Raw genomic sequence first — 144,179 nt, forward strand, 5'->3', positions numbered from 1 at the left:
AAACCAAGTCATAGGTATATTGAAAGGGAATTGGAGTCTTCGGCGAAGAAAAAGGCTTCCACTCCGTAACTCATACCTCGCCACCACTCCGAGCAACTCTCTCTTCTTTGGGGGAGAAATGAGCATCAAGGAAAAGGACTCTATCCTTGGGGGAGAGAGTAAAAGCTCAAAAGCAAAAGGACCGGACCTCGTCTTTGGTATAATCTTAACTCATTTACTTATGACCAAAGGGGAGGAACTTACTTCGAGGGCTCATTTGATTCCGTTTTTGGCGATTCATGCCAAAAAGGGGGAGAAATGAGCCCAAAGCAAAAGGACCGCACCACCACCACCAAATTCAAAAACTTAGTGCTTTCCAAAAGTCTTTATCATTTGGTATCCTATTGTGTTCAAAAGGGGGAGAAAGTAGTATTTCAAAAATGGTATATCAAAACCCTCTTGAACACTAAGAGGTGGATCTCTTTTAGGGGGAGTTTTGTTTAGTCAAAGGAAAAGCATTTGAAATAGGGGGAGACAATTTCAAATCTTGAAAATGCTTTGCAAACTCTTATTCATGTACCTTTGACTATTTGCAAAAGATCTTTGAAATGGATTTACAAAAAGAATTTGCAAAAACAAAACATGTGGTGCAAACGTGGTCCAAAATGTTATATAAGAAAGAAACATTCCTTGCATATCTTGTAAGTAGTTATATTGGCTCAATTCCAAGTAACCTTTGCACTTACATTATGTAAACTAGTTCAATTATGCACTTCTATATTTGCTTTGGTTTGTGTTGGCATCAATCACCAAAAAGGGGGAGATTGAAAGGGAATTAGGCTTACACCTAGTTCCTAAATAATTTTGGTGGTTGAATTGCCCAACACAAATATTGGACTGACTAGTTTGCTCTAGTGTATAAGTTATACAGGTGCAAAAGGTTCACATCTAGCCAATAAAAAGACCAAGTGTTGGATTCAACAAAGGAGCAATAAGGCAACCGAGGGCACCTCTGGCTGGAGGCACCGGACTGTCCGGTGTGCACCGGACAGTGTCCGGTGCGCCCGTAGACTTCGTTTTCTACCCTTCGCCAGAGGACTTCGACTTCAACCCTTCGCCCTCGGGAATTCGCGGAGGCCGGCGCGCTATAATTCACCGGACTGTCCGGTGTGCACCGGACATGTCCGGTGCGCCAACGAACCGCGGCCTCCGGAACTCGTCATCCTCGGGTTTTCACGACAGCCGCTCCGCTATAATTCACCGGACTGTCCGGTGTGCACCGGACTGTCCGGTGTGCCAGCGGAGCAACGGCTCTCTGCGGCGCCAACGGCTCCCTGCGCAGCATTAAATGCGCGCGCAGCGCGCGCAGACGTCAGGGCTGCCCATACCGGTGCACCGGACATCAAACAGTGCATGTCCGGTGTGCACCGGACACCCAGGAGGGCCCACAAGTCAGAAGCTCCAACGGCTAGAATCCCAACGGCAGTGATGACGTGGCAGGGGCACCGGACTGTCCGGTGTGCACCGGACTGTCCGGTGCGCCATCGAGCAGACGCCTCCAGCCAACGGTCAAGTTTGGTGGTTGGGGCTATAAATACCCCAACCACCCCACCATTCATTGCATCCAAGTTTTCCACTTCTCAACTACTACAAGAGCTCTAGGCATTCAATTCTAGACACATTCAAAGAGATCAAATCCTCTCCAATTCCACACAAAACCCTAGTGACTAGAGAGAGTGATTTGCCGTGTTCATTTGAGCTCTTGCGCTTGGATTGCTTCTTTTCTTTCTCACTTATTCTTGAGATCACAACTCCATTGTAATCAAGGCAAGAGGCACCAATTGTGTGGTGGCCCTTGCGGGGAAGTTTTGTTCCCGGCTTTGATTAGAGAAGAGAAGCTCACTCGGTCCGTGGGACCGTTTGAGAGAGGGAAGGGTTGAAAGAAACCCGGCCTTTGTGGCCTCCTCAACGGGGAGTAGGTTTGCAAGAACCGAACCTCGGTAAAACAAATCTCCGTGTCTCTCTTGCTTATTCGCTTGGGATTTGTTTTGCGCCCTCTCTCTCGGACTCATTTATATTTCTAACGCTAACCCGGCTTGTAGTTGTGTTTATATTTGTAAATTTCAGTTTCGCCCTATTCACCCCCCCTCTAGGCGACTATCAGTAATGATGGCGCCCCCTGTTGACGCGGTCGGTCCGTGCCCTAGGTTGGGCGATGTGGAGGCTCCTCCGAGGTCGAGGTCGAGTCTGTCTTCCGAGGCCGAGGTCGAGTCCGAGCCCCTGGGTCGGGCGAGGCGGAGACCGTCGGCTGAGGCCAGGGCTGAGTCCGAGCCCTGGGGTCGGGTGAAGCAGAGTTCGTCGTCTTCCGGGGCTGAGCCCGAGTCCGAGCCCTGAGTCGGGCGGAGCAGAGTTCGCCATCTTCTGGGACTGAGCCCGAGTCCGAGCCCTGGGTCGGGCGGAGCGGAGTTCGCCGTCTTCCGGGGCTGAGCCCGAGTCCGAGCCCTGGGTCGGGTGGAGCGGAGTTCGCCGTCTTCTGGGGCCGAGCCCGAGTCCGAGCCCTGAGTCGGGCGAAGCGGAGTTTCCTATGGTGCCTGAGGCCGGGCCTGACTGCCTGTCAGCCTCACTCTGTCGAGCGGCGCAGCAGTCGAAGCGGCGCAGGCGACGCTGTCCTTTTGTCAGGCCAGTCAGTGGAGCGGCGAAGTGACTGCGGTCACTTCGGCTCTGTCGACTGGAGGACGCGCGTCGGGATAAAGGTGTCAGGCCACCTTTCATTAAATGCCTCTGCGATTTGGTCGGTTGGCGTGGCGATTCGGCCAGGGTTGCTTCTTGGCGAAGATTGGGCCTCGGGCGAGCCGGAAGTATGTTCGTCGCTGGAGGGGGGCCTCGGGCGAGACGGAGATCCTCCGGGGTCGGCTGCCCTTGCCCGAGGCTGGGCTCGGGCGAGGCGTGATCGAGTTCGTCGAATGGACCGGTCCCTGACTTAGTCGCACCCATCAGGCCTTTGCAGCTTTGTGCTGATGGGGGTTACCAGCTGAGAATTAGGAGTCTTGAGGGTACCCCTAATTATGGTCCCCGACACCTATAAAAACTTGAAACTTAATGCCACAAAACTTGATTAGGAGTTAGCACAATAAAGCCAAGTAGCTAGAGAGGAGTTCTTGCAAAACACAATAACCACAAGGAGATCAACACAGAGAGGCACAGTGGTTTATCCCGTGGTTTGGCCAAGTCCAACACTTGCCTACTCCATGTTGTGGCGTCCCAACGGACGAGGGTTGCACTCAACCCCTCTCAAGCGATCCAAAGACCCACTTGAATACCACGGTGTTTTGATTTGTTTCACTATATCCCGCTTGCGAGGAATCTCCACAACTTGGAGCCTCTCGCCCTTACAATTTGATTAACACAAAGAATCACGGAAGTAAGGATGGGATGAGCAACACACACAAGACACAAAATCAGAGCAACAATACGCACACAAGTCACAACTTGAGCTCTCATCACAACTCAAAGAGTTCACTACTCAAATGGAGCTCTAGTTGCTATCACAAAGAATCAAATGCACGGAAATGAGGTCTTGGTGCTTAGGAATGCTTAGTGTACTCCTCCATGCGCTTAGGGGTCCCTTTTATAGCCCCAAGGCAGCTAGGAGCCGTTGAGAGCATTCCAGGTAGGCAATTCTTGTCTTCTGTCGCCTGGCGCACCGGACAGTCCGGTGCACCACCGGACACTGTCCGGTGCGGATTTCTTTCCTGTTTTGGCGCAGCCGATCGTTGGCGTTTTGGAGCCATTGGCGCACCGGTGTCCGGTGCACACCGGACAGTCCAGTGCCCCCTTCAGACCGTTGGCCTGGCCACGCGTCATGCGCGGATTGCGCGGCCGACCGTTGGCCCACCGGACAGTCCGATGATTTATAGCCGTACGCCGCCGACGAAACCCGAGAGCAGCCAGTTTGCCAGAGCCAGCCTGGCGCACCGGACAGTCCGGTGCTCCCAGACTGAACTGTCTTTGGCTGAACAAAGCCATCTCTTTTCCAAATTGATTTCTCCTGTTTCCAGTACTTAGACACAATACATTAGTCCTTAAAACAAAGTACTAAGACTTAGAAACATACCTTTAATCTTGATTTGCACTTCTTGAGTCCTTGGCATAATTTAACACTTAAGCACTTGTGTTGGACACTTAATCACCAAAATACTTAGAAATGGCCCAAGGGCACATTTCCCTTTCAATCTCCCCCTTTTTGGTGATTTATGCCAACATAACACAAAGCAACTAAAAGAAGTGCAATATCAATGCAATTGAGAACACAAACTTGTTTTGATTCAAATTTGGCATATTTGGATCATTCTTTACCACCACTTGGTTTTGTTTTTGCAAATCAACCTCAATTTCCTATCTCTAAGTCAAACACACTTGTTGAGACATAAAGAGAGTTGTTCCAAGAGAAATTGATCAAAGATTTCAAAAACTCCCCCTTTTTCCCATAATCAATCATTCTCCCCACAAGAGGCCAACTTTTGACAAGAGAGACAATAAGAGAGTTTTGTCAAACCAAAAGCTCTATTCTACTATTTTCAAAATTCTCAAGTGGTAGCTGATCCATTTATTGCTTTAGCCTTAATTTCTCCCCCTTTGGCATCAAGCACCAAAACGAGATCATTTTTGGCCCTTGAACCCCATTGCCTCACCAAAATCTTCAATTAAGAGTAAAAAGGCAATAAGAGCATGAAGATGAACTTGGAATAGGTTACCCTTTCATCGGAGTGCAGTGGAAGTCTTGCATGGTCCAAGTCCAGCTTTTCCCTTTCAAACCTCCTTTGAGACTAAATTAAGAGAACTCAAGCACATGGTTAGTCTCAAAGGGTCAAGTTGTGGCACATCTCCCCCTAAATATGTGCATCACTCACACATGGACTTTTGAGGTCCGGGGAGTGTTTGTACAACTCGAACACCATAAATAAACAACAATATGCATAAAGAACATGATCAAAGGCATAAACACATGTATGCTACAAATCAATCTAAGTTCCGCGAATCTAGGACATTTAGCTCACTACGCAGCCTGCAAAAGGTCTTTTCATCTAAAGGCTTGGTAAAGATATCAGCTAGCTGGTTCTCGGTGTTAACATAAAACACTTCGATATCTCCCTTTTGCTGGGGGTCTCTCAAAAAGTGATGTCGGATGTCAATGTGCTTTGTGCGGCTGTGCTCAACAGGATTGTCCGCCGTGCGGATAGCACTCTCATTGTCACATAGGAGTGGGACTTTGCTCAGATTGTAGCCAAAGTCCCTGAGGGTTTGCCTCATCCAAAGTAGTTGCGCGCAACACTGTCCTGTGGCAACGTACTTGGCCTCAGCGGTGGATAGGGCAACGGAGGTTTGTTTCTTAGAACTCCACGACACCAGGGACCTTCCTAGAAATTGACACATCCCTGATGTACTCTTCCTATCGACCTTACATCCAGCATAATCAGAGTCTGAATATCCAATTAAGTCAAAGGTAGACCCCTTTGGATACCAGATCCCGAAGCAAGGCGTAGCAACTAAATATCTAAGAATTCGCTTCACGGCCACTAAGTGACATTCCCTTGGATCGGATTGAAATCTAGCACACATGCATACACTTAGCATAATATCCGGTCTACTAGCACATAAATAAAGCAAGGAACCTATCATGGACCGATATGCTTTTTGATCAACGGACTTACCTCCTTTGTTGAGGTCGACATGTCCGTCAGTTCCCATTGGAGTCTTTGCGGGCTTGGCGTCCTTCATCCCAAACCGCTTGAGCAAGTCTTGCGTATACTTCGTTTGGGAGATGAAAGTGTCGTCCTTGAGTTGCTTCACTTGGAACCCAAGGAAGTAGTTCAACTCGCCCATCATCGACATCTCAAACTTTTGAGTCATCACCCTGCTAAACTCTTCACAAGACTTTTGGTTAGTAGAACCAAATATTATGTCATCGACATAAATTTGGCACACAAATAAGTCAACATCACAAGTCTTAGTGAATAAAGTCGGATTAGCTTTCCCAACCTTGAAAGCATTAGCAATTAAAAAGTCTCTAAGGCATCCATATCATGCTCTTGGGGCTTGCTTAAGTCCATAGAGCGCCTTAGAGAGCTTACACACATGGTCGGGGAACCGTTCATCCTCAAAGCCAGGGGTTGCTCTACGTACACCTCCTCCTTGATTGGCCCGTTGAGGAAAGCGCTCTTAACATCCATTTGGTACAACCTGAAAGAATGGTGAGCGGCATAGGCTAACAAAATACGAATCGACTCTAGCCTAGCCACAGGAGCAAAAGTCTCCTCAAAGTCCAAACCTGCGACTTGGGCATAACCTTTTGCCACAAGTCGAGCCTTGTTCCTCGTCACCACCCCGTGCTCGTCCTGTTTGTTGCGGAACACCCACTTGGTTCCCACAACATTTTGCTTGGGACGCGGCACTAGTGTCCAAACTTCACTACGCTTGAAGTTGTTGAGCTCTTCCTGCATGGCCAACACCCAGTCCGGATCTAGCAAGGCCTCTTCTACCCTGAAAGGCTCAATAGAAGAGACAAAAGAGTAATGCTCACAAAAACTAACTAATCTAGAGCGAGTGGTTACTCCCTTGCTAATGTCACCCAAAATCTGGTCGACAGGATGGTTCCTTTGAATCATCGCTCGAACTTGAGTTGGAGGGGCCTGTGGTGCTTCTTCCTCTTCAACTTGGACATCTTGTGCCCCCCTTGATCATACGCCTCCTCTTGAGGTACCTGTTCATCATCTTGGGTTGGGGGGTGCACCGTCGTTGAGGAAGAAGGTTGATCTTGCTCCTTTTGTTCATGTGGCCTTACATCTCCAATCGCCATGGTGCGTATTGCGGCTGTTGGAACATCTTCTTCATCTTGAGTTCAAACTCATTTTGAGCTCTCCTTAGGAAGCGCTTGAGGGTCCCTTGGGTTTCTGTTTTATCCTGCAAAAAGAATACCCAAGTGAAGCGGGAAAAGTCATCAACGATAACAAGACCATACTTACTTCCTCCTATGCTTAGATAGGTGACGGGTCCGAAGAGGTCCATATGAAGCAACTCCAAAGGTCTTGATGTGGTCATCACATTCTTGGTATGATGAGAGCTTCCCACCTGTTTACCTGCTTGACAAGCTGCACAAGGTCTATCTTTTTCGAAGGTTACATTTGTTAGACCTATTACATGTTCTCCCTTTAGAAGTTTGTGAATGTTCTTCATCCCCACATGTGCTAAACGGCGATGCCACAACCAGCTCATGCTAGTCTTAGCAATTAAGCATGCATCTAGACCGGCCTCCTCTTTTGCAAAATCAACTAAGTAGAGTTTGTCGTCTAATACACCATTAAAAGCTAATGAACCATCACTCCTTCTAAAGACAGACACATCTACATTTGTGAATAAGCAATTATATCCCATATTACATAATTGACTAACGGACAACAAATTATATCCAAGCGATTTAACTAAAAACACGTTAGAGATGGAATGCTCGGAAGAAATTGCTATTTTTCATAGTCCTTTAACCTTGCCTTGATTCCCGTCACCGAATATGATTGAGTCTTGGGAATCTTTGTTCTTGACGTAGGAGGTGAACGTCTTCTTCTCCCCTGTCATGTGGGTTGTGCATCCGTTGTCAATAATCTAGCTTGATCCCCCGGATGCATAAACCTGCAAGGCAAATTAGGCTTGGGTCTTAGGTACCCAACTCTTGTTGGGTCCTACAAGGTTAGTAACAATTGCCTTAGGGACCCAGATGCAAGTTTTATCTCCCTTGCATTTTGCCCCTAATTTTCTAGCGACCACCTTCTTATCCTTTCTACAAATAGCAAAGGAAGCATTGCAAACATGGTAAATTGTAGAATGTTCATTACTTACTTTCCTAGGTACATGAACAACATTTCTTCTAGGCATATGATGAACAACATTTTTCCTAGCAAAATTTCTATCATACATAATGGAAGAACTTGAAGCAAACATGGCATTCGAATCATAAGCATTACAACTCCTATCATAATGAACATTTCTAGAATATCTCTTATCACCATAAATGAAAGCATGATTCTTTTGACTACTATTAGTCATAGGAGCCTTCCCTTTCTCCTTGGCGGGAATGGGAGCCTTATGACTTGTTAAGTTCTTGGCTTCTCTCTTAAAGCCAAGCCCATCCTTAATTGAGGGGTGTCTACCAATGGTGTAGGCCTCCCTTGCAAATTTTAGTTTATCAAATTCATTTTTGCTAGTCTTAAGTTGGGCATTAAGACTAGCCACTTCATCATTTAACTTTGCAATAGAAACTAGGTGTTCACTACAAGCATCAATATTAAGATCTTTACACCTATTGCAAATCACAACATGTTCTACACAAGAGTTAGATCTATTTGCTACTTCTAGTTTAGCATTTAAATCATCATTAACACTTTTTAAACTAGAAATGGTCTCATGGCAAGTAGATAGTTCACAAGAAAGCATTTCATTCCTTTTAACTTCTAAAGCAAGAGATTTTTGTGCCTCTACAAATTTATCATGTTCTTCATACAAAAGATCCCCTTGCTTTTCTAACAATCTATTCTTATCATTCAAAGCATCAATCAATTCATTGATCTTATCGATTTTAGTTCTATCTAAGCCCTTGAACAAACTAGCGTAGTCTATTTCATCATCGCTAGATTCATCATCACTAGAAGAAGCATAAGTAATAGTATTTCGAGTACTTACCTTCTTCTCCTTTGCCATGAGGCAGGTATGATGCTCGTTGGGGAAGAGAGACGATTTGTTGAAGGTGGTGGCGGCGGGTCCTTCGTCGTCGGAGTCGGACGAAGAGCAATCCGAATCCCACTCCTTTCCAAGGTGTGCCTCGCCTTTAACCTTCTTGTAAACCTTCTTGTTCTCTCTTTTCCCATTCTTTCCTTGTTCCTGGTCACTATCATTATCGGAACAGTTAGCAATAAAGTGACCAATCTTACCACACTTGAAGCAGAAGCGCTTTCCCTTTGTCTTGCTCTTTTTGGGATGCTCCTTGCGACCCTTTAGCGCCGTCTTGAAGCGCTTGATGACGAGTGCCATTTCTTCCTCATTGAGCCCTGCCGCCTCAACTTGTGCCACCTTGCTAGGTAGCGTCTCCTTGCTATTTGTTGCCTTGGGAGCAATGGCTTGAGGCTCATGAATTGGACCATTCAATGCCTCATCGACGTACCTTGCCTCCTTGATCATCATCCGCCCGCTTACGAACTTTCCAAGTATTTCTTCAGGCGACATCTTGGTGTACCTAGGATTTTCACGAATATTGTTTACAAGATGTGGATCAAGGACAGTGAAAGACCTTAGCATTAGGCAGACGACGTCGTGGTCCGTCCATCGCGTGCTTCCATAGCTCCTTATTTTGTTGACGAGGGTCTTGAGCCTGTTGTATGTTTGGGTTGGCTCCTCCCCCCTGATCATTGCGAACCTTCCTAGTTCGCCTTCCACCAACTCTATCTTGGTGAGCATGGTGACGTCGTTTCCCTCATGTGAGATCTTGAGGGTGTCCCAAATCTGCTTGGCGTTGTCCAAGCCGCTCACCTTATGGTACTCATCCCTGCACAATGAGGCTAACAACACAGTAGTAGCTTGTGCATTTTTATGAATTTGTTCATTGATGAACATGGGACTATCCGTGCTATCAAAGTGCATTCCATTTTCTACTATCTCCCATATACTTGGATGGAGAGAGAACAAGTGACTACGCATTTTGTGACTCCAAAATCCGTAGTCCTCTCCATCAAAGTGTGGAGGTTTGCCAAGAGGAATGGAAAGCAAATGTGCATTTGAACTATGCGGAATACGAGAGTAATCAAAAGAAAAGTTCGAATTAACCATCTTCTTTTTCTCGTAGTCGTTGTCGTCGTTGTCCTTTTGGGAAGAAGAGGACTCGTCGCTGTCGTCGTAGTAGACGATCTTCTTGATGCGCCTCTTCTTATTCCCGTCCTTCTTCTTATGACTTGAGCCCGAGTCAGTGGGCTTGTCGTCTTTCGGCTCATTGATGAAGGACTCCTTCTCCTTGTCATTGATCACTATCCCCTTTCCCTTAGGATCCATCCCTTCGGGTGATTAGTCCCTTTCTTGAAGAGAACGGCTCTGATACCAATTGAGAGCACCTAGAGGGGGGTGAATAGGTGATCCTGTAAAAACTTGAAACTTAATGCCACAAAACTTGATTAGGAGTTAGCACAATAAAGCCAAGTAGCTAGAGAGGAGTTCTTGCAAAACACAATAACCACAAGGAGATCAACACAGAGAGGCACAGTGGTTTATCCCGTGGTTTGGCCAAGTCCAACACTTGCCTACTCCACGTTGTGGCGTCCCAACGGACGAGGGTTGCACTCAACCCCTCTCAAGCGGTCCAAAGACCCACTTGAATACCACAGTGTTTTGCTTTGTTTCACTATATCCCGCTTGCGAGGAATCTCCACAACTTGGAGCCTCTCGCCCTTACAATTTGATTAACACAAAGAATCACGGAAGTAAGGATGGGATGAGCAACACACACAAGACACAAAATCAGAGCAACAATACGCACACAAGTCACAACTTGAGCTCTCATCACAACTCAAAGAGTTCTCTACTCAAATGGAGCTCTAGTTGCTACCACAAAGAATCGAATGCGCGGAAATGAGGTCTTGGTGCTTAGGAATGCTTAAGGGATGCTTAGTGTACTCCTCCATGCGCCTAGGGGTCCCTTTTATAGCCCCAAGGCAGCTAGGAGCCGTTGAGAGCATTCCAGGAAGGCAATTCTTGTCTTCTGTCGCCTGGCGCACCGGACACTGTCCGGTGCGGATTTCTTTCCTGTTTTGGCGCAGCCGACCGTTGGCGTTTTGGAGCCATTGGCGCACCGGACACTGTCCGGTGCACACCGGACAGTCCGGTGCCCCCTTCAGACCGTTGTCCCGGCAACGCGTCACGCGCGGATTGCGCGGCCGACCGTTGGCCTGGCCGACCGTTGGCTCACCGGACAGTCCGGTGCACCACCGGACAGTCCGGTGATTTATAGTCGTACGCCGTCGACGAAACCCGAGAGCAGCCAGTTCGCCAGAGCCAGCCTGGCGCACCGGACACTGTCCGGTGCACCACCGGACAGTCCGGTGCTCCCAGACTGAACTGTCTTTGGCTGAACAAAGTCATCTCTTTTCCAAATTGATTTCTCCTGTTTCCAGTACTTAGACACAATACATTAGTCCTTAAAACAAAGTACTAAGACTTAGAAACATACCTTTAATCTTGATTTGCACTTCTTGAGTCCTTGGCATAATTTAACACTTAAGCACTTGTGTTGGACACTTAATCACCAAAATACTTAGAAATGGCCCAAGGGCACATTTCCCTTTCAACAATGCACTGTGAAATATGGCATGTGTATAGTTTGTTCCTATATGAAGTTGCAATTATGTGGTATTAGTTCTTGTAATCACAATATTTTCGTCTTGAGTTTTAGAAATATGACGTATCGACTAAAGAAGTGTTGTTATGTTCAGGATATATCTTAGGTATCCTTTGGAATGTAGGATTAGTAAAAATATAAGGATAGGAAACATGTAAGAATAGAGTTGCATGACACTTGCAATTCCATAGGAAATTTCCAAGAGATTGGACCTTATGTTAAAAATCCTCTAAAATCTCACTGTAACGGTCTATTCCTGTGGGGATGGATATCCCCCGGGGGTTCTCACGAACACATAAATACATCGTGGTCACTTGGTGGGCCCCCCGATGGCTCAGCTAGCGAGGCAGACCATCGGGCCATAATCTAGGATGGATGAGCTCGATCCAGGAAGACGAAGATCGGACGTCCATGTCATACACAGACTGAAGCACTAATATCTCGCGTCAAGAGGTTACGCATACCTGAAGGCCTAAGCACTCGGCGTTAACTCGGCGGAGGAAGCGACCGAACTCCGGATAAGCAGGAATGCATGCCACGTTAACAGAGAATTCATGTAGAATTAGATAGTGATCACAACTTGTAAAGGGATAACCCTCTGGTCACCTATATAAGGCTGAGGGGGTACCCCTGCGAAAACATCTCATACCATATCTCATTTGCTGCATCCTAGCACCACCTCAAAGCTCATTAGCACTCTTGTAGCGACCACACACTACTAGATCGGCAGGAGATTCACCCACCACCACCCTCGTCTCATTTGTAATCTGTATACACCAATGAAAGTTCGATATACATACTCAACAGGAAGTAGTGTGTTACACATTCTAGCGGTCCGAACCTGTATAAACCCATGTGCAATCTGACGTGCTCCCGCACGTACCATCGAATCGCAATCAACGACGTCGTCCTGCTCAAAAGAATCACGTGGGGAACCTAAAGGTGTGCATTCGGGTCATAAACACTGACAATTCCATAGGAATTTCATAGGATTTGTATGAACTCTATCTTTTGTTCCAAAGGGTAACATAGGAAAACTTCCTATATGATTTCATTCCTTCAAAATTCCTTCACTTTTCTTTTGTTCCAATGGAGGCCTTAGAGTTGCAATTCATGTAAATATGAGATTGTTATTTGACTTTGTTTGATTTTGTAACTTTCTATGTGATACTTGCAATTTGTGAGGCTGCAATTTTACAACCCATACACGCAAGAGTTAAAACTATAAAGCGGATGCTAGTATATATAAGTTGAATCTCGGATGGTAGTATAAGTTGAAACTGAATGCAAGTAGTTCAATTAATATATTGTTAGCATGACCAACATTTGTTTGCAATATTGTAGCATGCTTGATGTTTTGGAACTGCAATATTGTAGCATATGACCAATGTTTTGTTAAGGTTCCATCTACTATAATAGGTCAGTATTGCAATTGTAACATTTTACATGTAACATGTTTGTAGCGATCCTATTTTAAACTCAACTCTATAAACAGTACAACCTACGGTACAAAGTAATGTTTTGCACAACCATAGCCTTCACAACAGTTTTGCAACCTTACACATCAGTTTTGTAACCGATGGTAACGCTATTCGCAACTGCCGTTTGTAGGTTTTAGCTGTGCCAAATACTGATTTGTAACTGCTGCTAACGTACCTCTAATTGGTCATCTAGTTCGTTTGTAACTTTGCGGCAAAATACTGCATCCATATTTGCGCATGACAAGACGGATCGATCCGTCAGAGTTAGACAGAATGCAGGACCACGCACGTGCGCATTTTGGGTTATATGTACATACATTTATAATAAAGTCACCCAAGCCCAAAGGACGTGTGATGTTTCTCGATGTCTTTAGTTTTGACAACCTTGTTGTAGCTATATTTCCCTGGATTAGATTACATGCATACATACATATATACACCCACGACAGAGAAACCAACCAGCGTAATTCCTCCCTGATTTCTGTTGCATCTGTGCATAAACATCAACAGCTGGTGTCGAGAAACTATGCAATGAGTCCCAGCAGGTGAACGAGCAGATCTTCTGACTGCTCTCCGAATTCTGACCAGTATACACATTCAGATGCGAAGCCTAACAAAAATGGGCGTGTCAAGACCTGTGCTGGCAAGAGAGCTAGGCTCTTATTCTGACTGTTGACCATTCGTGGTACTGTTGACGATGATCCTCCGAAGCAAATATCCATAGCAAAGGCGAGTTGGATGCTATAACTTGGAGCGTGATTTAAGTGGACATCCGCCTTCGAAAGCATGGTCGAGTACGTCCTCGATGTGTTTCACAAGCAGAATCTGTCAGCAGCAAAATATCTTAAATAAGCACCAAAAGGCAGGATTTCACCCATAACTAGTTTTCGAACATGCCCCTAAAGTGCATGAATCTAGCTTTAGTATTAGTAGCTCTAAGGCTCGGAATATCGTCAAAGATCAAACTACACCGAAGTAGGAGTACCAAACAGCTGCCCAAGCAACATGCAAACAACAACGCAACAACATACCTCCATGCCAGAGAGAATCGGTGATGGAACCTCTGATAAGTCCTTCAGGTTCCTTTCAGGTAAAATTACTCTCTTGATTCCATAACGATGTGCCGCAAGTACCTGAATTCCACAGAATTGTGGAGTCAAATAAACAGAAGGGCACCAACACAAAAATGATTGGACCTTCCACATTTTCTAAGTGAAAAGGTAAATAAAAAAAAGGAACCGGTCATGTACCTTGTCCTTAACACCACCAACTGGCAATACAATGCCCCTTAGAGTCATCTCTCCAGTCATAGCAGTATCTGCTCTGACTTTTCTGTTACTAAAAAGTGACACCAGTGCCGTTACCAATGTCACGCCTGCAGAAGGGCCATCCTTTGGCACAGCACCAGCTGGAAAATGTATGTGAATATCACGGCTCTCCAATAAGTTGATATCAGAAGCAGGTGACAAATTGAGGTCAGCAGCTCTTGCTCTCACCTGTAAAAATCAAGGTCGTATTGTAGTTACAAAATAACAATGAATTATTCGATTTGAGATGTCCCAACATGCAAAACTAATCAATTAACCTTGTGATATTTAATATAAATAGTATTTTGCAAAGAAAATACAGTTAAAATTCCAAGGTTACAACAACAGGGATGCAAGTGGGTAAGCAATGGTTAACAACACAGAGGTGCTAACACGTGGCAATGCCATGTTACTATGCTAGTTTATTTTAGCAAGTTTTGGGTCGCCCGCAAAATATAAACCAACACAGTGGCAACTTGCAACCTCTATCCACCAGAGTTTAAATAAACATAGAATAGAAGCATGAATTTGTCAACACAGATAAGTTTTGTCAAACGATTTCAATGATGTTGTGTTTCCTATAGCCAGCCAGCTCTCTCCTGTATTTATTATGGATAGGTGTAGGACTTTATGGATAGGGAATAACGAGGAGATCTTGTTTGGTTATATTTCTATAAACCCAAGATCTCCGGACTATATATACATCTATTCCCTGTACCTTGATCAATCAATCTACAATTCCAAGCAATCCTGTTTACTTTCAAATGCGGATAAATGACGGGACAAGAAGATCCATACCCATGTCAAAGCTAACTGTGCTGACTCCTTAATAACATCACCAAGCTGCCCAGTCAAATGCAAGTCACCCTTGCCCACCATGGCTGTAGCCTCCACAAACTGAACTTCCCCACCAACCGAAGTCCAGACAAGGCCAACTGATACTCCTGGGCTTGCTACACGATCTGCAGCTTCTGTATCATCAAATCTAGGAGGCTGTACCACAAACATCAAGTTCCAGTTCAGATACAACAAAAAGAATGATAGAAATCTGTTGTTGGCCCATGAAATTGTGTTTAAACATGATATCATACCCCAAGTACTTTTTCTAGCATAGCCTCATCAACAGTCATAGGAGATGGATTTTCATAAGTGTTTGACATATCATGCCCCATGGGAATAACTTCCATTTCAACTTCACCACCATCAGCAAGCCTCGAATCAAGAAGAGTTGTAGTGATTGGTTGTATTTCCTTGCCAAGTCTAAGAGTTTTAACTTGCTCTGCAACCTTAACAGCAGCTGCACGGGCCAATGCAGCTAGGTTCCGCTCAAGATTGCGCACACCAGCTTCTCTAGTGTACCTCTCGATGATCAGTTTGACCATAGCCTGCACAAATGACCAGCAAGTATACATCATTGAACACAAGAAAAAAAATAGAATGAGGCTGCAAGACAACTCAGCGAAGACTAGCAACTAGCTAGACTACGATAGGCACAAACACCAACAAAAAAAAGGCAAAGAGGCAGGGAAAAACGATAAAAAGCTCGCCATTAACAAACAACTAGACGACTAGGTGTAGGATCAAGACCATAAGGTATTCAATCCCTTTCACAAGTTAAGCACCAGAGCTTTGCCTCCTCAATGTCGGGCATCCGGGAAGCACCATCAAGAATCAAACACACAATTATCGTGATGTTCCCCCATAACCACCATGCCACAAGAATTACCATGGACTCAGCGTAGAGGGCTCATTTCTGCTATAGACTCCAAAATTCATAATCATTCAGTGTCAGTCTGTTTTATGAAAGAAAACAGTACTGCTTGGTGGTTTTCGGGTGTCTACGGACCCCATAGAGATGAGGAGAAATTGGCTTTTCTAGAAGAACTTTCTATGGTCAGAACCAGTTGTCCTGGCCCTTGGGTGATTGCAGGGGACTTCAATATGATCCGATGTGCTGAAGACAAGAGTAATTCAAATATTAATAGAACCCTCATGAATAGCTTAAATATTTGGATTAATAATCTCTCCCTCAAGGAGTTGCCTCTAACTGGAAGAAGATTCACCTGGTCAAATCAAAGAGATGTTCCTACTTTAGTCAAGCTGGACAGAGTGTTCTACACTTCTGATTGGGAGGATTTATTTCCTGATTGTTCTCTGCAGAGTTCTGCCTCTAATATTTCTGATCACTGCCCTCTGATCCTCAGGCTTAATGTGACCTTTAAGGGAAAGAAGCGTTTTCATTTTGAGAGTTTTTGGCCAAAGATGCAAGGCTTTCAGGAGGTAGTTGCTACTTCCTGGAATGCCTCTATTTTGGCTGCTTGTCCCATGGAGAGATTATCTATTAAATTTAAGAGACTTGCTAAGGATCTGCAATCCTGGAGTCATAAGTCTGTGGGTAATGTTTCTACTCAACTTGCATTAGCCAAGATGACCCTACATCTTTTGGAAATTGCCCAAGACAGCAGATCCTTGTGGTCGGCTGAAGAGTGGTTGAGGAAAAAACTAAAATTATTATGTCTTCATCTTTCTTCTTTGGAAAGAACCATTGCTAGATTAAGGTCTAGAGTGAACTTTATCAAAACAGGAGATGCAAATACGACTTTCTTTCATGCGCAAGCCAGGTTCAGGAAAAAGAAGAACTTTATTCATAAACTGATGGTTGACGAGAACATTGTTTCTTCTCAAGAGGCTAAACAGCAGGTTATGTTTCAGTTTTACAAGGATCTGATTGGTAAAGTGTTTGAGCGAAATTTTACTCTTAACCTTGCTAATTTTCATAAAGGCAATTTGGAGCTCTCGCATTTTGATAATCCCATATCTTTGGAGGAAATTAATTCTGCTATTTTAAGTCTTCCTAGTGATAAAGCCCCTGGACCTGACGGTTTCACAGGGCGCTTTTATAAATGCTGTTGGGATATAATCAAATGGGACCTACTGGCTGCAATCTTATTTCTCCAACAAGGATCCCCTGGAAGGCTTGATTTGTTGAATTCAGCATATACTACTCTCATTCCAAAACACGTTGAGGCTATTCTTCCGGGAGATTTTAGACCAATCAAGCCTAGTTCACAGTTTTGCTAAACTTATCACAAAAATCTTGGCTAACAGGTTAGCTCCTGAACTGGATAAAATGGTTAGCACAAATCAAAGTGCCTTCATTCGGGGTAGATGTATTCATGATAACTTTATTATGGCCAGTCAAACTGTCAAGATGCTGCACCATAAGAAAATCCCTGCTATATTCTTGAAGCTGGACATTAAAAAGGCCTTTGACTCAGTGCATTGGGCATTTCTTCTGGAAATTCTTCGACATTTGGGTTTTGGACAGGTTTGGTGCAATCTGATTTTGAACTTACTATGGACTTCATCCACTCAAGTTCTTGTTAATGGAGTGCCTGGACAGCCTATAAAACTCAAGCGTGGGTTGAGACAAGGCGATCCTCTGTCTCCCCTTTTATTCATCTTAGTTATGGATGTTCTTAATAGTCTATTCATCAGGGCAGATGAGTGTGGATTATTACACCCCCTTGCTGACAGAAGCATTAGCCAAAGGGTTTCAATGATCGCAGATGATGTTGCTGTTTTTGTAAAACCAGTTTCTGGGGACTTAGTGGTGGTCAGAGAAATTTTGAGGTGTTTTGGTGTTGCCTCAGGAATTCAAACTAACTTGCAAAAAAGTTTCTCCTACCCAATACAGTGCAATTTTGAGAGAACTACGTTGGCTGTCCAGACCTTGGGGTGTGCCTCAAAAAACTTTCCCACAACCTATCTTGGTCTCCCTCTGAGTAGCAAAAAACTTAGTGCTGGAGACCTCGCTCACTGGATAGAGAAAATTGCTGCCAAGCTTCCAGGATGGAAGGCTGAACTTAATCTTGCGGGGAGAATCACTCTTATCAAATCTGTACTCTCTGCCATCCCAGTTTACTTATTTACTGCTCTTAATGCTCCAAAATGGGTTATAAAAGCCATTGAAAAAATTCAACGGAACTTCTTATGGAAAGGAAGAAAGGAGGCTAGAGGAGGTAACTGCCTTGTATCTTGGGATAAAATCACTCGGCCTATTGATTTGGGGGGCCTCGGAATTCCTAATCTCCAAAAGATGAATTGGGCCCTTCAATTGTGATGGCTTTGGCTACAAAAAACTGCTCCTTCTAAGCCTTGGAGTGGCCTGGATCTTAAAATATCATCCCAAGCCCGTGCTTTATTTCAGGTTGCAGTGTCTACCACTATTGGTAATGGTATTTCAACTTTCTTTTGGAAAGATAAGTGGATTCATGGGTATTCTATTATGGATATAGCTCCCCTTATTGCTGCTGCAGTTCCGAAGAAAATTAAAGATGTAAGGACTGTGCAGCAGGCCCTTACCTCTCACTTCTGGGTTTATGATATCCAGATGATTCTCTCTCTGGCTGAGATTGAGCAATATTTACAATTATGGGAGGTAATTGATTCTTTTCAGCTTCAAAATTCAAATGATCAACATGTGTGGAATTTTAGCAGCAATGGACTGTATACCTCCAAATCTGCCTATAGAGCTTTTTTCATTGGAGCGGAATCTTTTGATCCCTGGAAAAGAATTTGGAAGAGCTGGGCAGCCCCTAAGTGTAAGGTCTTTGTTTGGCTGGCCATAAACAATAAATGTTGGACAGCGGACAGACTCAAAAAAAGAGGGCTTGATCATCCTGAAAATTGTGTTTTATGTGACCAAGAGGACGAAACTGTGCAGCATATTTTATCTAATTGCGTCTTCACAAGACAGTTTTGGCATAGTATCTTAACTCCAATTGGTCTCTCTTCTGTGGGTCCTAAAAGAAGAGATTCATACTTTGTTGAATGGTGGAGAAAGACTTCATCCAGGATTCCTAAGAGAAAAAGAAAGGGATTTAATAGTATGGTAATCCTTGGGGCTTGGAGTATTTGGAAGCAGCGAAACATGTGTGTTTTTGATGGTGCTCGACCCTGCCTTTCTACCTTAGAAGACGGATTTAAGGACGAGATGAGATTGTGGGTTGCTGCTGGAGCCAGGAACCTGCACTCTCTTTTCAACCCTGGATAAAGGAAAGTCTTGAAGCCTATTGAAAGACTGGGGTGTTAGTGGGTTGTATGTGTCTGTGTTGTGTGTGTTTTGTGGGTGTGAGTGTGTGTTTTTGTTTTGTGTGTGTTCTGTTTGTCCCGGGCCTCAGGCCTTTTTTCCTCTATTTTAATTCAATGATACGCAGCCCTCCTGCGTATTCGAAAAAAAAAGTTCTATTGTCTAGCAGAAAACTCATTTGTTGCAAGCAACCAAGCATGGTGAAAATGTAGAATATAGCAAAAGGAAAAAAATCAAACTTGTGAACAAATGAGTTAAAAGTCGTTTCTTGCTAAATTAGTGAAAAAAGGCATCTGAAGGCACAGAAAAAATCCAACATAAACTGAATAACAGCAGTCCAAACAAATATTGTAATACTGTTGGTATATTTATATTCACAAATAGAATAACACACTTCCTACATCAAGAAGTTGCAGTTGCCATTTTGAAGTGACCATAAATACCTTTTGCCATCAAGGTGCTATAACAGTTTTTTTAAAACAGAACGATGATCACCAAGCTGCTAGCTAATCGCCTAGCTGGAAGGTTAAATGAGATGATTTCACCCATTCAAAGTGCTTTTATAAAAGGCCGTTTTATTCAGGATAACTACATGTTAGTTCAGCAAACTGCAAGGCTCCTCCATCGACGAAGACAGGCCCATTTGCTTCTGAAATTGGACATCACAAAAGCCTTTGATTCTGTCTCCTGGCCTTTTCTCATAGAGGTATTACAAAGGATGGGATTTGGACAGATTTGGAGGGATATTCTATGTGGGCTGCTTGCAACCTCTTCCACTCAAGTGATGGTAAATGGGTTTCCGGGCAAACATATTGTTCATCGTCAAGGACTACGACAGGGTGACCCCCTCTCACCGATGCTCTTCATTCTAGTCATGGATGTGCTTGGGCGAATGGTCACTGCAGCTGAAGGGGCAGGACTTCTTCAACCCCTTGCTACAAGATCTGTGCATCACCGAGTCTCTATGTATGCTGATGATGTAGTCCTCTTCTTGCGACCAGCTGCCGAAGATATAGCAACCATAGTGGATATTCTTCACCTATTCGGCGAGGCTTCTGGGCTACATAATAATGCCCAGAAATCCAATGTATATCCCATTCGTTGCGACGAGAGTGACATTGCAGTTGTGCAAGGTTTGCTGCCGTGTGGAATTTCGTCCTTTCCCTGTAAATATCTTGGACTTCCATTAACGCCGCGAAAGATAACCAAGGATCAGGCGCAGCCAATTATTGACAAATTTGCAAATCAGCTTCCTGGATGGAAGGCAGACTTGATGACAAGGGCTGGGAGAACAGTTCAAGTGCGGTTTGTGCTTACTGGGATGCTCATCTACTTAGCAATGGCAATTGATCTCCCAACTTATATCACAAAAGCAATCGATAAAATCCGAAGAGGCTTTCTTTGGAGAGGTCGCAAAGAGATAAATGGGGGGCATTGTCTTGTTTCTTGGAGCAAAGTTTGTCGGCCTCTTGATTTGGGTGGTCTTGGTATTTCAAGCATTAAGGAGCTGAGTTGGGCGCTGCGGATGCGTTGGTTATGGCTGCAAAAACGGAGCCTAACCGACCTTGGTCATCCTTGACTATTCGAGTTCCGGACAAGGTCCAGGCCTTCTTCAGTATGGCGATGCAAACGGAAGTTGGGAATGGTGCTAATACTCTTTTTTGGAAGGATCGATGGCTTCAAGGCAGAGGGTGGCAGATATTGCGCCAAGACTTCTTCAAGTTGTTCCGAAAAGAAAAATCAATACAAGGACAGTCCAAGAAGCTATTACTGGAAGAGCATGGATGTCGGATATTCGAGGGGCCCTATCTGTGGGGGCAATTGTTGATTATCTTCACCTTTGGAACTTATTGTTAACTGCTGAATTAAGGCCGAATGTTGAAGATAAGCACATTTTTAGGCTGGCTGCCAATGGAAAATATTCAGCGAAATCTGCCTACGAGGGGTTATTCATTGGCTCGATTCCTTTTGAACCGTACGAGAGGATATGGAAAACCTGGGCGCCTCCTAAATGTCGGTTTTTTATGTGGTTAGTTGCTCAAAAAAGGTGTTGGACAGCTGATCGTCTTGCAAAAAGAGGATTGGATCACCCTGATAGTTGCCCTCTTTGTGAACAAGAAAGTGAAACAATAGACCATCTTCTGGTCTCTTGTGTTTTCTCAAGGGAGTGCTGGTTCCTTTTGTTGAGACAATTTGGACTGCATAATCTATCCCCTCAACCAGAAAATGACAGCTTCCTGGACTGGTGGAGGACAATAAGTGAAATGGCAGCTGGACAAATGAAGATGGGGATTAACTCCCTTGTTTTGCTTGGTGCTTGGATCTTATGGAAGCACCGCAATCAGTGTGTCTTCGAGGGCGGCAGTCCGAGTGTTGCTGCTGTTCTGGAGCTGGAGCTGGAGCAGGTTGGAGAAGAGCGAAGGTTGTGGGAGATGGCAGGGGCTAAGGGGCTTATTTTCCTAGCAGCTAACCTTCCTCACGGCTAATTTCTGTTCAAGAGTTTTGTTGTTTTTTTATCTGTTTTTTGAGGAGTTTAAACCTCAGTGTTATGGTTTGTAAGGGCTTCGGCCCCGACTTTTTTCTTCTTCTTAAATATAATGATATGCAGCTCTCCTGCATATTCGAGAAAAAATAGCCTATAGTTAAAAAGGAGGAAAATTGATAAATTATGTTGGCAACAAAAGCAATTTGGAATTCATTATTTTTGTGGACATGCATTAATGAAATAAACACGGCATAGAAAGTGAAGACTAGGAAAGGTGCAGCAGAAACTCCAGCTGTGTCATACCTCAGGAATCTGAAGATTTGCCGTACTCAAGCCATGCTGCTCCAATACCCTTGGTATGAGATGTTTCATGGCTATTTTTAACTTCTCTTCAGGTGTGTAGCCTGGCAGCTCAATGACTTCCATCCTATCTAACAGAGGAGGGGGTATAGGTTGCATCTTATTGGCAGTTGCAACAAATATGACTTTCGACAGGTCGAACGGCACATTCAAATAGCTGGTGATCATGTTAAGGAACTCTCTCTCTTATATGTATGTATCAATGCATTCCCAACCCTTAGTAGGGTTAGAGTTTCTTTCTATCCAACAACAATAAATGAAAGGATACTGATCGTTGAATGCTTTGTTCTGCTCAGGATCAAGAACTTCCAGTAGTGCTGATGCTGGATCACCACGTACATCAGAACCAGTCTTGTCAATTTCATCTAGAAGCATCACTGGATTGCTCACAGATACCCTCTGCATTTTTTTAGTAAGAACTCATATTTAGAAAATATATTCAAATAATTCCTTGAGATTTAGGGTCATATTTAGAGCTTTTAGTTCATACTTTACTAAACAAACATCATTTGATAGAAGACCTAACAAATCTTTTTGTGATCGCTGTTGAATTTTGAATACAAGTAGGTTAGAAGAACATCTCTTGAAAATAGTAGGTTAGAACTTAGAACAGATAAAATAGCTACTTCAGAATGGGAAGAACATGATTGAACCTTTAGTCCATCAATAAGTCTCCCTGGCATGCTTCCAATGTATGTCCTTCGGTGGCCCCTAATATCAGCTTCATCTTTTACACCACCAAGAGAGATTCTTAAGAATTTTCTGTTCAGGGCCTTTGCTATGGAGGAGGCCAAAGAAGTCTTCCCAACACCAGGTGGTCCAACAAAACACAGCACTGGACCCCTGGCATCAGGTTTGAGCTGTGAGCAAATTAATAGAACTCCATAAGATATAAACTACATTAACCAGGATAGGGACGTCTGCACATAAGAAAAGGATGCACAGATCAAATTACAAACCTTACGAACAGCCAAATACTCAATAATCCTTTGCTTAACTTTTGTTAGTCCATAATGATCCTGGTCAAGGCTCTCTTTTGCAGCTCTAAGGTCAAGCTCCCTTTCTTCACTGACCTTTTGCCAAGGAAGGTCAGCAAGAAGTTCCAAGTAGGCTCGAGAGCTACTATAACCAGGTTGCTGAGGTTGCATCTTTCGTAGGCGCCTGTACAAAAAGGCTAACTAGATACAAAAATCTCCAATACCACATGTGCACAAAGATAGAAGGATATGGCATGATAGCTTACCTCATTTCCCTTTGAGCAAGCTTCCAAATATTAGCAGGCATTCCTGCATTCTGCATCTTTCTTTCCAGTGCAGCCACATCATCTTCTTCATCATCGTTATCGCCAAGTTCCTCTTTTATGGCCCTCATCTGCAAATTAGCATGTTCGTCAGACAAAAATGTCCATTTTGAAAACAGAAGGCCATGAAAACTAAAGTTACTGGACACCCCTTACGAGAAAAGATCTATTTGTTTCTCCAAAGACAGAGGTTGCTGAAACACACAACAGTGCAAAAGTTCACGACTTCAAACATGGAGACTAGCAGACAAACCTGTTGGCGCAGTAGAAACTCTTTTTGTGACTTTGATAGCTGCCCCTCAACCTTTTGAGTTATTTTTTCAGCTACAAGAATGGACTGCCATCACAAGAAAAAAATTGATATTAACCTTAACAAGACAAAAGGTAAAACCACCACATTAATTATTGAATAACTATAAAGTATCTGCACCTGCAAGTGTCTATCTACAAGTTCATTTGCCTTTGAAAGTCTAACTTTCAAGTCAACTGAATCCAGCATTGAAAGCTGCTCCTCAAAACTTATCTCAAAGCTAGCAACAAAAATATCAGCTAGCCTGTAAACAGGAACCGTATCAAGGAGCACCTTTGTCCTACCAACTGTCTTCTGCTTCTGCAGTTAGAATAAAACAGCGTCATTGTAAGCTACACCCCCATTGATAATTTCATGTATTTCACTAACATAGAAGTCAGGCACCATAAATCAACGAATTGAGGATATTGCACCCCTTCAATTTGCTACTGTGGCGGCAAAAAGGCTGACAAGCTCACTGTGCTTCAGGTCCTCACAAATCACTCTTATATCAGTGACATACAAGGAGCATTCTCAGTAGAAGTCTTAGTTGAATTTCTGAATCTCTGGGGCCTCTTTGAGATTTTACTACAACCTGATGTGGAGGTATGCACCATTAGTGTCTTTCATGTTCTGGAATTTACTCATCCAAGTCAGCATATGAAGGATTCATTCAAGGGTATATTCAATTCTGATCATGTGTATTTAGAACACTTGGGCTCCCAGCCGGTGTCATTTCTTTCTGTGAATTGTGGCTCATAAATGTTGTTGGAAAGCGGATCAACTTGAAAAATGGGGACTGCCACATTCTGACAGATGTCCTCACTGTGATGAGGCTGAAGAAACTATTGATCATTGCTTATTAATTGTTTGTTTGCACGGCAATTATGGTCCTCACTTCTATGATGGTTTGGCTTACAATCCTTGGCACCCTCGCTGGATGATTTATCCTTTGAGGACTGGTGGATAAAGACAAACGTTGGGGGTCAATGGACAGTTGCAGCAAGGGATCACTCTTTGGAAGATAAACCATTTTGTTTAGATAACTCTCTGGTAAGCATGGCTGGTGCCTTATTGCTTGCTAAGGGGGAGGCCATGCTCTGGGCTATGGCCAGTGGCCAGTGCTAAAGGGCTGCCTTTCATATCAGCCCTTGCCCCTAGTGAATAGGTTGCTCCAGGTCGTGATGAGTGAATGTAATTTGTGAACTGTCGAGTAAAATCAGGGGGGTTGAAATCTTATACTATATCTATATAGTAAACAAAAGAGATGAAATTCTGCACAAAATATTTACCTGTTCAAGTACAGAAATTAGTTCCATGGCAGTAGCTTTAAACTGCCTAGAAAGAGCAATAAGATCTGCGTCTTGCTCTGCATGCTCCAATTCTAAAAATTTACAGACATATTAGTAGAGATGTAAAAGTCTGAGTTTTATAACAAGTGAATTCAAAGAAAAAAACAGATGGATAATTGAATCATCCTTTAGGAAAGGATGTATTAAGATGCATTAACCTTTACGGTATAAAGGTATTGCATGAGAAGAAACTGTACTTATGTACTATGCAATAAAAGCCATAAACTTAAGATTACAATGATCAATTAAACAGACACAGAACAAGTTCCTTTAAGTGGAGTGGTGCTTACTCAGGAGGAGGACAGACATGTGTGGGTGCACTCGAGCTCTGGTGTTTTCTCTTCCAAATCTTGTTATTCGGCGTTGTTTATGGGAGCTATTACTTTCCAGCCATGGAAATGGGTGTGGAAGTCGTGGGCACCCCCCAAATGCAATTTTTTTGTTTGGCTGGCGATAAGGAATAAATGTTGGACTGCGGATAGACTTCAGAGGAAAGGACTACCACACCCGGTGGTCTGTCCACTATGTGATCAAGAGCAGGAAACTATCTTGCACCTCTTGTGCTCTTGCAGTTTCGCTAGACAATTTTGGCATGTTATATTTTCAGCTTTGAGGATGGGACATCTTACGCCTACTAGGGAGGCGGGCTCTTTTGTGGATTGGTGGGGCAAGGTGCATAGGAGGGTCCCCAAACATATCAGAAAAGGTTTCCATAGTCTCATTATCCTGGGGACCTGGTGTTTATGGCTACATCGCAATAAGGCGGTATTTGATGGTGTCAACCCTTCATTAAGCACCATTCAGAGGCTTTTCTTGGATGAGGTGGAGTGCTGGTGTATGGCTGGTGCGAAGCAGCTCGAGAGTCTTGGGCTTCTGACTGCATTTGCTAGGAGGGCTAGGGCTTTTCCTAGTGCATGAGGTTGCACTGTTTTATTTTCTATTTATTTTTGCCTGTTATGGCATTGTACTTTGGTCCATTTCGGACCTTTCTCTCTTTCAATATAATGATGCGCAGTTCTCCTGCGTGTTCGAGAAAAAAAAGTTCCTTTTATTCAAAACTTTACCAGTCTTTGTCATGTCAAGGCGCGAAACACGGGCAAAATGGTATGGTCCTCTTGCATTTAGTTCCTGAACGCTGAACCTACATAGACCTTCAAGAACAACAATGTATGTAACCCTTCCACTTGGCTTCTCCACCCCTCTGGAAAGGTGTAAAGCTCTGGCAGCAACTCCCCTGCACATGGAACAAAAACAAAGTCAAGGAAAAGTTGAATAAAAAACCCATAAGGTAGTGAAATATTGCCATATCATAATTGCATAAAAAATGTGTAACGTAGATTATCTATAATCCACCATGTTTCGCCAGTGTATGTACCCATAGGTTCAATATAGCTTAAGTTATAGCTGGAAATAATAAATATAAATTTGCATAGTTCAGCAAACCTTTCATAAGAAGAAGTAGGTTAAGCACATATGATGTTAAAATATGGAAAACCGTGCATGCTTACAACGCTCCTCTAGCTAAGCTTATTAATCAAAACTGTGTGAAAAATCAATTGGACAGATTACTGTGTGAAAAATATCTGCTCACTGTGAATCTTATATCAGCCATCATTATCTCAGACAACTGTAGGCTAATGAACGTTGCACTTGTGTGCACACGCATACACAGGGTAAAATAAATAAAAAAGGCAACCATTTTCCTTCATCTATTATTCATGTTTATAGAATAGAATGCAGTATAAACCCCACTGTTATATTCACCAACAGTCATCTTCCAAACTTGAATGTGTTTATCTCTATATAAGCTTGTCCATGAATAAAATACAAGCATTAGATAAGCAAAGATAGTGATGTCACACTTGGTGTGCCACTGAATGGGCTCCTTCCCATTTTTTAGGTGCTGCTTTGATGACTCTCCTGCAGAACCGACGGCCTTACTGCCTCCTCCGCCTGAATCACTGCCCACACCTACAAGAGTGATAACAACTGCAAGAAGTAAATGTATGTCCACAATGCTCAACAACTTTGCTTATACGGCAAAACTCGAAGTCACGATCTTCATCTCACCAGGAGACAGCAAAGAGCCAATAGCTGTTGCCTCCGAGTCCCGCACAGGAAGTACCCCGATCAGTCCTTTATCTTCCTTCTGCCAGAGCTCTTGCTCCACCAACTTCACACTGGAGAGGCAAACAATCACACCGACAAAGTTACAAACCAAGTAAAAAATCAAAACAATCTGCAAAAACAAGGATTCCTCCCACATAGTCAATATACATAATAGTAAGTCGACTCCGAAGGAAAGCTCAACCACAAGGGACCAAACTGCGCGTAGAAAAGTAGGACACTAACGGGAAGGTGGAAAACGGACGCGGAATCTGCCGGCCCTCAAAAGCAAACAGCCCACTGAAAACCCGCCAAATTCAACGAACGCATCAAATTGAGACCACAAATTTCAAAATTTTCCGTCTGAAGCGAGATACCAAATTTACTTAATTCGCATACTGCTTCAAAATTGAAGGCAAGGAGTCGCTATTTCGTAGCAAGTGTGGGTAATTAGACGTAACACAGACCACGTGTCTACAAAACAGTTGCGATGGGGATAAAACCAATATAAAGAAAATAAACTCCCTAAACAGAAAACCTTGAGCCCGATACGCCGAACGCGCACCAAATTAATCCCCAAACCCAAAATCGAAACCCACGCCGATGATCAGGCGGCGCTACAAGCTCTCTACGGCTGGTGCGGGCGCTCACCTACTGGGGTTGGTGCATCGGATCCGAACGATGGCTCCAGGGAGCAGCACCTTGTTGCGGAAAGGCAGTATGGCGAGCCGGTTCGGCAGCTCCACCGGCGAGTCCGCCATGTAACAAATCGGCGTCGATGCCGAGGTGGGTTGGAGCCGTGGAGAGGAGCTGAGGAGGGGAGAGGCGCACCAACGTACGGCAAAGCAGAGAAAAAAAAAACTGGAGAGTAAAAAGAGGGCGTGAGGTGGAAGACGACGAGGATAGAGGGTTGGGTCGGCGGGCGAGTACGGAACTGTCCGGTGTCAGGGGAGCAGTTTCCTGGGGTGTTTGGTTGCAGGGAGCCAGGGACTGTGTTTTGCAATTTATAGAAGGCTTATTTATTTATCCTCCAGATTATATAATTTAACTTAAATAAGATTAGAGAGTTAAACAAACGATGTGGATTATTAGATGGATTATATAATCTAAATTAGGTGTGTGTCCGTGCGTTACAACGGGAACATATAATATCACGATAACTTATATAAAAATGTGTTACATTGTTATGAGAAGATTTTGTAATCTATTGGTGATCCTGATTATACATATAAATTTTGTTATTTTAATCTACTTGTTTCATCACTACATTGTAACCATCAATATCATGCAGACCTATATATATATGATAGTAGGTGTATATGCATTGCAACGACTCACAAATCTATTACTACTCTATAAGACCCTATTGTAGGCGTCCCACTCGATGGCCTTGGCTGTGCTGCACGCCACACTTGGCCCGCCAGGTACCGTCAGGATAGCATATTTCTGCATGGCCAATGATTTAGTAATATGTTTACATGTTAATGTCTGCTGGCTGAAGAATGCCCCTCTATCCTCCTAAAATTAGTAAAGAGATTAGATCTTGATTTTTATGTCTATATTCAAATAAATGAACATATATTAATTATTGTATGAATTTATTAAGAACCTAAACGAATTTAAATTAGCTCCACCCACCTGTGAGAAGAACCTCTCGAAGACCATCCTATAGTAGTAGGCCTCCTTGGTGGTCGGAGTGTTGTGTGGGAAGATGAACTTTGCATTCGACAGCATCTTGTCAGTCACCAACATTCAAATAGTGTATGTATATGGATCATGATCCATGGAGAGAGAGAAAAAACAGAGCTGTCCTTAAATTGACATGGCAACATTTACATTTGATGCTGCATGAGCCTTCAGGCCATCGATCCAGCTGTACCCGACGCCGTCACTGAACTGCTCCTTCTGTCTGTAGAGGATATGCTGCAAGGCAAAATCTTTTTAGATGTCTGTCTGAACGTCCAAATTTTGGCTAGGGAAGATTCAAGCAGCTGAAACGCAGGTTGGCTACCACCTTGGGCAGGAATGGATGCTCCTCGTCGTCGAATGCCTTCCTCAGCACCCACTTATCAATCCTTCCAAGATCAGGTCGGACCTGCAAATTAAAGCCCTCATCTGGTCACATATACATAATGCTTTGATTTGCTTTGTTTGATTGAAAAGGCAATGAGCTCTCTTTCCGTTCTCAGCTAGGGTAGTGTCAGCAAATACCATCTTCCACTCAGGATCGATGCTCATGGCCGCATTGATGAACTCCTTGTCCAGGAACGGGACGCGAGCCTCCAAGCCCCAAGCCGACGTCGCCTTGTTGGCTCTCAGGCAGTCATACTGATGCAGAGCCTTAACCTGCAGAGCAAGAATCGATCATCCATCCATCCACCAATGTCAGCCAGTCAGTCAGTGAAAGAAATTGACACAGACCTTCCTGCACGTCTCGCGGTGCAACTCCTCCTTGTTGGGCGCCTTGTGGAAGTAGAGGTAGCCTCCGAAGAGCTCGTCGGAGCCCTCGCTGGAGATGACCATCTTGACCCCGAGGGACTTGATCTTGCGCGACATGAGGAACATGGGCGTGCTCGCCCTGATTGTGGTGACGTCGTACGTCTCCGTGTGGTAGATCACGTCCTCGATGGCGTCGATGTCGTCCTAAACGGTGAAGTGGAACTCATGGTGCAGGGTGCCCAAGTACTCCGCCACCTCCCTGGCCGCCTTGAGGTTAGGGGAACCCTCCAGGCCCACGTAGAAGGAGTGGAGCTTGGTGCCCCAGCGCCTGGCGGCCTCTGTCCCGGCGAGGTGGCGAACGACGACGGCCGCCACCAGCGACGAGTCCAGCCCGCCGGAGAGCAAGACGTTGAACGGGATGTCTGTCATTAGTCGCTTCACCACGACCTTCTCGAACGCCTTCCTTAGCGCCATCGGGTCGTAGGGGACGGAGGGGGTGACGATGGCCTCATCGTCATCGTCGTCGTACCCAGGAGGGTTGGACGGAGTGCCGCGATCTGACGGCTTTGGGCTGGGTTGGGCTGAAAGGAAGAAATCAAGTCAGGGACGGAGAGCACGAGCTAAAGAAGTCAAGCTGGTCAACTGACTGGATAGAGCAAGGACGTCGGTCTCGGACAGGCGCCAGGGCGGCTGAGGGGCGAGGGCAGAAACGGGGCCAAGTCCGAGCGCTAGAGCGGGCGGTCAGCGGTGAGCGGGCGGACGACGATGGGAAGAGTTGTCCTGCTCGACTCGCTCTCCCCGAGGTGGTATTCCGCGGTGGGGCGGCGATGGGAAGAGTTGGGAGGCATGAAGTCGCGGCGGCGGCGCGGTACTGCGAGGAGAGCGAGTCGAGCAGGTAGAGGATCGGCCACAGCGACGCTCGGGGGGCATGGACGGAGATCTTGGAGTGGAGGTCAGCGGATGAGAGCGCATCATTGGGGCAGCCCGAGGCGGCGAGGTGGCGCTTGATGGACTCCGCGAGCGCGTGCTCATCGGGGAGGACCGCGAGGGTGAGGCGGCTGGAGAGGATCCGGTGGTTGATGGACTTCCAGCATGCCTCACATGGCGGGCGGGGATTGCGGAGGGCGGGCGGGCGGATCGCGGTTGTCGCGTCTGGCGGGCGGGCGGGGTAGGGAGGCGGGGACAGTCTACAGTGCTCTCTTAATAGTTAGTAGATTTGAAGAGTCGTTTTTAGAGGCACGCACACACTATGCCCTCCTCTTTAGTTGCTTAGTGCATGTTTGTTTCAGATTATATTCTATCTCAATTATATAATCTACGTTAAATAATCTAGATTATTATGCCGGATTATATAATATGGAGGCTAGATTATCGCAATCTCATAATCTACTCAAGGGGTGCTTATTTGATATTATTTTTTTTTGGAAATGACCCAATACCATTTCAACTTCAGAAGAAATTAACCACTATTACCACTCTTTTAAAAACGTTTCATTTATTTTTCCTTGCTCTCGCTACGTAACACTTGACTAAAATTAATAATCAAAATTTCAATAAGCTGGATTGCCAAATAGGTACGTTCAAACTATGTAATATAGATTATATAATCTATAGTTACAAAGAATGCCTTCCTCTGAAATTCATTTATAGATGTGAGCGTCCTAAGAAGACCACCATAGAAAATCATCAAGCAACGATCGATCGTTACCCCCAAACCTTGTACTGTCGCTGTGTTACGATTACAGAGTACGCTACAGAGTAGCAAGTACGCCTTTAGGAACTGCACAAAGTAGTTCGTACAGTGTATGTCCGGTGCTCAGCATCATGTCTCTTGTGTGATGAGATGAGACCTTCATTGGAGTTGTGTCGGGGACCATAATTAGGGGTACCCTCAAGGCTCCTAATTCTCAGCTGGTAACCTCCATCAGCATAAAGCTGCAAAGGCCTGATGGGTGCGATTAAGTCAGGGATCAGTCCATTCGAGGGACTCGATCACGCCTCGCCCGAACCTAGCCTCGGACAAGGGCAGCCGACCCCGGAGGATCTCCGTCTCGCCCGAGGCCCCCCTCCAGCGGCGAACATATTTCCGGCTCGCCCGAGGCCCTGTCTTCGCCAAGAAGCAACCCTGACCAAATCGTCGCACCGACCGACCAAATTGCAGGAGCATTTAATGCAAAGGTGGCCTGACACCTTTATCCTGACGCGCGCCCCCCAGCCGACAGAGCCGAAGTGACCGCCGTCACTCCGCTGCTCCACTGACCGGCCTGACAGAAAGACAGCGCCGCCTGCGCCGCTCCGACTGCGGTGCCACTTGACAGAGTGAGGCTGACAGGCAGTCAGGCCCGGCCGCAGGCACCATAGGAAGCTCCGCTCCGCCCGACCCAGGGCTCGGACTCGGGCTAAGCCCCGGAAGACGGCGAACTCCGCTCCGCCCGACCCAGGGCTCGGACTCGGGCTAAGCCCCGGAAGACGGCGAACTCCGCTCCACCCGACCCAGGGCTCGGACTCGGGCTAAGCCCCGGAAGACGACGAACTCCGCTCCGCCCGACCCAGGGCTCGGACTCGGGCTAAGCCCCGGAAGACGACGAACTCCGCTCCGCCCGACCCAGGGCTCGAACTCGGGCTAAGTCCCGGAAGACGACGAACTCCGCTCCGCCCGACCCAGGGCTCGGACTCGGGCTCAGCCCCAGAAGACGACGAACTCCGCTTCGCCCGACCCCAGGGCTCGGACTCCGCCCTGGCCTCAGCCGACGGTCTCCGCCTCGCCCGAACCAGGGGCTCGGACTCGACCTCGGCCACGGAAGACAGACTCGACCTCGGCTTCAGAGGAGCTTCCTGAGAGCACCTAGAGGGGGGGGGGGTGAATAGGTGATCCTGTAAAAGTTTAAACTTATAGCCACAAAGACTTGTTAAGTGTTAGCACAATGAATGCCAAGTGGCTAGAAAGGAGTCTCAACAAAACACAATACCACAAGAGATCAATCACAGAGATGACACAGTGGTTTATCCCGTGGTTCGGCCAAGACCAACGCTTGCCTACTCCACGTTGTGGCGTCCCAACGGACGAGGGTTGCAATCAACCCCTCTCAAGCGGTCCAAAGACCTACTTGAATACCACGGTGTTTTGCTTGCTTTTTCTCAATCCCGTTTGCGAGGAATCTCCACAACTTGGAGCCTCTCGCCCTTACAATTGAAGTTCACAAAGAAACACAGAGCAAGGGGGAATGAGCAACACACACAAGACTTCAAAAGATCAGAGCAACAACACGCACACAAGTCGCAACAAGAGCTCGCAACACAACCCAAAGAGTTCACAACTCCACAAGAGCTCCTTATGCTATCACAATGAAACGAATGCGCGAGATCGATGTCTTGGTGCTTAGGAATGTTGTAGGAATGCTTGGTTGTCTCCTCCATGCGCCTAGGGGTCCCTTTTATAGCCCCAAGGCAGCTAGGAGCCGTTGAGAACAAACCAGGAAGGCTGTCCTTGCCTTCTGTCGTCGGGCGCACCGGACAGTCCGGTGCACACCGGACACTGTCCGGTGCCCGATTTCCTTCCTTAAACAGCGCAGTCGACCGTTGCAGATCTGGGAGCCGTTGGCGCACCGGACGTGTCCGGTGCACACCGGACAGTCCGGTGCCCCCTTCCGACCGTTGGCTCGGCCACGTGTCCTGCGCAGATCGTGCGGCCGACCGTTGGCCCGGCCGACCGTTGGCTCACCGGACAGTCCGGTGCACACCGGACAGTCCGGTGAATTTTAGCCGTACGCCGTCGGCAAATTCCTGAGAGCGGCCACTTCGCCCGAGGCAACCTGGCGCACCGGACACTGTCCGGTGCACCACCGGACAGTCCGGTGCCCCAGACCGAAACAGCCTCTTGGCTGTACACAGCCAACTCTTTTCTTCTCTTCTTCTTTCTGTTTCTAACACTTAGACAAGTATATTAGTACACAAAACCAATGTACTAAGACTTAGAAACATACCTTTGCTCTTGATTTGCACTTTGTCCATTCATGGGCATAGATTCACATTTAAGCACTTGTGTTGGCACTCAATCACCAAAATACTTAGAAATGGCCCAAGGGCATATTTCCCTTTCAATCTCCCCCTTTTTGGTGATTCATGCCAACACAACATAAAGCAACTCGAACAAGTGCAATATCACTTCAAAATAAAAACTCAAATTTATTTTGATTCTTTTTGGCATATATGGATCATCCTTTGCCACCACTTGGTTTGTTTTTTTTTGCAAATCAAACTCAAAATCCTATCTCTAAGTCAAATCCACTTGTAGAGACATAAAGAGAGGTTTTCCAAAGAAATTTGATTCAAGAATCCAAAAACTCCCCCTTTTTCCCATAATCAACACTTCTCCCCATAAGAAGCCAACTTGTGACAAGAGAGACAATAAAAGAGTTTTGTCAAAACAAAAAGCTCTATTCTACTATTTTCAAAATCTCTCAAGTGGTAGCTGATCCATTTATTGCTTTGGCCTTTATTTTCTCCCCCTTTGGCATCAAGCACCAAAACGGGATCAATCTTGGCCCTTTAACCCCATTGCCTCACCAAAATCTTCAATTAAGAGCACATAGGCAATAAGAGTTTAAAGATGAACTTGGAATAAATTACCCCCTCATCTGGAGTGCAGTGGAAGTCTTTCATGGTCCAAGTCCACCTTTTTCCCTTTCAATCCTCCTTCGAGACTAAATCATCAAACTCAAACACATGGTTAGTCTCCAAGGGTCAAGTTGTAACACATCTCCCCCTAAACATGTGCATCACTTTGCAACGGACTTGTGAGGTCCAGGGAGTGTTTGTACAACTTGAGCACCATAATAAGCAACAAAATGCAGAAAGGAACATGATCATAAGGCATAAATACATGTATGCTACAATTCAATCCAAGTTCCGCGAATCTAAGACATTTAGCTCACTACGCAACCTGCAAAAGGTCTTCTCATCTAGAGGCTTGGTAAAGATATCGGCTAGCTGGTTCTCGATGCTAACATGAAACACTTCAATATCCCCCTTTTGCTGGTGGTCTCTCAAAAAGTGATGCCGGATGTCAATGTGCTTTGTGCGGCTGTGCTCAACAGGATTCTCCGCCATGCGGATAGCACTCTCATTATCACATAGGAGTGGGACTTTGCTCAGATTGTAGCCAAAGTCCCGGAGAGTTTGCCTCATCCAAAGTAGTTGCGCGCAACACTGTCCTGCGGCAACGTACTCGGCCTCAGCGGTGGATAGGGCAACGGAGGTTTGTTTCTTAGAGTTCCATGACACCAGGGACCTTCCTAAGAATTGGCACGTCCCCGATGTACTCTTCCTATCGACCTTACATCCAGCATAGTCGGAGTCTGAGTATCCAACTAAGTCAAAGGTAGACCCCTTTGGATACCAGAGCCCGAAGCAAGGCGTAGCGACCAAATATCTAAGAATTCGCTTCACCGCCACTAAGTGATACTCCTTAGGATCGGATTGAAATCTAGCACACATGCATACACTAAGCATAATATCCGGTCTACTAGCACATAAGTAAAGCAAAGAACCTATCATGGACCGGTATGCTTTTTGATCAACGGACTTACCTCCTTTGTTGAGGTCGGTGTGTCCGTCGGTCCCCATCGGAGTCTTTGCGGGCTTGGCATCCTTCATCCCAAACCGTTTCAGCAAGTCTTGCGTGTACTTCGTTTGGGAGATGAAGGTGCCGTCCTTGAGTTGCTTCACTTGGAACCCAAGGAAGTAGTTCAACTCGCCCATCATCGACATCTCAAATTTCTGCGTCATCACCCTGCTAAACTCTTCACAAGACTTTTGGTTAGTAGAACCAAATATTATGTCATCGACATAAATTTGGCATACAAACAAATCACCATCACATGTCTTAGTGAACAGAGTTGGATCGGCTTTCCCAACCTTGAAAGCATTAGCAAGTAAAAAGTCTCTAAGGCATTCATACCATGCTCTTGGGGCTTGCTTAAGTCCATAGAGCGCCTTAGAGAGCTTACACACGTGGTCGGGGTACCGTTCATCCTCGAAACCAGGGGGTTGCTCCACGTACACCTCCTCCTTGATTGGCCCGTTGAGGAAAGCGCTCTTCACATCCATTTGGTACAACCTGAAAGAATGGTGAGCGGCATATGCTAGCAAGATACAAATTGATTCTAGCCTAGCCACAGGAGCAAACGTCTCCTCAAAGTCCAAACCTGCGACCTGGGCATAACCTTTTGCCACAAGTCGAGCCTTGTTCCTCGTCACCACCCCGTGCTCGTCCTGTTTGTTGCGGAACACCCACTTGGTTCCCACAACATTTTGCTTCGGACGAGGCACCAGTGTCCAAACTTCATTGCGCTTGAAGTTGTTGAGTTCCTCCTGCATGGCCAATACCCAATCCAGATCTAGCAAGGCCTCCTCTACCCTGAAAGGCTCAATAGAAGAGACAAAGGAGTAATGCTCACAAAAATTAACTAATCGAGATCGAGTAGTTACTCCCTTGCTAATATCACCAAGAATTTGGTCGACGGGATGATCCCTTTGAATCATCGCTCGAACTTGGGTTGGAGGTGCCGGTTGTGCTTCTTCCTCCATCACATGATCATCTTGTGCTCCCCCTTGATCACACGTCTCCTTTTGATGAACCTGTTCATCGCCTTGAGTTGGGGGATGCACCGTTGTTGAGGAAGAAGGTTGATCTCGTTCATCTTGTTCCTGTGGCCGCACTTCTCCAATCGCCATGGTACGTATAGCGGCCGTCGGAACATCTTCTTCATCTACATCATCACAATCAACAACTTGCTCTCTTGGAGAGCCATTAGTCTCATCAAATACAACGTCGCTAGAGACTTCAACCAAACCCAATGATTTGTTGAAGACTCTATACGCCTTTGTATTTGAGTCATAACCTAACAAAAACCCTTCTACAGCTTTGGGAGCAAATTTAGAGTTTCTACCCTTCTTCACTAGAATGTAGCACCTGCTCCCAAATACACGAAAGTAAGATACATTGGGTTTGTTACCGGTTAGTAGCTCATATGACGTCTTCTTGAGGAGGCGGTGAAGGTAGACCCTGTTGATGGCGTGGCAAGCCGTGTTCACGGCTTCCGACCAAAATCGCTCGGGGGTCTTGAACTCTCCAAGCATAGTCCTCGCCATATCGATTAGCGTCCTGTTCTTCCTCTCTACCACACCATTTTGCTGTGGTGTGTAGGGAGCGGAGAACTCGTGCTTGATCCCTTCCTCCTCAAGGAACTCCTCCACTTGAAGGTTCTTGAACTCGGACCCGTTGTCGCTCCTTATCTTCTTCACCTTGAGCTCAAACTCATTTTGAGCTCTCCTGAGGAAGCGCTTGAGGGTCCCTTGGGTTTCAGACTTATCCTGCAAAAAGAACACCCAAGTGAAGCGGGAAAAGTCATCAACAATAACTAGACCATACTTACTCCCTCCTATGCTCAGATAGGCGACGGGTCCGAAGAGGTCCATATGCAGCAGCTCCAGGGATCTTGAAGTGGTCATCACATTCTTGCTGTGATGCGCTCCTCCCACTTGTTTACCTGCTTGACAAGCTGCACAAGGTCTATCTTTTTCGAAATGCACGTTAGTCAAACCTATCACGTGTTCTCCCTTTAGAAGCTTGTGAAGGTTCTTCATCCCCACATGTGCTAAGCGGCGATGCCACAGCCAGCCCATGCTAGTCTTAGCTATTAAGCATGCATCTAGACCGGCCTCTTCTTTTGCAAAATCAACTAAATAAAGTTTGCCGTCTAATACACCCTTAAAAGCTAGTGAACCATCACTTCTTCTAAAGACAGACACATCTACATTTGTAAATAGACAGTTATACCCCATGTTGCATAATTGACTAACAGATAGCAAATTATATCCAAGAGACTCTACTAAAAACACATTAGAGATAGAGTGCTCATTAGAAATTGCAATTTTACCTAACCCTTTTACCTTGCCTTGATTCCCATCACCGAATATAATTGAATCTTGGGAATCCTTATTCTTGACGTAGGAGGTGAACATCTTCTTCTCCCCCGTCATATGGTTTGTGCATCCGCTATCAATAATCCAGCTTGAGCCCCCGGATGCATAAACCTGCAAGGCAAATTTAGGCTTGGGACTTAGGTACCCAACTCTTGTTGGGTCCTACAAGGTTAGTCACAATTTCCTTAGGGATCCAAATGCAAGTTTTATCACCCTTGCATTTTGCCCCTAACTTCCTAGCAATCACCTTTTTATCCTTTCTATAAATTGCAAATGAAGCATTCAAAGCATGATATATTGTAGAAGGTTCATTTACTTTCCTAGGAACATTAACAACATTTCTCCTAGGCATATTATGAACAACATTTCTCCTACCAACATTTCTATCATGCACATAAGAAGAGCTAGAAGCAAACATAGCATGAGAAAAATCATCGTAGGCACTATAACTCCTATAAGCATTTCTAGTTTGTCTCCTATCATGATACAAAAAGGCATGGTTCTTTTTAGCACTAGTAGCCATAGGGGCCTTCCCTTTCTCCTTAGCGGGAATGGGAGCCTTATGGCTTGTTAAGTTCTTGGCTTCCCTCTTGAAGCCAAGTCCATCCTTAATTGAGGGGTGTCTACCAATCGTGTAGGCATCCCTTGCAAATTTTAGCTTATCGAAATCATTCTTGCTAGTCTTAAGTTGAGCATTAAGACTAGCCAATTCATCATTAAGCTTGGAAATTGAAACTAGGTGTTCACTACAAGCATCAATGTCAAAATCTTTACACCTAGTACAAATTACAACATGTTCTACACAAGAATTAGATTTATTTGCTACTTCTAATTTAGCATTTAAATCATTGTTGACACCTTCTAAAGTAGAAATGGTTTTATGACAAGTAGATACTTCACCAGAGAGAATTTCATTCCTTTTAATTTCTAGAGCAAGAGAATTTTGTGCACTAACAAATTTATCATGCTCCTCATATAAAAGATCTTCTTATTTTTCTAGTAATCTATTCTTGTCATTCAAAGCATCAATCAACTCATTAATCTTATCTATTTTAGATCTATCTAAACCCTTGAATAAGCATGAATAGTCTATGTCATCATCATCACTAGACTCATTATCACTAGAAGAAGCATAAGTGGAGTCTCGAGTACTCACCTTCTTCTCCCTTGCCATAAGGCATGTGTGACGCTCGTTGGGGAAGAGGGATGACTTGTTGAAGGCGGTGGCGGCGAGTCCTTCATTGTCGGAGTCGGACGAGGAGCAGTCCGAGTCCCACTCCTTTCTGATATGTGCCTCGCCCTTGGCCTTCCTGTAATGCTTCTTCTTTTCCCTCTTGCTCCCTTGTTCCTGGTCACTATCATTGTCGGGACAGTTAGCAATAAAATGACCAAGCTTACCGCATTTGAAGCATGATCGCTTTCCCTTGGTCTTAGTCTTGCTTGGCTGTCCCTTTCGACCTTTTAGCGCCGTCTTGAATCTTTTGATGATGAGGGCCATCTCTTCATCATTAAGACCGGCAGCCTCAATTTGTGCCACCTTGCTGGGTAGCGCCTCCTTGCTCCTTGTTGCCTTGAGAGCAATGGGTTGAGGCTCGTTGATCGGACCATTCAAGGCGTCGTCCACGTACTTTGCCTCCTTGATCATCATTCGCCCACTAACGGATTTCCCAAGAACTTCTTCGAGCGACATCTTGGTGTACCTGGGATTTTCACGTATATTGTTCGCCAAATGAGGATCAAGAACAGTAAATGACCTTAGCATTAGGCGGACGACGTCGTGGTCCGTCCATCGCGTGCTCCCGTAGCTCCTTATTTTGTTGATAAGGGTCTTGAGCCGGTTGTATGTTTGCGTCGGCTCCTCTCCCCTTATCATCGCGAACCGTCCAAGCTCGCCCTCCACCAACTCCATTTTAGTGAGCATGGTGATGTCGTTCCCCTCGTGAGAGATCTTGAGGGTGTCCCATATCTGCTTGGCGTTGTCCAAGCCGCTCACCTTATTGTATTCTTCCCTGCACAAAGATGCTAATAGAACAGTAGTAGCTTGTGCATTTCTATGGATTTGTTCATTTATAAGCATAGGGCTATCCGAGCTATCAAATTTCATTCCATTCTCTACAATCTCCCATATGCTTGGATGGAGAGAGAATAAGTGACTACACATTTTGTGACTCCAAAATCCGTAGTCTTCCCCATCGAAGTGTGGAGGTTTGCCAAGAGGAATGGAGAGCAAATGCGAATTCGAACTATGTGGAATACGAGAATAATCAAATGAAAAGTTCGAATTGGCCGTCTTCCTGTAGTCGTTGTCGTCGTCCTTTTGGGAGGAAGTAGACTCATCGCTGTCGTAGTAGACAATTTCCTTGATGCGTCTTGTCTTCTTCTTCTTCCCATCTTTGCGTCTGTGGCCCGAGCCCGAGTCGTTGGACTTGTCATCCCTTGACTCGTTGACGAAGGACTCCTTCTCCTTGTCGTTGATCACGATTCCTTTCCCCTTAGGATCCATCTCTTCGGGCGATTAGTCCCTTCTTGAAGAGAACGGCTCTGATACCAATTGAGAGCACCTAGAGGGGGGGGGTGAATAGGTGATCCTGTAAAAGTTTAAACTTATAGCCACAAAGACTTGTTAAGTGTTAGCACAATGAATGCCAAGTGGCTAGAAAGGAGTCTCAACAAAACACAATACCACAAGAGATCAATCACAGAGATGACACAGTGGTTTATCCCGTGGTTCGGCCAAGACCAACGCTTGCCTACTCCACGTTGTGGCGTCCCAACGGATGAGGGTTGCAATCAACCCCTCTCAAGCGGTCCAAAGACCCACTTGAATACCACGGTGTTTTGCTTGCTTTTTCTCAATCCCGTTTGCGAGGAATCTCCACAACTTGGAGCCTCTCGCCCTCACAATTGAAGTTCACAAAGAAACACAGAGCAAGGGGGAATGAGCAACACACACAAGACTTCAAAAGATCAGAGCAACAACACGCACACAAGTCGCAACAAGAGCTCGCAACACAACCCAAAGAGTTCACAACTCCACAAGAGCTCCTTATGCTATCACAATGAAACGAATGCGCGAGATCGATGTCTTGGTGCTTAGGAATGTTGTAGGAATGCTTGGTTGTCTCCTCCATGCGCCTAGGGGTCCCTTTTATAGCCCCAAGGCAGCTAGGAGCCGTTGAGAACAAACCAGGAAGGCTGTCCTTGCCTTCTGTCGTCGGGCGCACCGGACAGTCCGGTGCACACCGGACACTGTCCGGTGCCCGATTTCCTTCCTTAAATAGCGCAGTCGACCGTTGCAGATCTGGGAGCGGTTGGCGCACCGGACATGTCCGGTGCACACCGGACAGTCCGGTGCCCCCTTCCGACCGTTGGCTCGGCCACGTGTCCTGCGCAGATCGTGCGGCCGACCGTTGGCCCGGCCGACCGTTGGCTCACCGGACAGTCCGGTGCACACCGGACAGTCCGGTGAATTTTAGCCGTACGCCGTCGGCAAATTCCCGAGAGCGGCCACTTCGCCCGAGGCAACCTGGCGCACCGGACACTGTCCGGTGCACCACCGGACACTGTCCGGTGCACCACCGGACAGTCCGGTGCCCCAGACCGAAACAGCCTCTTGGCTGTACACAGCCAACTCTTCTCTTCTCTTCTTCTTTCTGTTTCTAACACTTAGACAAGTATATTAGTACACAAAACCAATGTACTAAGACTTAGAAACATACCTTTGCTCTTGATTTGCACTTTGTCCATTCATGGGCATAGATTCACATTTAAGCACTTGTGTTGGCACTCAATCACCAAAATACTTAGAAATGGCCCAAGGGCATATTTCCCTTTCACTTCCACATCGCCCAACCTAGGGCGCAGACCAGCCACGTCAACGGGAGGCGCCATCATCACCCTACCCCGAGCTGACTCGGGCCATGGGGAACAAGACCGGCGTCCCATCTGGCTCGCTCCGCCAGATAGGCAATGATGGCGTCCCACATACTCTGTGACGACGGCTACTCTCAGTCCCCTTACGGAAGCAAGAGGACGTTAGCAAGGACTCAACAGCTCTGACAGCTGTTCCTCCGCCAGGCTCCAGCACTCCTCCGACGGCCACGACATCACACCAGCTGGGTGCCAAAATCTCTCCGGCTGCCACGACGGCATGTACTTAGGGCGCTAGCTCTCCTCCGCTAGACACGTAGCACTCTGCTATACCCCCCATTGTACACCTGGATCCTCTCCTTACGCCTATAAAAGGAAGGACCAGGGCCCTCTTAGGGAAGGTTGGCCGCGCGGGGACGAGGACGAGACAGGCGCTCGCTTGAAGCCGCTCGCTCCCTCTCCCGCGTGGACGCTTGTAACCCCCTACTGCAAGCGCACCCGACCTGGGCGCGGGACGAACACGAAGGCCGCGGGATTTCCACCTCTCTCATGCATGTCTCCGGCCACCTCACTTCCCCCCTTCGCGCTCGGCCTCGCGTCGACCCATCTGGGCTGGGGCACGCGGCGACATTCACTCGTCGGCTTAGGGACCCCCCGGTCTCGAAACGCCGACAGTTGGCGCGCCAGGTAGGGGGCCTGCTGCGTGTTGACGAACAGCTTCCCGTCAAGCTCCAGATGGACAGTCTCCAGCAACCTCTCCAACCCGGGACAGTGCTCCATTTCGGGAGTCTTGAGTTCATGTCCCTCGACGGCAGCTACGACATGATACTCATTCCACCGCCGGGCGACAGCGGCAATGGCGGCCGACAGCCCACCCGCCGGCGGCGGAATCGACGATGTCTTCCCCACGTGGTGGAAGAACAACCTTCGAGCTCATCCCGCCCTCTTCCCCCCCGATGGAGGGGAAGGCGGGGCAACCAAGGCCAAGCAGGAGGCAGCGCCTCGTTGGCTGTCGAGCGAGCCGATAGCGCCAGCACCCCAACGGGGGGCGCACCGGGCATCGGCCTCGCGCTTGAGACGAAGACGAGCGCCATCTCCCCGCAACACGCCAATCCCGAGCAAACGGACGACGCCAGCACGCTCGCGGAAGGCTTGCTGGGTGTCACCCTCGTACCTGAGATGACGGTGCAGTCAGTCCCCGACGTGACTTCATCACCGCCCGTCGACCAAGAGGTACCGACCGATTCCCATCCCACGTCATTTGGATTCAGCCTCAACCCGCCTAGCGGCTTCGCTTTGGCGGGCGCTCTCGTAGAGGCGAGCCCAAACCCTCTGGGGTTTCATATGCGGTCACCTTGGGACCGGCTGACGGACGTCTCGACCTACGGGCCCTCTGGGTCCGAGGAAGACGACGAGCCCAACTTGTGTTGGGATTTCTCCAGACTTGGCAACCCCAGTGCCATGCGGGACTTCATGACCGCATGCGACTACTGCCTTTCCGACTGTTCCGACGGTAGCCATAGCCTCGGCGACGAGGACTGCGGCCCAAGCCGCGAATGTTTCCACGTCGATCTAGGGGGTCCCTCCGAAGGCAACCATCTCGGCATGCCGGAGGACAGTGATCTCCCTAGGCCGGTGCCTCGCGTTGACATCCCATGGGAGCTAGCTGTGGTCCCCGTTCAGGCAGGGGGGCATGACCCACAGCTCGAGCAAATCCGCGGGGTGCAGGCCAGGCTCGACGAGGGAGCAGGAGCGCTTGAGCCGATCCGCCGGGACGTCGAGCAGGCATGGGCGGGCCAACCTCCGGCCGGAGAAATACGTCATCTACCCCAGGGCTTCCAGCACCGCATCGCCGACTACGTCAGGTTCAGGCCACCACCCGCATCCAGTGGGGTCGGCCAGAACCTGGCTGCAGCAGCAATGCTCCTCCGCGCGATGCCGGAGCCATCAACCACCGAGGGGCGGCGAATCCAGGGAGAGTTCAAGAATCTCCTAGAAGGCGCCGCGGTCCGACGGGCCGAGAGCTCCGCCTCTCGAAGGCAGGGGTACCCCTCGGAACCTCATGCCGCGACTTCCCGATTCATGCGGGAAGCCTCGGTCTACACCGGGCGCGCGCGCAACACAGCGCCTGCGGCCCCGGGTCGCCTCGGCAACGAGCACCATCACCGCGACTGTCGAGCCCACCTCGACGAGAGGGTGCGCCGAGGCTACCACCCCAGGCGTGGGGGACGCTACGACAGCGGGGAGGATCAGAGTCCTTCGCCCGAACCACCCGGTCCACAGGCCTTCAGCCGGGCCATACGACGGGCGTCGTTCCCGATCCGGTTCCGACCCCCGACTACTATCACAAAGTACTCGGGGGAGACGAGACCGAAACTGTGGCTCGCGGACTACCGTCTGGCCTGCCAACTAGGTGGAACGGACGATGACAACCTCATCATCTGTAACCTCCCCCTGTTTCTCTCCGACACCGCCCGTGCCTGGTTGGAGCACCTGCCTCCGGGGCAGATCTCCAACTGGGACGACCTAGTCCAAGCTTTCGCCGACAATTTCCAGGGCACGTACGTGCGCCCCGGGAATTCCTGGGACCTCCGAAGCTGCCGACAGCAGCCGAGAGAGTCTCTCCGGGACTACATCCGGCGATTCTCGAAGCAGCGCACCGAGCTGCCCAACATCACCGACTCGGATGTCATCGGCGCGTTCCTCGCTGGCACCACCTGCCGCGACCTGGTGAGCAAGCTGGGTCGCAAGACCCCCACTAGGGCGAGCGAGCTGATGGACATCGCCACCAAGTTCGCCTCCGGCCAGGAGGCGGTCGAGGCTATCTTCCGAAAGGACAAGCAGCCCCAGGGCCGCCCATCGGAAGATGCCCCCGAGGCATCAACTCAGCGCGACGCCAAGAAGAAGGGCAAGAAGAAGTCGCAAGCGAAACGCGATGCCGCCGACGCGGACCTTGTCGCCGCCGCCGAGTACAAGAACCCTCGGAAACCCCCCGGAGGTGCCAACCTCTTCGACAAGATGCTCAAGGAGCCGTGCCCCTATCACCAGGGGCCCGTCAAGCACACCCTTGAGGAGTGCGTCATGCTTCGGCGCCACTTCCACAGAGCCGGGCCACCCGCGGAGGGTGGCAAGGCCCGCGACGACGACAAGAAGGAAGATCACCAAGCGGGAGAGTTCCCCGAGGTCCGCGACTGCTTCATGATCTACGGTGGGCAAGCGGCGGATGCCTTGGCTCGGCACCGCAAGCAAGAGCGCCGGGAGGTCTGTTCGGTGAAGGTGGCGGCGCCAGTCTACCTAGACTGGTCCGACAAGCCCATCACTTTCGACCAAGCCGACCACCCCGACCATGTGCCGAGCCCGGGGAAATACCCGCTCGTCGTCGACCCCGTCATCGGCGACGTCAGGCTCACCAAGGTCCTCATGGATGGAGGCAGCAGCCTCAACATCATCTACGCCGAGACCCTTGGGCTCCTGCGTGTCGATCTGTCCTCTGTCCGGGCAGGCGCTGCGCCCTTCCATGGGATCATTCCCGGGAAGCGCGTCCAGCCCCTCGGACAACTCGACCTTCCCGTCTGCTTCGGAACACCCTCCAACTTCCGAAGGGAGACCCTGACGTTCGAGGTGTGTCTTCAGGGTGCCCCGAGGCATGCTCTTGGGGTTCATCGTCTCCGAGTGGGGCATCGAAGCCAACCCGGAGAAGATCGCAGCCATCACCAGCATGGGGCCCATCAAGGACTTGAAAGGCGTACAGAGGGTCATGGGATGTCTCGCGGCTCTGAGCCGCTTCATCTCACGCCTCGGCGAAAGAGGTCTACCTCTGTACCGCCTCTTAAGGAAGGCCGAGTGCTTCACTTGGACCCCTGAGGCCGAGGAAGCCCTCGGGAACCTGAAGGCGCTCCTCACGAAGGCACCTATCTTGGTGCCCCCAGCTGCCGGAGAAGCCCTCTTGGTCTACGTCGCCGCGACCACTCAGGTGGTTAGCGCCGCGATTGTGGTCGAGAGGCAAGAAGAGGGGCATGCATTGCCCGTTCAGAGGCCAGTCTACTTCGTCAGCGAGGTACTGTCCGAAACCAAGATCCGCTATCCACAAGTCCAGAAGCTGCTGTATGCGGTGATCCTGACACGGCGGAAGCTGCGACACTACTTCGAGTCTCATCCGGTAACTGTGGTGTCGTCCTTCCCCCTGGGGGAGATCATCCAGTGCCGAGAGGCCTCGGGTAGAATCGCAAAGTGGGCGGTGGAAATCATGGGCGAAGCAATCTCGTTCGCCCCTCGGAAGGCCATCAAGTCCCAGGTCCTGGCAGACTTCATGGACGAATGGGTCGACACCCAGCTACCAACGGCGCCGATCCAACCGGAGCTCTGGACCATGTTCTTCGACGGGTCGTTGATGAAGACAGGAGCCGGCGTAGGCCTACTCTTCATCTCGCCCCTCGGCAGGCACATACGCTATGTGCTACGCCTCCATTTCCCGGCGTCCAACAATGTGGCCGAGTATGAGGCTCTGGTCAACGGGTTGCGAATCGCCATCGAGCTAGGGGTCCGACGCCTCGACGCTCGCGGTGACTCGCAGCTCGTCATCGACCAAGTCATGAAGAACTCCCACTGCCGCGACCCGAAGATGGAGGCCTACTGCGATGAGGTTCGACGCCTGGAAGACAAGTTCTACGGGCTCGAGCTCAACCACATCGCTCGGCGCTACAACGATACTGCGGACGAGCTGGCTAAAATAGCCTCAGGGCGAACAACGGTTCCCCCGGACGTCTTCTCCCGAGATCTGCATCAACCCTCCATCAAGATCGACGACACGCTCGAGCCTGAGGCACCCTCGGCCCAGCCCGAGGCACCCTCGGCCCAGCCCGAGGCACCCTCGGCCCAGCCCGAGGTACCCTCGGCACAGCCCGAGGCACCCTCGGCTCGGCCCGAGGCACCCTTGGTTCGGCCCGAGGTACCCTCGGCCCCCGAGGGCGAGACGCTACGCGTCGAGGGGGAGCAAAGCAGGGTCACGCCTGATCAAAACTGGCAGACCCCGTACCTGCAATATCTCCACCAAGGAGAGCTACCCTCCGACCGAGCCGAAGCTCGGCGGGTGGCGCGGCGCGCCAAGTCGTTCGTCCTGCTGGGAGATGAGAAGGAGCTCTACCACCGCAGCCCCTCCGGCATCCTCCAGCGATGCATCTCCATCACCGAAGGTCAGGAACTCCTGCGAGAGATACACTCGGGGGCTTGCGGCCATCACGCAGCGCCTCGAGCCCTTGTCGGGAATGCCTTCCGACAAGGCTTCTACTGGCCCACGGCGGTGGCCGACACCACTAGAATTGTCCGCGCCTGCGAAGGGTGTCAGTTCTACGCAAGGCAGACCCACCTGCCCGCTCAGGCTCTGCAGACGATACCCATCACCTGGCCTTTTGCTGTATGGGGTCTGGACCTCGTCGGCCCCTTGCAGAAGGCACCCGGGGGCTACACGCACCTGTTGGTCGCCATCGACAAATTCTCCAAGTGGATCGAGGTCCGACCCCTAAACAGCATCAGGTCCGAGCAGGCGGTGGCGTTCTTCACCAACATCATCCATCGATTCGGGGTCCCGAACTCCATCATCACCGACAACGGCACCCAGTTCACCGGCAGAAAGTTCCTGGACTTCTGCGAGGATCACCACATCCGGGTGGACTGGGCCGCCGTAGCTCACCCCATGTCAAAAGGGCAAGTAGAGCGTGCCAACGACATGATTCTACAAGGGCTGAAGCCTCGGATCTACAACGACCTCAACAAGTTTGACAAGCGATGGATGAAGGAACTCCCCTCGGTGGTTTGGAGCCTGAGGACAACGCCGAGCCGAGCCACGGGCTTCACGCCGTTCTTTCTAGTCTATGGGGCCGAGGCCGTCTTGCCCACAGACCTGGAATACGGCTCCCCGAGGACAAGGGCCTATGCCAGCCAAAGCAACCAAGCTAGTCGAGAAGACTCGCTGGACCAGCTGGAAGAGGCTCGGGACAAGGCCTTACTACACTCGGCGCAGTACCAGCAGTCCCTGCGACGCTACCACGCCCGAGGGGTCCGGTCCCGAGACCTCCAGGTGGGCGACCTGGTGCTTCGGCTGCGACAAGACGCCCGAGGGCGGCACAAGCTCACGCCCCACTGGGAGGGGCCGTTCGTCATCGCCAAAGTTCTGAAGCCCGGAACGTACAAGCTGGCCAACAGTCAAGGCGAGGTCTACAACAACGCTTGGAACATCCAACAGCTACGTCGCTTCTACCCTTAAGATGTTTTCAAGTTGTTCATATACCTCGCTCCCACGCAAAGTTTAGTTATCAAGGAAGGGTCGGCCTCGCCTCGGCAAAGCCCGACCCTCCCTCGGGGGCTAATGTAGCACCCGAAATCCTAAATTGGTATTCTTTACCTATGAAAAGTTCTTGTTCCCTAAAATGAATAATATATTAGAATATTGGTAGTTAATTTAGACCTTCTAAAAAAACTTATTAAGTAAAACCATCTCTTAATGGATATTATACACTAGGAAGTATTTTTCCTTAAAAATAAATAAATTATTTTGAATATAGTTTTGAGTTGACTACACAGCCAGATTAATACTATCCTAAAATAAATAATGATTTTGTTACATATATGAGAACATTTGTCTAAATAAATGTATAAACTAATTGCATTCATGCTGGTTTTTGTTTGTGCACCTAATTTATATTTGAAATCCAAACTCAGGTTTGAATCTAGAACTGAAATTAAAAAAAAATTAGAAATGGTGAAGCCTCACTTCTGTCTTAACCATCCAGTTCATTTGCTTTCTAGCCAACACGATCCATCCACTCCCACGTCCTTTTTTTTATTTTTCTAGTCATGGGTTGTGTCACACTGTCACATTTTCTATTCATTTTTCTTGCCGTGGGAGCTAGTCTGTTGGCTCCTTTCCTAGATACGTCGTCCCAGGCCCTGTAACAAACATCGCGGGTTGTTGCGCATGCCAAACCCATCGCGCGCTGGGCATCGATGTCGTTGACCGCGAAAATCTCCAACGGACGGAGCCACCTCCCCAGCAAATAAATAGGAACCGACGCCCCCTTTTATTTTACCCCCACATCATGCAACTCCATCCGGCATGGCGGGAGAGAGAAGGCCGAGAGGGAGAGGTAGTGAAGGTACCCGGTATGACCCGCTGGTGTCTCCGTCGTCGATCTGCTCCTGCAATATCGGAACTGTGTGCTTGCTGCGGGATATTCAGTCATGGTCGGCCGGGTCGGCGCTAACCTTGGTAAGCTTTGTTTTCCTCTCTGCGGTATTACATAAACTATCAAGGTTTCCATTTCCGGTTGGCTGGGGCAGTGTTGGGCGAGCGCTTGGGATTTAGACACCACTGGCGGATTCTCGAGGTGGTCTGTGCCATGGGCACGTCTGCCTGTATGGCGCACGGCCGGCCCTAGGCTGGGCGTCTGGAGGTAGAAGAAAGGGGATAACGGCTCATCGGGAAATGAATGGCTAGGATCTGATCTACATAGCGAATTCACAATAGTGTATCGTGGCCGTTGTTGCTCGGATGGCCGGCTGTGATTAGATCGAGGGTACCGTTTCGACGAACTCGCTCCGGCCCATCCGATTGTAATCCTGCGTCTCAAATTTAATATCGAGGATTTTAAATCGCGCCCGTCAGTCGGTAATCCGAGGGCTGGTAATGCATACCGGTTCAGGTGATGCTCGATCTAATCTAGTCCATCAATCCTAGCTTGGACGGCACAGATCGGTGCGTACCCCTTCGGCCTAGAAATTTTCTAAAGAGCCCCTCGTCTTATTCCAAATAAACCACAGCTCTGTCTGTGGGAATCCAGAGTCTGGGAACAATTGCTAGTTAGACCCTGTAGTTTCTGATATTTATGCGCCCAGTCCAGAGAATTAGAAAATCCAGTAAAAGTAATTAGAAAATGATTTTTAATGAGAAAATAAATGCTAGAAACTTGTATAATTCATAGAAAATTCATATTAAGTCCAAATTGATCCATTCCAGTTCCTATAATTTTGTAATATTATTGTTTATCATTTTATGTCACTGTTTTGACATGAAAGCCATACTAAAATTGACACCCTAATTAATCTTGTACAAAACACCTAGAATCTTTGGAAATCCATAACTTAAAATCTATAACTCCAAAATTAATAATTCTTGTTCCTATGATCTTGTTTTAATATGTAGGTTATTAATATGTATTTTGCATATATGTTTGGCGTGATGTTAATTTTGCCTATACACTGTTTGTATTGCTACGACTAGTGTGAGGTCACGAGTCATCTGAAGAGCAAGTTGGTACCTGAAATCTCAAGTGCCAGGCAAGTTGTGCCCTTGATCATTTCTTTTTACCCAGTCATGTTCTGATTAATCATAATGATCTGCATAGGTTAATTTTGATGGGACCCAATAGGTTACCCTAGTTTGATTATCTTTATACCTTGTTACCACTGAACTTTTTGGGTAGTACTTGCTAGTGCTTTATGTGGTTTTGGGTATGAAGATACATTACTCATGATTATACTTTTGTTATCCGTTGTTATTTATCGTTCATGATAAGATCATTATGTTAATTGGAACATGGAGCGACCACCCGGGAAAACAGTGCTACCACAAGGGTATAATGGGACGCCCTTGGCTGATTAATTAGGAAAGCTAGTGGAGGACTACCTTACCCGAAAGGGGCAAGGGCAGTAGGGGAGTGGTCAGTGTAGGGAGACCCTCGGGAGGATTTTGCTGTGATGGCGGTCCTGCAAGGGAATTCCTGCATTGGAGCTTCCTATAAACTGTAGCGGGTTTTCTGAAGCTAGTGGAACTTTGTAAAGGCCTCGTAGTGTTACCCTGCCTCGCCTCCTCGGTAGAGGTGTATGGGAAGTCGCGATCCCTTGGCAGATGGGTAACATGACTTGTGGGTAAAGATGCGCCACCTCTGCAGAGTGTAAAACTGGTATACTAGCCGTGCTCACGGTCATGAGCAGCTCGGACCCTCACATGATTAACTTATGGAACTAAATTCAATTTGTCATATGCATTGCATCGCAGGTGATGTTGTTACTTCTGTTCTACTATTTAATTGGGTTGGTATTTACTTATACTTAGTAATTGCTAATAAAATTTTGACCAACTTTAAAAGCAATGCTCAGCTTCAACCATCTCCGTTGGTAAGCCTTACACTTCACATGAGCTCCCATCTTTGGCGAGTTCATTCACATTATTCCCCACAACTTGTTGAGCGATGAACGTATGTGAGCTCACTCTTGCTGTCTCACACCCCCCCCCACAGGTCAAGAGCAGGTACCACAGGATGAGGCGCGTGGAGGATGCGGTGATGAGTTCGTGAGTGGTCTAGGTCGTCGTCTCCCAGTCAACTTTGGGTTGCTGGACCGTTGTCTCCTTATAATGTAATTATTTATTTTGTATAGAACTCCTGTTATATATAAAGATGTGACATTCGATCCTGTGCCACTATACATCATATGTGTGAGACTTGGTCCCAGCATATCTGGTGTTTATGTTCGCGCCCGGGTCTTGGTGCCCCTAAAACCCGGGTGTGACAGAAGTGGTATCAGAGGAATGTTAACTGTAGGACGAAACCTAGATAGAAATGGACAAAACTCTTATCCACTTACCTTACTCTGATTCTTTCTATACTTATCTTGATCTTGTTTCACCTTCTACTGTTCTACTCTGATTAACCTTACCTTTGCTACTCTGATTCTTTTCTAAACTTCTCTTAATCTTTTCTCATCTATTTCCGCTTTACTCTGATTATTCTTACCTTTTCAATTCTAAAGACAAACTTGGATTTCACACTTTGAAATCCTGTGGTTAAAGTGACTTTTTGGAATAGGAGACCTAATCTTAGGAACAAAAACAAAACTATTTTTATAGGTATCTATGTGTTTGAATGCTTGTTCTTATGATACATGTTTGATTTGGATCTTTGATTGTGTGTGATGAGTTGTGGAGTAATGTCCACATTTACATCTGCATATACATATAGATAAAAAAAATTTTATAAAAATAACTAGCCAACTTAGATTATTCCACACTAAAATATATTAAGCTTAGACAGATCCATCTTATCTTAAAAGATTCTCTCTTATCTTAATAGATTCATCCTATCCTAACCACTTTACTTATCTCATCCTAAAGTAACAACCATGATCTAATTAATGAAATCTTATCAAGTCTATCTAGTCATAACAATCTAACCTAAACTAACCTAATCTAGATTTTATATAATCTATTATGATATAACCTAGTGTAAGTTACTTAATGTTGGTACAAAGGATAAGGCCATACTTCTAATTCACTTAAGACTAAATTGGTGACTTAAATCAACTCGGCTATACCCAACAACTTGACCTACATAACAGATCTATCTTAACCTCTTGTCCCAAACCCAGATGGAGACACCAAAGAGCAAGAAGGAGAAGATCAACCTCGACATGGAAGAATAGGAGTCAAATCAGATCTCGAGAGGATTCAAGATTTACCACCTTGGATGGAGTCTTCCCTTACCAAGTTCTTCTTACCATCAACTAACCTCACTCTAACCATATCTCTTCTTACCTAACTGTGTGTCTAAACATAGAAGATACACATGCATTTCTAATCACCTGCTAAATAGTATTAAAAAAAGGAGAGAGACTCTTAATTTTTGAATCAATTAGAAACTACAATCTCAATTACAAACCAATCTTAGTATAATCCCTTTTCTTACAAATCTCGAGGACGAGATTATTTTTAAGGGGGGTAGAATTTGTAGCACCCGAAATCCTAAATTGGTATTCTTTACCTATGAAAAGTTCTTGTTCCCTAAAATGAATAATATATTAGAATATTGGTAGTTAATTTAGACCTTCTAAAAAAACTTATTAAGTAAAACCATCTCTTAATGGATATTATACACTAGGAAGTATTTTTCCTTAAAAATAAATAAATTATTTTGAATATAGTTTTGAGTTGACTACACAGCCAGATTAATACTATCCTAAAATAAATAATGATTTTGTTACATATATGAGAACATTTGTCTAAATAAATGTATAAACTAATTGCATTCATGCTGGTTTTTGTTTGTGCACCTAATTTATATTTGAAATCCAAACTCAGGTTTGAATCTAGAACTGAAATTAAAAAAAAATTAGAAATGGTGAAGCCTCACTTCTGTCTTAACCATCCAGTTCATTTGCTTTCTAGCCAACACGATCCATCCACTCCCACGTCCTTTTTTTTATTTTTCTAGTCATGGGTTGTGTCACACTGTCACATTTTCTATTCATTTTTCTTGCCGTGGGAGCTAGTCTGTTGGCTCCTTTCCTAGATACGTCGTCCCAGGCCCTGTAACAAACATCGCGGGTTGTTGCGCATGCCAAACCCATCGCGCGCTGGGCATCGATGTCGTTGACCGCGAAAATCTCCAACGGACGGAGCCACCTCCCCAGCAAATAAATAGGAACCGACGCCCCCTTTTATTTTACCCCCACATCATGCAACTCCATCCGACATGGCGGGAGAGAGAAGGCCGAGAGGGAGAGGTAGTGAAGGTACCCGGTATGACCCGCTGGTGTCTCCGTCGTCGATCTGCTCCTGCAATATCGGAACTGTGTGCTTGCTGCGGGATATTCAGTCATGGTCGGCCGGGTCGGCGCTAACCTTGGTAAGCTTTGTTTTCCTCTCTGCGGTATTACATAAACTATCAAGGTTTCCATTTCCGGTTGGCTGGGGCAGTGTTGGGCGAGCGCTTGGGATTTAGACACCACTGGCGGATTCTCGAGGTGGTCTGTGCCATGGGCACGTCTGCCTGTATGGCGCACGGCCGGCCCTAGGCTGGGCGTCTGGAGGTAGAAGAAAGGGGATAACGGCTCATCGGGAAATGAATGGCTAGGATCTGATCTACATAGCGAATTCACAATAGTGTATCGTGGCCGTTGTTGCTCGGATGGCCGGCTGTGATTAGATCGAGGGTACCGTTTCGATGAACTCGCTCCGGCCCATCCGATTGTAATCCTGCGTCTCAAATTTAATATCGAGGATTTTAAATCGCGCCCGTCAGTCGGTAATCCGAGGGCTGGTAATGCATACCGGTTCAGGTGATGCTCGATCTAATCTAGTCCATCAATCCTAGCTTGGACGGCACAGATCGGTGCGTACCCCTTCGGCCTAGAAATTTTCTAAAGAGCCCCTCGTCTTATTCCAAATAAACCACAGCTCTGTCTGTGGGAATCCAGAGTCTGGGAACAATTGCTAGTTAGACCCTGTAGTTTCTGATATTTATGCGCCCAGTCCAGAGAATTAGAAAATCCAGTAAAAGTAATTAGAAAATGATTTTTAATGAGAAAATAAATGCTAGAAACTTGTATAATTCATAGAAAATTCATATTAAGTCCAAATTGATCCATTCCAGTTCCTATAATTTTGTAATATTATTGTTTATCATTTTATGTCACTGTTTTGACATGAAAGCCATATTAAAATTGACACCCTAATTAATCTTGTACAAAACACCTAGAATCTTTGGAAATCCATAACTTAAAATCTATAACTCCAAAATTAATAATTCTTGTTCCTATGATCTTGTTTTAATATGTAGGTTATTAATATGTATTTTGCATATATGTTTGGCGTGATGTTAATTTTGCCTATACACTGTTTGTATTGCTACGACTAGTGTGAGGTCACGAGTCATCTGAAGAGCAAGTTGGTACCTGAAATCTCAAGTGCCAGGCAAGTTGTGCCCTTGATCATTTCTTTTTACCCAGTCATGTTCTGATTAATCATAATGATCTGCATAGGTTAATTTTGATGGGACCCAATAGGTTACCCTAGTTTGATTATCTTTATACCTTGTTACCACTGAACTTTTTGGGTAGTACTTGCTAGTGCTTTATGTGGTTTTGGGTATGAAGATACATTACTCATGATTATACTTTTGTTATCCGTTGTTATTTATCGTTCATGATAAGATCATTATGTTAATTGGAACATGGAGCGACCACCCGGGAAAACAGTGCTACCACAAGGGTATAATGGGACGCCCTTGGCTGATTAATTAGGAAAGCTAGTGGAGGACTACCTTACCCGAAAGGGGCAAGGGCAGTAGGGGAGTGGTCAGTGTAGGGAGACCCTCGGGAGGATTTTGCTGTGATGGCGGTCCTGCAAGGGAATTCCTGCATTGGAGCTTCCTATAAACTGTAGCGGGTTTTCTGAAGCTAGTGGAACTTTGTAAAGGCCTCGTAGTGTTACCCTGCCTCGCCTCCTCGGTAGAGGTGTATGGGAAGTCGCGATCCCTTGGCAGATGGGTAACATGACTTGTGGGTAAAGATGCGCCACCTCTGCAGAGTGTAAAACTGGTATACTAGCCGTGCTCACGGTCATGAGCAGCTCGGACCCTCACATGATTAACTTATGGAACTAAATTCAATTTGTCATATGCATTGCATCGCAGGTGATGTTGTTACTTCTGTTCTACTATTTAATTGGGTTGGTATTTACTTATACTTAGTAATTGCTAATAAAATTTTGACCAACTTTAAAAGCAATGCTCAGCTTCAACCATCTCCGTTGGTAAGCCTTACACTTCACATGAGCTCCCATCTTTGGCGAGTTCATTCACATTATTCCCCACAACTTGTTGAGCGATGAACGTATGTGAGCTCACTCTTGCTGTCTCACACCCCCCCCCACAGGTCAAGAGCAGGTACCACAGGATGAGGCGCGTGGAGGATGCGGTGATGAGTTCGTGAGTGGTCTAGGTCGTCGTCTCCCAGTCAACTTTGGGTTGCTGGACCGTTGTCTCCTTATAATGTAATTATTTATTTTGTATAGAACTCCTGTTATATATAAAGATGTGACATTCGATCCTGTGCCACTATACATCATATGTGTGAGACTTGGTCCCAGCATATCTGGTGTTTATGTTCGCGCCCGGGTCTTGGTGCCCCTAAAACCCGGGTGTGACAGCTAAAAGGGGGGAACCCTCTCTGCGTCGAATTTTTTCCTCGAAAAAAGATCCTTTCTGCCAGAATGTCTTTCGTGCTTTTTGACTACTTCGAAAGTGGATCCTGAAAACGACGAAGTACACGTAAGCAGCCAAGGCTGACCGAGCCGAGGGACTCCTACGCCTCCGGGATATGGATACCTCACTCATCACCTTCTGCGATAAGTAACTCACGTTCGGATAAGTGATTCCGCGGACCGAACAAGTCTTCACGCTCGGAAGCTCTTCTGCCGGAGCGATTCTTCGAGCCTCCTCAACTGCGTCGGTGACAGAACCCCATGGACGGGTAAGAGTGCGCGTAAGCGGCAAGGCCGACCGAGCCGAGGGACTCCTACGCCTCCGGGATACGGATACCTCACTCATCACCTTCCGTGAGAAGCAACTCTCGCTCGCACAAACAATTCTGCTACCGACAAAAAAGTCCGGGTACTCGAAACAAGAGGAAAAAAGACGCAGCTTTACAACACGGCGAGGGTGTGTTTTGGCCTCGGCGGCCGCAGGAAACACACGCTACAAGACAATCCGATCCTGCAGGCTCGGATCTCGACGCTTGAAGGAAGCAGCAGCACCCTCGGCGTCGACAACACCTTCGGTGAAGTCCGACCCAGCCTCGGACGGCGACGCGGTCCGAAGACCTCCACTCTGAAGGACGGCGTCATCACCAAGCCCGGGCCGTCGCCGCCAGGGTCTTCTCCAGGAATCCGGCCCGAGCAGGCGGCTCGGCTGGTCACCCCGGGGCCTCGGCCAGCTGTCCTCCGAGGACGTCAGCCCGACCCGAGGCCTCGGCTGGTCAATTCCGGCGTCAGTCCCGCTAACGGACGACCCGGCCAGGCTCCGGCCGACCAGGTCTTCCTCTCGAGCCAATTCTGCCTCTGTTCGCGCTGACACCTCTACCCCTGGCCTCGGCTCATCGAAGAGCGGCCAAGGGGTTCCTTTAACTGAGCAAGAGAAGCCTCGGGCAACAAGGCTGACCGAGCCGAGGGACTCCTACGCCTCTGGGATACGGATACCTCACTCGTCACCTTTACACGGGGCGACTCATGCTTGGTGAAGCGGTTCAGACAACCAACAGGCGAGTCTTAGCGCTCGAAAATGAGGAAAAAACACGGCTCTGTGCCAAAATTACATACATGTTCAGGCCTCGACAGCCACAATGAACAAAAACACTGGCATTCAAAGTGCCATTACAAACGGAACTCCGGTTCCACCTCCGCAGGTACGAACAACCCCACTCGATGGGGGGGCCTGCGGAGCAACAAAAGACTGACGGGCGGCTCGCCGTCGCCCGCTCTGGCAGCAGCAACAACGACTCCCGCTCCGGGTGGCCGAACTGCAGCAGCGAGGGCCTCAGGGCGGATGCTGCTGCAATCTTGCCCTCGCCCACGCCGACGCTCGAGGGGCGAGGACAAGTACAAAGAGCCGGAGGCCCGAAGCGCGGATGGCGGCGGTGATCCCGTTGGCAACGGGGACTTCTCGAGCCGCCTCCGCCTCGGCACCGACGACAGGGGCTGTCAGCCCTCCGGCAGATCCCCACTCAGATCCTCCCGGACGAGTGGGGCACCGACCTCCGCGCAGAGGCGCCGTACCGGTGCAAAGGCAGGACCGCCTCAAAACACGAACGCCGCCCTAGCAGCGCGCGACATCTTGGGCGGTCCTCCCGTGCACACGACGCGGCAGCCGCCTTCCGGCAAGTGGGGGCACCGGGAGCCAAGCCGACGCGTCCGACGCGCTGAGGCTGACGACGCCCGCCGTCGACCAGCCCCGCGTTGTCGAAGTCCGACCCGCCCGCAGGGCCAGTGGGCGCCCTCTCTCTCGAACGCCGCAGGAGAGGCCGACCCACGGACCCGCGCGGGAGGTAGAGCTCCGGCTCAACCCGGCCTCCACCCCAGCGAGGATGATGAACATCCTTGAAGCTGAGGGTGGGACCAAGATCGCAGCCCGGCTTGCTTCTCCCCACCCAGGGGCTGGTGGTCACCGTCTCGGGTGACCGCCGGCGGAGGGGTACAGTCGGGCTGGCTGATGAAAATCCTTGAAGCCGAACGATGGCTGAAAGGTACCAACTCCCGCGGAGTTGCGTTCCTCCAACGATGAAGCGGAAAGACGGCGGGAATCCCCCATCCGGGGCTTGGAAGGTGGAAGGACACGATGCATAAGGGAGCGCGAAGACATGGTCGCCTTCCAAGGGGGTCACCCTCCTTTTAAAGGCGACTCTCCCTACTTGCGTCCCCAGCTGTCGCGGGCTGAGTCTTCTCCAACACGCTCCAAGGTCTTCCCCTACGGCGCGGGGGCTGGGTCCCACACGTCATGCAAGCCGGCTCAGAGCAGAAGAAGCCAAACTGCCGTGCGCGGTGCATACAACCGCCCAGCGGTTACAAGCGACTCTCCACTTTTGCCCAGACCAGCGGGCGAAAGGGCAGGCAGCCATGCAGGCGGCATGCAACTGCGCCAAGTGGGCGCACTTCTCCGACTCCCAACACGCCCGGCATGGAGTGAGAGCACCTAGAGGGGGGGGGGGGGTGAATAGGTGATCCTGTGAAACTTAAACTTATAGCCACAAAAACTTGTTAAGTGTTAGCACAATAATCGCCAAGTGGCTAGAGATGAGTCTCAACAAAACACAATACCACAAAAGATCAACACAGAGAAGACACAGTGGTTTATCCCGTGGTTCGACCAAGTACAAAACTTGCCTACTCCACGTTGTGGCGTCCCAATGGACGAGAGTTGCACTCAACTCCTCTCAAGTGATACAATGATCAACTTGAATACCACAGTGTTATGCTTTTCCTTTCAATATCCTGTTTGCGAGGAATCTCCACAACTTGGAGTCTCTCGCCCTTACACTTGAGATTCACAAAGAAATACGGAGTAAGGGAGGGAAGCAACACACACAAATCCACAGCAAAATGCGCACAACCACGACCAAGAATCGAGCTCAAAAGACTATCTCAAAGTTCTCACTAGAACGGAGCTCGAATCACTGAGAATGACAAACGGATGCGCAAAGACTGAGTGTGGATGATCAAGAATGCTCTAAGGTTGCTTGGTGTTCTTCTCCATGCGCCTAGGGGTCCCTTTTATAGCCCCAAGGCAGCTAGGAGCCGTTGAGAACAAATCTGGAAGGCCATCCTTGCCTTCTGTCATTGGGCGCACCGGACAGTCCGGTGCACACCGGACAGTGTCCGGTGCCCGATTCCTTTCCTTAAATGGCGAAGCCGACCGTTGCAGATCTGGGAGCGGTTGGCGCACCGGACATGTCCGGTGCACACCGGACAGTCCGGTGCCCCTTCCGACCGTTGGCTTGGCCACGTGTCGCGCGCAGAATCCGCGGTCGACCGTTGGCCCAGCCGACCGTTGGCTCACCGGACAGTCCGGTGCACACCGGACAGTTCGGTGAATTTTAGCCGTACGCCGTCAGCAAATTCCCGAGAGCGGCCTCTTCGGCCGAGGCAGCCTGGCGCACCGGACACTGTCCGGTGCACCACTGGACAGTCCGGTGCCCCAGACCGAAACAACCACTTGGCTATACACAGCCAACTCCCCTCTTTTCTTCTTCTTCCTGTCTCTGATACTTAGACAAGTATATTAGTACATAAAACCAATGTACTAAGACTTAGAAACATACCTTAGCTCTTGATTTGCACTTTGTTCATCCATGGGCATAGATTCACATTTAAGTACTTGTGTTGGCACTCAATCACCAAAATACTTAGAAATGGCCCAAAGGCACATTTCCCTTTCAATCTCCCCCTTTTTGGTGATTTATGCCAACACAACATAAAGCAACTAGAACAAGTGCAAAATCACTTCAAATAAAACTCAAATTGATTTTGATTCAATTTTGGCATATATGGATCATCCTTTGCCACCACTTGGTTTGCAAATCAAACCCAAAATCCTATCTCTAAGTCAAATCCACTTGTAGAGACATAAAGAGAGGTTCTCCAAAGAAATTTGATTCAAGAATCCAAAACTCCCCCTTTTTCCCATAATCAACACTTCTCCCCACAAGAGGCCAACTTTTGACAAAAGAGACAATGCAAGAGTTTTGACAAACCAAAAGCTCTATCCTACTGTTTTCAAAGTTTCTCAAGTGGTAGCTGATCCATTTATTGCTTTGGCCTTTATTTTCTCCCCCTTTGGCATCAAGCACCAAAACGGGATCAATCTTGGCCCTTTAACCCCATTGCCTCACCAAAATCTTCAATTAAGAGCACATAGGCAATAAGAGTTTAAAGATGAACTTGGAATAAATTACCCCCTCATCGGAGTGCAGTGGAAGTCTTTCATGGTCCAAGTCCACCTTTTTCCCTTTCAATCCTCCTTCGAGACTAAATCATCAAACTCAAACACATGGTTAGTCTCCAAGGGTCAAGTTGTAACACATCTCCCCCTAAACATGTGCATCACTTTGCAACGGACTTGTGAGGTCCAGGGAGTGTTTGTACAACTTGAGCACCATAATAAGCAACAAAATGCAGAAAGGAACATGATCATAAGGCATAGATACCTGTATGCTACAATTCAATCCAAGTTCCGCGAATCTAAGACATTTAGCTCACTACGCAACCTGCAAAAGGTCTTCTCATCTAGAGGCTTGGTAAAGATATCGGCTAGCTGGTTCTCGGTGCTAACATGAAACACTTCGATATCCCCCTTTTGCTGGTGGTCTCTCAAAAAGTGATGCCGGATGTCAATGTGCTTTGTGCGGCTGTGCTCAACAGGATTCTCCGCCATGCGGATAGCACTCTCGTTATCACATAGGAGTGGGACTTTGCTCAGATTGTAGCCAAAGTCCCGGAGGGTTTGCCTCATCCAGAGTAGTTGCGCGCAACACTGTCCTGCGACAACGTACAGCGGTGGATAGGGCAACAGAGGTTTGTTTCTTAGAGTTCCACGACACCAGGGACCTTCCTAAGAATTGGCACGTCCCTGATGTACTCTTCCTATCGACCTTACATCCAGCATAGTCGGAGTCTGAGTATCCAACCAAGTCAAAGGTAGACCCCTTTGGATACCAGAGCCCGAAGCAAGGCGTAGCAACCAAATATCTAAGAATTCGCTTCACCGCCACTAAGTGACACTCCTTAGGATCGGATTGAAATCTAGCACACATGCATACGCTAAGCATAATGTCCGGTCTACTAGCACATAAATAAAGTAAAGACCCTATCATTGACCGGTATGCTTTTTGATCAATGGACTTACCTCCTTTGTTGAGGTCGGTGTGTCCGTCGGTTCCCATCGGAGTCTTTGCGGGCTTGGCGTCCTTCATCCCAAACCGCTTTAGCAGATCTTGCGTGTACTTTGTTTGGGAGATGAAGGTGCCGTCCTTGAGTTGCTTCACTTGGAACCCAAGGAAGTAGTTCAACTCGCCCATCATCGACATCTCGAATTTCTGCGTCATCACCCTGCTAAACTCTTCACAAGACTTTTGGTTAGTAGAACCAAATATTATGTCATCGACATAAATTTGGCACACAAACAAATCACCATCACATGTCTTAGTGAACAGAGTTGGATCGGCTTTCCCAACCTTGAAAGCATTAGCAAGCAAAAAGTCTCTAAGGCATTCATACCATGCTCTTGGGGCTTGCTTAAGTCCATAGAGCGCCTTAGAGAGCTTACACATGTGGTTGGGGTACCGTTCATCCTTGAAGCCAGGGGGTTGCTCCACATACACCTCCTCCTTGATTGGCCCGTTGAGGAAAGCGCTCTTCACATCCATTTGAAACAACCTGAAAGAATGGTGAGCGGCATATGCTAGCAAGATACGAATTGATTCTAGCCTAGCCACAGGAGCAAACGTCTCCTCAAAGTCCAAACCTGCGACTTGGGCATAACCTTTTGCCACAAGTCGAGCCTTGTTCCTCGTCACCACCCCGTGCTCGTCCTGTTTGTTGCGGAACACCCACTTGGTTCCCACAACATTTTGCTTGGGACGAGGCACCAGTGTCCAAACTTCATTGTGTTTGAAGTTGTTGAGCTCCTCCTGCATGGCCAACACCCAGTCCGGATCTAGCAAGGCCTCCTCTACCCTGAAAGGCTCAATAGAAGAGACAAAGGAGTAATGCTCACAAAAATTAACTAATCTAGATCGAGTAGTTACTCCCTTACTAATGTCACCCAAAATTTGGTCGACAGGATGATCCCTTTGAATCACCGCTCGGACTTGGGTTGGAGGTGCCGGTTGCGCATCTTCCTCCATCACATGATCATCTTGTGCTCCCCCTTGATCACACGCCTCCTGTTGATGAACCTGTTCATCGTCTTGAGTTGGGGGTTGCACCATAGTTGAGGAAGAAGGTTGATCTTGCTCCAATTGTTCCTGTGGTCGCACATCACCAATCGCCATGGTGCGCATAGCGGCCGTTGGAACGTCTTCTTCATCTACATCATCAAGATCAACAACTTGCTCTCTTGGAGAGCCATTAGTCTCATCAAATACAACGTCGCTAGAGACTTCAACCAAACCCGATGATTTGTTGAAGACTCTATACGCCTTTGTATTTGAGTCATAACCTAACAAAAACCCTTCTACTGCTTTGGGAGCAAATTTAGAATTTCTACCCTTCTTCACTAGAATGTAGCACTTGCTCCCAAATACACGAAAGTACGATACATTGGGTTTGTTACCGGTTAGAAGCTCATATGACGTTTTCTTGAGGAGGCGGTGAAGGTAGACCCTGTTGATGGCGTGGCAAGCCGTGTTCACGGCTTCCGACCAAAAACGCTCGGGGGTCTTGAATTCTCCAAGCATAGTCCTCGCCATGTCGATTAGCGTCCTATTCTTCCTCTCTACCACACCATTTTGCTGTGGTGTGTAGGGAGCGGAGAACTCGTGCTTGATCCCTTCCTCCTCAAGGAACTCCTCCACTTGCAAGTTCTTGAACTCCGACCCGTTGTCGCTCCTTATCTTCTTCACCTTGAGCTCAAACTCATTTTGAGCTCTCCTGAGGAAGCGCTTGAGGGTCCCTTGGGTTTCAGACTTATCCTGCAAAAAGAACACCCAAGTGAAGCAGGAAAAGTCATCAACAATAACTAGACCATACTTACTTCCTCCTATGCTCAGATAGGCGACGGGTCCGAAGAGGTCCATGTGTAGCAGCTCCAGGGGTCTTGATGTGGTCATCACATTCTTGCTGTGATGTGCTCCTCCCACTTGTTTACCTGCTTGACAAGCTGCACAAGGTCTATCTTTTTCGAAATGAACATTGGTTAGCCCTATCACGTGGTCTCCCTTTAGAAGCTTGTGGAGGTTCTTCATCCCCACATGTGCTAAGCGGCGATGCCACAACCAACCCATGCAAGTCTTAGCCATTAAGCATGCATCTAGACCGACCTCTTCTCTTGCAAAATCAACTAAATAAAGTTTGCCGTCTAATACACCCTTAAAAGCTAGTGAACCATCACTTCTTCTAAAGACAGACACATCTACATTTGTAAATAGACAGTTATATCCCATATGACATAATTGACTAACAGATAGCAAATTATATCCAAGACTCTCCACTAAAAACACATTAGAGATAGAATGCTCATTGGAGATTGCAATTTTACCTAGCCCTTTTACCTTGCCTTGATTCCCATCACTGAATATAATTGAATCTTGGGAATCCTTGTTCTTGACGTAGGAGGTGAACATCTTCTTCTCCCCCGTCATATGGTTTGTGCATCCGCTGTCGATAATCCAGCTTGAACCCCCGGATGCATAAACCTGCAAGGCAAATTTAGGCTTGGGACTTAGGTACCCAACTCTTGTTGGGTCCTACAAGGTTAGTGCAAATATCCTTAGGGACCCAAATGCAAGTTTTGTCTCCCTTGCATTTTGCCCCTAACTTCCTGGCAACAATTTTCCTATCCTTTCTACAAATAGCAAAGGAAGCATTTAAAGCACAATAAATTGTAGAGGGTTCATTCACTACTTTCCTAGGAGTATGGATAATATTCTTTCTAGGCACATGATGAATAGCATTTCTCCTAGACATATTTCTACCATGCATGTAGGAAGAACTAGAAGCAAACATGGCATGAGAGTCAAAATCATCATAAGCATTATAACTCCTATAAGCATTTCTAGTTTTTCTCCTATCATGATACATAAAAGCATGGTTCCTTTTAGTACTACTAGCCATAGGAGCCTTCCCTTTCTCCTTGGCGGAGATAGGAGCCTTATGGCTTGTTAAGTTCTTGGCTTCCCTTTTGTAGCCAAGTCCATCATTAATTGAGGGGTGTCTACCGATCGTGTAGGCATCCCTTGCAAATTTTAGCTTGTCAAATTCATTCTTGCTAGTCTTAAGTTGAGCATTAAGACTAGCCAATTCATCATTAAGCTTGGAAATTGAAACTAGGTGTTCACTACAAGCATCAATGTCAATATCTTTACACCTAGTACAAATTACAACATGTTCTACATAAGAATTAGATTTATTTGCTACTTCTAATTTAGCATTTAAATCATTGTTGACACCTTCTAGAGTAGAAATGGTTTTATGGTAAGTAGATAATTCACCAGAGAGTATTTCATTTCTTTTAATTTCTAGAGCAAGAGAATTTTGTGCACTAACAAATTTATCATGCTCCTCATATAAAAGATCTTCTTGTTTTTCTAGTAATCTATTCTTGTCATTCAAAGCATCAATCAACTCATTAATCTTATCTATTTTAGATCTATCTAAGCCCTTGAATAAGCATGAATAGTCTATGTCATCATCACTAGACTCATTATCACTAGAAGAAGCATAAGTGGAGTCTCGAGTACTCACCTTCTTCTCCCTTGCCATAAGGCATGTGTGACGCTCGTTGGGGAAGAGGGATGACTTGTTGAAGGCGGTGGCGGCGAGTCCTTCATTGTCGGAGTCGGAAGAGGAGCAGTCCGAGTCCCACTCCTTGCCTAGATGCGCCTCGCCCTTTGCCTTCTTATAGTTCTTCTTCTTCTCCCTCTTGTTCCCTTGATCCTGATCACTATCATTGTCGGGACAGTTAGCAATAAAATGACCAAGCTTACCGCATTTGAAGCATGATCGCTTTCCCTTGGTCTTAGTCTTGCTTGGCTGTCCCTTTCGACCTTTTAGCGCCGTCTTGAATCTTTTGATGATGAGGGCCATCTCTTCATCATTAAGACCGGCAGCCTCAATTTGTGCCACCTTGCTGGGTAGCGCCTCCTTGCTCCTTGTTGCCTTGAGAGCAATGGGTTGAGGCTCGTTGATCGGACCATTCAAGGCATCGTCGACGTATCTCGCCTCCTTGATCATCATCCGCCCGCTTACGAATTTTCCGAGTACCTCCTCGGGCGTCATCATCGTGTACCTGGGATTCTCACGAATATTGTTTACGAGATGAGGATCAAGAACAGTAAAGGACCTTAGCATTAGGCGGACGACGTCGTGGTCCGTCCATCGCGTGCTTCCGTAGCTCCTTATTTTGTTGATAAGGGTCTTGAGCCGGTTGTAAGTTTGGGTTGGCTCCTCTCCCCTTATCATTGCGAATCGTCCAAGCTCGCCCTCCACCAACTCCATTTTAGTGAGCATGGTGATGTCGTTCCCCTCGTGAGAGATCTTGAGGGTATCCCATATCTGCTTGGCGTTGTCCAAGACGCTCACTTTATTGTACTCTTCCCTGCACAAAGATGCTAATAGAACAGTAGTAGCTTGTGCATTTCTATGGATTTGTTCATTTATAAGCATAGGGCTATCCGAGCTATCAAATTTCATTCCATTCTCTACAATCTCCCATATGCTTGGATGGAGAGAGAATAAGTGACTACGCATTTTGTGACTCCAAAATCCGTAGTCTTCCCCATCGAAGTGTGGAGGTTTGCCAAGAGGAATGGAGAGCAAATGCGAATTCGAACTATGTGGAATACGAGAATAATCAAATGAAAAGTTTGAATTGACCGTCTTCCTGTAGTCGTTCTCGTCGTCCTTTTGGGAAGAAGTAGACTCATCACTATCGTTGTAGTAGACGATCTCCTTGATGCGCCTTGTCTTCTTCTTCTTCCCCTCTTTACGCTTGTGGCCCGAGCCTGAGTCAGTAGGCTTGTCATCCTTAGGCTCGTTGACGAAGGACTCCTTCTCCTTGTCGTTGATCACGATTCCCTTTCCCTTCGGATCCATCTCTTCGGGCGATTAGTCCCTTTTTGAAGAGAACGACTCTGATACCAATTGAGAGCACCTAGAGGGGGGGGGGGTGAATAGGTGATCCTGTGAAACTTAAACTTATAGCCACAAAAACTTGTTAAGTGTTAGCACAATAATCGCCAAGTGGCTAGAGATGAGTCTCAACAAAACACAATACCACAAAAGATCAACACAGAGAAGACACAGTGGTTTATCCCGTGGTTCGGCCAAGTACAAAACTTGCCTACTCCACGTTGTGGCGTCCCAATGGACGAGAGTTGCACTCAACTCCTCTCAAGTGATCCAATGATCAACTTGAATACCACAGTGTTATGCTTTTCCTTTCAATATCCCGTTTGCGAGGAATCTCCACAACTTGGAGTCTCTCGCCCTTACACTTGAGATTCACAAAGAAATACGGAGTAAGGGAGGGAAGCAACACACACAAATCCACAGCAAAATGCGCACAACCACGACCAAGAATCGAGCTCAAAAGACTATCTCAAAGTTCTCACTAGAACGGAGCTCGAATCACTGAGAATGACAAACGGATGCGCAAAGACTGAGTGTGGATGATCAAGAATGCTCTAAGGTTGCTTGGTGTTCTTCTCCATGCGCCTAGGGGTCCCTTTTATAGCCCCAAGGCAGCTAGGAGCCGTTGAGAACAAATCTGGAAGGCCATCCTTGCCTTCTGTCATCGGGCGCACCGGACAGTCCGGTGCACACCGGACAGTGTCCGGTGCCCGATTCCTTTCCTTAAATGGCGAAGCCGACCGTTGCAGATCTGGGAGCGGTTGGCGCACCGGACATGTCCGGTGCACACCGGACAGTCCGGTGCCCCTTCCGACCGTTGGCTTGGCCACGTGTCGCGCGCAGAATCCGCGGTCGACCGTTGGCCCGGCCGACCGTTGGCTCACCGGACAGTCCGGTGAATTTTAGCCGTACGCCGTCAGCAAATTCCCGAGAGCGGCCTCTTCGGCCGAGGCAGCCTGCACCACCGGACACTGTCCGGTGCACCACCGGACAGTCCGGTGCCCCAGACCGAAACAGCCACTTGGCTATACACAGCCAACTCCCCTCTTTTCTTCTTCTTCCTGTCTCTGATACTTAGACAAGTATATTAGTACATAAAACCAATGTACTAAGACTTAGAAACATACCTTAGCTCTTGATTTGCACTTTGTTCATCCATGGGCATAGATTCACATTTAAGTACTTGTGTTGGCACTCAATCACCAAAATACTTAGAAATGGCCCAAAGGCACATTTCCCTTTCATGGAGGCCCAGGCCCACGCGTCATGCAACCGGCGCACCGAATGCTTCGTGCATGCAGCTGCACCGCCACTTGCGCCACCACCGCGCCACCTCGACTGCGGAACCAATACCGCGACTCGAGGCGACCCAGCGCACGACCCAGCAGCGCCAGCCTGGCGCGACGGTCAATACGGCCAAAAATGGGCCAGCAGTAATGGCGGTGGCAGGCGGGCAGGAGCAGCGGTCACATCGTCAGCCAAGCCTACGTCCCATCCAGGGGCGACGAGAGAACCCTCTCTCATGGCGTGAAGACAACGCGCCCGTGTTCCGTTCCTCGAACGGCTCGCGCACGCGCAATGGCCGCCTCGTGAACCACTCGCCCCGTCGCATTAACTCCGCAGCGGGACAGGTGGCGCCTCTGGCAGGAGAAGCGGGCGACGCTTCGCCTTCACCATAATGACCGCGTCAAAAAAGGTACGCCGCGTCGTTCGATTTCATATCCTTTTCCTTTTTTCCTCTTTCTCTCTCTTGCAACTGGGACCGGGAAAGGGGGATACCCCGAAAAGGATCCTTCCCCGTGAAAGAACCAGGCTCCGAGCCTCCCTACTGATCAGAGATTCGAAGGCTGGCCCCTCGGAAGGGTTCGATAACCGCCTCAAATCGCGTGGGCTCTACACCCACTACTGGTCAGAGGTTCGAAGGCCGGCCCCTCGGAAGGGTTCCACGGCCGCCTCAGGCTACTCGGGCTCCGTGCCCACTACTGATCAGGGGTTCGACGGCTGGCCCCCGAAGAGTTCACAGCCGCCTCAGACACAGAGCGAGGGATGACCATGGGTACGTTTGATACATAACCAAGTCTCGGGCTGCGCTCCCGAGGTACCCTACGACATTTCCGAGACCAGCGGGAACGATCTTGTAACGGAATCCCACCGGAGGGAGGCATCGAGCCCTCGGACCCCGTCGCCAGGGGACCGGGTCCGGCAGATCACCCGCAGGTACTTTTGGGCGTGCCTCTGGGCCCCTACCCGACCCCTAACGAACGGGGCACGAACGTACACTCGGATTACCCGCTTGCAGCTCACCGGAGACACCATGTTCGGCGCCCATCGAGGGCAACATGGCGCTTTCCCCCCTCCTCCTTGCGGAAAGGCGACGCAGGGGCGTATGTAAAAAAGTCGAGTCTGTCCCTGATCGCCCTCTCGCCCTGTGCAGAGGCTCGGGGGCTGCTCTCGCAAACCCGGCTCCGGCCGAACCGTTGACAGCGTCAACATACCAGCCCGAGAACTTGGGACCCGACCGTACACCCGGGCTACGGCCAGCTCGCATGAGGGACGACCAGACCAGCCGAAGCATTACGCGAGGCATTAAGACCTCGGAGGAGTGAAACCACTCCTCCGAGGCCTCGGGGGCTACACCCGGCGGGTGCGCTCGCGCGCACCCACCGGAACAAAACGCAACCGAGAAAGGCTGGTCCCCTTGCAAAAAAGTGCGACGAAAGCCTCCAAGCGAGTGCTAACACTCCCTTCGAGGCTCGGGGGCTACTGTCGGGGACCATAATTAGGGGTACCCTCAAGGCTCCTAATTCTCAGCTGGTAACCCCCATCAGCATAAAGCTGCAAAGGCCTGATGGGTGCGATTAAGTCAGGGATCAGTCCATTCGAGGGACTCGATCACGCCTCGCCCGAGCCTAGCCTTGGACAAGGACAGCCGACCCCGGAGGATCTCCGTCTCGCCCGAGGCCCCCCTCCAGTGGCGAACATATTTCCGGCTCGCCCGAGGCCCTGTCTTCGCCAAGAAGCAACCCTGACCAAATTGTCGCACCGACCGACCAAATTGCAGGAGCATTTAATGCAAAGGTGGCCTGACACCTTTATCCTGACGCGCGCCCCCCAGCCGACAGAGCCGAAGTGACCGCCGTCACTCCGCCGCTCCACTGACCGGCCTGACAGAAAGACAGCGCCGCCTGCGCCGCTCCGACTGTGGTGCCACTTGACAGAGTGAGGCTGACAGGCAGTCAGGCCCGGCCGCAGGCACCATAGGAAGCTCCGCTCCGCCCGACCCAGGGCTCGGACTCGGGCTAAGCCCCGGAAGACGGCGAACTCCGCTCCGCCCGACCCAGGGCTCGGACTCGGGCTAAGCCCCGGAAGACGACGAACTCCGCTCCCCCCGACCTAGGGCTCGGACTCGGGCTAAGCCCCAGAAGACGGCGAACTCCGCTCCACCCGACCCAGGGCTCGGACTCGGGCTAAGCCCCGGAAGACGGCGAACTCCGCTCCGCCTGACCCAGGGCTCGGACTCGGGCTAAGCCCCGGAAGACGACGAACTCCGCTCCGCCCGACCCAGGGCTCGGACTCGGGCTAAGCCCCGGAAGACGACGAACTCCACTCCGCCCGACCCAGGGCTCGGACTCGGGCTAAGTCCTAGAAGACGACGAACTCCGCTCCGCCCGACCCAGGGCTCGGACTCGGGCTCAGCCCCAGAAGACGACGAACTCCGCTTCGCCCAACCCCAAGGCTCGGACTCCGCCCTGGCCTCAGCCGACGGTCTCCGCCTCGCCCGAACCAGGGGCTCGAACTCGACCTCGGCCACGGAAGACAGACTCGACCTCGGCTTCGGAGGAGCTTCCACATCGCCCAACCTAGGGCGCAGACCAGCCACGTCAACGGGAGGCGCCATCATCACCCTACCCCGAGCTGTCTCGGGCCATGGGGAACAAGACCGGCGTCCCATCTGGCTCGCTCCGCCAGATAGGCAATGATGGCGTCCCGCATACTCTGTGACGACGACTACTCTCAGCCCCCTTACGGAAGCAAGATGACGTCAGCAAGGACTCAACAGCTCCGACAGCTGTCCCTCCGCCAGGCTCCAGCACTCCTCCGACGGCCACGACATCACACCAGCTGGGTGCCAAAATCTCTCCGGCTGCCACAACGGCATGTACTTAGGGCGCTAGCTCTCCTCCGCTAGACACGTAGCACTCTGCTATACCCCCCATTGTATACCTGGATCCTCTCCTTACGCCTATAAAAGGAAGGACCAGGGCCCTCTTAGGGAAGGTTGGCCGCGCGGGGACGAGGACGAGACAGGCGCTCGCTTGAAGCCGATCGCTCCCTCTCCCGCGTGGACGCTTGTAACCCCCTACTGCAAGCGCACCCGACCTGGGTGCGGGACGAACACGAAGGCCGCGGGATTTCCACCTTTCTCACGCCTGTCTCTGGCCACCTCACTTCCCCCCTTCGCGCTCGGCCTCGCGTCGACCCATCTGGGCTGGGGCACGCGGCGACATTCACTCGTCGGCTTAGGGACCCCCCGGTCTCGAAACACCGACAAGTTGTTTCTTTTTATTTTTTTTCCAGCTGCAAAAACTTGGCGGTCAAGTCGAGCGCTCGTGCCCCGCATTGATTCGTCTCTCGGACGCCTTTCTGCACGCGTGCAATTGCTGAGCTGCATGAGGCCGCAGAAAAAGTTCGTTGAATGTGGACCCATTTCAGTTGCATCCAGGGATTAGGGTGTCTGCATTATCGTGCGTCTACCAGGAAAGGGAAGAAACGGGCAGTTGGGTCACAAGAAATCTCGGCTGCCGTTTAAAGCGCTCATCACAGCGTCAGGCGCGGGGTGGCCACGAGCGCGCGATCCGCAGGAGCTGTTGCAGCGGCTCACAGGATGGGCTGCAGAATGGGCTGCACCAATCGTTGGGCCGCATACACCGCTACACAGGCACTGCTATGGTGTTATTTGATTAGTGCCATACCGGCCACCCAGAGCGTCGAAACGTGACTTATAAGCGTTGGTGTGTGTTGTTTGTTATTCAGACTAACGTCTCTGGTGCCGCAGCAAGATGATTTTTTGGCGCGAGGCTGTACGACTACGACCGTCGGAGGCAGAACGACAGAACGGGTCATAGGCAGAACAGGTCAAAGGCAGACTACTATTGCTTACTTAATAAGTAGTAGAGATACTTAAATTATGATAATTCATAAACAGTTCAATATATACTTATATAATTTATAAGCTGGATTATAAAAATCTAGAAGAAATCAAACATAATCTAAATTGGAGGGACTAAAATTTAGAACGTGTTTGGCATGACTCTAGAGTAGAACTCTAAGGAGAAGTTATCAAGAGTCCGTCAAACACCCTAATTCTATAGTTGCAAACACTATAGAGTTTTTAGAGTTACAATACAGATTTTTAGAGTATCTCTTCTGCTGCTCAAAAACTCTAAAAAGCAACAGATATGGTGTTTGAAGTTATCTACCCACCACCACCACTAGTTATGAGAAAATAATTTAAACTCTAGAGCAAAGTTACTCCACCTAAAGTTTTGGAGTAGAGCTCCGCTGGAATGGAGTGGAGCCATACCAAACACGACTTTAGTCTCTAAACCAAACACCTCGATAGACTATCTACAAACAACGTTCTCTAAATTTCATTCACTAAAAACATATTCTATCTTTTATACCATACTCTAAAAAGATTCTACTACTTCCATCAAAAAATAATTTATTTGACTAAACATATATTTATTAATTAACCAACGAATATAGTTTGTATATATATCTACATGTATTATCATTTTTCGAACGTGAATAGAATATAACTATATTTTGGAACAGAGAGTTTTTTCTATATATTCTTTATCTCCAGCGTCCTCTAAAACTTTCGTTACAATATTACCAGATTTGGTATTTTATAGTTTTTCTCTATTTATGCAAATAATCATCGTCCCTTACCATGGAGTAACTATTCATTAAAGATCCGTTCAAATTTCTTCTAGTTAAAAGCTGCTAGGCTTTGAAGCGTTCTCCGCGTTTCTCGCATGCCTGGGTGATGGTATCGCGACACGTCTCGCGGTCCTTCACACGTCACAGGAAAACTATCTGGAGAAACCAACACACAATAACACAAATCAACAGTGTAGGCCACCCTCTGTCTCTTGTCCAATCCACTCCATTTTTCTATCCCGCACGACCGTGCTTCACGGACATACGGATTCCGCCCCGTGTCATCGCTGGCAGAGCCCCCTTCTCACCTCCGGTCGCACGCGGACCTGGTCCGCTCACCACACCACCGTGTTCCTCCCTACCATGCCGCCTCCGACATCCCGCTCTTGCTTGTGCTCCTACTGGCCCCACCGCCTGCGACGAGCCTCTCTGCTTGCTGCTAGGGCCTCGCCGATGTGGATCTGTCCACCCGTCTCCTCCACCACCAGTCACCAGTGACCCGTCGTCGTCTCCGCCTCTGTGACACGGCGTCCGCGCGCGAGGGGATGGCTTCGTCCACGACTGCCCCGAGGGTCGTGCCGCGACTGGACGGCTCCGACCGGGACTTCGACGAACGGCGCGGGCACGACCGGATCTGCGACGGAGTGCACGAGGGCGGCCGGGTCTGCGGGGTTGCGGCCGGATCTGCGGGGTTGCGCCGCTGTAGCCAGGTGAGTGCGCCGCCTCAGCCTCTCCAACAGCGCAAGCATCGTGGTACAGGCCGGTGCGCTGCTGTAGATCTTAGGTTTTCCAAAATCGCCGTTGGCTACGTCAGTGCGCCGGTGTAGATCTTCTGTCCAGCTCGTCGCGCGTCGCTGTGCTCCGGTGCTGTGCCCATAACGTTAGGTGAGGGTTGTTCAGCGGATTTTAAAATCCCACAAATCCGTCTCGTCGCCTGTGCTTTTCCAACAGCGCAGACTCCCTGTTCTTCTGTCCTTCGCCGTAGCGCCCATCCCGCTGCTTTCTACTACATATATGGAGCCCCTTCGCTGGTGTCTTTCTCTTTCCGTCGGCCTGCTACTCGGCGGAAGCGCCTTTCTCCTCTCGACTCCGTCGCCGTCGTCCGTTCATTTCTTCCAATGCTAATTTCTCTTGTCTCGGTTCCTGGAGCTCATGATGTCTGTTGTTCTTGTAGATCTGCTACGTAGCAGAAGGGCAGACACGCGCAGGTCGTCTCTTCTGCACCTATTCGAGGTGAGCCACTCCTTCCACCATTCCTCTCCTTGTTATGTTGATTTGGTGTCCATGGATAGTCTCTCTGCATTTTTCCAGATTAGGTGTGGTCATCTGGCATTTTCTTAGATGTCATTATGTCGCACATCAGTTTCTTGGAACTCTACTTTTTTGGGGACAAACAAAGCTGTGTCGTGATTCATTTTATCCTACACATTTTACCGCTACTTTCTCTTCTGTTTGCATGCATAGATAGTTGTTTCCCTGTTGGGCCAGATAGCAGCACTCGTTGACTAAGAGAAGACATATCTTTTGTAAACCTGAAGTAGTTCTTGCAATGTAAATGTGAGCACTGTAGGAACAATAATAGAAAACAGCTATTAACAAGCGCAGATTCATCAATCGAACTTAAATACTGAAAACAGTCCTAGAATGTGAGCAGCAAAGTTTAAAAATTTCGACCATATACCAAAGTAAATCAGGCCAAAGACAGTAAACGACTACTTGACTACTGCAATGATTAAATGATAAGCAATTAAGTAGTATCAGAATGTTGTTTAGTACAACTATTATTTTGAGCATTACACTTGCATTTTTCTGAAGGCTAGAGGAATTCAAATAAGCTCTGTGCACAATGAAAATAATAGTTTACAAAATGTTTCAAGAATTGGAATACAGGATAGGGAAAGCCATTTGTGTAAAATTGGCCCCAACCATGAGTTGTGTAAGATATTTGTTCAACAGCCAATAACAAATGATCAAAAATTATTTCCTGAAGAGAAAAGCAAAAAAAAAACTACTATCTACTCACTGCGTTTCATAGTCCCAAACAGATTATCATTAGACTTTTTTAGAAATCCTATAGATCATGCGATCTTGAGGTACAGACATACAAATGTATGCAAGATTAAAACATGGGTGCTGAATCAGCAAGCATTGTGTCAAGAGCTTAAATTATGGTGTATAGATGACACATGGTTCAACTTAATGCACCTATGTGGAAGAAATAGTATCATGTCTCTTGGCCAAACAAGTTTCAGTAAACCACAAATAACAGAATCTAATGAGACAGCAGAATGTACGTGTACCTTAGATAATATGGGCAACTATCAAATGACTCAGAGATGTCACTCACATCAACCGTTGCATTAATCAAATCCTCCTTTAGTAACTGACACCGACCAGATGATATATTATCTTCAGAGATAAACTGGCTCTGGCCCTCCGTCGTTTCACATTTATTAAGTGGGTCTGCTAATAGACCTGCAACAGTGTGTACATAATAAATGGTAAACCAATTGCGTGCAAAAAATATTGTGCATCAAGCACTGAAGAATACTTGAGGGGAGACGTTATGTCTGTACTATCATATAAACAGCTGCGAATTCAGAACTCTAGAACTAAGAAGCAATAGTTTACAAAGAAACGACGATGACAAATATGAAGTCTCACCACAAGACAGCAATGAACACCGACCTCTTCCAAAGAGAAAGGATGAGGCTTTGCCCCGTTTAGATGACAAATGATCCTGAATATCATTGAAATGTGAGTGTTGCCCCAGCTGGATACTACTGCAAGTGCAAGTGCAGGATAACACTGAAGTGCTTGATTTCTCCTCATGAGGTTGCTCAAATATCTACAATCACATTAAGTCTGCCTGCTGTGATTGTAGATATTTGATCCTGAATATCATTGAAGTCTGTCTGCTGTAGTATCCTCATGAGGAGAAATCAAGCACTTCAGTAACTTCTACTGATTGAAAGAGAAGTTAAAGGACATAATAGAAGTCCCACCATGGAATATTGTGAAATTAGTCTGCACCAGGGCTCCTGACGCCTGCTGGTGCCTGCAGCCGGGTTATTCAATAACACAACCAAACTATCCTTGCTTCTCTTTATCTTCTCCGATAGGTCCTCCGACAAATCCATGACTCTCTTCATCTTTGCCGATAAATCTTTATCATTAGTCCCCTGCTTATGCACTCTTTTGGTTGAATATAGCCTTTATTTAAGGCAATCTGTCTCTTTCCCTTTCGCATAAACAACCAGGCATTCATTATGTCTTTGAACAACTACTATCGAACGCATGAACACACTTGATCAGCCATCCGCTTCGGCGCCGGCACATGCGTCGCGTTATGAGATTTCGTTGTACTCTCAGCAGGTTCGTCAAAAGCGGCCAGGTTAGTGGCTGTCAACATTTTCATGCTGCCTGTATCTACTACTGCTCTATGCGCGTACTAAGATGCGTGTGCACACCGTTTGTAGGCGACAAGTCCTTACTCGACTTTCCTACAGCGGTTGCCACCGCTAACAGACACCACCGCAAACAGAGGATGTGTCGTACGGTTGCGTCTGCTGAACGAGCATGTGCAAACAACGGTTTTCCCCTATCGTCTATCTTTTCAAAATAATCATTATGTTTCATGCGTGCTGCGTGTAAACAAAATCCTACGAATTTATGCTCGACTTCCTACTTATAGTTAGCGCGGATGCAGCCTCACCGCCTCTTGAACGATCATACGTCGAGCTGCTTAAAGGTGCTTGTGTGCCACCTGGATTATTTTCTCTACATACTTCTAAAGTAATCCATACAACATTTACACATCTTTGCTTGTAGAGACCTACAAAGATCGCTCATACTATGGTGGCCCATCAGACGAGTTCCCACATTGTGGCGCCGTTTTCTGGTTTCAGGAACGGGTCAAAAGTCTGTCTACTGTTTCGCAGCGCAGGCTTGTGTACAATCTTTGTTGCAGAGGAGGTAAGATTGTTTTGGAGCCTTACAAATGTCCACCGGCACCCTTATGTGACCTACTGCGATTCGATGGTGATAGTCGTGCAAGAAGGTTCCTTAGGCAAATCCGCTCATACAATTCCCTTTTCGCGTTTACCTCACTAGGTGCTGTCGTTGATCGATCGATAAATAACGGTACTGCACCTTATGTTTTCAAGATCAATGGCGTCGTACACCATCGCATTGGCTCGCTACTGCCCAGTCATGGATTGCGCCCACAATTTGCGCAGCTTTACATATATGACACTGAACATGAGGTGCAAAATAGGTTGGGCATGTTTGAGAATGAGGCTGATGTCCATGATCGTCCGGATCCAGAGGTGGCTCGTTTATTACTTAACATGCTAGATGAGCATAACAAGCTGGTCGCGGCATTTCGCTTTGCTAAAGAACGCTTACACGAAGAAGGCGACCAAAAGGTGACGTTGCGGTTGTTAGGCTGTAACACACGTCATGACGCACAATACAACTTACCAGCCAATGGTGAGCTCGCTGCTATAATAGTGGGTGATTGCTTATCTTCACAATACAAGTATGATGTCCTCGTGCACGCTAGAGACGGTGGCCTCAAACATGTTTCGTGCTTGCACCCATCCTACATGGCCTTGCAGTACCCGCTGCTTTTCCCTTACGGTGATCGTGGATATCATCTTGGAATAAAATACACTGACGTGGGAGAAGGTGATGTCGCATGCCGCAAGTATGTTACGATGCTTGAATTTGTTAGACATCGTTCACACTATAGGCTCAACGAACCGAACCCATTCACTTGCTATGGTAGGCTAAGCAACCAGCTAGCTGTCGATGCGTATTCTACGATTGAGGCGTCTCGATTGCAGTTCATAGCGGACCACCAAAAAGAATTGCGCTGTGAATCCGTACAGGGGATAACCGACGCCATTGGCAAGGGTCTCACTAGTGCGGACTCGGTTGGTGGAAGAGTTATTGTGCCTGCATCTTTTACGGGCGGCCGAAGGTACCATGTGATGAACTACCAGGCCGCGATGGCCATCTGCAGAGTATACGGCCCACCAGATCTCTTCATCACCTTCACATGCAACCCTAAATGGAAGGAGATAGTCGATGCCCTTCGCTTCGAGCCTGGTCAGCAGCCATGCGATCGTTCCGATATCGTTTTAAGGGTCTTCCATATGAAAGTCGATGAATTCATAGCAGACATTAGAGGAAATAAAATTTTTGGTCCCATCCGCGCTGGTGAGCTTCATTTTAGCTTGACACATTGAGTGGTTCCTTAGTATTGCTTTGCATGCTCTCACCTATAGTCCGTCCTATGCAGTGATTTACACCGTAGAATTCCAAAAAAGGGGCCTACCACACATACACTGTCTTCTATGGCTGCTTGGTGGTCGTTCAGAGACAGAAGCCTGTGCCATTGACGCTTTCATATGTGCTGAGATACCTGACGTTGTCATTGACCCCTTGGGCTATGCTCTCGTTGATGAATTCATGATACATGGTCCATGCGGTGATTACAACAGGCGGTGTCCATGCATGAAAAATGACAGATGCTCTAAGAAATTCCCTAAGACATACCAAGATGAGACTATCATCGACGCTTTTGGCTATACCCTTTACAGAAGACGAAACAATTGCCGGTTTCGTAGGAAAAGGTGGAATAAAATTGGACAATAGGAGCGTAGTGCTGTACAATATGCAGCTGCTTAAAAAATACAATGCACATATTAATGTCGAGTGGTGTAACAAAACACACATGATCAAGTACTTGTTTAAATATGTTACCAAGGGAAGTGATCGAGCCAAGATATATTTTGAGTTGACTGCGAACACAACAAATGCATCTCCAGGTCCTCAAATAGCCCCGCCAAATGAGATCCGCGAATACATAGATGCCAGATACCTATCAACATGTGAGGCGCTATGGCGAATCTTCGAGTTTGACATTCACTTTAGAATTCCTTCCGTGGAACGCCTGGCGATACACTTACCTGGAAAAAACATTGTACAGTACGAGCCTGGGACAGACCTACAAGCGCTGCTTTTGAGCCGTGCAGCGAAGAAGACAATGTTAACTGAATGGTTTCAAATAAACTTGAAATATAGTGATGCACGTCACCTCACTTATTGTGATTTCCCAAAAGAGTGGTCGTGGGACGTTTCTACTAGATATTGGCGTAGAAGGAGGTTGACGTCTGCCAAGATTGGTCGCATGTAGTACGTGCACCCAACAGCTGGGGAGCTATACTATCTACGCATGCTCTTGATGTTTGTTTCCGGTGCAACGAGCTTCGTTGATGTAAGGACCTTACAGGATACTGTGTACGAAACGTTCAGAGAGGCGTGCGAAGCACGTGGTTTGCTCGAAGGCGACAACGAGTGGAACCTTCTATTTGATGAGGCAATAGTCTCTGCCTCGTCATTTCAGCTTCGGCAACTGTTCGTTACCATTGTCGTCCATTGTCCTGTTTGCAATGTTCGTGCTTTGTTTGACAAATATTGGATCTACTTCACCGATGACATACACCATGGACTTAGAGAATCTCTCGGCAACCCGCGCTACACAGCTCCACATGAACAACTCCTTATGTTGCTTTCGAGGAAACTAGCAGACACGTTTGCTAATAGTGGTGCCAACATAGCTGATTATGACCTGCCAATCTTATCGGCCTATGGTGACGAAGTGTTTGGCAACCGGCTGATAAACGACGAACTGAGGTCTGAACCAATGCTATTGCGTGCCCATGCCGCCGTTGCTGTCTCGCAGTTGAATGCTGAACAACGGTTCATTTTCGAAAAGCTGACTGAATCTGCGCTGTCCTGCTCGCCGGGCATATTTTTCGTATGTGGGCATGGTGGGACGGGTAAAACTTTCTTGTGGAACGCTATACTCACACATTTGAGGTCCCGGCAAAAAATTGTGCTTGCTGTTGCCTCCTCTGGCGTGGCTTCGCTACTATTACCAAAAGGTCGTACTGCACATTCACGTTTCAAAATACCCTTCGATCTAGATGAGAGAGGTGTATGTGGTGTCAAGAGAGGTACCATGTTGTCTGAACTTATACAACGGACTTCTCTTGTCATATGGGATGAGGCGCCGATGACCCATAGGCATTGCTTTGAGGCCCTAGACAGGACTATGTGTGATATTCTTTTGGAACATAGAGCGGAAAATGCGAACATCCCATTTGGTGGCAAACCTATTGTGCTTGGAGGAGACTTTCGCCAGATTCTACCCGTGGTGCGCAAAGGCTCACGGTCTGCCATAGTGAACGCATCGATTACCAGCTCACCGTTGTGGCAGCATGCAACTGTTTTGAAACTACGGACAAATATGAGGCTCTCCAACCCGTCTTTACATGGGAAGGAACGTGCGGACTTGGAACAATTTAGCAAATGGGTCTTAGATATCGGCGATGGTGCTTTGCCAGCCATGACAAGAGGAGACGAGTCCGAACCTACATGGGTTACGATTCCTAAAGATTTATTGATACGCACGGATGGTGATGCTGCTGCGGCCCTCATATCCGAGGTCTACCCAGATTTGTTAGAGAGATATATGGACCCTACATACCTAGCTACACGCGCCATTGTATGTCCTAATAACCTTACAGCTGATAAAATAAACAACTGCATTGTCTCAATGCTCCCTGGACATGGTGTTCAATGCCTTAGTTGCGACACGATCTCAAAGGCGTCTGAACGCATACCTGATTTTGACATGTTGTATCCTACTGAGTTCCTAAACTCTATTAATGCAACAAATTTCCCTTGCCACAAACTTGTGCTAAAAACAGGCGTTACTGTCATGCTGCTACGTAACTTGAACCAGACTGCAGGGCTCTGTAACGGAACAAGGATGCTTGTAACTGAGATCGGCCATCGTATTCTTAAATGCGTAGTACTAACGCCCTCCGGAGTCGGAGAAGAGGTTTTCATACCGAGGATTGTGCTTAACACTACCGACGTCAAATGGCCCTTCACATTGCAGAGAAGACAATTTCCAGTACGGATATGCTATGCCATGACGATTAATAAGAGCCAGGGTCAGACCCTCTCAACAGTTGGCCTCTACCTTGACAGACCTGTGTTTACGCATGGCCAGCTTTACGTCGCTGTTTCAAGGGTTACATCTAGAAACGGTCTTAGAATTTTGATTGAAAATCCTGATGGTTCCTGCGGATCACAGACTCGAAACGTTGTTTACCGGGAAGTGCTGCGGGCCGTAGATGCGGACCCCCTGCAGACTTCTTAGTGCATTATCGACTCAGACTTGTACATAACCAATATGTAAAATAAAAATGTGTATACCAGCAACGCGTTTAATTATCGTACCTATTCTATTGTACAACTGCTTCCCCACCAAAACAATTTTTGGGCTCCTATACCGTTCGTCTAGCAGCCGACCGGCATGCAAGCACTAGATGTGGCAAGTTTACAAAGGGGAACCGTTATGTCTCGGTGCTCCAGTAGATCTTGTCAGACAACATCCGTGGTAGATGCCTACTCAATGATATTGGACTAACTTTACCTGGCATGTTTCTCCTATCCTAAATATTTTTTTTGGTGGCCATACTGCCCTTATCAACATTGAGTGTAATGTTTGTTAGTTGCTTATTTCGCTGGAAATGACTGACCACTGTTTCTTTACTGCAGATGGGGGACATACTCATTCCTAGCCTTATGGTTGGAGACTGCTCTCACAGCCTGTGTGTGCGTGTCTCTAGGCTTTGGGAATTCCTTGATCCTCAGGATGACAGTAGGCTCCTGCATACTGATCTTGTTTTGCTTGATGAAGAGGTACATGCATCTTTATACTGGTCTAATACTTGTGCATGCATAATAACCATCAGCTCATACAACATGATATACAATTTTCTATGCAGTTCTTGCGTGTTGTTTAAAATGTTACCTCCTTTTGTTAGGGAAACAGCATACATGCCCAGGTCTATCCTCCGTTATGCCAACAGTTCGGTGCGCTGCTTGATGAGGGAGGGGTATACAACCTGAAGTATTTCTTAGTCAGGAAAGCTAACAGATTCTACAAACCGGTTGAAAACTGCAACATGATCAGCTTTACAAAGTGGACTACGGTTGAGGTTGTCCTCCAGATCCCCCCTGCTTTTCCGGTTTGCACATATAACCTCACTCCCATAGAACAGCTGCAACCGCGCGTGGACTACAAGGAATATTTCACGGGTAACCTTCTAGACATAGTGGTTTCCATGTTACAAGTAGCGTGAATACAGTACTAATGCCCTCGCCGTTTCTATTGTAGATGTGCTCGGTGTTGTCAGTGTGATCTCCCATGTTTCATCGCTGCGCACAAGGGGACGACAGGCTGAGGTTATGAAGAGAACAGTCACTATAAGCAATGCAAGGTATCGTTTGCATTCCTATGCTGCTATACAGTCCTTTTGGGTGCCGCACACGTGTATGTTGCACAGATTTGTTTGCACCAACATTGCAAGGAACCCGTGAACAGCCTCAACCTAAACCACAGATTATCATCCGTATGGGGGCTACCGCTTCTTATTCTCCACGCTAGCAAAATTGTCGATACACTCAAGGGAATAGATGAAGGGTAAATGCACCTAGACAGTAAGAACACCATTAGATCATGCGGGGGTCAATTTGCGTCCTAAAACTCGGCAGGACTATGTCCACAAATCATGCAAGGGTTATGCTACAAACAGGTTGGACATAGTGGGAAATAAAAAAGGCCATCTTCCTTGCAAAGGAAAACTAGTTTTAAACTACCTATGTCTTCGGTTCACCATACTTCATTGCAATGTACCTTAGAAAAGATCATTTTCCCTGCTCAGCCAATCCTCCATGTCTGATATTATCTATTGCTCATATAGAAGATTACTAGACAACTTCATCTGCCATCGGCCATTTAAACAGACAGCTATTTTGAGGCCTAGCATTTAGTGGTTTACGTACTTCGCACATAATTGGCAGTATGAAATAGCGCTCTAGACGCACCGTTTATGACTTTTTTTTTCTTTGCAGTGTCCACGACTAACACGATACAATAACCAGTTTATTTGTAAACTCGCTGTTCTTCACTCTGACAGGGATACTGGGCCAACCGTTGATGTTGTGCTTTGGGGCGAGCGGGCCACAACTTTCCCAGCTGAACAGATCCACAGGGACAGTGGATCCTCACCACAGATAATAATATTTGTTGGCACTCTCGTGAGGAGTTACGCTGGTAAGTCTACTACATCCCTTTTATTGCGCTGCTAATACGCATGAGCGTCTGAAAGGTTCCATTGTATTTTAGATAATGTGTCTTTATCCGGTGGATCATCATGCAAGTGGTACATAAACGCACCGGTCCCGGAAGTAAACGCTCTCAGAACTAGGTAACTTACTCATCCTAGGTTTTCAGACATACAGTTTTCTGTCATCTTTCTCACCAAATCTGATTATTGCCATTCGTAAACTGACATGGGTAAGCAGTGCTGAAACCAACCACCACCCTGTCATTTGGGATCAGGGGAAAGCAGTTGCTGAGGGTACAGTGATTGCAGTGCCTGAACATAAGAAAGTCAAGGATATTAAGTACCTCCATCCTTTTGAAAATAAGGTACCACTACTCGGCTAAACCTTTAAATCCTAATTTTATCACAGGTTCATAGCTATTCACTTCAGTTACATTGTTTACAGAAGAAGGAATGGCTTGTCATCGTAAAGATTCTCAAGATTGATAGATCATGGTGGTACAACGCATGCAAAAAATGCCTTAGGACAACCAAACCACACGGTGACACATACAAGTGCACCAATAGTTCCTGTGACAGCATTGGATCGCCTACCCCAAGGTCAGCTCTTCTACGTCTCTCCCTGTTTTTGTTAAGGACCTGCTAGACACCTTCTATTTAGATCTAAAAATGTTAACTCATACGCGTTCTAAATTAAGCACACTGTAAGCACGATAGACATAGACCAACTTTACCCCTTTCAGTTGCATATTGCAATTTGGAGGTGAATACTAGAAAAGAAGTAAAAATTACTGTACGCATTTCGTATTTGGCTTTGATTCTTGAACCCATCAGTAATAGCAATGCAGAGATTCATAGCTACCCAGCTGATGTCAGGGATGTAAACATGCCCTAGAAATTCGTTTGAGGTATGCACAGCATTAGAGCAGGGGCAATAGCCCTGTGCAAGGTTTTGGTTGCCAATCATGTAGATAGTAGATATGGCTGCTTCAGTTCCAACTACAGCCAGAAGAGTTCCTATGATGGAGGTTGTCCAGTATATGGCTTATGCAGTTAGAGTATCTTAAGTTTGGTGAAGTTTAGCGCGCAACGCATTAGCATACCGTACATCTGTAAGATAGACCTATGCCAGTTTGTGCATAGTGTGCTTGTTCTGGTAATATAGCTAAAAGAAAAGTCGTTAAAACAAACTATGGGAACTAAAGGAGACATTTAGTGTCTAGGACAGATTTCATGGTTTGTGATGTCTGGCAATCGAAGCACTCTGTGCAGGTACAAGATATCCCTCACCGCTGAAGACGACATTGACACCGCCGAATTTATCTTCTTTGGACGAATGGCGCAGCGCCTCGTTAAAAAAAAATGTGGACACCCTCATCTCGACTAATCCACCCGATTTCATTCCAAAAGAGATTACAAATCTACTGGAAAAGTCTTTCGAGTGGAATGTTAGCTTCACCGAAAGCACAATTATTTATGGCAATGTTTCCTTCCAAGTGAATGATATAAACGCAGAAATGGATGGTGGCAACATACTTCCAGCTACACCGTCCTCACAGCCATCGTCGACCATACTTTCTCAAGGTACACCTTATCATATCTGTTTAGTAGACCTATGTACGTTAGTTTATGCCAAGTTAGAAATGAAACTAATGGTTTGTTTCCTCTGCTTGTTTCTTTCCATTCCGTTCTACCTGTATATGATGGGTCACCTAAAGCTGAAACGACACAAACTGCAAAGTCTGCCGAATAGACACAAACTGGCACTCTGCTGTCTGCTCACCTGAAACTAGGCAGATTTCTAAAAAAAGTATAAAAAAATGGCTGAACCTACACTGATTGATATTAAACTGGTCAAATTGAGTAATGATTAGTGCATATGGAAACAGAACTAAACTCATACACTGCAAACATGCTGCACAAACTACACCAGAAATTCAACATATGCTAAAAAGAGGCTAATATGCGTCATTTGTCCAGAACACCATATGCTGCGCACATGTTACACACAAAACTGGTGTATATCTCAGAAAATTACTTGAAGCAACCACAATATTATAGCTCAGGTAGATATTCAGAATATGTTCCACCCATATTAAAGACTCAGCCACATTACACTGGGAGGGGCCATAACAGCGTTTAGGCCGTAGTATTACAGTTTAAAGGCTTTTTTTCATCTATAGAACAAGCATTTCCCCCTTCTGACTTAGTAGGTTTCTTTTTGAGTACATCTCTTTTCACTGCACCCTCTCCCCATCAACTGCAGCTCTTGTGGCTCTAACCTGTTTTTTTGTCTAGCTGCTAACTCCGCGGTAGGACAAGGATCAGGTGTCACACAGAACAGGGGGGCTGCCTTCATCCGCGAGCCGTCACTGACACCAGAGAGTCACAAAGTTTCATCTATTGCCAAGGTTCATTGTTGTACTCAGTGGAACAAAATAGCTACCTACAATATAAAGCATCGTTCTCCTTCTGTATACACTAACAAATAAGCCCTAGACATGTGTTTTCATTGCAGGGTAACATACAGACAACCCCACATCAAGGAGACAATCTGCTCCAAGGAACAGAAATTGTCACTTCTCCGCCTAACGTGCAGACACCATCAGGAGCTGCTTACAGCGTGCTAGATGGGTCTACAAACAAGGCTCACAAAAGTGTTACTGGAAAAAGGTTAGGTTCATGCCAAGCAATCTACCTAGACTGTTATTCTCGTACCATCTCATCACTTTTGCATGCATGCCATGGGACCAAACTTTTTATAGGGCTCGGACATCACTTTCCAAGAAGGTTGCCAAGAAACTTTTTAGAGATGAAGACACAGGAGATGACGATGTTGTTGGTTCTGGAGACGTTGATGCTGAGTAGCGGTATGTCCAATTCTGCCCTACAACTTCATGAGATATATGCTTCCAAGTGTTCCAATTGCATGTAATATAAGCCAGTTGGTACTACGCAAATCAAAAGCCCAATGATCAGTAATAGCTACTTTTAGCTAACTAAAACACTGTGCTGCATAGGAACAACATTCAAAGCAAGCTCACAGGTCATCAGATATCTCAAACAAGCATTCTAAAGCTAACAACAGGTCCATATGCTTGTGATTGAACTAATATATGAATAAAAGAGAAAATGGTGTAACCTTCTACCGATATAGGTCAAAATAGAAATTAGCAAGTTTTTGGAAAAGAGGTCAATAGGCTAAAACATCGGCAAGTCAAAAAAATCGATAGTCAAGTGATTTCGAATGGATTACCTTCATAGACTTCTTCAGTCGAGATCTACGGAAAAAGTAGACATTATATTTGAGATTGCAATGTTTGCCAAAACTTGTTAATTGATTGCTACCCTTTTTTAGTTGCAGTGCTTTTGGACACGAGAGCCACCAGCTATGGAGACCCGCTTTTGGGAACTGAAGATCGCTTTTGGGAACTATCCCAGTTCATCTAGGTTACTCTTAGAACTTGCCCCCCCGCTGTGCAGGGAGTATAGTTTTATGCTTGTAAGATATGAGCAGCGCTATGCTGTGTGCTTGACTGCAAGTTATGCCTTTTGGTGCTTCTAGGGTAGTAGCTGGTCGTAGCTATGATATGCGTGCAATCTTGCGAGGACCATACTCGCGCTATGTAAAGCATGCCTATGTAGTCTAGGACTGAACAAGACATTGCTTCGCTTGGTACTTCTACTATTTCTCTTTGTCGTTCTGTGCTACTACCAGCCATCTATTTGTCGTTCTACTCCCCTTAACATATAATTGTTAGGTGGTAACCAATCAGACGCGTCCATTTCAAGGTTTTCCTTAGTTTCCATTGAAATTTATCTATTACCACAGTTATCTGCTAACCAAACTATGAAGTCCTGCATATAATGGTCAGAGGCTATGGCATTTATCTTATAGTACAGGAAATAGACACCGAAGCAGCTCCTATGTTCCATTGAAGAAAGAAGACAGTTCAATTTTGAATGATAAGAAAAATACCAAGGTATATCGTGTAACCCATCCTTGAATTTCAGATTGCCTTTATTTGTCATGAATATTATTTTCCTTGTTTTCATGTTTGAGCCAGATTCAGCTTGGGATACAAAGGATTTGGTCTTAGCCACCTGAGATTGTATGAACTATTATGGTGGCGTCGACTGTGGATATTAACTGGTAATTTAAATTGTATGAACTATTTAATAATTAGAAAGCTATATCTATCTACCGAGGGCAAATTAAATTGTTAGCTGATATGGGAAAAATTCCAGCCAAAGAAACTAGGTAGTGACTTAATGTAGTACCACATTGTCCAAATGGTCTTGCATATTGTTTTTGTTATCGTTAGTAATTAGTGGATTGTGAACCTAACCAAACATTAGTAAACCTATTAATGTAGTATATTTCAACCCAAAGTCATCTTCTGGTTGCTCTCGTTTTTGAATATGTGCTGACCATTTTATTCTCATCATAATATATACTTTTGAACATTAACAACTTATTTGCGAGTGCTGTTTTATTGATACCAATTGTATGGGTATAGTTCAGCAAAGCGTTCTGCCCTACACTTTGATGCTTATAAATCTTTTTGCCTCCTCTATCCTCTAGATTGATGGAAAAGCTGCTTTGCTAGGATTTGTGTGGGCCCCATGGACAATTGCAACTTACATTGTTGAAGGGGGGATGACCAACACATACACAAATATAAAGAACATGTGCCATACAGCTCCCGATGTCTTGAGGTGTCTTCTATCTCATCTTGCAGAAGCGATATCTGACTATATCATTTACCAAGTTAACTCCGGGGCCCAGTGTATACAGATATTTGATTCATGGGGTGGACAACTTCCACCTCATGTGTGGGAGCAGTGGTCAAAACCATATATCAAAAAGGTGACTTCCTTACTTTTCTTGCTTTCATGTATTACCAACTTCATGATTGGCGGTGCTGCTATGTATCTGCACTGTCTTATAGAACAACATTGATGGCTCCCACTAAATGCTCTAAAGGTCAGTATCTCCTAAGAGATACCCTTGTTCTTATACCGAAATGATTCTCATATGATTAATTACATTAACCCCCTACAATTTCTGGTACCGCATTGCAAGAATTGTTATGGTTATGACCACAAGTTCCTTATAACCACGAAAGTGAAATTTAGAGAGAGAAAACCAATCTCTCAAAATAATCAGTAGCTGGTGCTTACATCAGCAGCATGTTCTCAGTGCACATGGATTTGGAATTTTTTATACTGTATGTTACTGTAATTTGGTTTGCATATCTTCAAGACTGCAACTAGCACAGTGTATAAAACTGCTTTACTTGGTCATAATGGTAACTTCCACAAGTTTGGTGTATTTAGAGAGAGTGCCCAGAATTTCATCTTGCCCTTGAAAAATGTGCAAAATATCATATAGCTTGTAGACTATTATTTAGAGCTCAATTAAAAGATTTCATGCAAGGTTTTGATTTACTGATTCTGTTCATTAAGCTTTTATATTTCTTCGACAGATTGTGAATAGGATTAAGAAAGAGTGCCCTCATGTACCCCTTATGTTGTATATAAATGGAAATGGAGGTTTACTTGAGCGCATGAAGGACACAAGAGTTGATGTTATTGGCCTTGACTGGACAGTGGACATGGCTGATGGAAGGAAGCGCCTTGGTAATGGAATTAGTGTACAAGGGAATGTGGATCCAGCATTTCTGTTCTCACCATTACCAGTACTGATTGATGAAATTCATAGGTTAGTTAAGACTAAAAAAATCATTTAATTTATGTTATTTTGGGTTTTTGGTTAATGCTCATGTGCAATTCATTAATGAGATAACATAAAACGCTGCCTGAGTAGTATACATCTTCATGTTGGGTATGATTGGTTGCTTGCACTATGATAAACCTGCATTACACTCTATGCAGTGTAACCCCTGTATGACTTCATTGCAATGAGGTGTGTTTAGTTTGCTTGCATATCCCTTTTTCATTGTAGGAGGTTGTATTTGGTTGCTTGCATTGAGTTGGACGTAGTCACTTCTTTGTTACTGTGGTAGGCCTAAACTCCATCACTCTTCTTCAACCTCCATCTCGCTCATCCTTTCTGCCGTTCCAGGTCATATGACATTAACATCATTGTCACCTCCGTCCCCAAAATCCAAAGCGACAGGCCTTCCTTTCTCCTGCTCTCTCTGCTCCTCCTACTAATCACAAATCGTCTCCTTGGAAAACAATTCATCTTCTCATGGCCAGCAGTCAGCCCAAATTTGACACTTGTCCAATTGACTGAAGCTGCAATTGAGTTCCTTCTCAGCGTTATTTGAATCCCCAATCTGTGTATTTCTTTCCAATTCGCCTTCTCACGGCCTAGAGATGGATTAAAATAATATTGATTCCCTACTCCGCACTTTTTCGGCTTGGATATATGATCCTGATAGAGAAGGTATGCCCCACAAATAATAGTTGTATCGCATTGAGCCTCATGATAGGCTTATGCACCACCAGTCAGTTCCGTCATGTATTTGTATTACACCGTCATAATTAACAACAATGATCTCAATAGTGATCAATCTTTGATCGTTAAGCTCAGCTGTACAGTTTGCAAAGCTCATCTCATTTCTGATTCAAACATTCAGTTGTGTACCAAAATATCCCTTGTGTATTCAGGGAAAAGGTTGTGAACTAATCACCAAATTACTAATGGATATTGGTCCTTAGGTCTATTGAGCTACTGACTGAAGAACAGGGAATAAATGATTACGTCACCAAATTCCTGTGAAATCGTCCAGTCTCGACCTGTGTTTACATCCTAATGATTGCTGACTGTGTGTGTTGCAGATTGTTTTTGAGAATACATTGATGCAGCACCATGTTGCTCTTCCACCAGGTTCTATGAGGAAAATAAGTTACATTGCACCAGCTGGTCAGTACAACCTTCAGGTTAGTTGATGTTATGCCTTATAGGAAGCCTTATTGATGTGGTGTTGTTTGAACCATAATTGAGCCTGCGGACGGTCCGGCCCTGAGGCCGGACGGTCCGCGGTCTGGACAGTCCGCGCCTAGGGGCCGGACGGTCCGCGCGTGCGCAGAACAGATTAGGGTTCCGAGTTTTGTGTTACGGTTGTTAGCTAAAATCACGGGAAAAGCTCGGGAATTAGTTTGTAAAGGGTCCAGCCCCCCTCCTCTATAAATAGAGAGGTATACGGCCGATTTGTAATCAACAATCGAATCAATACAACTTCTATTTCGCATTTTATCCCTAGGAGTAGTTCTAGTCTAGTTTAGGTTTAGACATCCAATCCCAAAATCCTTCGTCTCTCTTCGGCTCTACGTCGATTAGAGGAGTCTAGGTCGGCCAGCCCGAGCCTAGACACCACCTAGGATCTCTACTCCCCGACGGGGTCCCTCCCGGGAGCGAGATCCAGGCGCCGTCGGCGATCTTCCGCCGTCCCTGCGTACGCGCGGACCGTCCGGCCCCAGGGCGCGGACCGTCCGGCCGTCAGGCAGGAGCCCTAGCCGCGCACCAGACCGCGGACAGTCCGCCCTTGCGCAGAGAGCACCATCGCGCCTCGCACCAGGCCGCGGACCGTCCGGCCCCTGCGCGCGGACCGTCCGTCCCTGTGCAGAGGGCACCGCCACGGTTCTAGTTGAGTGTTTGGCGCTCTGAAAAGGCGTCAACATACTTTTTGGCGACTCCGCTGGGGAAACACATCTAAGCTCATCAGATCGACCCTCAATGGCCGGTTCAAAGGATAGCTCTGATATTTCTCTAAGCAACATCATAGAGCCGACTTGGGAAACCTTGCCGGCTGACGAGCAGCTCCAGTTTGAGGAGCACAAGGAGCGGATGATCCAGGAGGCGAAAGCAAAGTTCTTGGCCAACTTCAAAGTGGACAGGAACAACAAGGTCGTCCGACATCGGGCGACGGATCCGGCTTCGCTCCAACCCACGCCAGATATCCCAAATGTAAGTAATACCAACGATCTGCAATCTCTTAGAAATTATGTAGAAGATCAGCGTGAACAAATGCAGAACATCATAGGGGGTATGCAAAGCGATCTTAAGAGACTAGTTCGTGCATTTGATAAATCTAGTACCGCAAATTTTCCTTCGCACGAGGTTGAGTTAGGAGATAACGCGCGTAACACATCGGCTACAGGTTGTCACGACCAGTCACAACCCCTTTATGGGATGCCGATGGACACATACTCTAAGCAACCGCAAATCGGCAGCAAACCAGCCGATCTACACATGCCCGGACCGTCCGCACGTGAGCGCGGACCGTCCGGGCCAACAACAGTCGGGCCTATTTTTAATGAGTTACCTAGATATGCGCCCGAGCCACCACATATGACACAGAACCCAAACTACCCAGTCGGACGGTCCGCATACAATGACGGACGGTCCGCATACAATGACGGACGGTCCGCATATGACCACGGACGGTCCGGGTACGTATCCGGACAGTCCGCACATGAGTCTTTTGAGGAGGATTATTACCTGAATCCTCGCCCGTCCCAGCAACACTTCTCATCACATTATGCAATACACCAACCCATTAATTCAGGATCCAGAGCTCAGGAAAGCTTTCCGGCCCCACCTAAAAGGCCGGAAAGAAACGATCAAACCTATGAGCCATATAGGGCAAATGGAAATGCACCACGTAGCTCAAACCAATGGGGGGAACGACAACATACTAATATGCAACCAACCCCACCTATGTTTGACCAGAGAGCCGGTGGTCTTGCACCGGCTGCCATTGATATAGTGAGGGAAGAAATAGCCGGGGCGTTCCGAGATAAGCTCGGAGTAAGCATGGTCCCTTGGGGGCAATCATATCGGAAACCTTATGACAGCCGATTTGATCACCACCCGTACCCACAGGGAACTAGAATACCCGAATTCGCAAAATTTTCGGGTGATCAAGGGAAAAACACGCGCGAACATATAGGCCAGTTCTTAGCACAATTGGGAGAATTGGCAGACACATAGGCATTTCGCGTGCGTTTATTTTCATTATCGCTAACAGGAACCGCGTTTGCATGGTATGCCACTTTACCTCCTAATTCCATTTCATCATGGGGGGATCTAGAACAAAAATTTCATGATCATTTTTTCTCCGGTGATTATGAATTGGATTTGGTAGATTTAGTGTCATTGCGACAGACAAAAGACGAATCGGTTAATGATTACATCCGGAGATTCCGCGATACAAGAAACCGATGCTTTCAAATTCATCTAGCAGAAAAACAGCTAGTAGGATTAGCCTTTAATGGTCTACGATATTATTTAAAAGAGAGATTAGAAGGCATCCAATTTTTTACACTAGCACAGTTACACCAGAGGGCTTTGGTTTGCGAAAGCCGGAGCAAAGAAACTGCTAAAACAATGCGTCACAACGTACATATAGTAGAATGCGACCAAAGTAGCTCAGATGACGAATCAGCAGAAGTATATGCTGCTGAAATGGTTTGGCCAAAACAGGCCAAATCTTCGGCTTGTTCCTCCTTGCAGCCGGTTCAAAAGAAACGGCAAGAGGAGGTTAAGTTTACGTTTAATGTTGGTAAGTGCGATAAAATATTTGACGAATTACTCAAAAATGGTAATATTAAAATAAATCACACTGTTCCATCCGCTGACGAGCTAAAACGTCGTGCATACTGCAAGTGGCATAACTCATTTTCTCATGCCACTAATGATTGTAATGTATTCCGACGACAGATTCAATCGGCCATTAATGAGGGACGATTGAAATTTCAGGAAATGCAGGTGGATACAGAGCCCTTTCCAATGAACGTGATCGACTTTGAGGGCAAGAAAGTCCTGGTTCGGCCAAACACGGCCGATAAAGGCAAAGGCAAAGAGGCAATCATCGGCAATTCTAAAAAGGCCGATGAGGATCATAAAGTTTCTTGCAGGAAAGTGGTAGCCGAGAAGACTCCCGATGGAGGGGAGACCCTAAAGGTGACCATCACAGCCTCCGGTACTGGGGGGCAAGCGCAGACAGAGAGACGGATGCAGGAACCCATGCTGTGTATCCCGAACGGTCCGACACGTAGGCGCGGACGGTCCGGGACCCCACCGGACGGTCCGGAGAGCTCCGGCGGACGGTCTGGCCGTACTCAGGACTTACAACGGCCACGTACTTTCAAACCACGACGACCAGAGATAGGTACGTGGAAAACAAATACATTCAAGGCAGCTGGTCGGTTGGTTAAAGCCGGCCCAACTTTTGATCAATTATTGTCTAAATACGTAAAAAAGAAGGCCGGCCGCAGTGACCGGCCAGCAAAGCGACCCCGCTCACCCATTCATGAGCAGCGCCAGGTCAGGCCGATTGGACCACCCCACCAATCGGAAGAAATGAAAGGTCATACTATACAAGTGAGACCTAACATACCTGCATGGACACCTCCACCTCCATATCCATCTATGCCATATCCATACACATATTTACCTCCGCCATATGTCCCAAATCAAATGTGGGGCATGCCACGATATCCATTTGGGATACCATAGTACCCCGCCTGGGGACCACCCCAAACATCTGTTTTTGACAGGTTGACACCACCAGTACAAGACCGATTGAGCACTGCTCAATCCGGTCACCAGGCACAAACCCAACAGGATTGCCGGACTACTCGGCCTTCAAGGCCGCCCAATCCGGCAGGGGGGCATATGCCTCTAGCAACTCAAAGAACAACAAAAAAGGACATCATCAGAATAGGCACCGCAGATGTTGTCATACAGGGAGACAATAAAGGGCCGATGATTTTCGGCGAATCGGCCAACACAACCGAAAAGGATACGGCTACCATCAAAACAACCGATCCAAAATACTCCATGCCTCGATGGTGCCCAGCGGGATTGACACGATCCCAAAAGAGAAAATTACAGCGCCTAAGAGCAAAGGAGAGCCAGGAGAAGGAGGCGGAAAAGACATTTAATGACACACATCCACTATACCCGCCACCGCAAAAGAAATGGAGACCGAAGGCCGTTGAGAAAAAACAAACGGCCACAGAAATAGAAAGTCAACCTGCACCAGGTGCGGACCGTCCGGCCCCCACGCACGGACCGTCCGCCGTTCACCAGGAAACCTCTGGACAACCTGCACCAGGCGCGGACCATCCGGCCCCCGCGTGCGGACCGTCCGCCGTTCACCACGAAGCCTCCAACGACACGACAACATCAATGGAAGAGGACGACCTGCTGGGAGAAGACCTGGTCGACTATGAGGCTTCTCCAGAACGCCCAGGTATGGATGTAAATATTATTACATTTTCTGCCGATTGTACTATCATCGGCGACGATGAACCTGTTGTTGCACAGTTTGATTTTGGTCCTAAAGAAGCCGCCTTTACTAAACCAAAGGAATCGGTAAATCATTTAAAACCGCTCTTCGTGCGCGGTCACATTGATGGAATACCGATTGCTAAGATGTTGGTAGATGGAGGGGCGGCTGTAAATCTAATGCCTTATTCATTATACAGAAAATTAGGAAAACAAGATGACGAACTTGTCAAAACCAACATGACCCTCAGCGGTGTTGGGGATAGTTCGATTAAAGCCAGGGGAGTCACGTCCGTTGAATTAACCATCGGGACTAAGACCCTTGCTGCTGCATTCTTCGTCGCTGATGTAGAAGGAAATTACAGTTTAATTCTAGGCAGAGATTGGATTCATGCCAATCAATGTATACCTTCTACATTACATCAAATGTTAATACAATGGGTAGGCGATGATATAGAACAAGTATATGCTGATGTATCGGCCTGCATCGCTGTGGCCGATGCTCCTGTACTCTGGACTTATGAGACTGCTACATGTCTCACAGGAGTAGATTTTTCTGATTATCAGTTCATAAGTATAGATAAGAAAGGTTTCATTCCTGTAATGCTAGAGCCGATGGAGAATCGGCTAAATCCTAAATAAAGTTTAAATGATGAATACACACAAAGATCATGAATCGTTGATCACGGACAATTCGGCTCTCAAAGCCGGATGGTCCGGTCTTTCACAAAACAGTTCGGACTTTAAGACCGAACATCTACCACAGCGAAAAGATAGTATTACGGATGATCCAGCCCCCGAGACCGGAAAGTCTGTCATCACAAAAAGATCATCTGATTCCTCTATGGGGGACATGATAGAGGAATTCAGAGATCTTGATAAACTAGGACAGGGGTTTACATCGGCTGATCCTTTGGAGGAGATTGACATAGGAAATGGTAAAACTCCAAGACCGACTTTTGTAAACAAGACCCTGGAGACCGATTCTAGAAATGAGATGATCGGTCTATTGAAGGAATATTCAGATTGTTTTGCTTGGAATTACACTGAAATGCCTGGACTAAGCCGAGAGATTGTCGAACATCGGTTGCCTATTAAGTCTGGTTTCAGACCTTTCAAGCAGAAAGCTAGAACATTTCGTCCAGATCTTCTCCCACGAATCAAGGACGAAATCCACCGGCTGCTAGAAGCTAATTTTATTAGACCTTGCAGATACGCAGAGTGGGTCTCCAATATTGTGCCGGTGGAGAAGAAGGAGTCAGGTAAGCTTAGAGTATGCATTGATTTTCGTAATTTAAATAAAGCAACTCCTAAAGATGAATATCCCATGCCCATAGCCGACACATTAATCAATAATGCATCAGGAAATAGAATTATTAGCTTCCTTGATGGTAATGTCGGATATAATCAGATTTTTATGGCCGAAGAAGATGCGTCTAAAACGGCCTTTATATGTCCAGGCTTCATTGGTTTATTTGAATGGGTTGTCATGACATTCGGTCTTAAAAATGCTGGTGCTACTTATCAGAGGGCTATGAATCTGATCTTCCATGAGTTGTTAGGAAACACTGTGGAAGTCTACATTGATGATATTGTAGTCAAATCGGCTGAGTTTAGTTCTCATATAGCTGATTTGCGCAAAGCCTTTGATAAAATGCGTCGGTATGGTTTGAAAATGAACCCACGTAAATGTGCTTTTGGAGTGTCGGCTGGTAAGTTTTTAGGATTTGTCATCCATGAACATGGTATAGAAATAGATCCTGACCGAATCAAGTCTATTCGGAATGTGGGGCCTCCGACTTGTAAGGTCGAAGTGCAGAGGTTTCTCGGCAAGGTGAATTATTTACGAAGGTTTATTTCTAACCTAGCCGGGAAGATTGATGCCTTCACCCCTATCCTTCGGCTTAAGAATGATGCTGAATTCACTTGGGGGGCAGAGCAGCAGGAAGCATTTGATCTCATTAAAAAATACTTGTCTTCGGCTCCCATGTTAAAAGCACCACAAGTAGGAGCGCCATTCAGATTATACATTGCAGCTGAAGACAAGGTTATTGGGGCTGTTCTGACACAAGAAACTGAGGGAAAGGAGCATGTGGTAACATATCTAAGCCGAAGGTTGGTGGATGCTGAACAAGGTACACTTTTATTGAAAAGTTATGCTTATGCTTGTTTTATGCATGCACCAAATGTAGATGTTATTTACTGTCTAGTCATTGCACTATTTCTGGTCAAGCCGATGTAATCAAATACATGTTGCATAACCCAATTATGAGTGGTAGAGTTGGTAAGTGGGCTTATGCACTCATAGAATATGACTTGGCCTATGAACCATTAAAATCTATGAAAGGCCAAGTCGTAGCGGATTTTATTGTAGAACATCGGGTTAATGATATTCATGAACTAGACATGTCATACCTCACTATTACTCCTTGGACTTTATATTTTGATGGATCGGTTTGCAATGAAGGGCAAGGAATTGGCATTGTGCTTGTTTCACCAAGTAATGTCTCCTTTGACTTCTCTAGCCGATTGAAAACTTATTGCACTAATAATCAAGCCGAATATGAGGCCCTCCTATTCGGCTTAGAACTTTTAAATGGTATGGGAGTAAAACATGTGAAGGTATTTGGTGATTCTCAGCTGATTGTCCAACAAGTGTTAGAAGAATATCAATGTTTTGATAGTACTCTAAATAGTTACCTTGAGAAATGTTGGAGCATAATCCATTCTTTTGACGAATTCAGTATTCGACATATCTCTAGAGTTGAGAATCATAGAGCTAACGATTTGGCACAAGATGCATCAGGTTATCGGATAAAGAGAGGGAAATTTCATAAAACTGAAATTCCGATAACCAGTGCAGAGCCAAATTCCCAGGTCGCGGACCGTCCGCGTGACGACGCCGGACCGTCCGGGGTTTCCAGAAATGTTCTCTTAATCGATTCGGCTGACAATGAAGCCGATGCAAGTGATTGGAGGACACCTATACTTAATTATTTACGAAATCCCAATATTAGGACAGATAAGAACATTCGGCGAACAACTTTCAAGTATGTTTTGATGAGTGATGAACTTTACCGCCGAACAGTCAGTGACGTCCTGCTGAAGTGCTTGGGCCCAGATGATGCTATATTAGCCATGGCCGAAGTACATGAAGGAATTTGTGGTACTCATCAATCGGCTCCAAAGATGAAGTGGTTGTTGCGAAGGTCTGGTTTTTATTGGCCTAGTATGATAGCTGATTGTTTCAAGTACTACAAGGGATGCCAAGTGTGTCAAAAATTCGGCGACCTACAGTTGGTCCCTGCATCCGAATTGCATCCTATCATCAAGCCTTGGCCGTTCAGAGGATGGGGATTAGACTTTATTGGAGAAATTCATCCTTCATCATCAAAGGGGCATCGGTTTGTGTTAGTTGCCACTGACTATTTCACCAAATGGACTGAAGCCGTTGCTCTGAAAAACATGACGCACAAGGAGGTAATTGAGTTCATAACTGAGCATATTATTCATAGATTCGGCATTCCCCAGACCTTGACTACAGATCAAGGGACTTCTTTTATGTCAAAGGAGGTACGTGAATTTGCTGAATTATACAGAATTAAGCTGCTTAATTCATCTCCGTATTATGCTCAGGCCAATGGACAGGCCGAGTCTAGTAATAGGACATTGATTAATTTGATAAAAAAGAAGATATCTGATAATCCTAAACATTGGCATAAGATTTTGTCCGAAGCTTTATGGGCTCATAGAATATCTAAACATAGTGCTACTAAAGTATCTCCTTTTGAGCTTGTCTATGGGCAGGAAGCAGTATTGCCTGTGGAAATAAGTTTGAATGCTGTCAGGTTCGCCAGGCAAAATGATCTAACTGTCACTGATTATTATAATTCAATGATGGATAATATTGATGAGGTGACCGACAAGAGGGTGATAGCTTTGGGAGCAATAGAAAAGGACAAGATTATGGTAGCCAGGGCCTACAACAAGAAGGTCAAAGCAAAGTCATTTCAAGTAGGAGATCTGGTGTGGAAGACCATCTTACCTCTAAGGAATAAAGACCGGAAGTTTGGAAAATGGTCGCCAAGCTGGGAGGGTCCTTATAAAGTAAAACAGGTGATGTCTGGCAACGCCTATTTGCTACAAACATTACAAGGCAAGGATTTGCCTAAGGCTTTGAATGGGCGTTTCCTCAAACAGTACCATCCTAGTATGTGGCAAGATGCCTAAGAGAACCGATGTGAGCACATCGAGTTAGTTGCTTTTGGTTCGCCCAGCTCCACCAAAAGGCAGGGGGGCATATGTTTGAACCATAATTGAGCCTACGGACGGTCCGGCCCTGAGGCCGGACGGTCCGCGCGTGCGCAGAACAGATTAGGGTTCCGAGTTTTGTGTTACGGTTGTTAGCTAAAATCACGGGAAAAGCTCGGAAATTAGTTTGTAAAGGGTCCAGCCCCCCTCCTCTATAAATAGAGAGATATACGGCCGATTTGTAATCAACAATCGAATCAATACAACTTCTATTTCGCATTTTATCCCTAGGAGTAGTTCTAGTCTAGTTTAGGTTTAGACATCCAATCCCAAAATCCTTCGTCTCTCTTCGGCTCTACGTCGATTAGAGGAGTCTAGGTCGGCCAGCCCGAGCCTAGACACCACCTAGGATCTCTACTCCCCGACGGGGTCCCTCCCGGGAGCGAGATCCAGGCGCCGTCGGCGATCTTCCGTCGTCCCTGCGTACGCGCGGACCGTCCGGCCCCAGGGCGCGGACCGTCCGGCCGTCAGGCAGGAGCCCTAGCCGCGCACCAGGCCGCGGACCGTCCGGCCCCAGGCCGCGGACAGTCCGCCCTTGCGCAGAGAGCACCATCGCGCCTCGCACCAGGCCGCGGACCGTCCGGCCCCTGCGCGCGGACCGTCCGCCCCTGTGCAGAGGGCACCGCCACGGTTCTAGTTGAGTGTTTGGCGCTCCGAAAAGGCGTCAACAGGTGTCTTCTACCTCTAAGCTTTAATCTCAATCCTTGCTATTGCTTTTTTATGCAGGACACAGTGCTAGAATTGGAATTTTAGTGCATAAAAAGAATTTTACCATGCTTCAGGTGACAAAAGGTTCTTCTCATGCAGAAGATCGAATTTCGTAAGGATTGAAACATCTGCTTTATGTGTTTAATTCATTTTCTTGCAGACATGGCCTGTGCGTTCTTTACCTATCTATCGTTCTACTGGTATACATGATTTAATCAGCCAATGCTAATCTAACGGTGAATCCATTAAAAAATCTATGTAGCGCTGATCTCTTTCATTGTTAATACTATTTAATTTCTCTCGAAATACAACGCCAGGGAGTGGAGCAGTTTCGTTCTGCTTTGGAAATGGCTCCATGTAATCATTCAGGATACTTTGGCCTTGCTTCTGCATTGCTTGCATGGGCAAGGAATTGTGTAACTACTGGGGCCTTTGGTTGGCCTGCTAGCCCGTCGAAGGTAAATTTCTGTGTTCAGTGCCTTTACTCGGATCACTCCTTTACAGTATCATATTCTGCGCTGGAATATTCTCCGCTCCATGTTCTTACTAATTCCTGTTATCTGATGTCTAATGATAACAGTGAAGTTGAGCGATGTTTCTTATTATGAGAAATGACTACTAGCTTGTGCCTACCATCTGAAACAGTTGAGCGCACTCCACAGGTATGAAGCTGAAACAGTTGAGCGCACTCCACAGACCACAGGGATGAAGTTGAGTGAAGTTGAAAGTTTTGATCAGTTGTACTTTTTTCTTGGGCTAAATTTGGTCATTCTTGAAAGGTTAACCTGGTACCTGACAATAATATGAAGCTGTTTTGCACCGGTTTTAACCGAAGTGGTCAGGTTTGTTTGCATAGGTAGGCCAGGGGCAACCCACGACACTCAGAACAATGTGTGTAGAAAGTTAATAATAAAAATAGGTAATATCAAATGTTAAACATTTTAAAAACGCTGCTGTACAGATCAGCATTAACTTTTCATTTTTTAAATGAAAATTCCGGTTACATTTTTTCCCTGGAGGTTCTTTTTTTTGGTTCTAAGCTTCTAGCCAGTATTTCTTTATGTGTGTTATCATTTAAAAAGCTAATATATTTCCTTTGTTGTGCCACAGGGAAAACAAAAAACTCACAGGAACAGCACGATATGCCAGTGTAGATACCCATCTTAGGTGAGTTTATGTCTTGTAAATATGGATATGTCCTACTGTCTCATCAGTATCTGAGCATTAAATGATCAGAGTCTAGGCCAAAGGGAACAAGGAAGACAAACATTTTGAAACAAATTAAAACTCTTCAAAACCTGTAACAGTATTTGTGAACTTGTAGTCAATTGTGAACTTATAGTCAATTAGCTGCAAACTATATTCATCCACAAATCTAGATGCCTTGATAGATGAATTTGGGTTAACCTTTCTTCATTTGCTTACAGAGCAAAGCAGAAGAGATGATCTGGAATCTCTTGGTTATGTGTTGATGTATTTCTTAAGAGGAAGGTATGATACTATTTCTCTTCACTAGAATTTTCTATAACCTTGTGCATCATAACATTTTTTTTCATCTTGGAATCCCCCGGTCTTCCTTGGCAAGGCCTGAAAGCTGGCACAAAGAAGCAAAAGTATGATAGAATCAGTGAGAAGAAAATGCTGACACCAGTTGAGGTGCAATGCAAACTCCCCATGACCCCATCACTTAATTTCCTGTTCAAATAGCATATTATGGTATTGCTGTGATAATAACATGCCGAATTTTTAAACAGGTCCTCTGTAAATCGCATCAATCAGAGTTCACTGCATACTTTCATTACTGTAGATCACTACGATTTGAAGATGTACATGGTGTATAATAGACATTCTCTATGTATTGTTTCGTTTTCATGATGTACCGGTACAATTGCTTATTCATTGTTTCCTGTACTGGATTGTACTGGATAGGACGCCCGAATGGGCGCCACCTGATCTAGTGAAGTTTATAATCCGGTTTGTTTTGGGTTTTTAAGTGGACAACATATCCGGGTGCAAACTAAGTTTTCGCGTAAACTCTATACAAATCAATTAAAATAATTCATTAAAAAATCTTTAAGGAAATATAGATGCACTTCATTGTCTACCCTACAACTGTATAAAATTTTAAATTTAAATTTATCATAGGTTACGAGATAAAAAAGATAAAATTCTAATATAAAAAGTGAAAATTATTTTAGATTTTTTTACCACTTAACATAGGATGAATTTAACTTTAAATTTTATAAAAAGTAGAAAATGAAGTGTAATATATATATATATATATATTAAGTTTTTTTATTTTAATTAGTTGGTTTGCACGAATTTTACACGGAAACTTAATTTACACCTTAGATGTGTTTTAAGTGCCCCTTTCTTTGCATTGGAAAGAGGTCTAGGTGCCGAGAGAGCAACAGGTTCAGCACTGCCAATTTCCCCTTTAGTCTTGATTTTTTACGCATCTTTAAGCTGAACCTTTGACTTGAGTCTCCAGGTTCTTGGCAGTGAAATATTTTTTTTAAAAAAAGTCGAACGAATTGAAGATGATACTAATGGCAACGAACACAAGACGTAACGCTTATGAAAAATTACATAAGTAGAAAATGAACAAAAACCCCATTAAAATCAAAACAGTGCGCTAATTTTATAAATTATGCTTGACGGAGTTCTTGCCAGCTGGTTTCTGAAAATTTGTGCGCTCGTGTCTGGTTTCACTGGATACTGCCAAAACAAGATCCTTTTGTAGAGCCAGCGCAACATCTTCTCAGTTGCCCACTTTCGAAATCCTTGACTCCTTGAGACCTATATATTTTTTTTCTTTCAAAATGCTCACTTTCGAAAGCTAACAAAGTTCAATCCGCCAACTCATCTATATGTACACAAGTCGTCTAAGCAATGTGTCCAAGAATGTACCCAAGCATAAACATTCCTTTTGTGCTGTCACAATCACAACTCACCGAGTCACGGCTAGGACTGACCAAACAATGGTCTCAGAAATAAGGCAACAGCGCGCCTTTACCGGTGACGACATGTAGCCATCACCGCCTGGACGGCGCGGCGGCGGCGGCGGCGGCGGCGGCTTTCTTCCCCCTGGCGCCGGGGCCGGGAGTCCGGCCGTCAGGCTCGGCGTGCGCCTGCACGGCCCGCCTGAGGACCTCGACCACCTCGCTCATGGTGGGCCGCTCCTTGGCGTTCTTGAGCAGGCAGCTGTCGGCCAGCTTGGCGATCTCCCGGGCGGCCTTCGCCGAGTACTCGCCGCGGAGCCTGGGGTCCATGATCATCCGGAAGTTGCGGCTGTCCGGCGGGAACTGGGCCACCCACTCCAGCAGCTTCTGCTCCGCCGCCGGTCTGTTCCGGTCCAGCGACCGCCGTCCCGTCAGGATCTCGTAGAGCACCACGCCGAAGCTCCACACGTCGCTCTTCGCCGTCAGGTGCCCCGTGTCCATGTACTCCGGCGCAGCGTACCCGTGCGTCCCGACGACCTGTAACACCGTATCACGGGGCAGAGCTGTCAAAACCGAAACAACCCTGCGGCAATCACTTTCCAGGGCGTGCAATCATGCATATGCGATAAAAGCGACAGATTGACTGCTTGATGCTATTTTCAAGCCATGCGTCAGCATGGCGCATAATGCAATTGTTCAGTCACATGACAGAGCCGTGCATGTTCGCATAGAAAGAAAGTGAAGGCACCATTGACAATGGAAGCCCAGGGTCGTCCGTCAGCTGTGCGTAGATAGAGCAGGTACACTGCATTGCCTACGTATCCGGTCAGCTAAAGCCCGTCTGCCAACGACTACTATAACAACCTCAGTAAGGCTAACACAGAAGACTAGCACGATGTCTTCAGTGCCTGACCCTGATCGAATTGATGGATACAACGTACCGCAGTCGAGACGTGAGTGTTTGCTCCAGTTGGCCCCTCCCTGGCTAGGCCGAAGTCTGATAGCTTTGCTCTGAAGTCCTTGTCCAATAGAACGTTGGACGTTTTGAAGTCCCGGTAGATTACCTGGCCAAAATGCAGAATTAAGGTATTGAGACAAGGATCACTTTTTTTCTGAATGAAAAAGAAAACTTGAAAACAGATAAGAACAGTTCGTTTCAAAAAAAAAAAACAGATAAGAACAGTACTGTAGCACTTATGAAACAATGGCATGGCATAGTCTTTAACGCAAGTAACATGTGATGTTCCGATCTTGCTTGACGGTTCATATGCTGCACAACAGTCAGCTGGAGGACTGGTGCTAGGCAGGCTGAAAATGTTTGGTACAGACAGCACAGCTAGAAGAGAAATTGGCTACGGTGGCTGTATGTCGTTGCCTTGAACATTGAACTGTGCTCCCCAGAAATGTCAAAGAAGTTGGCTTGCTGGAATCTTTGGGGGCAAGTAGTCAGGATGACCTTTGCTAGTTAGGACGCTTTTCCGTTTGGAAAAACATGGAAGATAGGCTATCGTTTGGAGGTAAACTGAAAGCGCACAATCAATAGTGCAGGTTTGAAAAGAACACCTGATTACCTGAACTTCCACCCCTTCATGCAGGTAAGCCAATCCTTCTGCGGCCCCCAAGATAACCTGAAGCCTTGTGTTCCATGATATAGGAGGATTAGCTCGCCTGAACAAGTGGTCTTCCAGGCTCTTATTGGGCATAAACTCGTAGACTAGCAATCTTTGTGCCCCTCGTTCGCTATCAACAGCGCAATATCCAAGTAGCTTTACGAGATTTGGGTGCTCCAGAACACCAAGAAACTGTACTTCCGCCAACCATTGCTTATGTCCCTGTCACAATAACATTAAAAAGAAATTGCAACCTCTTAGAAAACTTAAGAATGATGTATAGAAGGATGGTATAACCATATATAGATTTCATGAAGAAATAAGGAATCAAGTAAGGAACAAACTTTTCCTGATAGTATACTAGGTTAATTTACATTCTGATGAGAATTAGTACAGGGAGGTAACATATATAGCACGATGCATCGTATTCCTAAGGCAATCCTTTAATTGATTCAGTTCAGACAGCAGCATCAATTGGAACTAACACAGGTGGAATCAGCTTCCTGATGAAAAAAATATATCTTTAGCACCTAAAACGGCATCATCACTTAATTCACTATGCTCCATAAATCTAAGAATCCACTCTGTATTGCTGAAAAACATCCCAATACGCAGAGAAAGAAAGCAACAAAACGAATTCGCTATTTTCCTCAAATCAATACCATACATACCTAATATATCTACTATTTACCACTTACCAGTCAACATTCACAAAATCAGGAGCTCTTCATCCACAATTATAAACGATGGATACAATGTATTGTACAAAATGATAGCTGACTTTTCTTCGTAAGCTGGCATACCAAGATTTGGTGTCTAGTAAATAGTAGTCAACTAAAATTAGTATTGTGATCGTACAGGTTGCCCACCAAAGACCTCCATTCTATCCAGTGGTCTCCTTTGATCGAGCAAATTCAAAAGTGAATTTTTGAATACAGCTACAAGACCGGTTGACACCATTTTCTGGACATCATATCTCTCCTCTTGAACATGTAAAAGGCCATCAATGGTTTTTATGCTTACAACCAGCTCTTTTCTGTATGATCGCAAATAATCACCATTCAGAATTGTCCAAACACTGTTCTCTATAGCTGGAAGGTTACAGTTGACCAAACAGTTATTTCTGTACTCCCCCTCACTTAGCTTGTTTTATGAATAAAATGCCAGTAAATATCACATACAGCAGGCAGACAGCTAATCAGTAATTGATTATTTGCAAATGAACTACAAATGTCAGCTGAAAAGGATTGGTCTCCTTATGAAATTTACTGATCCCCAATGATGGACTCAAAAACTCTATAGATGCTTTCACTAGGTAACCATTAGTATTAAAAACAATGTTAGTTGGTCTTAACGTGTACCCATGGTCCAACTGGAAAAGCAACAGAGTGTACTAGTCAATGACTATATCGGACCCTTGAAAATTCTCCATCGCCCCTTCTTTTTCCTTTCCTGCCAAGATTGTCTATATCTAAAGAAGTCCAAGCATCATAAAGAATGCATACCAGTATCAACAAGCACCAGATCAACCCCCCCCCCCCCCTAAATCTAACACTATGTAATTACTTCATCTGTTTCATTCAGTTACTCAGCATCTTGGCCTAATCTGGCTAAATCGCACATTGCTGCTGCAGATAAACAGATTCAAAACAGGAAAAAAAAAGTGAAACTTACATGGAAGCTAAACCTGTTATGTGTTATGATCAGATTCCATGTGTTCTGTCATTTTCTCAATGCTACGCTATCGGTCCACTGAACAGCATAAAGTAAAACATAAATGAACCACCCCTCCTCTCGTTTTCGGGGAAAATAGTAGTCTGGTAGAGATCTGTGCCATTCTAATTCACTGCAAACTATTACAGTGACATGGTATACTGACAGCCTATCGATACCAACAGCGTAAATGTAGCATCCACAGATCCACTTACTGAATTATGTTCTCTAGCTACACAGATTATCACGGGAAACAAAGCAGACTGCTTCGTTTCAAGGGGGAAAAAAGCAAACTATTGTGGAGAACCGAGTCACCGATGGCATGTGAACGCTCTTGGAGATAAGCCAGAGAGACGGCAACAGGAGGAGTGATGAATCACGTATGAAGGACAAGCAGAGGACACGGAGGGGACAGACGGACCTGCATACCGCGCTGGTTGAGCTTCTTGACGGCGACGGGGACGCGGTCCCCCTTGCCGTCGGCGCCGCGGATGAAGCCCTTGTAGACGCTGCCGAAGCCGCCCTCGCCGAGCTTCTGCGCGCGGCTGAAGTCGGCCGTGGCGCCCTGGAGCTCCTCGTAGCCGAACACCCGCAGCTGGCCGTGGCCCCGCTCCTCGTACAGCGAGGAGATGCTCCGGTGCGACTGCGACGACGAGCCGGCCGACCCCGCCGACTTGCTCGCCGGCCGCGCCGCGCCCGAGTCGTCCGACCGGCTCGTGCTCACCGCCGACGCTGTCGTGGCCGTCGTCGTGGTCGTCGTTGTGGTCGCGGGGCCCGACGCCGACACCGGCGCCGACGCTCCTCGCTTCGCCGCCGATCCTCCGCTCCTCGACCTCCGCTTGAACCAGCCCAAGCAGCTCATGTCACCCGCACCCGCCGTTCCCTACAGGCTACAGCCGCGCCAGGAGACGAGCGTGCCGTGTAGTCTCGGGATCGGTTGTAAGACGTGGGGCTGTTGCGAGAGAGAGCAGGCCAGCAGGGGGTGTAGTGGAGGGCCCGCTTCTGGACCGCGGCCGTGCGGGGGGCCGGGGACGGGGTTTTCTGCTGGTTCGTCGCGTCCGGTTGCGGGGCAACGCGGTGTGGACGGGGTCAGTGTCAGACGGCTGGATGGGGACGGCTCTGCCTCTCATCTGGGCTGGGAGTGCACGCGAGTAGCCGAGTACGCAACAGGTCCAGCGTCTGCGTCTGTCAGGAACGGGGACGTATCATGCTCTGCTGCTCTCGGCACGCCGCCGGTTGGCTGGGGCCTCGCGACTGCTTCCGTTGCCAACCGCAGAAGGGTTCCGTCATTCCGTGGCACTGTGGCAGTACCGCACGAAATGGTTCTTGTTTTGCGCTTCTCTAGAGAAGCGGTACCAAAAAAGGTCTTAGCAAGGTAAATATGAAAAAATGATAGATTTTAACAACAAACTAAATGAAAGCCACATAACTTAGGCCCCGTTTCAATCTCACGGGATAAATTTTAGCTTCCTGTTAAACTTTAGCTATATGAATTGAAGTGCTAAAGTTTAGTTTCAATTACCACCGTTAGCTCTCCTGTTTAGATTACAAATGGCTAAAAATAGCTAAAAAAGCTGCTAAAGTTTATCCCGCGAGATTGGAACAGGGCCTTACTCTGCCCAAGTTTTAGCAACCAAGTTATAGCCACCATACCAGCGAACCAGATTCTTATTAGGCTCAACTTTTGGACTCCAACAGGTTAGAGGTTGCAACGTTTGTAAACAAAAGAAAAACAAACTATAAGCATGTGCAAAATTACAAACTGGTCTTTTTTGTTGGGTAAAATCCATTTTCACAGTCTCCAAATTACATGGTAGTCGGGTTTTCAGTCTAAACTAGCTGATTTTTAATTTTTAATGTTAGTATCTAATTTATCTTAAATATCAAAAATATAAAAAGTTCGTTTTTGTAAAAATAATATCTATCTTGAGTGGTTGGGAAGAAAAAAAGTCGATGAACGTCTGCAGTCTGCAGTGTTTGGTACCAACGGAACACTACGAGGATGGGTGGATGGGTATACCACATAGTGTTTTTGAGATGACATCGAGGTCGATCATAGCTCGATGGTTCATGCTAAACATGACGAAAGACAATGGATTATACATGTTCGGCCCGCTCGAATGCATATTACTCTATGTCCTATGTTCTTTGGGATGTGTATTGCCTAGTGATTGTTGGTTACAAATGGTTTCTGGAGGTGGAATATGACTACGGTATGGGATCTGCCTTTTTCGTAGGGGTTTTCCTTAGCTTTATATCTGACTAAGAATGGGATCACCCCGCACAATTTGGAACACGATCTCTATCTATCGGTTTTCGTTAGAGCTACGCCATATTTATCAGCGGTTAGTTAGCTTCGAAAAGTCTGCACTTACGCTGCATGCGCGGGACACGATCTTATAAGCATTCATGCCTACACATCTGTCTTCTTCGATCACCTCTGGTTGCATCCGACCGAGGCCCATTGGAGGCTTTTCTGGCGACCCCCTTGGCTTTGTAGGCGACAAACAGAGCATAACCGAGCCATGGTGACCCGGGTGATATCTATCCCCCAGCACTAGGACTGGGCGTTCGGGTTTACCCGAAATTCGGGTCGGGTTTTTTTATATTTCGGGTTTCCAATAGTAGAACTCATACACGTACCCGAATTTTTGGGTACCCGCAATTTCGGGTTTGGGTAAATTTCGGGTACCCGCTATTATAAATCATACACAAGAGTACATGATAGGTGGACAACAAACAAAGTCATAAACCAATACTTATCAGCTATTATTACAAAATCTCTAGAGCAGCCAAAAACCAACAGAAACAGGAGTCCACCGTCTAATCTTGCCCATATGCCCACTAAGCTCAAAGAGCTGCTCAAGCTGCGGTGAGTTTGATAGCCCATTAAGCTTTAGGATCTTCCAAACTGAGAGGCAACTTTTCCGTTCGTTACCAGACGTGTAGACCGTGGAGAAGACCCTGTGATCGAAAGGACATGATTTGAGATCCCAGATCTCGTTGGGGTGGTAGAAGACTCCATCGCACACCAGCTCACTCTCCGTCGGTGAATTGCGTGGGAGTGGGAGGCTGGGAGCTAGGGTTGCGAGTTGCGACATGCCGAGTATCAACTGGGCGTGGCCCGTGGGCTGTGTTGTGCCGCTGTTGGGCTTGGGCTAGCGTGCTGCCTAATTTCGGGTAGAATGGGTACTTCGAGTACCGCGGATGAACACCCGATTAGGCCCAAACTTACTTCGGGTATTCAGTTTTGTTACCCGTTGGAGATATTCGGGTAACGGGTCTCGGGCTAAACGGGTACGTGTTCGGTTATTTTGGGTAACGGGCTTCGGGCTCGGGTTTTATGCCCAGTCCTACCCAGCACCACACATGTCGTCGCCACCGAGTCGAGACATGGTGTGACACATCATAATTGCTGCTGAAGTTACAACATAGAGTTTGTAAATGTAACACGGTAAGATTCAGAACTTAACTTCAGAAGTTATATATTTAATTACAGAGTCACATAACATCTGGGCTCTCTCGTTAGCTAGATCCGCACATGCACCTTTCTGTCGACAAAAAAAAAATATTATAGGAAACCAAAATCTTACTTGCAGGTTCTATTCACTGGCTTCGTTTCTAGGCTCAGTTGCAGCGCATGGATGTGTGAAGGGAGTTGTTAGTTCAAGCTTGCCGGCATCTAAAATCACGAGCAATGGACTTCTTTTGCTTCACATGGATAGTCTTTTGCGTTATGTCCATGTTGCTAAGATGAATCTTGTTTTTTTCATTGAGTTTGGTTTGTAATAATTGTGATCTGAGACCTTTTCTAGAAAAGGGCCGAAAGTCATAACATTTTCTGCTATCTAAAAAAAATCAATGAGGTAATGAACCACTGGTATGTGAAGGTGAATAAACCTACGTGTTTCGCAGGACGACCGTTGAAACGAAGATGAAGAAAAAACTATATTAAAACTAACTAGAGGACAAAAAATAACTAGAGGACAAAAAAATATCTCGTTTACTAAAAATTGGAATGCCATGGTACCTGAATATCGGAGGGTACCAGACCCTATAACTTTCTGTTCTGGCATCAATCACGACATATTTTTGGACTTGCATATGACTTTTGTGGTAAGTGGATCCACGACAAATATTCCAATGATACTTTACCCTCACCTTAACGCACTTTAACCAGCTTTTTTACATCACCGGCTGCACTAAGGGTATGTACAACCTAAAGACCCCGACTCAATTTTCCAAGTACAAAAGACAACTGATCATCTAAATCATAAATACACTCAAGACACAATATGTATAAAGAGTCGTATAGAGACAAACTCTTCGCGAATAGCCAATCTCTTAATTCTAAGACATCTTATTTAATTAGGTTATAAATGCCCTAACTTGTGCGCTAACAAACTTCGTGGAGGGAGAGGCAAGAGTCCTGGTTGGAACTGATGAAGACGATACGCCTCTCAAGTAGACGCGTCTTTCCGGTCAAAGCATTAGCAGCACACTGCACACGTCATATTTATGGGTTTGGAAATTGGAGGCATGTGACGCGAGTACGACGAGATGGATATTCAAGGTTACGGGGAAGACAACGGGTGGAAGACAGGTGCGCGTCATCAATGGCGATCGACCGGCGAGCCATGAGGATGACCATATAAAAGGACCGAATGGCATTTGATCAGATACGTTCCCATAACAGAAACCTAAATACAGTTTCACTCAAATCCGTCAGAACCTTACCTGACACATTATACTCATCAAGCAAGTCAACTCCACTGTGTACTCACTGAAGGATGACACTAATGTTACCTTAGCCGAACACATTTTTGTTTTTTCACTGACTGGGTGCGTATTTATTTAACTGAAAAAACTGTACTACTAGTTTAGCTATGCTAAATCGAGGACTGCAACAATATTTCTACTGCAATTTGTGGCAGCCCACAAATCCACTCCTGTCCATTCAGTTTCATTCCACTGTCGTTGACTACGGACTTGAGAATCCAGAAGGCACGGCACCAATGTCGGCAGGCAGACGCAGGTAAACGTCAACAAGCACAGACGGTGATGGGATGCTCATGCGCGTTCACTCGGCATCCATCAGTCAAGATCCAAATGCCTATAGCTAGTACTGCAGTCAGTGTCCCAACGCAAGGCTCTAGTCCTAGCGTCAGTGGTCCAGATCAACGACCACGACCTCAACCTACCTGGCTCACAAGATTATATTCCGAGTCCATGCGGTCGCAATCGTCTGGGATTATTACACGTACGTACGCCGCGCGCGGCGCGGCAGAGGATCACTCATCACTGTACCTGCCCGACCGCGGCCGGTCCCGCGCTCCCGGTCGCCTGCAGCAGCTGCGGCGAAACGCGGCGGACGACCTCGGACAGGCACGCCCGCCCGAGCGCCACGGCCGCCTGGAGGTGCGACGCCGTCGCGTCCGCAGCCCTGGCCCTCAGCTCCGCGAGCCCGCGGTCGATGTCCGCCTCGTGCGCCGTCAGGAACGGACGGAGGTAGTCGTCGTAGACGTGCCTCGCGCCCTGATGAGACCGACGACCACGAAACGAAACGGTTTCAGACTACAGGCAGGCACACATGACATGGGACTGTGCGCGCGTACGCGCAACGAGAAAGAAAACGTCTTGGTGATGTGGTTGTGGTCTCGGTAGTAGCTAGCTTGCCATTGTCTTTGGGTGCCAGAGGTAGACGACGAGCGCCAGCTTCGCCTCGCCGTACCACGGGAGCGCCCACTCGGCGAAGCCCTCCAACGCGGTCAGGAACGCGAGCAGAATCCTATAATATACAGCACCGCACAGTGAGTGACGACAACGACAGTACGTGAGTCCGCGGGTGTTAATCTGATTGATTGATTGCTTGCTTGCTTGCTTGCTTACCAGTACTGGCACCAGAACCGCAGCCGCTCCACCTGCGGGGGTGCGTTCAGTTCCAGCGTCTTGTAGCAGTCGTACGCCGGGCAGGCGTACCCCAACGCCAGCCTGCATTTCAGGACCAATGCAGTAAAGAGAAACAGGATTAGGTTCTAGGCCCCAATAATGTGAATTTCGAAAAGGGAGTGAATCCGCAGGTGCTGCTTACGTTAGGAGTCTGGCAACGAATGACACGGCCATCTTCACTGATCGGAGGCACTGCACAATGACCCTGCGTCATGCCGTTGTTTCAGAGATCCGGCGTTTGGGCCGGTGGTGCAGATTAGCAGAGTGCGCAAACTAGGCAGTGATGACCAGCGACGATGATGGGTGCTTAGAATTACACAAACCAGGATCGCGACGACGGAGAAACAGAAAACGATCGACCTTTGGCGCAGGACACATCAAAAAAAAGGGTGCGCTAGTTAAAAACTCCCACAATCAGTTGATCTTTGGTTGGGCAAATCAAACAACTACCGTGCAAAACTACCGAGAGCGGAATTAACAAAGAAAGATGCAGTTCACCGTGCAGTCAGAAGACGTTACCGGTGACCGGATTCTGGAGGAGGAGGATTCTGGCAATAGCTTATTGAAAGTCTAATTGGATGAATGAATGGAACAGACAGGGATGAACATTGACTGAAACCAATAGGGGCCGGGGCGCATGGTTAAACGCGGAACCAAGCGCAGAGGAGCGGCGGTTGTACTGTATCCAGCGGGATTCATGGAGCCGCCAACCAAGCGCCACGTCCGTTCGCGCCATCAGGCAGGGATCGGCCTCCCGGAAAACGGTTACAGCAGAGCCCGTCCAGTCAGTCTTTCTCCCGTTTTCACGTTGATAACCATCCAGTTTACCCTCTGTCGGTGTCGGGTACCAGTTATACTATGTGGGTTAGGACTTAGGAACGCTGGGCCAGTTAGACATTTTACTTTCTTTTTTAAATTAAAATTCCTTTTTCTATTTAAAACCTATGTAATAGAGTTAAGCTATCTTATCTACAATTACGGTTTCAACTAATTATTGTTAACCCTACCGCAAAAGAATTATGCAACGTATCTTCCAAACCTACCTATCATCTAGCCTACAAAAATGTACTAGTAAGGTAAAACTCAATCAAATAGCACAATATAAATACATAAGCTTGAGTGTAATAAAGATACATAATTCGAATGACGCTCTGTATTTTATATAAGTTACCAAGAAGCGCACAAACATTCTCTCAATTCTTGTTGGAGCCCCACACACAAGATAATGTTCATACTAGGGACAAGAGCCTCAAGTCTTTTCTACATGCAAGTGATGCTCCGGGTGTGGTCTCTCACGGATGCTCTCTGCTATCTCCACTACCGAGTTTCTAGTCTAAATATCGTTCGTGGCCATCGTTCCCTCTCCCTCCCATACACGGTGGCGTATAGGCATAAACTCATTTGGTTTGATCTCGTAAAACCTAGTCTCTGCTGATACAACTATTACAATGACACGCTCAAGCGTCAAGAGGTAAGAGGTGCGTTTAACCTTACTTCAAATCACTAGACCTAAACCTAGAGCACATACTAATGGTAGTAGTTTAACTAAACTAAGCACCTATGCTAATCATTGTGAGATTTCTTAAGCACTTAAGTGTCTAGATCTATTGTACTTGAGTCTGGACTCAATGGCTATCCTCTTTAGCTCACAAATATCTCAAATGGTCGATTTAGGATCATATTTGAGTCCCCACGCCACGGGATCTGTGTGTCGTTTGGTTCACGAAATGTAACGTAAATGGTAATGGTAATGATTAATACTCAAATACCGGTGGTAACAAATTTGAATAAGGGGGTGTTTGGTTAGAGGGACTAAAGATTAGTCTCTAGTTTTTAGTCTCATTTAGTCTTCTTTTGCCAAACACTAGGTCTAAAATATGGACTAAAATGATTTAGTCTTTAGTCCTTCACATATGTGCTAAAATGGACTAAATCATATTAGTTTCACATTTACCCCTAATTTAATTCAATTGTACTAATAGCAGGAGAATGTTAAAGGCCATTTTAGTCTTCTTATGAGTCATTTAGTATATTCTTACTAATTTTAGTCCATAGAACCAAACATGTTCGAGACTAAACTTTAGTCTCATAACTAAACATTAGTCCCTAGACTAAAGAAACCAAACATGGCCTAAGACGGTAACCATTTATAGTGTGGTATAGATTACGGTTGAACTTAAACAAACATAATTTAACGTTATCGGTTACTCATTACGTTATCAATATGTGAACCAAACGGCACACCGGTTGTTCTCAAACTTCCCCGCTGCACCAAGTAACATGAATGACCAGGGTTTCAGTTAAAGCAGCAGCTAAGTGTAACCACAATTTTGCAGTAAAAATGAGCAGCCCAGCCCATAGGTTATTTTCGGGACCGTACCTTTGGCACATTCTTTTCATTACAAGAGGAGAGAGCAGCCCATGCATCAAAGTTGCCAATTTGGCAGCCAAAGGGGGGAATTCAAGTGAGATTTGGGAGGCCATAGTGCTCAACGATACCAAGGCTGCGAACACAAAGGGGCGAAGTCCGTGGTAGGAGAGCACTATTTTGGTAAAAGGGAATCCGAGTTCGACGACCCAAAGTCATCAGGCAAAGTGAAAATCTACCGGACCACCAATTTCCTTCGCACGGTTTGGATCCTTATAATTGAATTACATTCTAATACTAGTAATTTAGACAAAGATTAATTAAGCTAATATAATCTTATGGAAATATATTTATATATTATTATTAACAAAATATGAAAGATATTTATGTGATATAATTTTACTTAAGGTCTTATAAGTTGCAGAGTAGAAATATATTTGTCGGGGACCATAATTAGGGGTACCCCAAGACTCCTAATCTCAGCTGTTAACCCCCATCAGCACAAAGCTGCAAAGACCTGATGAGTGCGATTAAGTCAAGGCTCGGTCCACTCAAGGGACACGATCTCGCCTCGCCCGAGCCCAGCCTCGGGCAAGGGCGGCCGACCCCGGAGGATTCACGTCTCGCCCGAGGGCCCCCTCCAGCAACGGACACACCTTCGGCTCGCCCGAGGTCCAGTCTTCACCAAGAAGCAACCTTGGCCCGATCGCCGCGCCGAACGACCGAATCGCAGGAGCATTTAATGCAAAGGTGGCCTGACACCTTATCCTGACGCGCGCCCTTCAGTCGACAGAGCCGAAGTGACCGCAGTCACTTCGCCGCTCCTCTGACCGGCCTGACAAAAGGACAGCGCCGCCTGCGCCGCTCTGACTGCTGTGCCACTCGGCAGAGTGCGGCTGACAGCAGCCAAGTCCGGCCTCGAGCGCCATAGGAAGCTCCGCCTCGCCCGACCCATGGCTCGGACTCGGGCTCAGCCCCGGAAGACGACGAACTCCGCATCGCCCGGCCCAGGGCTCGGACTCGGGCTCAGCCCCGGAAGACGACGAACTCCGCATCGCCCGACCCTAGGGCTCGGACTCGGGCTCAGCCCCGGAAGACGACGAACTCCGCATCGCCCGACCCCAAGGCTCGGACTCGGGCTCAGCCCCGGAAGACGACGAACTCCGCTTCGCGTGACCCTAGGGCTCGGACTCGGGCTCAGCCCCAGAAGACGACGAACTCCGCTTCGCCCGACCCCAGGGCTCGGACTCGGGCTCAGCCCCGGAAGACGACAAACTCCGCTTCGCCCGACCCCAGGGCTCGGACTCAGCCCTGGCCTCAGCCGACGGTCTCCGCCTCGCCCGACCCAGGGGATCGGACTCGACCTCGGCCTTGAAAGACAGACTCGGCCTCAACCTCGGAGGAGCCTCCACCTCGCCCAACCCAGGGCTCGGACCGACCACGTCACAGGAGGCGCCATCATTACCCTACCCCAAGTTAACTCAGGCTACGGGGAACAAGACCGGCGTCCCATCTAGCTCGCCCCGGTAAACAAGTAATGATGGCGCCCCGCATGCTCTATGACGACGGCGGCTCTCAGCCCCCTTACGGAAGCAAGGGGACGTCAGCAAGGACTCGACAGCCCCGACAGCTGTCCTTCCGCCAGGCTCCAGCGCTCCTCCGACGGCCACGACACCACACGAACCGGGTGCCAAAACCTCTCCGGCTGCCACGATGGCATGTACTTAGGGCACTAGCTCTCCTCCGCTAGACACGTTAGCACACTGCTACACCCCCCATTGTACACCTGGATCCTTTCCTTACGCCTATAAAAGGAAGGTCCAGGGCCCTCTTACAGAGGGTTGACCACGCGGGGAAGGACGGGACGACGCTCGCGTAAGGCCGCTCGCTCCCTCCCGCGTGGACACTTGTAACCCCCTACTACAAGCGCACCCGACCTGGGCGCGGGACAAACACGAAGGCCGCGGGTTTCCCCTTTTACGTCTGTCTCCCTCCGGCTTCTTCCCCCCTTCGCGCTCTGTCTCGCGCCGACCCATCTGGGCTGGGGCACGCGACGACAATTTACTCGTCGGTCCAGGGACCCCCCGGGTTCCAAACGCCGACAGTTGGCGCGCCAGGTAGGGGCCTGATGCGTGTTGACGAACAACTTCCCGTCAAGCTCCAGATGGGCAGTCTCCAGCAACCTTTCCAGCCTGGGACGGTGCTCCGTTTCGGGAGTCTTGAGTTCATGTCCCTCGACGGCAGCTACGACATGATACTCCTTCCCCCGCCGCGCGACAGCGACAATGGCGGCCGACAACCTGCCCGCCGGCGGCGGAATCGACGACGTCTTCCCCACGTGGTGGAAGAACAACATTCGGGCTTGTCCCGTCCCCTCCCCCGCCGACGGAGGAGGAGGCGGGGCAACCAAGGCCAAGCAGGAGGCGGCACCTCGTCGGCTGTCGAGCGAGTCGACTGCGCCAGCGCCCCAACGGGGGGCACGTCGGGCATCGACCTCGCGTCTGAGACGAAGACGAGCGTCGTCTCCCCGCAACACGCCAACCCCAAGCAAACGGACGACGCCAGCACGCTCGCAAAGGACTTGCTGGGCGTCACCCTCGTACCTGAGACGACGGTGCAGTCTGCCCCTGACGTGACTTCGTCACCGCCCGTCGACCAAGAGGAATGGGCGGGTCAACCTCCGACCGGAGAAGTGCGTCATCTACCCCAGGGCATCCAGCACCGCATCGCCGACGATGTCAGGGTAAGGCCGCCACCGGTTTCCAGTGGGGTCGGCCAAAACCTGGCTGCAGCGGCAATACTTCTCCGCACGATGCCGGAGCCATCTACCACCGAGGGGCGGCGTATCCAGGGAGAGCTCAAGAATCTCCTGGAGGATGCCACGGTCCGACGGGCCGAAAGCTCTGCCTCCCGAAGGCAGGGGTGCCCCTCGAAACATCACGCCGCGACTTCCCGATTCATGCGGGAAGCCTCGGTCCACACCGGGCGCACGCGCAACACAGCGCCTGCGGCCCCGGGTCGCCTCGGCAACGAGCACCATCACCGCAACCGTCGAGCCCACCTCGACAAGAAGGTGCACCGAGGCTACCACCCCAGGCGTGGGGGACGCTATGACAGCGGGGAGGATCGGAGTCCCTCGCCCGAACCACCCGGTCTGCAGGCTTTCAGCCGGGCCATACGACGGGCGCCGTTCCCGACCCGGTTCCGAACCCCGACTACTATCACAAAGTACTCGGGGGAGACGAGACCAGAACTGTGGCTCGTGGACTATCGGCTGGCCTGCCACCTAGGTGGAACGGACGATGACAACCTCATCATCCGCAACCTCCCCCTGTTCCTCTCCGACACCGCTCGAGCCTGGCTGGAGCACCTGCCTCCGGGGCAGATCTCCAACTGGGACGACCTGGTCCAAGCCTTCGCCGACAATTTCTAGGGCACGTACGTGCGCCCTGAAAACTCATGGGATCTCCGAAGCTGCCGCCAGCAGCCGAGAGAGTCTCCCCGGGACTACATCCGGCGATTCTCGAAGCAGCGCACCGAGCTGCCCAACGTCACCGACTCGGATGTCATCGGTGCGTTCCTCGCCGGCACCACCTGCCGCGACCTGGTGAGCAAGCTGGGCCGCAAGACCCCCACCAGGGCGAGCGAGCTGATGGACATCGCCACCAAGTTCGCCTCTGGCCAGGAGGCAGTTGAGGCCATCTTCCGGAAGGACAAGCAGCCCCAGGGCCGCCTACCGGAAGATGTCCCCGAGGTGTCAACTCAGCACGGCACCAAAAAGAAAGGCAATAAGAAATCGCAAGCGAAACGCGACGCCACCGACGCGGACCTTGTCGCCGCCGCCGAGTACAAGAAACCTCGGAAACCTCCCGGAGGTGCCAATCTCTTCGACAAGATGCTCAAGGAGCCGTGCCCCTATCATCAGGGGCCCGTCAAGCACACCCTTGAGGAGTGCGCCATGCTTCGGCGCCACTTTCACAAGGCCGGGCCACCCGCGGAGGGTGGCAGGGCTCGCGACGACGATAAGAAGGAAGATCACAAGGCAGGAGAGTTCCCCGAGGTCCACGACTGCTACATGATCTACGGTGGGCGAGTGGCGAACGCCTCGGCTCGACACCGCAAGCAAGAGCGTCGGGAGGTCTGCTCGGTAAAGGTGGCGGCGCCGGTCTACCTAGACTGGTCCGACAAGCCCATCACCTTCGACCAAGACGACCATCCCGACCGTGTGACGAGCCCGGGGAAATACCCGCTCGTTGTCGACCCCGTCATCGACAACGTCAGGCTCACCAAGGTCCTCATGGACGGAGGCAGCAGCCTCAACATCATCTACGCCGAGACCCTCGGGCCCCTGCGGATCGATCTATCCTCGGTCCGGGCAGGCGCTGCTCCTTTTCACGGGATCATCCCCGGGAAACGCGTCTAGCCCCTCGGACAACTCGATCTACCCGTCTGCTTTGGGACACCCTCCAACTTTCGAAGGGAGACCCTCACGTTCGAAGTGGTCGGGTTTCGAGGAACCTACCATGCAGTGCTGGGGAGGTCATGCTACGCCAAGTTCATGGTCGTCCCCAACTACACCTACCTCAAGCTCAAGATGCCGGGCCCCAACGGGGTCATCACCGTCGGCCCCACGTACCGACACGCGTACGAATGCGACGTGGAGTGCGTGGAGTACGCCGAGGCCCTCGCCGAATCCGAGGCCCTCATCGCCGACCTGGAGAGCCTCTCTAAGGAGGTGCCAGACGTGAAGCGCCACGCCGGCAACTTCGAGCCAGCGGAGACGGTTAAATCCGTCCCTCTCGACCCCAGCAACGACGCCTCCAAGCAGATCCAGATCGGCTCTGAGCTCGATCCCAAATAGGAAGCAGTGCTCGTCGACTTTCTCCGCGCAAACGCCGACGTTTTCGCGTGGAGTCCCTCGGACATGCCCGGCATACCGAGGGATGTCGCCGAGCACTCGCTGGATATCCGAGCTGGAGCCCGACCCGTGAAGCAGCTTCTGTGCCGATTCAACGAAGAAAAGCACAGAGCCATAGGCGAGAAGATCCACAAGCTAATGGCGGCAGGGTTCATCAAAGAGGTATTCCATCCCGAATGGCTTGCCAACCCTGTGCTTGTGAGAAAGAAAGGAGGGAAATGGCGGATGTGTGTAGACTACACTGGTCTAAACAAAGCATGTCCGAAAGTTCCCTACCCTCTGCCTCGCATCGATCAAATCGTGGATTCCACTGCTGGGTGCGAAACCCTGTCTTTCCTCGATGCCTACTCAGGGTATCACCAAATCAGGATGAAAGAGTCCGACCAGCTCGCGACTTCTTTCATCACACCTTTCAGCATGTACTGCTATGTTACCATGTCGTTCGGTTTGAGGAATGCGGGTGCGACATACCAAAGGTGCATGAACCACGTGTTCGGCGAACACATTGGCCGAACGGTCGAGGCCTACGTCGATGACATCGTAGTGAAGACGAGGAAAGCCTCCGACCTCCTTTCCGACCTCGGAGCGACATTCCGATGTCTCAAGGCAAAAGGCGTAAAACTCAATCCCGAGAAGTGTGTCTTCGGGGTCCCCCGAGGCATGCTCTTGGGGTTCATCGTCTCCCAGCGGGGCATCGAGGCCAACCCGAAGAAGATCGCGACCATCACCAGCATGGGGCCCATCAAGGACTTGAAAGGCGTACAGAGGGTCACGGGATGCCTTGCGGCTCTGAGCCGTTTCATCTCGCGCCTCGGCGAAAGAGGCCTGCCTCTGTACCGCCTCTTAAGGAAGGCCGAGTGCTTCACTTGGACCCCTGAGGCCGAGGAAGCCCTCGGGAACCTGAAGGCGCTCCTCACGAACGCGCCCATCTTGGTGCCCCCCGCTGCCGAAGAAGCCCTCTTGATCTACGTCGCCGCTACCACTCAGGTGGTTAGCGCCGCGATCGTGGTTGAGAGACGAGAAGAGGGGCATGCATTGCCCGTCCAGAGGTCAGTCTACTTCATCAGTGAGGTACTGTCCGAGACCAAGATCCGCTACCCACAAATTCAGAAGCTGCTGTACGCGGTGATCCTGACGCGGCAGAAGTTGCGACACTACTTCGAGTCTCATCCGATAACTGTGGTGTCATCCTTCCCCCTGGGGGAGATCATCCCGTGCCGAGAGGCCTCGGGTAGAATTGCAAAGTGGGCGGTGGAAATCATGGGCGAAGCGATCTCGTTCGCCCCTCGGAAGACCATCAAGTCCCAGGTCTTGGCGGACTTTGTGGCTGAATGGGTCGACACCCAGCTCCCAACAGCTCCGATCCAACCGGAACTCTGGACCATGTTTTTCGACGGGTCGCTGATGAAGACAGGAGCAGGCGCGGGCCTGCTCTTCATCTCGCCCCTCGGGAAGCACCTACACTACGTGCTACGCCTCCATTTCCCGGCGTCCAACAATGTGGCCGAGTACGAGGCTCTGGTCAATGGGTTGCGCATCGCCATCGAGCTAGGGGTCCGACGCCTCGACGCTCGCGGTGACTCGCAGCTCGTCATCAACCAAGTCATGAAGAACTCCCACTGCCGCGACCCGAAGATGGAAGCCTACTGCGATGAGGTTCGACGCCTGGAAGACAAGTTCTACGGGCTCGAGCTCAACCACAACGCCCGACGCTACAACGAGACTGCGGATGAGCTGGCTAAAATAACCTCGAGGCGAACAACGGTTCCCCCGGACGTACTTCTCCCGAGACCTGCATCAACCCTCCGTCAAGATCGACGACACACCCGAGCCCGAGAAGACCTCGGCCCAGCCCGAGGCACCCTCGGCTCAGTCCGAGGCACCCTCGGCTCGGCCCGAGGCACCCTCGGCCCCCGAGGGTGAGGCACTGCGCGTCGAGGAGGAGTGGAGCGGGGTCACGCCTAATCGAAACTGGCAGACCCCGTACCTGCAATATCTCCACCGAGGAGAGCTACCCCTCGACCGAGCCGAAGCTCGGCGGTTGGCGCGGCGTGCCAAGTCGTTCGTCTTGCTGGGAGACGGGAAGGAGCTCTACCACCGCAGCCCCTCAGGCATCCTCCAGCGATGCATTTCCATCGCCGAATGCCAGGAGCTCTTACAAGAGATACACTCGAGGGCTTGCGGCCATCACGCAGCGCCTCGAGCCCTTGTTGGAAACGCTTTTCGACAAGGCTTCTACTGGCCGACCGTGGTGGCCGACGCCACTAGAATTGTCCGCACCTGCCAAGGGTGTCAATTCTATGCAAGGCAGACCCACCTGCCTGCTCAGGCTCTGTAGACCATACCCATCACCTGGCTGTTTGCTGTGTGGGGTCCAGACCTCGTCGGCCCCTTGCAGAAGGCACCCGGGGGCTACACGCACCTGTTGGTCGCCATCGACAAATTCTCCAAGTGGATCAAGGTCCGACCCCTAAACAGCATCAGGTCCGAACAGGCGGTGGCGTTCTTCACCAACATCATCCATCGCTTTGGGGTCCCGAACTCCATCATCACCGACAACGGCACCCATTTCACCGGCAGAAAGTTCCTGGACTTCTGCGAGGATCACCACATCCGGGTGGACTGGGCCGCCGTGGCTCACCCCATGACGAATGGGCAAGTAGAGCGTGCCAACGGCATGATCCTGCAAGGGCTCAAGCCGCAGATCTACGACGACCTCAACAAGTTCGGCAAGCGATGGATGAAGGAGCTCCCCTCGGTGGTCTGGAGTCTGAGGACAACGCCAAGCCGAGCCACGGGCTTCACACTGTTCTTTCTAGTCTATGGGGCCGAGACCATCTTGCCCAAAGACTTAGAATACGGTTCCCCGAGGACGAGGGCCTACGACGGCCAAAGTAATCGAGCTAACCAAGAAGACTCGCTGGACCAGCTGGAAGAGGCTCGGGACATGGCCTTGCTACACTCGGTGCGGTACTAGCAGTCCCTGTGACGCTACCACGCCCGAGGGGTTCGGTCCCGAGAGCTCCAGGTGGGCGACCTGGTGCTTCGGCTGCGACAAGACGCCCGAGGGCGACACAAACTCACGCCTCCCTGGGAAGGGCCATTCGTCATCGCCAAAGTTCTGAAGCCCGGGACGTACAAGCTGGCCAACAGTCAAGGCGAGGTCTACGACAACGCTTGGAACATCCGACAACTACGTCGCTTCTACCCTTAAGATGCTTTCAAGTTATTCGTACACCTCGTTCACACACGAAGTCTAGTTATCAAGGAAGGGTCAGCCTTGCCTCGGCAAAGCCCGACCCTCCCTCGGGGGCTAGAAGGGGGGAACCCCCTCTGTGTCAAAATTTTCCTTGAAAAAAGTCTTCCATCAAAAAGGCTTCTGCGTTCCCCGGCTATATCAGTAGCAGGACCCCAAGAAGCGAACGAGGGCGCATGTAAGTGGCAAGGCCGACCGAGCCGAGGGACTCCTACACCTCTGGGATACGGATACCTCACTCGTCACCTACCACGAAAAATGACTCCTACTTGGGCAAGCCACCCTGCTACTGACGAACGGGGCCGGATACGCAAAATGGAAGGAAAAGGAGCACAACTTTATACTACGATAATAAAGTGTTCGGGCCTCAGCGGCCGCAAAAGACACATGTGCATTCAAAGAAAACTGCTCCGGTAGAGTCAGGCGTCGCCCGGAGAAGGAGTCGCGCCCTTGGCTTCGTCCCCACCCTCGGCAAAGTCCGCCCCGGCCTCTGACGACGGCGCAGGCGGGAGGATCTCTGCCTCGAAGGTGGTTGCCAGCACCGCGCTTGGGCCCGCGGCGGCCGTGTCGAGCCTCTGGACTTCAGCCAGGGCGGCTTCATTTTCATCAGGGAGGCAATACCCCTCGCTGACCCACTCCAGATCCACGACGTAGTGGGAAGCAAGCACGGCGAAGGCCCGCCTGACGCCGTGATGTAGCGCCTCGCGGAGTCTGCCACGCACATGGTCACCCAAGGCCTGCAGGCGACTTTGAGGGGAGCTTCCCGAGGGGACGTTGCCGAAGCCAAAGACCCGGCAGAAAGCCGAGATGGCCTCGGACATGGCCGCGTGGTCGGCCTCCCTCTGCTCGGCCGCCTGAGCAAGCGCCCTGGTGGACTCATCAAGGGCAGACTCGAGCTCTGCGAACAGCCAAAGCGCAAGACCTCAAACACAAGTGGAGGAACCGAGCTGAAACGAAAACTTAAAACAGCTAGGACATACCTCCGGCTCGGGCACGCTGCTCCGAGGATGCGGCTTGGGCTATGGCTAGGTCTGCTGCAAGGGCTCCGGCCCGACTTTCGGCCTCGGCGGCCCGGCCCCGAGATTGGTCCCGCTCACCGGTGACCTGGTCAAGCTCCGACTGCCGCCGCTGCACCTCTGCGTGTGCCGCCGCTGCCTCTGCTCCCAGATCGGCACAGAGCAACCGATGGTCCGCCACCTCGGCGCCCTGCTGGGAGAGGCGCGCGGTAGCCCTGGCAAGCGAGGTCCTCAGGGATCGCAGCGAACCCCAGACATCGACCTCGCGGCGGATGAACGACGACTTGGCGGCGCTCAGATCCGTCAGATCCTGAGGGAAGGAAGCGGGGCATCACAAAGGACGCCTTGATCACGAAAAAAGGTATGCCTAAAATCATTACCTGGAGGATCTTGGGGACGTCCCTACAAAAGACCTCCAAGGATGACCGAAGCGACCCCACCATTGCCTCGGCACACTCGCGGAGCTCGTCCCAAGACTGCTCCTCCCGCTCATCGTCAAGAACGAAGAAGGGATCCGAGGCCTCGCGGGTTCGGAACCGGAGCAACTGGCGCCGCCCCTCGGAGCTCCGCCGCGCAGGGACAAGGCTGCCGCTCGGCGGGACGGGTCGCGGTTCCACGCCCCCTCCTCCGAGGCACCAAGTAGCGACGCCTCGGCCATCTCAGCATCGGCGGCGACGGGTCGCTCCACGGCCAGGACGGCACCGGCTTCGGCAGCAGCCGGCGCCAGCGCCGGTGGCATGTCTGGTGGGCCCGAGGCCACGGCCGCCGCGCTAGCCGCCTCCCCCAGCATGACGGCCGCCTCGACAGAAGAGCCGGCCTCAGGAACTCGCTCCACGGCAACTGGTGCCGCTTGAGCCCTCCGATGTGGGGCGTCTTGCGAGAAGGTCAGTTGGCCGGCGAGGCCCGGCGCGGCACCGGCTGCGGAAGCCGATGCCATCTTGAGGACCTTTCGGGGAGCCAGATCGGTCGGGCCATGACTCCGCTTGCTAAGGAGGAAAGGAAAGTCAGGGTCGAGACATACAAAGGAGGAGCCGAGACGAAGACATCCTAAGGTACTTACCCACTCCGGGCCATGATCAACCGTGCCTGTGGGGAGGTCTCTCGAACCTCGACCCCGAAGGTACCGCTGAGGTCTGCCTCGCTGCCAGCTTCGGTACCATCCTCGCCTTGGGCGCCCTAGGTGCCCGGGAGACAGACTACCCAGGCGCTGCCACGACGACCTGAGGATCGCCCTCCTGCGCAGCCGGCACGGGCGACGGTTTTCGGTGAACAGGCAGCTCGGCCTGACTCCCCGGGGTCACCTCAACTTCCCCAGCCGAGGGGTCAAGTACCCCCTTGGTCTGCCCCCGCTCTTCGAACCGGGACCCCGGCGTCCCGACCCCAGAAACCGACGGCGCCAGCCCGCTCGGGGGCTGGCTTGACGACTCCTGGCCTAGCCTCAAACCCGGGCTGAGGCCAAGGCGGGCAGCCATATCGTCATCTTCGTCATCGTCTTCATCGTCGTCATCGTCGTCAGGCGTTTCCGGGGACGGCTCCCTCGAGAGTCCATCCCTCTCCTGCCGACGATGGAGCTTTTCCAAGGCGTCTCGGGCCCGCGTCCGCTCGCGGGCCCGAGCCTTCTTCGCATCCTTTTTCTCCTTCCTCTTCTCCGCGGCAACCCGCCGCGCATCTCGGTCCACCGCGTCCTCCAGGACTCATGGCCGGGAAGGCTTGTGACACCCTACCTCCTGGAGACAGACGAAAAGTCTCGGTCGTAAGGACCAAGGGCAATCCGACGCAAGGAGAAAGAAGGAGCGGACACTCACCAAGGACACACACCCGCGGTCGGGACGCATCAAGGGCTGGGAAAGGGCGCCGGCGTCCGGTTTTCCCAACGCGACGGCTACCCGCCCGTGGAGGTCATCGACGGGAAGGCGATCCAAGGACATCCGCGAACCCTCCAAGTCGGCCTCTGGCGTCATCTCCCAAAGCGGCAATCGCCGCTCCGCCAAGGGAAGCACCCTCTGGCGATGAATGGCGGCAATCACTCCCGCAGCGGTGAGCCCTCCTTTCCGCAACACCTCCAGGGCCTTCAGAAGGGGCTGGAGATTCTTCTGTCTGTCGTGCGGGGTCCCGTAGCGCCAAGCATCGGCGGCGACGGTCACCACTCGCTGAGAAAACGACGGGAGCCTTCCGTCGTCATTTCGGAGATAGAACCACCAGCGCTGCCACCCTTTGTTCGAGGACGCAAGGATGGCGGGAATATACTGCGGCGCCCGCGCCTGCCTCAGCTGGAGGATGCAGCCACCGGCCCGCACTGCCGCGCGGACCCTTCTCCCCCCCGTCGGCGAAGCAAAAAGCTCCGCGGAGAAGAAATGAGTCCACAGGTCCCAGTGAGGGTCAATCCCCAAGTATCCTTCGCAAACCGCTGCGAAGATGGTGGCTTGCGAGATGGAGTTAGGGCTGAGGTTGTGCAGCTCCACCCCGCAGACATGCAGAATCGCCCGCATAAAGCGGCTTGCCGGCACTCCGAACCCCCGCTCGTGGAAGGAGACGAAGCTCACGACATACCCCGGCGGCGGGGACGGAGCGGCTCCGCTCGGGGGGGGGCATCCACTCCGGCTGCCTCTCATCGGAGAGAGGGCGAAGTAAACACTCAGCGACGAGGGCCTCCAGGTCATCCGCCGTGACTGTGGAGAAAGGCCATGGGTCGCGCGGCGGAACAATGGTCACCCGGTCGGCCATCACCAAGCAGAGGAGGTGGCGGCGGAAAGGACTGGGTGGGCGGTTTCCCTTTCTTTGGCTAATCCCTCGGGTTGCGAAAACCTAAGAAGGAGGCAAGTAGCAGAGCAAAGAACCGTCACCGGACCCTCTCCCGAATATATAAAGACCCAGGCGAGACCCGTTCAACGCGTCGCCCGAACCCACCGCGGGATTCAAAACTCAAAGCGAAACGCCCGTTCCTCGAACGGCTCGCACACGCGCAACGGCCGCCCCGCGAACCACTCGTCCCGTCGCATTAACTCTGCGGCGGGACAGGCGGCACCTTTGGCAGGAGAAGCGGGCGACGCTTCGCCATCACCATAATGACCGCGTCAAAAAAGGTACGCCACGTCATTCGATTTCGTATCCTTTTCCTTTTCCTCTTTCTCTCTCTTACAACAGGGACCGGGAAAGGGGGATACCCCGAAAGGGATCCTTCTCCGCGAAGGAAACGGGCCCCGAGCCTCCCCTACTGATCAGAGGTTCGAAGGCTGGCCCCTCGGAGGGGTTCAACAGCCGCCTCAGAGCGCTCGGGCTCCGCGCCCACTACTAGTCAGAGGTTCGAAGGTCGGCCCCTCGGAAGGGTTCAACGGCCGCCTCAGGCCACTCGGGCTCCGCGCCCACTACTGATCAGGGGTTCGTTGGCTAGCCCTCGAAGGGTTCACAGCCGCCTCAGACGCAGAGCGAGGGATGACCCTGGGTACGTTCGATACATAACCAAGGCTCGGGCTACGCTCCCGAGGTACCCTAGGACATTTCCGAGACCAGCGGGAACGATCTTGTAACAGAATCCCATCAGAGGGAGGCATCGAGCCCACGGACCCCGTCAAAGGGGGACCAGGTCCGGCAGATCACCCGCAGGTACTTTTGGAGCGCGCCTCCGGGCCTCTAGCCGACCCCTAACAAATGGGGCACGGGCGTCCACTCGGATTACCCGTCAGCAGCTCACTGGAGACACCATGTTCGGCGCCCTCCAAGGGCAACATGGCGCTTCCCCCCTCCTCCTTGCGGAAAGGCGACGCAGGGGCGTATGTAAAAAAGTCGAGTCTGTCCTTGACCGTCCTCTCGCCCTGTGCGGAGGCTCGAGGGCTGTTCTCACAAACCCGGCTCCGGCCAAACCGTTGACAGCGTCAACATACCAGCCCGAGAACTTGGGACCCGACCGTGCACCCGGGCTACGACTAGCTCGCATGAGGGAACAACCAGACCGGTCGAAGCATCGCGAAACACATTAAGACCTCGAAGGAGTCAAACTACTCCTCCGAGGCCTCGGGGGCTACACCCGGCGGGTGCGCTCGCGCGCTCCCACCAGAACAAAATGCAACCGAGAAAGGCCGGTCCCCTTGCAAAAAGTGCGACAAAAGCCTCCAAGCGAGTATTAACACTCCCTTCGAGGCTCGGGGGCTACTGTCGGGGACCATAATTAGGGGTACCCCCAAGACTCCTAATCTCAGCTGGTAACCCCCATCAACACAAAGATGCAAAGGCCTGATGGGTGTGATTAAGTCAAGGCTCGGTCCACTCAAGGGACACGATCTCGCCTCGCCCGAGCCCAGCCTCGGGCAAGGGCGGCCGACCCCGGAGGATTCACGTCTCGCCCGAGGGCCCCCTCCAGCAACGGACACACCTTCGGCTCGCCCGAGGCCCAGTCTTCACCAAGAAGCAACCTTGGCCCGATCGCCGCGCCGACCGACTGAATCGCAGGAGCATTTAATGCAAAGGTGGCCTGACACCTTATCCTGATGCGCGCCCTTCAGTCGACAGAGCCGAAGTGACCGCAGTCACTTCGCCGCTCCTCTAACCGGCCTGACAAAAGGACAGCGTCGCCTGCGCCACTCCGACTGCTGCGCCACTTGGCAGAGTGCGGATGACAGCAGCCAAGTCTGGCCTTGAGCGCCATAGGAAGCTCCGCCTCGCCCGACCCAGGGCTCGGACTCGGGCTCAGCCCCGGAAGACGACGAACTCCGCATCGCCCGACCCAGGGCTCGGACTCGGGCTCAGCCCCGGAAGACGACGAACTCCGCATTGCCCGACCCCAGGGCTCGGACTCGGGCTCAGCCCTGGAAGACGACGAACTCCGCATCGCCCGACCCCAGGGCTCGGACTCGGCTCAGCCCTGGAAGACGACGAACTCCGCATCGCCCGACCCCAGGGCTCGGACTCGGGCTCAGCCCCAGAAGACGACGAACTCCACTTTGCCCGACCCCAGGGCTCGAACTCGGGCTCAGCCCCAGAAGACGATGAACTCCGCTTCGCCCGACCCCAGGGCTCGGACTCGGGCTCAGCCCCGGAAGAAGACAAACTCCGCTTCGCCCGACCCCAGGGCTCGGACTCAGCCCTGGCCTCAGCCGACGGTCTCCGCCTCGCCCGACCCAGGGGCTCGGACTCGACCTCGGCCTTGGAAGACAGACTCGACCTCAACCTCGGAGGAGCCTCCACCTCGCCCAACCCAGGGCTCGGACCGACCACGTCACAGGAGGCGCCATCATTACCCTACCCAAGCTAACTCAGGCTACGGGGAACAAGACCGGCGTCCCATCTAGCTCGCCCCGGTAAACAAGTAATGATGGCGCCCCGCATGCTCTATGACGACGGCGGCTCTCAGCCCCCTTACGGAAGTAAGGGGACATCAGCAAGGACTCGACAGCCCCGACAGTTGTCCTTCCGCCAGGCTCCATGAGAGCACCTAGAGGGGGGGTGAATAGGTGATCCTGTAAAACTTAAAAACTTAAGCCACAAAACTTTGATTAAGCGTTAGCACAGTTAATGCCAAGTGGCTAGAGAGAAGATCTTGCACAATACGATAACCACAAGGAGTTCAACACAGAGAAGACACAGTGGTTTATCCCGTGGTTCGGCCAAGTACAAAACTTGCCTACTCCACGTTGTGGCGTCCCAACGGACGAGAGTTGCACTCAACTCCTCTCAAGTGATCCAATGATCAACTTGAATACCACAGTGTTATGCTTTTCTTTTCTTATCGCGTTCGCGAGGAATCTCCACAACTTGGAGTCTCTTGCCCTTACACTTGAAGTTCACAAAGAAGCACGGAGTAAGGGAGGGAAGCAACACACACAAATCCACAGCAAAATGCGCACACACACGGCCAAGAATCGAGCTCAAAAGACTATCTCAAAGTTCTCACTAGAACGGAGCTCGAATCACTGAGAATGACAAACGAATGCGCAAAGACTGAGTGTGGATGATCAAGAATGCTCTAAGGTTGCTTGGTGTACTCCTCCATGCGCCTAGGGGTCCCTTTTATAGCCCCAAGGCAGCTAGGAGCCGTTGAGATCAAATCTGGAAGGCCATTCTTGCCTTCTGTCGTCTGGCGCACCGGACAGTCCGGTGCACACCGGACAGTGTCCGGTGCCCGATTTCCTTCCATAAATGGCGAAGCCGACCGTTGGCGGCCTTGGAGCCGTTGGCGCACCGGACATGTCCGGTGCACACCGGACAGTCCGGTGCCCCCTTCCGACCGTTGGCTCGGCCACGTGTCCCGCGCAGATCGCGCGGCCGACCGTTGGCTCGGCCGACCGTTGGCTCACCGGACAGTTCGGTGAATTTTAGCCGTACGCCGTCGGCGAATTCCCGAGAGCGGCCACTTCACGCCGAGTCAGCCTGGCGCACCGGACACTGTCCGGTGCACCACCGGACAGTCCGGTGTGCCAGACTGAGCTGAGTCTTGGCTGTACACAGCCAAGCCTTTTTCACCTCTTTTCTTTTCTTCTTCTTTCTGTTTCTAACACTTAGACAAGTATATTAGTACACAAAACCAATGTACTAAGGCTCAGAAACATACCTTTACTCTTGATTTGCACTTTGTCCATCCATGAGCATAAATTCACATTTAAGCACTTGTGTTAGCACTCAATCACCAAAATACTTAGAAATGGCCCAAGGGCACATTTCCCTTTCAATCTCCCCCTTTTTGGTGATTTATGCCAACACAACATAAAGCAAGTAGAACAAGTGCAAAATCACTTCAAATAAAAACTCAAATTTGTTTTGGTTCAATTTTGGCATATATGGATCATCCTTTGCCACCACTTGGTTTGTTTTTGCAAATCAACCTCAAATTTCTATCTCTAAGTCAAACACACATGTTAAGGCATAAAGAGAGTCATTCCAAGAGTATTTGATTCAAGATTTCAAAAACTCCCCCTTTTCCCATAATCAACATTTCTCCCCACAAGAAGCCAATTTTTGACAAGAGAGACAATAAAAGAGTTTTGACACAACAAAGAGCTCTATTCTACTATTTTCAAAGTCTCTCAAGTGGTAGCTGATCCATTTATCGCTTTGGCCTTTATTTTCTCCCCCTTTGGCATCAAGCACCAAAACGGGATCAATCTTGGCCCTTTAACCCCATTGCCTCACCAAAATCTTCAATTAAGAGCAAATTGGCAATAAGAGTTTAAAGATGAACTTGGAAAGGTTACTCTTTTCATCGGAGTGCAGTGGAAGTCTTGCATGGTCCAAGTCCACCTTTTCCCTTTCAATTCTCCTTCGAGACTAAATCAAGCAAACTCAAGCATATGGTTAGTCTCAAAGGGTCAAGTTGTAACACATCTCCCCCTAAATATGTGCATCACTTGCACGAGGACTTGTGAGGTCCGGGGAGTGCTTGTACAACTTGAGCACCATAATAAGCAACAAAATGCAGAATGAACATGATCAAAGGCATAAACACATGTATGCTACAATTCAATCCAAGTTCCGCGAATCTAAGACATTTAGCTTACTACGCAGCCTGCAAAAGGTCTTCTCATCTAGAGGCTTGGTAAAGATATCGGCTAGCTGGTTCTCGGTGCTAACATGAAACACTTCGATATCTCCCTTTTGCTGGTGGTCTCTCAAAAAGTGATGCCGGATGTCAATGTGCTTTGTGCGGCTGTGTTCAACAAGATTTTCCGCCATGCGGATGGCACTCTCATTATCACATAGGAGTGGGACTTTGCTCAGATTGTAGCCAAAGTCCCTGAGGGTTTGCCTCATCCAAAGTAGTTGCGCACAACACTGTCCTGCAGCAACGTACTCGGCCTCAGCGGTGGATAGGGCAACGGAGGTTTGTTTCTTAGAGTTCCATGACACCAGGGACCTTCCTAAGAATTGGCACGTCCCCGATGTACTCTTCCTATCGACCTTACATCCAGCATAGTCGGAATCTGAATATCCAATCAAGTCAAAGTTCGACCCCTTTGGATACCAGATCCCGAAGCAAGGCGTAGCAACTAAATATCTAAGAATCCGCTTCACGGCCACTAAGTGACACTCCTTAGGATCGGATTGAAATCTAGCACACATGCATACGCTAAGCATAATATCCGGTCTACTAGCACATAAATAAAGTAAAGACCCTATCATTGACCGGTATGCCTTTTGATCAACGGACTTACCTCCTTTGTTGAGGTCGGTGTGTCCGTCGGTCCCCATCGGAGTCTTTGCGGGCTTGGCGTCCTTCATCCCAAACCGCTTCAGCAAGTCTTGCGTGTACTTCGTTTGAGAGATGAAGGTGCCGTCCTTGAGTTGCTTCACTTGGAACCCAAGGAAGTAGGTCAACTCGCCCATCATTGACATCTCGAATTTCTGCGTCATCACCCTGCTAAACTCTTCACAAGACTTTTGGTTAGTAGAACCAAATATTATGTCGTCGACATAAATTTGGCACACAAAAAGATCACCATCGCAAGTCTTAGTAAAAAGAGTTGGATCGGCTTTCCCAACCTTGAAAGCATTAGCAATTAAAAAGTCTCTAAGGCATTCATACCATGCCCTTGGGGCTTGCTTAAGTCCATAGAGCGCCTTAGAGAGCTTACACACGTGGTCGGGGTACCGTTCATCCTCGAAGCCAGGAGGTTGCTCCACGTACACCTCCTCCTTGATCGGCCCGTTGAGGAAAGCGCTCTTCACATCCATTTGGTACAACCTGAAAGAATGGTGAGCGGCATATGCTAACAAGATGCGAATTGACTCTAGCCTAGCCACAGGAGCAAAAGTCTCCTCAAAGTCCAAACCTGCGACTTGGGCATAACCTTTTGCCACAAGTCGAGCCTTGTTCCTCGTCACCACCCCGTGCTCGTCCTGTTTGTTGCGGAACACCCACTTGGTTCCCACAACATTTTGCTTGGGACGAGGCACTAGTGTCCAAACTTCATTGCGCTTGAAATTGTTTAGTTCCTCCTGCATGGCCAACACACAGTCCGAATCTAGCAAGGCCTCTTCTACCCTGAAAGGCTCAATAGAAGAGACAAAAGAGTAATGCTCACAAAAATTAGCTAATCTCGAGCGAGTAGTTACTCCCTTGCTAATATCACCCAATATCTGGTCAACGGGATGATCCCTTTGAATCGTCGCTCGAACTTGGGTTAGAGGTGCCTGAGGTGCTTCTTCCTCTTCAACTTGAACATCCTGTGCTCCCCCTTGATCATGCGCCTCCACTTGAGGTACCTGTTCGTCACCTTGGGTTGGGGGAAGCTCCATAGTTGAGGAAGACGGTTGACCTTGCTCCAAATGTTCTTGAGGCCGTACATCTCCAATCGCCATGGTGCGTATCGCGGCCGTTGGAACGTCTTCTTCATCTACATTATCAAGATCAACAACTTGCTCTCTTGGAGAGCCATTAGTCTCATCAAATACAACGTCGCTAGAGACTTCAACCAAACCCGATGATTTGTTGAAGACCCTATACGCCTTTGTATTTGAATCATAACCTAATAAAAACCCTTCTACGGCTTTGGGAGCAAATTTGGAATTCCTACCTTTCTTCACTAGAATGTAGCATTTACTCCCAAAAACACGAAAATACGATACATTAGGTTTGTTACCGGTTAGCAGCTCATACGACGTCTTCTTGAGGAGGCGGTGAAGGTAGACCCTGTTGATGGCGTGGCAAGCCGTGTTTACGGCTTCCGACCAAAAGCACTCGGGGGTCTTGAATTCTCCAAGCATAGTCCTTGCCATATCTATGAGCGTCCTGTTCTTCCTCTCTACCACACCATTTTGCTGAGGTGTGTAGGGAGCGGAGAACTCGTGCTTGATCCCCTCCTCCTCAAGAAACTCCTCTACTTGAAGGTTCTTGAATTCGGACCCGTTGTCGCTCCTTATCTTCTTCACCTTGAGCTCAAACTCATTTTGAGCTCTCCTGAGGAAGCGCTTGAGGGTCCCTTGGGTTTCAGACTTATCCTGCAAAAAGAACACCCAAGTGAAGCGGGAAAAGTCATCAACGATAACTAGACCATACTTACTTCCTCCTATGCTCAGATAGGCGACGGGTCCGAAGAGGTCCATATGTAGCAGCTCCAGGGGTCTTGATGTTGTCATCACATTTTTGGTGTGATGAGAGCCTCCCACCTGTTTCCCTGCTTGACAAGCTGCACAAGGTCTATCTTTTTCGAAATGAACATTGGTTAGACCTATCACGTGTTCTCCCTTTAGAAGCTTGTGAAGGTTCTTCATCCCCACATGTGCTAAGCGGCGATGCCACAGCCAGCCCATGCAAGTCTTAGCCATTAAGCATGCATCTAGACCGGCCTCTTCTTTTGCAAAATCAACTAAGTAAAGCTTGCCGTCTAGTACACCCTTAAAAGCTAGTGAACCATCGCATCTTCTAAAGACAGACACATCTACATTTGTAAATAAGCAGTTATATCCCATATTACATAATTGACTAACAGATAGTAAATTATATCCAAGACTCTCCACTAGAAACACATTAGAGATAGAATGCTCATTGGAAATTGCAATTTTACCTAGCCCTTTTACCTTGCCTTGATTCCCATCACCGAATATTATTGAATCCTGGGAATCTTTGTTTTTAACGTAGGAGGTGAACATATTCTTCTCCCCCGTCATATGGTTTGTGCATCCGCTGTCGATAATCCAACTTGAACCCCCGGATGCATAAACCTGCAAGGCAAATTTAGGCTTGGGTCTTAGGTACCCAACTTATGTTGGGTCCTGCAAGGTTTGCACAAATATCCTTAGGGACCCAAATGCAAGTTTTGTCTCCCTTGCATCTTGCCCCTAATTTTCTAGCAACTATCTTCCTATCCTTTCTACAAATAGCAAAAGAAGCATTTAAAGCATGATATATTGTGGAAGGTCCATTAACTTTCCTAGGAACATTTACGACATTTCTCCTAGGCATATTATGAATAACATTTCTCCTACCAACATTTCTATCATGCACATAAGAAGAACTAGAAGCAAACATGGCATGAGAATCAAAGGCATTATATCCATTACAACTCCTATAAGCATTTCTAGGTTGTCTTCTATTATAGTACATAAAGGCATGGTTCTTTTGCACACTACTAGCCATAGGGGCCTTCCCTTTCTCCTTGGCGGAGATGGGAGCCTTATGGCTTGTCAAGTTCTTGGCTTCCCTCTTGTAGCCAAGACCATCCTTAATTGAGGGGTGTCTACCAATCGTGTAGGCATCCCTTGCAAATTTTAGCTTGTCAAATTCATTCTTGCTAGTCTTAAGTTGGGCATTAAGACTAGCTAATTCATCATTTAATTTGGAAATTGAAACTAAATGATCACTACAAGCATCAATGTCAAAATCTTTACACCTATTACAAGTTTCAACAATTTCTACACAAGAATTAGATTTACTAGCTACTTCTAGTTTAGCATTTAAATCATCATTAAAACTTTTTAACTTAGCAATAGTTTCATGACAAGAAGATAATTCACTAGAGAGCATTTCATTCCTCTTAATTTCTAGAGTAAGAGATTTCTGAGCTTCTACAAATTTATCATGCTCTTCATACAACAAATCCTCTTGCTTTTCTAAAAGTATATTCCTATCATTCAAGGCATCAATTAATTCATTAATTTTGTCTACCTTGGTTCTATCTAATCCCTTGAATAAGCATGAGTAATCTATCTCATCATCATCACTAGACTCATCCTCACTTGAAGAAGCATAAGTACTAGTATTATGAGTGCTTACTTTCTTCTCCCTTGCCATGAGGCAAGTGTGACACTCGTTAGGGAAGAGGGATGACTTGTTGAAGGTTGTGGCGGCGAGTCCTTCATTGTCGGAGTCGGATGAAAAGCAGTCCGAATCCCACTCCTTGCCAAGATGAGCCTCGCCCTTTGCCTTCTTATAGTTCTTCTTTTTCTCCCTCTTGTTCCCTTGATCCTGATCACTATCATTGTCGGGACAGTTAGCAATAAAATGACCAAGCTTACCGCATTTGAAGCATGAGCGCTTCCCCTTGGCTTTGGTCTTGCTTGGCTGTCCCTTGCGATCTTTAAGCACCGTCTTGAATCTTTTGATGATGAGAGCCATCTCTTCATCATTAAGTCCGGCCGCCTCAATCTGTGCCACCTTGCTAGGTAGCGCCTCCTTGCTTCGTGTTGCTTTGAGAGCAAGGGGTTGCGACTCGTTGATCGGACCATTCAAGGCGTCGTCCACGTACCTCGCCTCCTTGATCATCATTCGCCCGCTAACGAATTTCCCAAGAACTTCTTCGGGAGACATCTTGGTGTACCTGGGATTTTCACGAATATTGTTCACCAAATGAGGATCAAGAACGGTAAATGACCTTAGCATTAGGCGGACGACGTCGTGGTCCGTCCATCGCGTGCTCCCGTAGCTCCTTATTTTGTTGATAAGGGTGTTGAGCCGGTTGTATGTTTGTGTCGGCTCCTCGCCCCTTATCATCGCGAACCGTCCAAGCTCGCCCTCCACCAACTCCATTTTGGTGAGCAAGGTGACGTCATTTCCCTCATGAGAGATCTTGAGGGTGTCCCAGATTTGCTTGGCATTGTCCAAGCCGCTCACCTTGTGATACTCGTCCCTGCACAAAGAGGCTAGCAACACAGTAGTAGCTTGTGCATTTTTATGAATCTGTTCATTAATGAACACAGGGCTATCCGAGCTATCAAATTTTATTCCACTTTCCACAATCTCCCAAATGCTTGGATGGAGAGAAAACAGGTGAGTACGCATTTTGTGGCTCCAAAATCCGTAATCCTCTCCATCAAAGTGAGGGGGCTTGCCAAGTGGAATGGGGAGCAATTGAGCATTTGAACTATGCGGGATGCGCGAATAATCGAAAGAAAAGTTTGAGTTAACCGTCTTTCGTCTATCGTAGTCGTCGTCGTCCTTTTGGGAGGAGGAAGATTTGTCGCTGTCGTAGTAGACAATTTCCTTGATGCGCCTTGTCTTCTTCTTCCTCCCGTCTTTTCTTTTGTGGCCCGATCCTGAGTCGGTGGGCCTGTCATCATTGGGCTCGTTGACGAAGGATTCCTTCTCCTTGTCGTTGATCACCATCCCCTTGCCTTTAGGATTCATCTCTTCGGGCGGTTAGTCCCTTTCTTGAAGAGAACGGCTCCGATACCAATTGAGAGCACCTAGAGGGGGGGGGGTGAATAGGTGATCCTGTAAAACTTAAAAACTTAAGCCACAAAACTTTGATTAAGCGTTAGCACAGTTAATGCCAAGTGGCTAGAGAGAAGATCTTGCACAATACGATAACCACAAGGAGTTCAACACAGAGAAGACACAGTGGTTTATCCCGTGGTTCGGCCAAGTACAAAACTTGCCTACTCCACGTTGTGGCGTCCCAACGGACGAGAGTTGCACTCAACTCCTCTCAAGTGATCCAATGATCAACTTGAATACCACCGTGTTATGCTTTTCTTTTCTTATCGCGTTCGCGAGGAATCTCCACAACTTGGAGTCTCTCGCCCTTACACTTGAAGTTCACAAAGAAGCACGGAGTAAGGGAGGGAAGCAACACACACAAATCCACAGCAAAATGCGCACACACACGGCCAAGAATCGAGCTCAAAAGACTATCTCAAAGTTCTCACTAGAACGGAGCTCGAATCACTGAGAATGACAAACGAATGCGCAAAGACTGAGTGTGGATGATCAAGAATGCTCTAAGGTTGCTTGGTGTACTCCTCCATGCGCCTAGGGGTCCCTTTTATAGCCCCAAGGCAGCTAGGAGCCGTTGAGATCAAATCTGGAAGGCCATTCTTGCCTTCTGTCGTCTGGCGCACCGGACAGTCCGGTGCACACCGGACAGTGTCCGGTGCCCGATTTCCTTCCTTAAATGGCGAAGCCGACCGTTGGCGGCCTTGGAGCCGTTGGCGCACCGGACATGTCCGGTGCACACCGGATAGTCCGGTGCCCCCTTCCGACCGTTGGCTCGGCCACGTGTCCCGCGCAGATCGCGCGGCCGATCGTTGGCTCGGCCGACCGTTGGCTCACCGGACAGTCCGGTGCACACCGGACAGTCCGGTGAATTTTAGCCGTACGCCGTCGGCGAATTCCCGAGAGCGGCCACTTCACGCCGAGTCAGCCTGGCGCACCGGACACTGTCCGGTGCACCACCGGACAGTCCGGTGTGCCAGACTGAGCTGAGTCTTGGCTGTACACAGCCAAGCCTTTTTCACCTCTTTTCTTTTCTTCTTCTTTCTGTTTCTAACACTTAGACAAGTATATTAGTACACAAAACCAATGTACTAAGGCTCAGAAACATACCTTTACTCTTGATTTGCACTTTGTCCATCCATGAGCATAAATTCACATTTAAGCACTTGTGTTGGCACTCAATCACCAAAATACTTAGAAATGGCCCAAGGGCACATTTCCCTTTCACTCCAGCGCTCCTCCGACGACCACGACACCACATGAACCGGGTGCCAAAACCTCTCCGGCTGCCACGATGGCATGTACTTAGGGCACTAGCTCTCCTCCGCTAGACACGTTAGCACACTGCTACACCCCCCATTGTACACCTGGATCCTTTCCTTACACCTATAAAAGGAAGGTCCAGGGCCCTCTTATAGAGGGTTGGCGACGTGGGGAAGGACGGGACGGCGCTCGCGTAAGGCCGCTCGCTCCCTCCCGCGTGGACGCTTGTAACCCCCTACTGCAAGCGCACCCGACCTAGGCGCGGGACAAACACGAAGGCTGCGAGTTTCCCCTTTTACGCCTGTCTCCCTCCGGCTTCTTCCCCCCTTCGCGCTCCGTCTCGCGCCGACCCATCTGGGCTGGGGCACGCGGCGACAATTTACTCGTCGGTCCAGGGACCCCCGGGTTCCAAACGCCGACAATATTCATTTCCCATACTTCACTCATAAATTTGAGATAAATTTATATCAAAGCTTTGGAAAGTAGTGGAATGTCAAATTCTAGGCCAAATAGACTAAATTATTAATATGGTGTTTAGTTTGAGGAATAAGCTAGTCCATCATATGCTTACTTCTCTTTTTTTTGTTTGTGGAATGGAATGTGTTGATCTATCACTAACCCATTCCTTATAGTTAGTAATAATACGAGGAATGAGGTCATCCCACTAAATTTGAGGAATGAACATATGATGTACCATCTTAATTTGGATAAATGATTACTCAAACTAAACACGCTAAGACCTCGTTTGTTTCGTTGGAATCGAATTCCATTTTAATAATTATAATTTAGATAAAACTAATTAAGTTTATATATTTATATATGTAATATATTTGTATATTATCTTAAATCATATGAGAGAGATAGTTATATACTACATTCATGTTATAACGAAGTAGGTAGAAGAGTGTGCTATAAGTTGTACATCGGAAAAATAATATGTAAATCTATAGAATCAATTTCCATCTCTTATCCCATAAATTTGAGATAGACTTATATGATAACTTTGGAAAGTGGTGGAATGTCACATTCTAAAAAAAATAGCCTATTTCAATAGTAAGATTCTAATTCCTCAAAATGAAAGGAAACAAACGAGTCCTAAGTAAATTATAATTTCTCCGAAATGCCAGACGACGCGTAGTGGGAATTTCAGAAATGGAGTCCACCAGAGAGAACACTTAGGGCCTGTTTCGGAATGCAGTTTTAAAATATTGTAGTTTTGAGATACCATAGTTTACAATTGTACATGACATAAATACTACGGTATTGCTTTACCACAGTAAAACTATAGTATTGCTCAAAATCGAGATCTGTTTGGTTCTATTGTGTCACACCCGGTTTTGGAAGGCAAACCGAATGCGAACTATGTACGTGCCAGGATCAGAACTCACGTACACAGCGATTACATAAATGAACATCATCACACAATGCTCGAATAATAACATAAAAGGGTACTTATTACATCATAGAGTCATAGACATCCACTTAGTCATTGTCTTAACAAGTAAATCAAAGTGCTAGCGAAACGCAGTAAAGATAAAGCCTCCACAGGCAGCTGACTGGGGGTTGCCGCCAACCCACTCCTAGAATTCATCGTAGTCTTGGAACTCCTGGAAGTCTCCTTCCACGGCTTCGCCTTCTCCCGAGCAGTGGTTACAATGCGGACAACCTGGTGTTTTGTGGTAAAGCAAGGATGAGTACACATCAACGTACTCAGCAAATGTCCCGTTTGGCTGAAGTGGACTAGCTTTATGTGGGGTTAGGCTCAAGCAGTTGCTTTTAGTTGGTCAAGTATTTATCATTAGTAGAAGCCAGATTTTAGCATTAACCAACCCGTGAACCATTTCCTCATCGAGGAACATCATCATCGTAGTCGAACCAAAACCATAACATAACCACTGTATCTCGAACCATCTGTATCCCTAATCAAAGAGGATCCCAAGGTTGCTCTTAACCGTGAGCACGGCTGATATACCAGTTTCACTACCCTCTGCAGAGGTCGCACACTTTACCCATGAGTCATGATTCCCTTTCTACCCGGGGAGAGCTAATCCCCATTGACCACTACCTAGGTGGTCCGGCAGGGCCTCACTACGTAGCTTTTACAAAGATTCCCCAGAGATCGTAGCTGCCCGTTAGGTTTCTCCAGTTTGATAAACACAGTACCCCTCCCCGCAGGAGAGTGACTAACAAAGAGCAAAACGAAAGAACCTCGGCACTCAGCCTCGGCAGAGCAAGCACTGTGCCTGGACCCCATTGACGGCACGACGGCTAAGCAGCTACACCCCTAGTTCATCTAATTAATCAGCTAAGGGCATCCATTTCACCCTCATGGTTGCACTATTATCCCGGGTGGTCTCTCAACGAACCAGTCCTTACAGAGAGGTACTCAGGAAACAGCCTGAGCCCCCTAGAGTATCACAAGATCACCAACATCAACAGGATAACAGTATCATAAATAGCCACATCATGTTCATTGATTATGTTAAAGCAATAGCAAAGTGCTAACCATAATAGCCCATAAGGTCATCAAGGATAAAGTAAAGTGCAAAGCTAGTCAATCCTTAGGTTTCAAGTAAGTAATGCGGGATAGTAAGTTATAAATGAATAGGACATAATGGGACAGAGGACACTTGCCTTCACCAAACTGCTGATCAGGGACTTCCTCTGCAACTGCCTCGGGAAACACAGACTGCTCGTTGTCTACGCAAAGCAATCATTCACACTATGCACTTGGGAAAATAGCAAACAAAAACAATATACCAAACATATGCAGCAGAGAGGGGTCACAAGTTCATAACAGAAAAGGGATAGGCACTCTAAAGTTCCCTAGGTCTGGGGGTAGAGGACTACACAAAGTGATTCACTATCCACTAATCAGGTCTAAGTTAGTGGTGGGATTAAATAATTATCTGGTTTAAGTTCCTAAACTTAAGTGTTTAAGTCCATAAACTTAAGTAATCCAACTTTTATTAAAGTCTACCCATTTCCAATTATCTTAAAAAAGGTTTCAATAGTCTTAATCCTATCCTAGTGATTAGCTATTAATTAATACATGGAAACAGCAGGGAAACATTGCATAAACAGATAGATAATAATATTATGAACATTTTGCAATTTGAAGCACCTAATTTGGAGTTCATATGACAAAGTTATGAATTTTACAAGTTTAGGGGTTAAAATTATACCCTAAGGACTTATTTTTAATTAAATAAAAGGGCCAGGGACTTAACTGTGAGAAACCAGGGACGGCGGGCGCAATTTCCAGAAAACAGGGGGGCTCTTTAAGAAAATGCGCGGGCGAAGGGGTATCGGGCGCCTACAGCCGTTGGATCTCAGATCGACGGCTAGGATTAGATCCCGCGGCGGGCGCGCGGGCGCGCGGCGGCGTGAGCGGCTGACAGGCGGGGCCGGGCGGACAGCGCGGGCGCGGGGCTGACAGGCGGGGCCGGGCGGACAGCGCGGGCGCGGGGCTGACAGGCGGGGCCGGGCGGACAGCGCGCGCAGGCGGACTGACAAGCGGGGCCGGGCGGACAGAGAGACGGGGTGAGGGGGTAGTGGGCCTGGGCCGCTGGATCGCTGGCGGACGGCCAGGATTAGGTCCGGGCGAGTTGAATCAGGACCGCCCGATCTGGGTTGAACGGCGGAGATCGGATGGGTGGCCTGGGTCTTCCCTACGGCTAGCTGGGGCGGCGGCGCTCGTCCCCGCGGCGGAGGGCTCGCCGGAGACGAGGGGCACGGGCGACTGGCGGGGCTCTGGGGCAATCCGAGTGGTCGGGGAGGTCGGGGAGGGCACGGGGACTCCATTGGTGGGGTCTGGGTCGGGGCAGAGGCACCGGAGGGGGGCGGTTCACGGCGGGGCGGCTCGGCGACGGGGTTATTCTACTCCAGCGAGCAATCAAACGCAACAGAGAGCCAAACAAGGGGCGATAGGGGCGGGAGAGGTCCCTTACCTCAAGGCGGGCTCCGGGGACTCCTCGGCGGCGACAGAGACGCGACGGGGACCCGGGTCGACGGTGGCGGCTGCACGGCGGACGACGGGTGAGCGCGGGCAGAGAGAAATAGGGAGGGGGAGAGGGAATTGGGGCGCGTTCCGGGTTGCGGACGTCGGGGCGGAGCTCACCGGGGCTAAGGGCGCGGCGGAGCTCCAACGGCGACGAGAAACTGAGCTCGGGACGGCGGGGTTATGGCGGCGGCGCTCTGCGTGCGCACAGCGAGGGGGAAAGAGGGTCTACTGGGCGCAAATGGGGGGAGAGGGTGAGGGCGAGTGGGGCTCGGGGCACAAGTGGCCGAGGGCGAGGTGGGGCGAGTCCCACGCGCGACGTGGGCGCAGGGAAGGCGGGCGCGAGCAGCTCGGCGGCGGTTACGCGGGGACGACGGGGCTGACAAGTCGGGCCCGCAACGCAGAGAGAGAGAAGAAAGCGGGTGCGGGCGCGAGAGAAGCGGGGCTGACGGGTTGGGCCCACGGGCAGAGAGAGAGCGAGGGAGCGGGCGCGCGGGGGGAAGCGGCAGCGCCGACAGGTGGGGCCGGGCGAGCAGTGAGAGAGGGAGGCGGGTACGCGGAAGGCGACCGCGCCGACAGGCCGGGCCCGCTGCGCAGAGAGAGGAGGGGAGAGAGGCGCGCGCGCGGGAATGGGCCGGCTGGGCCGAAAGGCCGAGGGGGCGGCTGGGTTGGGCCTCTTTGCCTTTTTCTTTTATTCTGAATTGTTTTTCCCTTTTCTTTTTACCTATTCTATTTGATTCAAATTCAAATGAGCCCCAAAATCCAAATTAGACTTTTTGAGAATTATGCACCAAACAAAAGTGAAATCTAGGGTTCAACATGATGCAACAATTCATACTCCCTTAGGGTTTAACATAATAGACTATAATTACAAGTAAAATAAGCACTTAGCTCCTATAGAAATGAGAGAGAAAAGAATTAGGAAGGATGAGAAAAGGAAGTAACACCTGAATTTGTGAATATGAGCAAAGAAATTTTATACCCCCAAATTCAGGGTGTTACAAACCTATCCCCCTTAAAAGAATCTCGCCCCGAGATTCAAGGTTGGTCAGCAAAGAGTTCAGGGTATTTGGCCTTCAGGTCATCTTCTCGTTCCCAGGTTGCTTCTTCTTCGGAGTGGTGACCCCATCTGACTTTGCACATTCTGATGGTGTTCCTCCGGGTGACTCTGTCTGCAAACTCCAGAATCTGCGTTGGCTTCTCTATGTATGTCAGATCCTCCTGGACTTCCAAACCCTCCACTGGCAACTGTTCTTCTGGTACTCGCAGACACTTCTTCAATTGCGACACATGGAACACATTGTGCACTGCTGACAAGCTCTCTGGTAGGTTGAGCTGGTAGGCCACTTCTCCACGCTTTGCTTGAATCTGATATGGCCCAACGTACCGGGGTGCTAGCTTGCCTTTGACTCCGAACCTTCTGACTCCCCTGATAGGTGACACCTTCAGATAGACGTAGTCTCCCACTTCAAAACTCAGTTCTCTTCTCCTTCGGTCCGCATAGCTTCGCTGCCTTGACTGGGTTGTCTTCAGGTTCTCCCGAACCATTTTGATATTCTCTTCGGCTTCAAGCAAGATGTCGGGGCCAAACACCTGTCTCTCTCCAGGCTGGTCCCAGTGCAGCGGAGTCCTACAACTCCGTCCGTAGAGTGCCTGAAACGGTGACATCTTCAAGCTGGCCTGGTAACTATTGTTGTAGGAGAATTCTGCATAAGGTAACCTTTTGTCCCATCCTGACTTGTCTTGCAACGCACAGGCTCTCAACATATCTTCTAAGATCTGGTTAGTTCTTTCAGTCTGGCCGTCTGTCTGCGGGTGATAAGCTGAGCTGAAGTTCAAATGTGTGCCCAAAGCTTCTTGTAACTGCTGCCAAAAATGAGATGTGAACTGCGTTCCTCGATCTGACACTATCTTCTTCGGCACACCATGAAGGCAGACTATTCGTGACATGTATAACTCAGCTAACGTTGCTCCGGTGTATGTTGTCTTCACAGGTATGAAATGGGCCACCTTTGTTAAGCGGTCCACAACCACCCAGATGGAATCATAGCCGGCCCGGGTACGAGGTAGGCCAACTATAAAATCCATCCCGATCTCATCCCACTTCCACTGAGGAATCCGCAATGGCTGCAACAATCCGGCAGGCCTCTGATGCTCTGCTTTGGTTCTCTGACAGCTATCACAGATGGCGACATATTCTGCGATCTCTCTTTTCATGCCATACCACCAAAACCTCCTTTTTAAATCCTGGTACATCTTCTCACTCCCTGGGTGTATGGAGTAGGCTGTCTCATGAGCTTCCTTGAGGATCAATTCCCGAATAGGTTTGAGGTCGGGAACACACAATCGGTCCTTGAACCAGATTACTCCTTCTTCATCCTCTCGAAAGTCTTTGCCTCTTCCTTCTAGGATCAGCTGCCGGATCTTGTTGATGTTTTCATCATCCTTCTGCCCTTCTTTGATCTCCCGCTCTAGGGTGGGCTCTAATTCCACTGTCACTCCTTGCGTACTATTCAGGAAACCGAGGCTCAGTCTGTCAAACTCCTTGGCTAACTCATACGGCATTGGGTGCGAGGCCAACATATTGACTTGACTTTTCCTGCTCAGAGCATCTGCAACAACATTGGCTTTGCCCGGATGGTAATGTATCTCCAACTCATAGTCTTTGATCAATTCCAACCATCTTCGCTGCCTCATGTTTAACTCTGACTGGGTGAATATGTACTTTAGACTTTTATGATCTGTGTAGATGTCGCACTTCTGCCCATACAGGTAGTGTCTCCAGGTCTTTAAAGCATGAACCACTGCTGCCAATTCCAGGTCATGTGTGGGGTAATTCTTCTCATGGATCTTCAGCTGTCGAGATGAGTATGCTACAACTCTCCCTTCTTGCATCAGTACACATCCCAATCCGGTGTACGAAGCGTCGCAATACACTGAGAATGACTTGTGAACATCAGGCAGGACTAACACAGGAGCTGTAGTCAATCTATTCTTCAGTTCTTCAAATGCTTCCTGACACTTTTGGGTCCACTTAAACTCAACTTTCTTCGCTAGCAACGCTGTCATTGGTCTAGCAATCTTCGAGAAACCTTCAATGAAACGCCTATAATATCCGGCCATTCCAATAAAGCTCTTGATCCCACGAACGTCCTTCGGTGCTTTCCAGTTCAGGATATCTGCTACTTTCTTTGGATCCACTGCTAACCCATCTTGGTTTATGATGTGACCCAGAAATAAGACTTCATGAATCCAGAACTCGCATTTGCCCAGCTTGGCATACAACTGATGCTCTCGAAGTCTTTGCAATACCATTTTCAAATGCTCTACATGATCTTCTTCACTTTGAGAGTATATGAGAATGTCATCGATGAACACTACCACAAACTTGTCTAGATAATCCATGAACACACTGTTCATCAGGTACATAAAGAAGGCTGGCGCATTTGTCAAACCAAAGGACATAACTGTGAACTCATATAACCCGTACTTGGTGATGAATGCTGTCTTCGGTATATCCGAGGGTCGGATTCTGAGTTGATGGTAACCTGATCTCAGATCTATCTTCGAGAATACGCTGGCACCTCTGAGCTGGTCGAACAAATCTTCTATCCTTGGCAGGGGGTACTTGTTCTTGACAGTGACTTCATTCAAGGCTCTGTAATCTATGCACATCCTTTTGGTACCATCTTTCTTCTCTACAAACAACACTGGAGCGGCCCAAGGCGAGGTACTTGGCCTGATGTAACCCTTCTCTAGCATCTCATCTATCTGCTTCTTGAGTTCCACCAATTCTGGTCCAGACACTCGATAGGCTCTCTTTGAAATGGGGGCGGTACCAGGGATAAGCTCTATGGCAAATTCGACTTTCCTTTCGGGTGGCATGCCCGTTAGCTCCTCGGGAAACACATCCGGAAAGTC

At 48.4% G+C, this 144,179-nt stretch overlaps 4 protein-coding genes and 1 pseudogene across 4 annotated transcripts; 2 read left to right on the top strand and 3 right to left on the bottom strand.

Annotated features, from left to right (window-relative positions):
* Positions 1-13,262: 13,262 nt before the first annotated feature.
* On the bottom strand, positions 13,263-27,957 carry LOC100384172 (uncharacterized). Its single transcript, NM_001362247.1, has 17 exons — positions 27,831-27,957; positions 27,144-27,253; positions 26,936-27,044; positions 26,138-26,307; positions 25,014-25,105; positions 23,863-24,042; positions 23,686-23,769; positions 23,376-23,503; positions 23,092-23,293; positions 22,786-22,992; positions 22,401-22,531; positions 22,076-22,289; positions 15,287-15,580; positions 14,994-15,188; positions 14,139-14,384; positions 13,920-14,021; positions 13,263-13,713 (listed from the first exon to the last, which is right to left on the bottom strand). The coding sequence occupies exons 1-17, from the start codon at positions 27,938-27,940 to the stop codon at positions 13,630-13,632; spliced, it is 2,658 nt and encodes an 885-aa protein (NP_001349176.1). The 5' UTR covers positions 27,941-27,957; the 3' UTR covers positions 13,263-13,629.
* A 575-nt stretch (positions 27,958-28,532) lies between these two features.
* LOC103649216 (asparagine synthetase [glutamine-hydrolyzing]-like) lies at positions 28,533-75,773 on the bottom strand (annotated as a pseudogene).
* Positions 75,774-80,589: 4,816 nt separating this feature from the next.
* Positions 80,590-85,216, top strand: LOC103649217 (uncharacterized). The gene is made up of 7 exons (XM_020549372.1): positions 80,590-80,769; positions 80,849-80,951; positions 81,651-81,787; positions 81,860-81,941; positions 82,039-82,165; positions 82,246-82,400; positions 85,165-85,216. The coding sequence occupies exons 1-7, from the start codon at positions 80,637-80,639 to the stop codon at positions 85,214-85,216; spliced, it is 789 nt and encodes a 262-aa protein (XP_020404961.1). The 5' UTR covers positions 80,590-80,636.
* Positions 85,217-86,149: 933 nt separating this feature from the next.
* Positions 86,150-87,648, top strand: LOC103649218 (uroporphyrinogen decarboxylase 1, chloroplastic). Its single transcript, XM_008673533.3, has 2 exons — positions 86,150-86,670; positions 87,290-87,648. The coding sequence occupies exons 1-2, from the start codon at positions 86,461-86,463 to the stop codon at positions 87,551-87,553; spliced, it is 474 nt and encodes a 157-aa protein (XP_008671755.2). The 5' UTR covers positions 86,150-86,460; the 3' UTR covers positions 87,554-87,648.
* A 13,243-nt stretch (positions 87,649-100,891) lies between these two features.
* On the bottom strand, positions 100,892-105,260 carry LOC100281277 (serine/threonine-protein kinase NAK). The gene is given in 4 exon segments (NM_001154196.1): positions 100,892-101,564; positions 101,969-102,091; positions 102,599-102,859; positions 104,772-105,260. Coding segments are annotated over 4 exon segments (1,269 nt in total). The 5' UTR covers positions 105,213-105,260; the 3' UTR covers positions 100,892-101,120.
* Between the last annotated feature and the right edge of the window lie 38,919 nt (positions 105,261-144,179).

The sequence above is a fragment of the Zea mays genome, chromosome 2 (genome assembly GCF_902167145.1).
Source record: "Zea mays cultivar B73 chromosome 2, Zm-B73-REFERENCE-NAM-5.0, whole genome shotgun sequence".
Taxonomy (NCBI): Eukaryota; Viridiplantae; Streptophyta; class Magnoliopsida; order Poales; family Poaceae; genus Zea; species Zea mays.

Bases quoted from the DNA above. Each gene is read 5' to 3' on its own strand.
- LOC100384172 (NM_001362247.1), bottom strand. From the start codon at position 27,940: ATGGCGGACTCGCCGGTGGAGCTGCCGAACCGGCTCGCCATACTGCCT. The intron at 27,254-27,830 runs GTGAGCGCCCGC...TTGCCTCTCCAG, and splicing joins CGATGCACCAACCCCAGTAG to TGTGAAGTTGGTGGAGCAAG. The intron at 25,106-26,137 runs GTAAAGTTTTGA...GTAAATTTTTAG, and splicing joins CCTTGACATGACAAAGACTG to AATTGGAGCATGCAGAGCAA.
- LOC103649217 (XM_020549372.1), top strand. From the start codon at position 80,637: ATGATCAGCTTTACAAAGTGGACTACGGTTGAGGTTGTCCTCCAGATC. The intron at 81,788-81,859 runs GTAAGTCTACTA...ATTGTATTTTAG, and splicing joins TCTCGTGAGGAGTTACGCTG to ATAATGTGTCTTTATCCGGT. The intron at 81,942-82,038 runs GTAACTTACTCA...ATGGGTAAGCAG, and splicing joins GTAAACGCTCTCAGAACTAG to TGCTGAAACCAACCACCACC.
- LOC103649218 (XM_008673533.3), top strand. From the start codon at position 86,461: ATGACCAACACATACACAAATATAAAGAACATGTGCCATACAGCTCCC. The intron at 86,671-87,289 runs GTGACTTCCTTA...TTTCTTCGACAG, and splicing joins CAAAACCATATATCAAAAAG to ATTGTGAATAGGATTAAGAA.